This window comes from Sipha flava, unplaced genomic scaffold, assembly GCF_003268045.1.
Source record: "Sipha flava isolate LNK unplaced genomic scaffold, YSA_version1 115_pilon_pilon, whole genome shotgun sequence".
In the NCBI taxonomy this organism is placed as follows: Eukaryota; Metazoa; Arthropoda; class Insecta; order Hemiptera; family Aphididae; genus Sipha; species Sipha flava.
The window spans coordinates 44,799-166,532 of record NW_020271739.1 but is presented as its reverse complement, the minus strand read 5'-3'; the positions used below and the strand labels follow the sequence as shown (position 1 = coordinate 166,532).

The 121,734-nt window shown below is 27.7% G+C and overlaps 8 protein-coding genes, 1 non-coding gene and 1 pseudogene across 14 annotated transcripts; 3 read left to right on the top strand and 7 right to left on the bottom strand.

Moving 5' to 3' along the window:
• Positions 1 to 27,897: 27,897 nt before the first annotated feature.
• LOC112691907 (putative uncharacterized protein DDB_G0282133) lies at positions 27,898 to 47,477 on the bottom strand. Of its 5 annotated transcripts, none has more exons than XM_025566355.1 (15): positions 47,385 to 47,477; positions 47,001 to 47,162; positions 45,225 to 45,423; positions 44,932 to 45,110; positions 44,640 to 44,868; positions 43,858 to 44,050; positions 42,686 to 43,143; positions 41,927 to 42,008; positions 39,420 to 39,538; positions 39,167 to 39,349; positions 33,435 to 33,619; positions 31,197 to 31,353; positions 30,918 to 31,133; positions 30,772 to 30,857; positions 27,898 to 28,167 (listed from the first exon to the last, which is right to left on the bottom strand). In XM_025566355.1, the coding sequence occupies exons 3-15, from the start codon at positions 45,408 to 45,410 to the stop codon at positions 28,140 to 28,142; spliced, it is 2,301 nt and encodes a 766-aa protein (XP_025422140.1). In that variant the 5' UTR covers positions 45,411 to 45,423; positions 47,001 to 47,162; positions 47,385 to 47,477; the 3' UTR covers positions 27,898 to 28,139. The 5 variants fall into 5 exon arrangements, with proteins under 5 accessions (XP_025422140.1, XP_025422149.1, XP_025422132.1 ...); XM_025566364.1 differs by lacking the exon at positions 47,385 to 47,477 and adding an exon at positions 47,261 to 47,364; XM_025566347.1 differs by lacking the exon at positions 47,385 to 47,477 and having other exon boundaries at positions 47,001 to 47,243.
• Positions 28,771 to 28,852, bottom strand: Trnal-aag. Its single transcript has one exon. It is a non-coding gene; the product is annotated as a tRNA-Leu (tRNA).
• A 331-nt stretch (positions 47,478 to 47,808) lies between the features above and the next one.
• LOC112691896 (E3 UFM1-protein ligase 1 homolog) lies at positions 47,809 to 51,540 on the top strand. Its single transcript, XM_025566333.1, has 13 exons — positions 47,809 to 47,912; positions 47,985 to 48,130; positions 48,294 to 48,538; positions 48,618 to 48,810; positions 49,143 to 49,289; positions 49,361 to 49,536; positions 49,617 to 49,796; positions 49,863 to 50,003; positions 50,142 to 50,371; positions 50,449 to 50,722; positions 50,786 to 50,943; positions 51,042 to 51,256; positions 51,321 to 51,540. The coding sequence occupies exons 1-13, from the start codon at positions 47,833 to 47,835 to the stop codon at positions 51,443 to 51,445; spliced, it is 2,310 nt and encodes a 769-aa protein (XP_025422118.1). The 5' UTR covers positions 47,809 to 47,832; the 3' UTR covers positions 51,446 to 51,540.
• A 998-nt stretch (positions 51,541 to 52,538) lies between these two features.
• Positions 52,539 to 54,651, bottom strand: LOC112691474 (rab GDP dissociation inhibitor alpha). The gene has a single exon (XM_025565738.1). It carries the CDS (start codon positions 54,352 to 54,354, stop codon positions 53,029 to 53,031), a length of 1,326 nt encoding a protein of 441 aa, XP_025421523.1. The 5' UTR covers positions 54,355 to 54,651; the 3' UTR covers positions 52,539 to 53,028.
• Positions 54,652 to 56,405: 1,754 nt separating this feature from the next.
• On the top strand, positions 56,406 to 57,209 carry LOC112690981 (tigger transposable element-derived protein 6-like). Its single transcript, XM_025565089.1, has 2 exons — positions 56,406 to 56,426; positions 56,847 to 57,209. Exons 1-2 carry the CDS (start codon positions 56,406 to 56,408, stop codon positions 57,207 to 57,209), a joined length of 384 nt encoding a protein of 127 aa, XP_025420874.1.
• Positions 57,210 to 59,672: 2,463 nt separating this feature from the next.
• Positions 59,673 to 63,718, bottom strand: LOC112690973 (annotated as a pseudogene).
• A 5,842-nt stretch (positions 63,719 to 69,560) lies between these two features.
• On the bottom strand, positions 69,561 to 101,985 carry LOC112691178 (ero1-like protein). 2 transcript variants are annotated; one of them, XM_025565337.1, is made up of 11 exons: positions 99,621 to 100,145; positions 88,603 to 88,722; positions 88,444 to 88,527; positions 88,306 to 88,371; positions 87,979 to 88,055; positions 70,820 to 71,011; positions 70,712 to 70,758; positions 70,550 to 70,642; positions 70,217 to 70,478; positions 69,853 to 70,152; positions 69,561 to 69,733 (listed from the first exon to the last, which is right to left on the bottom strand). In XM_025565337.1, exons 1-11 carry the CDS (start codon positions 99,750 to 99,752, stop codon positions 69,682 to 69,684), a joined length of 1,425 nt encoding a protein of 474 aa, XP_025421122.1. In that variant the 5' UTR covers positions 99,753 to 100,145; the 3' UTR covers positions 69,561 to 69,681. The 2 variants fall into 2 exon arrangements, with proteins under 2 accessions (XP_025421122.1, XP_025421127.1); XM_025565342.1 differs by lacking the exon at positions 99,621 to 100,145 and adding an exon at positions 101,818 to 101,985 and having other exon boundaries at positions 69,562 to 69,733.
• Positions 79,271 to 82,060, bottom strand: LOC112691195. Its single transcript, XM_025565349.1, has 2 exons — positions 81,288 to 82,060; positions 79,271 to 80,895 (listed from the first exon to the last, which is right to left on the bottom strand). The coding sequence occupies exon 2, from the start codon at positions 80,217 to 80,219 to the stop codon at positions 79,302 to 79,304; it is 918 nt and encodes a 305-aa protein (XP_025421134.1). The 5' UTR covers positions 80,220 to 80,895; positions 81,288 to 82,060; the 3' UTR covers positions 79,271 to 79,301.
• A 3,848-nt stretch (positions 101,986 to 105,833) lies between the features above and the next one.
• LOC112690963 lies at positions 105,834 to 106,154 on the top strand. Its single transcript, XM_025565072.1, has one exon. The coding sequence runs from the start codon at positions 105,834 to 105,836 to the stop codon at positions 106,152 to 106,154; it is 321 nt and encodes a 106-aa protein (XP_025420857.1).
• An 8,092-nt stretch (positions 106,155 to 114,246) lies between these two features.
• On the bottom strand, positions 114,247 to 115,603 carry LOC112691580 (histone-lysine N-methyltransferase trithorax-like). The gene is made up of 3 exons (XM_025565879.1): positions 114,949 to 115,603; positions 114,738 to 114,884; positions 114,247 to 114,658 (listed from the first exon to the last, which is right to left on the bottom strand). The coding sequence occupies exons 1-3, from the start codon at positions 115,507 to 115,509 to the stop codon at positions 114,485 to 114,487; spliced, it is 882 nt and encodes a 293-aa protein (XP_025421664.1). The 5' UTR covers positions 115,510 to 115,603; the 3' UTR covers positions 114,247 to 114,484.
• Positions 115,604 to 121,734: the final 6,131 nt, after the last annotated feature.

The window sequence follows — 121,734 nt, the reverse complement described above, 5'->3', positions numbered from 1 at the left end:
TTATTATTATAGCACTATCAGTGGCGTAGCCAGGATTTTTAAATGGAGGGGGGGGCTAACCACTTTTTTTGGATAAGTAAAGTAAGAGAGGATATGAGAATTGACCCTTAACCACCCACCATCTACCACCAAGTTTCTAAACGTAATTCAAGCATTTTAGTATAGTTTTAAAAATATTTATTGATATATAATTTATAATAATAATAATAATTTTGGTTTCAGTGTTCAGTCACTTGCTCCACTCTGACAGCTGCATTCTCTTAGGCGAATTTCTGGCAAATTCAGTTATTATTTCACTTTCATCGAATTGCTCTTTTTTTATTTATATAAGCCATAGCTAACTCATTCAGTCTGTTTTCCGACATGGTGTTTCTTAAAAAAATTTTTAAGCGATTAAGTGCTGAAAACGTTCTTTCCGGAGTGAAAGAGGTAACGTGGCAAATAATTGTAAAAGTATTTTAATGTTAGGTCGAAGATTGGTACGATGAGAGAGTGAATCAAGAGCAGAATTCGGTTTTGGACTAGTATTTTGACTCCATTATTGCCTCCATATGAACAGGTCAGCTCTGATTGTAGATGAGGTATCATCATGGAGATCTTGGACATATATTTTAGAAGCTTTTATAATATTTTTATCGTCATACATATTTAAATTGGCCGGAATAAGTCCTTCAAGTGGCATAACATCAATAAGCCTTTGATTGAAACGAGCATTGATTCTATTAAATAGTCAAGATACATTATACATATAAACACGGCCCATGAGGGAGGCTATAGCCCCCTTAGCCCCCCCTTAGCTACGCCACTGAGCACTATAAACCCTAAATTAGCAAATAGCATTAAAACCCGTAAATATGCAAAAATTAAATAGCAAAATTAAATTGTGCACTGCAATGTCGGATTCATATTTGCTACGAGTGCGGCGTTCAAAAAACGTCCGATGCGTTCGATTCGAATTCGTTCGCATCGGACGCACTCGCCACACTCGCCTAATTCACATAGGACATGGCGTTATTATTTTATTATCAACATAAACTTAAATAGGTTTACCCATTACTTTTAATAGAAAATAGTTGTTTGTGTTCATGTTACGTATTTTTGTTTTAGGCATAACCAGGCTTTAACGTACGAGTTATCTTAATAATGACTAGTGTCGTTTTTCATACAAAATGTCAAATCATAATTATAATAAAGCGAAAATATAGTATCTATTAAGTTAGGTGTACAATCGAATATGAAAAAAAAAATTTAATTTATGCACCAACAAATCTGTAATTAGACATGTCATTATGTGTTTCAATACATAGGAATACAAATCACAATAATGGACTAAAGGACCAATCATTGTTTGTATGTTGAACAAAACATAAAAAATATTTTTCAGCCTATATAGTTGTATATATTCGTTATGCTGATATTGTTGAAAAACTGTTGTTTCATTCACGCCTAATATCAAATGTAATCAACATATACAAATACATTTATGTGTGTTATTCGAAAACATATACTATTTATACAGTTTAGTCCAAATAGTAGGGTTGATGAGAAAGGCTAGCGGGACTATTTTAATTCCGGTTGGTTTTTTTTTCATATAATATTGTTGGGTAAATCATTATTGAAATAAATTATATCATTTTAAATCAGGGATGATTATTATAGCATAAACTTCTAATCTCGACTAATTTTTAACATCTGCTTTATATCTCGGGACAAAATTTTATTTTTAAATATCAATATATTTAACGTATAGAACTATTAGCCTATGAGATCCACCATTATAAGTGTATAAGTGTATTTTACTTAGTATAGTGATTTGGTTAAATAACAACGAATAAATATATTCTACTCGTATAACGGTGTTCTGATACTCTGATTGTTAAAAACATTTGAGATTGGACATAGATTGAAAATAATTTAACTACCATTTCCCAAGGTTGATCGGAATTGATCAGAAATTCATAATATAGATTACTAATATTAAGAAATGTTGATTGGTATATATTATAAATCAATTAGAGATTATTTTAAATTAAAAATAATCATGCATAACTCACGTTGGCTAAACCCACTGCAAACTTGTCGTTTACAATAAAAAAATTTATTTAGTTAAAGCGAACATAACGAATTGCCAAACAAGGTATGAGGTATTACACAACCTCAACGCAGCTCTTAGACCCAATCACCAATAAAATACAAGTTTAATCAATTTCCTTAAGCAAACCAATGTATACAACCAAATTTAAGTTAAGTTATATAATTTATAATACATACAATAATAAAAAAAAATAATAATAATGAAATGTAAAAATAGTATGTAAGAAAACCAAATGTTATAATAAAATAACTAATGTCTATTGATTCCAAAGTTGTAAAAGATCAATAAAAAAAAATTACAATAAAAAAATATTAATTCTTTTATCTTATTTTATGATACTTAATTATAATTTACGAGGTACATATAGAAAAAAAAAATCATGATACATTTAAAATATTCATGTGAAATTGTATTATTAAAAAAAACTAAAAATATATGTCATTAGGTAGGAAATTATCAACTAAATACCTAGAATATAATTTTTAACAAAATATGTTCAAATAATAAAAACTTGAAAATTATAAACAGTTTGAATATTGGGTCATATAGAGTCAGTTTAAAATGTCGTTAAAACTGAATATATTTCTTAACTATGGACAGAGGAGCGATTACCCCCTGGCAACCCCTTGAAAGTTGGGTAATTAATATACAACAATGTACAGAAAAATAAAGAGATTTAAATGAATCCACAGTTTTAGTTAACACAAAAAAGGATTCAACTACAAAATGTTAAGAATTTTTATTTATTCATACATTATTGCATATTGTATATTTTTATAGTATAAAAATAATCTTTCACGCGTTGTAATAAATTATAGTTTTGTACTTAATCAATTCAATTAACACTTATGGACTGCGATTTCTTTGCAATCCACTTTAAGTGTAAATTAATAATTATGTTATATGGCCAAAATAAAATATGATGCTTGAAAAAAAATGTTAGATCATCAAAATTGTATAAACAAAGTTAAGTTGTATAAAGGATCTGCTGATAATGTGGTTAATTTATATTTATTAATTAATAACCAAACATTTCATGCGATAATATCGATATCAGAGCACATAGTTATCATTAAATCTTCTAATACTTTTATTATTCATTTTTCATTCATAGTTAAAAAAAAAAAGTCTTACAAATACTTTAATATTTTAACATTTATAACATAATTATAACTTATGTGATTAATAATAATTCTATGAGCATTTAGTAGTAAAGAGCTCCGTTTAGTCTCAATAAATGTATTGAAATACTGAAAATACGTATTACACATGTGGTCTATATACGTTTTAAATAATAATCGTTCAATCAAATAATGAATTTAAACTAAATATTCATCATATATAAATTAAATATTAAAAATAAATAATTAACTAAATTTAAAGGAATTTAAGAGATACAATAAATTTACGAAAATATAATTTACAACCATTAAGATTATTTTAAATTCATTAAGCTTTACTAATTATAATTATAAACTTAATTACATTTAATATGTTAATTTTTTATTTTCCACCTCTTTGCTGAACTTATTTTTTAAGTCTATACTACGATTGAGTTATAATTATTATTATTTGATCTATTTTAAATTAGTTAGTTTTATTCTATGTCAAAGTCAATATTTGATAATAAATACCATTTAATTTTACTATGCGTATTATAATTAAAATAATTTTGATGTTACTGAAATTAATTAGTCTTTGATTTAATGCAGTATTTACAAATATGGATTAGGAAATATTTTTTTATATTTATATTTACATTACAAATTATTTAAATTATAACGTTAATAATTTTTACATTTATCATAGTGGTTATGAAACATCGTAACAAAATATTAATTAATTATGTGTTACCACGGCCGTTTTTAAAAATTTTAATTAACCCCACATAAAATATAAATTTTCAATTTTATTTTAAAATGATCATGGCTTGATAAATATCTCACATAACATATTATTTATACTCTTAATAAATAAATATAAAGAATTACCATAAAAAAAAAAAAACGTGATTTATATTTGTTAGGATTTTAATAGTTTTATTCGTTTTTTAAATAAATAAACGTCATCATTTTTAAACCAAAACTGTATCATAGATTACATTTCATTATTATCGCATATGTTTGGTTATTGATTAATAAATATAAACTAACCACATTATCAGCAGATCCTTTATACAACTTTATTTTGTTTATACAAATTTGACGATCTAGCATTTTTTTTATAATTGGCATTTTTGAAGACCGTTTTCTATCATCTATATAATAGATTACATTAATTACATTACATAATATATTACTTATAACAAATTTGTACTGAAGTAATTCCAGATTTTCATTCTTGTATAAACTGTTTAAAAATCAGAGATTAAAAGTTGAATTACAAAAAAATGATGTAAAAAATGAACTAACTTGATTTTTACAGTCTGCTATAATATATTGAATACTATTCACTGAACAGAACTTGTCTTGAACGTAACTGTGGATTTTGGATTATTTATTATTTGTGAAATGCCAAGTTCACTATAACAAGACGCATATATACTTATTAGAAATGCCAGATTAAGGGCCGATGCCGCCCTGGAGCAAATAATGTTGGCCCTCTACCCCTCACAGAAATTAAATTTAAGTGAGAAAAAAAAAAATTCCTGGTTTCTATATATAAATTAAAATAATAAAATACTATTATAAAATGTAGGTACCTAATATAATAATTAATCTACTTACATTAAAAAGTATAAATAGGTATATGTTTAATGTCACAGTAAAAGTTTTACAAAAAAATTTTTTATACTATTGGAAAATAGTGACAAAATACAATTATAATATAAATAAATTGGTGCAAAATATACAGATAATAAATAATTAAAGCAATTTTTAATATTAAGGTCAATTAAAAAAAAAACTAATTTTATTTATATTTCTTTAAATATATTTTTTTATGGATTTATTATATTGGTTATTCTCACTTCATTTAGTCGATCAAATCAGATTTTGTGTATAAAATAGATAATTTGGACATTTTTTCTTGTATAATAACTATCTTAATAATTTTTTTCAGGTAATTTTATCCATGCTGCCTAACTAAATTTGCCGCCTTGTATCAAATGCTCCTTTTGCACCTAAGTTAATTCGGCTATGCTTATTCAATACCTATAAACGTATTGTATTTATAATAATAATGTGCATTTATAATAAATATTTTGGCAGTCACAAATGTTCCGAACATTCTTATTGGATAACACACACAACATGGATAAACTAATTTACATAAGAATAAATATTTCAAGTTCTAATACTTAAGCCCCGCATCATCTTCATGACCACAGTGCGCATAAAGTTAATATTTTAAATACTTGGCATTTAATACTTTTAAACGACCACGTAAGTTGTTCGACAATAAATATTAATTAATGTTTTTTCATTTTTTTTAAATCATTATTTTATTAAATTAAAGTACCTACAGTTTATTTTTTTAGAATTCGAGTACGCGTGGATACATTGTTATTGAAAACTGATGGGTAGCGGAAACCATGGCCCGTGGCCATATTATATACTCGTATGGTCCTTTGTCTAAATTCTTTTTAGTTTCTTACTCAACCAATTGTATTATTTATTATATTAACAATCCAATATGTGGTCAAGTTTAAAAATATAGCACATGGGCTTAGAAATATATGCACTATATTGAGTTGTTGTGTATTAGTAATTATTATAAAGTCAAAACAATTTTAATCAACCGATAATACTAATGTTAAACAATATATGTTCCTCTATTACGATGTGTTTGCTTTTATATACATTTTTATTTACGATTTTAAAACGAATGTAAAGCTCTTAGAATGGTACACAACAACGCCCGTTATTCAAATCCATATAGATATGAATAAAATTTATTATTTAAATATCATGTGTCGCATATTTTATATATGATAATTTCGAATTTATGTCCATCCCGCTCATTGAACTTACGAATCGCAAAATATACATCTACATGTCACAAAACGAAATTATTTCCTTAATATGTATAACTGTATTAACTGTTCTATTTGCCAGACCATGAATACTATTGTCAACGCATCTTTCGTTATACAGAATACTCAGTAATTGACAGTTTATGCGATTAAGCATGGGTTAAATGCGTGGAAATCGGTGAATTAGCTGCGAATTTATATTTACTATTTAACGTTGACGTAAGATATGATGTTGACGTATAACATCGACGACGTTCGGGTGTTTATTAAATTGATTGTTGGTAATTTAAGCCAATATAATTCGTATTAGAATCGGTTATATAAATACAACTTAATTATGTTCACAATTTGTTTATACCAACAGAAAATCAATAAAACAATAATGAACAAGGCACATCGTCTAAATGTGATTTTTATTACTGCGAATAATTAGGATTAAATCGAAAAACAAAAATACATTTCGTAGTTTTCGAAAAGGTGTACTATACTGCCATACTTAATTTAAATAGTTTTATATTAATTCTTCTGGCGATACATATTTTCACTTTCTGTTTCATTTGAGCTTACATAATAAATAACACTTACTATAAGTGTATGTGGTTTTTTGTAGATATTAATAATCAATGAGTACTATAGTAACTTTATGTTTAGATGTTTAGCGACGTTTAAATGAAAATTAACTGAATTTATAATAAATTATCTAAAATTTTTAAAAAATTATTATATAAAATGTTCTATAATATATATAAATACATCGTTTGATTTTAAAAAGAATTTTAAAATAGTAAAATTTCGTGCCACATCACGTTGTATGAATTGTGATAACACATTACTATCGACTACATATTATGTTACATAGTTTCACTTGTTTTATTAATGTATATCGGTCTTTTAAATTATCATAGTTTACTGAAGAAAGAAAAATAATGAAACGTTATAGAATAGTGAACACTGTAAATCACATGCATCATGCATGATACCTGTAATGGTATTGGTATATCATCGATATGAACTATTAAACCAATGAAAATACCATTAAACCAATGATTACAGAAATTAAATTAAATTGCATTATAATATAGATATCATGTCAGTAATGAATTATGATTACAGTAAGTAACGATGGAGATTGTTGAGAATAATCTAGGTAGTTATCTACAACAATTCAAAACGTCGTGTCCCTGGTTCACGATTATCTGCAGTATCAAGTCCAAAATTTACTGTAGTGTATAGACGATACTAATTACTTAAGGGTCGATTACATTGAACGAATTTACTCGCTAGTCGCTGGCGAATTAACTCGCTGCGACTAAAGTCGCTCAATGTAATCGGTCTAGTCGCTTACTCGCCGCGTGTTGAATACTCGCTGCTCGATTAAAGTTGACGGCCGGGCTACTTAAGTCGCAAGTCGCTGGCGTTTTTACACTTCAGCGAGTAAAATCGTTCAATGTAATCGCCCTAGCTGGCAAAATCGCTAGTATGCCAGAGAGTAGTGACTGGTCAAAATGTCGGAAGCTGTAGTTCGCGCGGGAGTTATTGTGATTTCTCATTTATTGCGACAGGAATTGGAAAAGAAAAAGTATAAAAAGAAAAGGTTATGGATCAGAAGTTTGATTTCAAGGCGAGAGAAATATGGTACATTCAATAAATTATTAAAAGAACTAAATCACGAAGATTTTGCAGCCTATCAAAATATTCTAAGGATGAACGGGGCCCAGTTAAATAAATAATACAATTTAAAATATAAACGAAAACGAATGAGTTATCTATATCAATGACAATTTTTTTTACATGTATATCACATGAATGCGTGTACGCGACTAGCGAACGAGCGAATTTAATCGCTCAATGTAATCGGACAAGTCGCTACACGCTCACACGCGCGCGACTCTAATCGCTAGTAAAATCGCTCAATGTAATCGAGGCTTTAGCAAATCATAAAAAAACGTTTCACGTACTTGATTATTTTCTTTTCTGTCAATTGTCATCTTTATTAGGTTATAATAATTAATACTTAATCGATCAAATTGCAGAATATACTAAGAAATGAGCAGCTGGATAGTCTAGTTCTCACATGGAGTGTATAAATAATTACTGTACTACGAGGATTAAACATCTATAAACATTATGTACATTCAAGCTGCATTATTTTATTTATAAAATTTGAAATGGAGTTAAGAACTGTTTAACCTTTGTATTAATTTAAATTATGTTTGATTTATCTCTCTCTGTCTTTCTCTGTTTTACTCTTTCTCTCTTTCACTGCAGACGTAATATAGGTACGCTAATTGAAATACTACCTTACGATGTTCCAAGATGGCGGGTGCATTGCTGTTAATAAAAAAAAAACATATAGGTACGGTGACTTGGAATAGAGGACTTGATTCCTCCCAACATTAACAAGACCCTCCAAAACCACTTTTGGCATGTATCGGAACCGGATTTTTTTTTTTGATAAGATGATAGAAAATGGTCTTCAAAAATTCCAGTTATAAAAAAAATTACAAAAATTCAATATCAGGCCAGTAGATTCTTATTGATTGTAATTTATGAATATATTTGCTGTTACTACAGATTTTTGGAATCAATTTAAATCACCCCGAAAAGAATTGAAAGTTTTCTACTCCCGCCTAACATAATGTTTCATTGTCTCTAGAGTCATAGGCGTGCGCAGACTTTGTCCTCAGGTGGGGGCCTTAAAAAAAGTAAACCAAAGATTCTTGTATTAAAGACTACAAGTATAATTAAATATTTTAATTTTTATGAATTATTTATTTAATTCAATATGCAAATATAAAAATAAATACTATTTAAACTTACACGATTTATATATAAGACATCCTTATTTACATATTATTATACTATTTACAACTCCATCCTTCTGTCCACGGGAGTAAGGTTTTTGAATGTATCAATTACATCATCAATTTTTATATTATATGCAAGTTCTGATTAGTCTGATTAATAACTAATAACTTTATTACATTTATTCACAGATATCACAGATATCAATTCTATACTATGAGATTAAAACTGGCTTTATTCATGTAAAATGTAAAAATGTTCGATATCTTGAATACTATAAATATACATTTATTAAGGAAAAAGCTAGAGTCCACAGCACCCCCCCCCCCCGTGCGTACGCCTATGTCTAGAGTTGATCTTGGCCTTATCACCAGCGTAGATATAGCGTACACGTATATAAATATGATTTATGTGTAGAACATGTATCATCATCTTAATGTAAGTAAACTGTGTAATATGTATTCGAGTACTTCATGAAACCAATTTTATTAGCAATTAATAAATAATAAAAACTTTCAACAATAATGTATAGATTCCTGTATCATAGATTAAATATACTTAATTTAAACGTGTATACGCTGTACAGGTGTGGTATGATACGACGTCGGTTTGTCCTAATTCGACCGACGCGCTTGTCTGGCGGGACAACGTCGTCGCAGCACTTGAGCACCATGTATTGTATAATATATACTGCGAAACACATGGGTGGCATACGTATGGTTATAAATAACGAAGTTCTGTCTACTCGGACCATAAAGTATTTCTTTGTACGTACACACACGCACTCGCGCGCGCAAAGACAATAGCTTGACGGGAGTGTTACGCACACACATACGGACACGTATACATTACATTTGTAAAGGTAATGCACCTGTTCGGGACAACGCGTGGTATCCTGTCCGTACTTATATATTTTACCGGTGTACACGCTTACCCGACTGGTTTTTCGTATGACCTTACCGTTACAACCGTAATTTTATGTACTCCATGTGTGTATAAGAATAAAAGATATGGCTGTGAGAATACGAGCGATTTTCTATGCGCACAAATACCTACGTCGCTGACCTTTGGTCGGGTCGCGCGAAACCGTCGCCCGGGACAATATAAAATAAAAAAACCGATAAGTTTCGCGCCCGAAGAATATCCATAAATATATTGTTATGTGCGCATTGTATACGCGTACATTTCGCGCGTACACGCTGTGCAACATTATATTGTGATGTGAGCATTGCCGTGCGCGCGCGCGCGAGTAGGCGTCGACGGTCGTGTATTCAAATGCGGATCGTATTCCGCTGCAGAGTCGCCGGTGACTGTGCGACACGATACGCCGTCAATGTGTTTACTCATGTACCTATATATAGAGTGTTGTACGGCGGGTGAGCACGTGATCACGACACGCGTACACATAACGCCGAGCGGAAGTAAACTACGCGTAAAAAATTAATACAAAATAAATAAACAATATGCGCAATGTAACAGTAAGCTTTTTTTTTTCATTATTATCATATATACTATTAAAAAACTAAATTATTAGAACTAATACTTTAATAAAACTAAAACTAATAACTAATAACTAAAATTAATACTTTATTAAAACTAAAGTTTTAAAAAAACTGTAATATCTCAACGATTACAAACTGCAACTGTACGCTGTACGCGTTTAATATAAATATATTATGCGGCGTTATATGTTGGATCTAAATTTACGTATTATGGTAATACACGTGTTGGCGATGGCCGTCTCGTTCGGTTTTCAATACTTTATATGTCCTGGGAACCAGTGCTCGAATTGTGAAAAATTAAGTAGAGGAGCTCAGTACAACGATTTGAAAACTGCGTTCCGCGTGCGCAATTATATGACACAGGCACGTGGGGGGTTATGTCCCTCTTCCCCCCTCCACCAACCTCAAATATATTTTGAATACCACATTTCAGCTAAATAAATAATTAAATTCCAAATATAATATATTTTGATAGCAATACCAAAATCCTACATGTTACAGTAGAAAATAAAAATAAAATAATAATTAACATAATTGTAGACGATCAGGCAGTCTCATGAATCGAATGATATAATCATATATTTGGTTTTTGTTTTTATCTATTTTTACTCTTTAGTGCGGGCCACGGCCTTAGAAGATTAGTGAATTTTTTGTGAACGTCTGTCTCGAATATAGAATATTCAAAAATACATTTAGAAGCTTTTATTTATGCACTATCAAATTAAATAATGTACTGTTATTTGATAAATTCATAACGAATATATTTTTTAAGCTTTGTTTTAAAATTGTATTATAATAATAACAATCGTTATACTCGCAATCAAATATTTATGTTATCAAATCATAGTTTTTGAAAAATAAAAAATAAGATGGTTTTGAAAATTATTGTTAATTTAAATAATAATATCTTATAAACCTAAGAGATATTCATATACGTAATTAGAATTCAATACGAGAATGAATACTTTACTTTTTGGTATTTATAATATTATAAATTAATAATAATTAATTAAATTGTCATATGAATCATGCATTATGTTATACGATGTCATATGGAACTGCATTTGATAAGAGCTTTTGAAAAACTACATAAACATTCAGCTATTCTGAATTACATGTACAATTTGGCCAGAATTAGTTCGCATTTAATTTTCGGAAATCCAAATTGTTAAATCCAGTAACGGCTCGTAGTCAATATTCTGGGGAGACTTAAATTATTTAACATAAACTCCGTACAATAACGAACAAGAAAAACCCTTTTATTGGAAAATTAATTATACTTAATACTAAATTTAATATTTATATATATATATATATATATATATATTTAACTTAATTTAATGGTAAATTTATTTATAAACTAATTCAGTTCTGCAATTTTTTTTATCTGCGAATTTGTAAATGATGATGCACAGCGACTAACGACGGCGCGATGGCACGGAAATTATTGTCGTGAACCCAGTTTTATAGCGTTTTGTTTTTAACTTTGCATTTTTCTGTAATGATATATATATAGTTTTATAAGAATTTCTTTAACGACTATTTCCAATTATTATGGAGTAAAAGACTAAATTTAAAAAATAAAAGCCTCGTTTTTTATATTGTCTGGACGTTCATTTTGCTGCATATAGCTCAATGTCTATCAATAAAACCATTTAACATACTTCATGAGACTCTTCCCACAGATGAAGATCTAATTGCACTCAATGAAAAAATAATTATCAAAGAGGTATTAACTAATTTAAATACAATACATTATCCAAAGAATTCATCTTATAAAATGACGTTGTACAAGGTTCCCCCACTAGCGTTATTCTGTTTCTAATTGCTATTAATACACATAAATATATTTTCCGACGACATTAATATTAATATTCATTGCAAAGGTAATAATAATAATAAATCCACCCTAGAATACATTCAAACGAGCTTAGATATCATAAACAATTGAAGCAAAATTAATGGTTTAAACTTTGCTCCCAGCAAATCGAAATGTATAGTATTTTCGAAAAAGACCAAGAAAAGCTCCCAAACCATAAGTTAAACTAAATAATATAATCATACCCATGATTAAGAATGTCAAAATCCTTGGGATGACCTTTGATAACAACCTGAACTGGAACAAATACATTTCCACACTTAAAACTAATACTATCAAGACCACTAACATCATAAAGATATTACTAAACAACAAATGGGGAGCACAAAACGAAATTCTTCTCAAGGTACATCATATAGCACTCATCAGATCTATAATAGATTACGGTTCCATAATATACGGTAGTGCCAAAGAAACTACTAGCCAAACTTCAAACAATCCAAAACATAAACCTTCAACTAATAGCATGTGCATTTAAAAGTAGTTCGATCAACAGTTTGCTATGCATTTCAGGGAAGATTTCACGAAAAAAGAGACGCCAATTACTCGAACTTCAATACGCAATTGAAATTGCCTCTTATCCGGACCACCCAAACTATAAAACTATATTAAAAAAAATAAATAAATAAATAATGATGCATATAACGCACCCATCGACACAAGCAAAGCAATTGGCAAAATAATAGAAATCTTTCTTTGAAACTCTCAGAATTAATCCTAAACACATATCAAAGCTGTCTCTAAACCACCTTGGAGTCTAAATAAGTTTGCAGTAGATTTTAGTTTTACGGAAAATAATAAAAAAATACAAATCCACAGATATTTAGGAATCTTTATAATGAAAAAATGCAAAACAATGAACAAACTTTAGTATATATAGATGCATTCAAAACTGAGACTAGTATTAGATCTGAAATAATTATCAACAATTCAGTACACAAATTTAGAATACCAGTTCTAAACATCATCTTTACTTCTAAAGCCTTAGCGATCAGGAAAGCAATTCAACTAATTAATAAGATACCAAACCTTTATTTTAATATTCTCACTGATTCTCTAAGTACTCGGACAAGCATTCAAAATACAAAAAAAAAAAATGAAATCATCAACGACATTATCAAACTTCTCAATACTAACCACAAACTTATAATATTAACATGGATATCTAACTAACCTAGTCACATCGGAATAGAGAGGAACGAAAGATTAGACGCAGTAGCGAAACAAGCAACGGATGATCAAACTATTAATATTATTAAATTGTACTCCAAAGATGACCTCAAAAGAGAAACCAAAAATACAATATTCAACCTATGGGGCAAGAAATGGCACTTATTGAGAGACAACAAATTAAGGGAGATAAAACGTTCTACAGATAAATGGACCAATCCACTAAATCTAAACCGAAAACAGGATGTAATTCTAACTCGTCTAAGAATAGGACACACCTGGCTCACCCATAAACATCTCATAGAAAATAGTAAACCCGAACCATGTACTACATGCGGACATGAAATCTCCATCAAACACCTACTGTTGGAATTCCGCCAATGCAATGAAGAAAGAACTAAACACAACATTCCAAATATCCTCACCGAATGCCTCAATAACGAACCTCTAAATATCTACAATATATTAAAATGTATTATTGATACTAATTTATACAAAACAATTTAACTTTTGTACGCCCGGTATTTTTTAACCTTTATTGTTCTATCTTTTTATCTATTTATTATTTATTTTGTATTATAACCAATGTATATATCTCTAGCTGTCTTCATCTCACATTCAACCTACAAAAAAAAAAAAAAACTATATACCTTGTAGTAAGAGTAAGTATACATAAACCTATATTTTTCGGCCAATGACCTTTGTCGTCGAAGTCTTTACTCAAAAAAAAAAAAAAGCCATTTAAAATTAACATTATTACTGTAATTACTAATATATTATGTTTTTACTTAAATAATATTTTTAAATCTTACGCTTTGGACTATCTACTGATTTTTTATTCCTATTATACATATTTTTATTGTTTATGGCATACGAAAAAACGTTAAAAAATAAATTATCATAATATACAAAAAGCGGCTCTCAATGATTTGATTTTTTTAATTTTTACATGCAATATTACACACAGTTGAAAATGTATATGTTTCGTTTAAAACAGTATTATATCTTAATAATTTTCATGGAATGTTTAAAATAATATTGTCAAAACTCGTTTCGAAAATTATTTCTGCTATTGTAATTTTTTATATCATTCTAGTGATAACTCTTAGATAATATAAGAAAATGTAATCATTTAATTTTCAAATAAAAAATGTTGTTATACTTATTAAGGATAAAAAATTATAAACTAATTTAGCCTTATATACAATTGTACCATGTAAATTATATTCATTAAAAAAAAAAAAATTGAAAATTCTTTTAAATATTTAATTTTTTTTCAAGCTAATCCACTGAGTTCCTAATTTTTTCAGTAATAATTGTTTACTGTAAATCTAATCAAATAAATAAATAAAAGATTTATCTAAATAAATCTGATCGAATTGTGATTTCCATTAGAAACAAAAGTAAATCATACATTTGATAGAAACAGGTCATGTTATAATAATGAATTATAGTTCTCCGAGGTCATACTTTCTCGGTAAAAGAACACAAATTATAATAAAAAAAAAGACAAATGTCTCAATACATTTTCTGCTGTGCCATATATCACAATTTTTTTATAACATCCAACAATTTTATTCCATAAATATATCAATAGAATCCTACAAATACGGGTTTAAAATAATGATATATACGCATATTTGACAGTCTAAAGAATAAAAAATTACATTTATTTGATACATGCGATGTTATTAATATACAGGTACACTATATTTGGATAATCTGCTAGATAGAAGAATAAACCATGTAGTGACTATTGATTACATTCAATAAATAATAGCTCTTTAAACATCTGCCATATAGAAATAGTGTACTCTGAAGAAAGTCCCATCCTTATAAACTATGCTGGTATGGTTTTCTTCGTTTGAATAATATGTGTTTCCACGGTCTTCGTTTTAATATTTATTTATAAATGTAAGCCATCGTTTCATCGAATTTCGTAAGCTATACTGTCAACTGAATTCGTATAAATACTAAAATTGTAAGTACATTTTTAAGAAAGAATTTAAATTGTTGAGATAATATGAATATATTTACTAATGATTATATTTCATTGTCTTTCAAATAAAACACTTATCATCGTCCAGCATACAATGTTTCCAACGTGCAAAATCTCGAATTTTTTTTTTTAATGAAAGATTTAGTAATTTGCGTACGCATGGTAGGCGTGAAAAAAATCATATTAAATACATAATTGAGAATATATTCAACAAATACTTATTAGAATTAACATTGACTTTTGTTAAGTGGTATTTTTAAAAATAACAATCTACAGTATTAGTAATTTAGATACGTTTAAGTGTTTATAAAATTATAATTTTTTCTTCTGAAACTTTTAGGAAAACGAAAAAACATAAAATTATGTTACACACACAGACCCGTAGCAAGAGGAGGAATTTGAGGTGCCTACGCCCAGGGCGCAATTCCTGGGAGGGCACGAAAACGAAATATTTGCAATTTAATTGTTACTTATAAGTTCTAACTTATTACAAAAATAATATGATGTATTTATATATTAATATACCTATTTACTTATATAACTTATAAATATTATTATGTTATACCTATGTACCTACTTATAACTTGAATGAATATTTATAATTTAATACGTTATTGATTTAAATAAAATTAACAAACGCTTACATAGCTAAAAAGAAAAATCATTATTTATATTGCGTTTATAAAAAATATTATGATTTTTTCATAAATTAAAATACTTAAGGACGCATTTTGAAGTTTCACCCCAAGCGCAATATTTAGTTGCTACAGCCCTGTACACACATTACGCAATAATACCTTGATCTAACTTCATTTAACTTAATTTAATTTATTTATGTATTTAATATAGAATACAGTTTACAGGAGATTTTTTTCTTAAACAGCAGAATATTTTCTACTGAAAAGTTATCAATATCAATAGGTAAATTTAAAAATTTTCACATATTAGGTATATTTAACACCAAATGTATTCTTAAATATTATATATAGATATTTTGTCTAAATATGAATATTATTGTGTATAATTTTTACTTGTAAATAATTGCTATACAAATATGCGCATGTGTAATATATAAAACATCAATCAAACACAACTTCCTACAATCATAATAATTAAAAATTGATTTTAAAATATTAGCATATACGGTGAACACATTTCTAAAATCCTAGCCGAATAGTTATTAATGGAATTTCACGATTAGAATACCCGCAATATGTTAAAGCATAAGGTCTATATGTAAATACATATATGAATTGCACTGCAAACGCGTAACATACCTAATCAGTGTATATAGTAACACGATAATGCATAATCTTTGTGACTATGTTATAAAAATAGCATTCTAGCATACACAGTTATGTTTATATAAGGTGTCTTAAGCGTCAAATAAAAAAAAAAATGTAAATAAATCATAAAAGTTTTATAATCATGTAACTGATTTTATAATTGTCTCTTCATTTTTTTTTTTTTTTTTTGAGTATAGGACTCTATTAACCAACTAAAACACATATTTACTATTATTTTATAGGTATAATTATTATTTTCAGATGTACATGAGAATGTGGATCAATCGCGTTAGTGACTTTTCTATATAATTTCGAGCTTGGCACAAATATATAAATATTTTATCTACCAAGTGTAAATTCAACGTCATGCTTATGACGTTTCGTGTTGACGATAATCTATAATATTATTCGTCACCGCTTTGTATGGTATTTATGTCATGTTTTTGTTGTAAGTATAACCACATTTTTCTGTCTAAAATCACAAATTTAATATTAAAATAATACACTTTATTTTTGTGTGTAGGCATAATTTAAACATATAAATATCGTTCTTGATACTTATTAGCTATATATAGTTAAAACGAAATATGTAATTTTAAATTTAAGAATAAACCCGTAATTTTTTATCGGAATTAAAATTCAGTAACAGATTTTAATAGAACACTACCTACAACACAAACATTTTAAGGGTATTGGTTTTTAATCAGAAATTTCACAACATTTAACTATAAAAATAAACAATCGATATCACAGATTAATAAGCATAAATTATGTCTATCCATACTCATACATTTGTATTTGTATTTTATTTGATTGAAAACTAAAACTATTTAAGTAGGATTTTAACTTATATGTGTTACCAACGAATAAAAATAAAAGTTTTTATATTTTATATACTAATTTACCAAATTACTCGTGTTTAATTAATCATATTTTCAAAACAAATAATATTTGAATTTCAAAATCTTTGTACAATGTTGATCATAAAGTTTAAAATAAAACGTTTTGAGTAAATCATTGTGTCTGTAACTTAACCATGTATCCACACTAGTTGAATTAGTGAACTTCTATTCCCAAAAATAATTAATTAAATATTTATTTTCAAATATAAAATATGAAAGTACTTAAACTAAAATATAATATTCGAATAAGAGAATACACAAATATAATGATTCACAAACACTATTCACAGGAAATACAATAAAAGCTGACAGATAGAATATTAGATTTCCAACTGCGTAGTAAATCAAACATTATAGGCGTACGAAACTAAAATAATAAATTTGTAAATACAAATTGCTGAACTTGTAAGTATATTAACGCTTGCTCAATGAAATATCAAGAAATACCGCATGTGTATTTAAAAAAAGGACTGTTCCGCACAATTCATCAACGCCTATTTCCTTCCCACTCTTAGACTTCTCGATTTACAATTGTATTCATTTTTTAGAGATAGGTCATATTTGATTTCAAATAGTCCGTCAATCACGAAACGAAACATTATAGACTTTAAAGTGTCATTTCTTATTATTAAATATAATACATTTCATCAAGCAAGTGCTGCTTTTTTATATTTTTTTAAATAATATTTCTTGTTTTATGACTTGAAAAATTAATGTAGGTAATATAGTTTTTCTAATTCCTCATCCTATGTTAGCGCATTATAGTTAAAATGTAATCATTTAACACAAATCAAAAGAATTGTTTTTCACAATACACTACCTTGTACTACCATTTTCCAACGTATTTTTTTTTTCAAATATATTTTGATATTCATTATCTTGCTGTGGTTAAGTTAGGTTATGCATTACTAAGATAATAATTTTTAAGCAATGAACATTCAATCAAATGAAAAAAAAACGAATAAAAATAGGTACTTATTATTTATATTCAAATCATATGATGGTTCCAAAATAACAATCCCAAGGTCCTAATGCTTAAATAATACAGCGATATTTATTGTATAGTTATTATTAACGTTAAATTATTCATTGGTGATATGTTCCATAGTCCATTCATATTTTCACATCACTTGAGGTAATTTTAATGATTTATATAACAAGTATTTATGAAATGTAAATAAACCCGACTGAATAATAATTAGACAAACTAAACGCATGATTTAAATGTATTCTTACAAGCACTTTATTCGTTATTATTATTGTTTTATATTACTCATGTGGGTTTTATAAATTTTTAAAAGAAAATAGTAAAAAAAATACAAAATCTAATATTTGAGGTGATCATATACAATATTACTTTTGTAACTGAAAAATATTTCACAGTAAATTTTATTTGCAAGTAACACCACACGCTTAAACGTATTTACTGATTAACAAAAAATTAATTATTAAATAATTTAAACGTTTCTATATTTTAATTCATAATTTAATTAGTAGACCCCGAACAGTTGGTATTTCTTATTAAAATCAACAAAGTATTAGATAATTACACTTAGGTACGTGATGTATACCTTCTGCAGTTAATAAAAAAATAATTAAACTAATCTTACGAATTTCTGAATTTTTTTATCGGATTTTTAAAAATAAAAACACCGATTAGCAATATAATAAAATAAAATATCAATATTAAAATATTGTCATTCATGTACTCGTATATAGTAGAGCCATAGAATATTGTTATAATAATTGTACCAACAGATAAACGAGTGGTTATATTGCTCTTCGACACCTATACCTATACCCCCCCCTGATAATTTCCAGACCTCAAATGTTTAAATTTCGATCAATTTGAATTTTCTTAATTTTTTAAAGTCGAATAAAGGAAAAATTTATAAATTTTATTAATTTTAAAAATTATATTTTATAAAAACTAATAAGACTCGGGTACGATAATATTGGCGTTTTTGACTGTGCAAGTTGAAATACATTGTACACTTCACAGGCTAATGCCTATTGATCCTTGATGCGCGAATGGGACCGTCTTTTAGTATGTGGTGAATAGTCTGAGAGGGATTTCCGCAATTACAGTTTGGTAGATCTGCATTTTTCATTTACAAAGCAACTCTTTACAGCGCCCGTGTTTAGTGCGTAATCGGTTAATACGATCCAGTCCCTTCGAGGAGTTTAATATCTCGCTACGGGGCTAAGTAAATTGAGTCCGCGATATTTTGTGTACATTTTGAAAGCGGTAAATTGAGTCCCGGGAAAAAAAGATATTAGATAAGTTGGGTCCCGAGGAAAAAAAGGTAGTAGATAAATTGAGTTCCAACTACTAACTATACTACAACGCCATAGTCGTTTTACAAATAACAATCCTCACTGTTTCTATCGGTTATCGATTCCATTGTGATCAAATAATTTCGCAACGACGTAATTTTGATTATGTCTAATTAAGATACGTATATAGGCATATACATTCATTAGCTTGTCGTACATCGTATGTTAGTTATCAGTTAATACCAATATTGATGATAGTTCTCATAGCGTGCATTGCGTACTATACGTCAATTTGAGTTTGTTAAATTCGTATCTTTTAAGTTTTTACCGAAAATGTAATAAAAAACACTATAATATTAAAATTGACTTATAATAAAAATTATTAGGTATTTAAAAAAAAATTGTTTACCTTGGACTTAACCTATTACCTTTCTTTTCCCGAGGCACAACTTACCTACTGCCTTTATTTTCTCGGGACCCAATTTACCAATAAAAGGTTATTTAGAATCCAATTTACCAACTCCCCTCGCTACTGAGTTACCTAGTATTTTTAGAAGGTTATGGTATATTATATATATTATATAATATTATCTACCTATGTATTATATTAATGATAAAAGTAGTGATAAATTAGCATGATTAATATATCATACTTTTATCAATTGTAATTCTCAACGATAATTATCATGATGATATTCACAAAATACCTTACTAGTTATTTTATATAGTGGCAACCCTAAAAAGATTGTTGGCGATCCTCAGTTAGAGAATTGCTGCTATGCAACATAGACTGACAGAGATACCTATTCAAAATGTTTCAATCCAAATCCACCGTCTTTCCAAAACATTTTGGCGGATCCCATACACAAATTACCAATATCCCTGAAGTTTCTCTCCTTCCCTTTGAATGTTGAACTTCCATATACCTTTAAAAAAATTACAAATTAATCATACAAATTGTAATTCCATCAAGGGCGTACCCAAGGGGGGGGGAGTTCAGGTTCGGACTCCCTTCATTAAAATTTCTACATACTCAACGATTTAATAGTAAATAGTATAATAATAGTTTATAGAGTATTTTAATTTCTCATTAACTTCAATATACAAAGTAACCATCCCAAATTGTAATGATAAACATGACAGATTTAAAGCTAACCATCAGAGCTCGGATTCAAATAAACTTGAAAGTGATAATAAATCATTCTAAAAATAGTGGCGTATCTACAGTTAGGATATTTTTAAACCGAAGTTTGTAAATACATGGTTCTATAATAGTTCTTTATCAATACTCATGGTTCTGTTTCATATCTTAAACATATTGATAGAAGGCGAGGGAAAAAATAAAAATAAATTGACAATCAAGACTTTCGAAATCATAGTTTAATCATTAAATTTTGTTATAACATAGAAAAAATTATTATTCCGATGAGAAATATAAACAGATAATAATAAAATTACCTATTTCACATATTATCGTCTAAATCAAGACGTAGAGTTGCATCATAATTTAAACATTTCACGTACATCGATCAGGAAAAACAAACTATGAAGACATTGAGACCGTACGTTTTTTTGTCGTTTTGCTTCTTAGACATAGAGGATATAATGGGAGTACACACAGACTGAGATAATATGGATTATAATATTTGATGATTGTAATGGTATTCCCAGGACAGTCGTGTCAGTTATATTATTAATATTATATTTGTGTACATTGTGAATAGGACGATATATCATTGAATTCCGAAAACGATTCTGGACGAAGGTTGAATATAATACATTTAACACTATAATTTAAGCTATAACTCAAATGTAAAAACACAATAAAGATATTGTAAAATGTAAATGCTAGAACCTACTGAAATTTCTAGTCTCACAACACAAAATTATGTACATCATATTATACCATATAATTTTTTACCAAAAAACCCCGTGAAATATTAAAGACATAATTAGATATAAGGTTCCAACGGGTAGGAATGTGATTTTCGTTTTAATTCAATAAATTGCAATTGTATTAATTATTTTAGGCTAAATTTTTCAAATATCTTTACGCAGAACATGTGAAACAATAACGTGCAAATGAAATTATATCCGACCACTTTTTTATTCGATTCGAGAATATAAAAACACTATTCACATGAGCTGAAATCATAGGTAATAAATAATTATTGTTTTCGTGTACGTTTTATTTCCGTTGAAACCAGTATAATGGAATTTAATATTGTTTAACAGCAAATCATTTCTAAATTCTAAATGTATAAGTACGTTAAATATCATTAAACGCCTTCGTAATCCGTAGGTGTACACACACCACGACTGCCGGCACAATGACCTACGTATATCTTGAACGAGGATACGCGTCGTACATCACCTTAATATAATGTCCTAGCGTACCACATGCGCGCACGTGAATAAAATTATGTGTGAGAAAAAAATAATGCCTAATAGTTTATCATAGATAATACACCAGTACACCACCATTAAGGTGGGTATCGACTACGCGCGGCTGCCTCGCGCACCATGTTCGTCCGCGGCAAACCTGACATTTGCCGCGAGAGCCATAATTAGGTACTATACTTTTAAAGAGCGCGGCAGCCTCGCGCGGCAAGTGATCCAGCTGTTCGCCGAGCGATCACAAGACCCGTTCAGTGGTCCATGATCAACCATGGATGTATCACGTGCCCGTGCTGCTGCCGCTTTCATCGTGATACATCACATTATTAAAAAAAAAGCCTAAACGAAAAGGGTGGGCTTAAAGGGTGGTCATTTCCTTCTTTAATTCAGCGACAGGTAAGTTCATTAGTAAACTTATTTCATTCCACAAACCTTCCCTTAATCTTTTACTGTGGTAATGTGGAGATTTACTATTCCACAAAAAATCTTTAGCGCCGTACAAACGTAATAAAACAAGACACTTTTCATTGTCCATGATGTTGCCTGAATTAAGAGAAAATATTGTTTAATAATAATTAAAAGAAAATATTTTATTAGTTAGGTTATTTTACTAAAAAAGGATAAAGTAAAAAGAAAATAATTGTTTATATGATAGAGATTTGGACTTTAACTCTCGAGATTTGTGTGCATATGTGTGAATTATATAAATGAGAGTTTTTTCGGGGGGAGGGGGGGGGAATAAATGCTGTCCCGTTTTCTTATTTTTTTAATATGATCACCCTATTAGTGAGCAAGATAGAACTATGGAGATAAGCTGATATGCCAGTTAAATTTGCAAAGAAAATACGACATTTTGAATTCATATTACAGCCATTTTGCAGTACCAAGTTTAATCGATGCGCTAAACAATGTGTAAATATTGCATTGGGTGCAACATTTTTTACTTTAGTTTGTAATTCTGTCAAATTTCCTGCCATAACACTTGCACCATCATAACATTGGCCAACTAACTTTTTCCCAATGTCAAATTCATTTAAAACAGAAGTTATTAAGTTAAACAATCCTTCAGCTGTATGATCATCACTAACATTATGGAAAACAAGAAAACGTTCAACTAGTTCCGAATTTTTATTAACAAACCTTAATATGATAGAACAGTTTTTAGTAGAGTTTTTTGAATTATATCAATAGTGTAATCTATTTGAACTGAATAAAACATGCATTGTTTAATTTCTTGTTTGATATAACTCAGTGGTTCCCAACCTTATTTATTCTACGCCCCCTTTGTAGATTTTCAAAAATCTCGCGCCCCCCCCCCCACCTATAAATTGAAAAAATTATAATTTTTTTGTTTACTTTACATTTTACAAATAAACTATATAATATTCGGAAAGACTACTTTTTTATTGATGATAGTAATTATAAAATATAAATAATTGTAAATAATATAGTATTATAGTGGAATTATAAATTGACGTGAGTAATTATTATAATAAATTAGTAAAAAATATAAATAATAGAATGTATAATAAAATTAATATTTAATGTGAAGGCTGACAACACTTTTCTTTGGACAATTTTTTAAAGTTCGGCTCGATGTTTGATAAAGAACACCTCAAGTTAGATTCGACATCCAAGCGATTTCTATGTTTGGTTTTTATAATGGCCAAGGTGATGAATCCAGATTCACATAAATAAGTCGATGAAAATTGTACAAGGAGTTTATAAGGCTTCATTTGAAATTTCAGAATAAATGGGTTAATATTTTACCCAAAACTCTTTCAAAGAGCTGCCACTGTTAATTAAAATCAATTTTTGTGCGTGAATCTTTCTTCAGCTCGATTGCCTGTTCTTGAAATGTATCCGGCAATGTGTCTACGTTAGAACTGAATGGACAACTTATTACCGATATTTCCAACTTTCGTTAGAAAAATCCGGAAAATATCGCATGAATTCATCAATCAAACAGTCAAGATGTTAATACTTTTCAATCCAACAAGACAAATAGATTCTTCCTCATCAGAGATAAGTTCGTTCAATCGACGGAAAGACGAAAAATTAGGAGTCTCTTTGTTTACTCGGCGTTTCCACAGCTGTATCTTTTCTAGAAATGAGTTTATAGAATTTTTGGCGGTTATAATATTCGTATTCCTCCCTTGTAATTTGAGATTTAGGTTATTAATAGTTTCAAAAATATCCACTAGGTACGCAAAGTAGAATGTGAAGGTTTCATCGGTAAAATTCTCACGAAGATTGTTTTTTCCTAATTGTAAAAGCATAATTTCCACTTCAGATTTTAATTCGTACAAACGTTCAAACATATTTCCTTTTGATAACCAACGAACCTCTGTATGGAATAATAAAACAGAATGTTCCGCGGACAGCTCTGAACAAAGAATCTTAAAAAGACGCGAGTTAAGTGCACTGCTTTTGATGGTGTTAACAACTTTTATACATACTTCAAGTACATTTTTAAGTTCAGATGGTAGCGTTTTTGCAGCTAAAGCTTGTCGGTGTATTAAACAATAAGAACCGATTATTGACGGGTTTTTATTTTTTACTAGGCTTACAAAACCCGATCTTAACCCTAGCATTGCAGGAGCACCATCTGTACAGACACCTACAACATTTTTCCAAGACAAACCATTCTGATCAAAAAATATGTCAATGACAGACAAAACGTCGCTGCCTTTTGAGGTGAAATTTAAAGCCTGGGAAAATAGAAGTTCTTCTGCGATGGACTGTTAATTTATAAAACGGCAGTAAACTAATAGCTGGCAACAATTAGTCACATCAGTTAATTCATCACATTGGATTGCAAAGAATGTTTTAATTTATGAATCAACTGATTTTTAATGTCTAAAGCTAATTCATCTATACGTCGTTTCACTGTATTATCTGAAAAAGATATTTGAGCTATTTTCCTTTTGCTTTCTTCACTAAGTACTATTTCAACAGCTTTAAGTATGCTAGGTTTAATTTATGTTTCGCCCAAGGTATGGGATTTCTTTTGCTGAGCCACCATGAAGGCGATGTGATATGAAGCTTCAACATTTTTTTCATTATTTTGTTAAAACTCTCCGGTGTGGTCAATTTTCATTTTACTTAAAGAATTTTTTTTAGCAAAAAAAAACTCTAGGTTTTCCTTTTAGCATCGGATGAGCTGTGGTTATATGTCGTTCTAGTCGACTAGGTCGGAGGGCATCGTTACTTAATACAACGTGACAAATAACACACTGAGGCTTTTGGACACCATCTTTTTCAATAAACGTAAAACCAAATTTCACATAATCATCGATATACGTTCTTATTTTCGGAGGAGCCATTACTTTGATATATGTACACTCACGACGCCTACGTACTACGACACTGACGTGCACTGAGCAACTGCAAAATAAAACTAAATCACGTCTAAACCTTAGATCATATACAATGGATGGAGTCATACAAATAATTTGTGAAGCCAACATAACAGTAGGACCACAGTGATATGCGCATGCGCGTGGCATCTTATCATTAATTTTTGGCGCAAATATTAATTAATTGATTATTGAACAAGATAACGATTAACTATAAAGTATAAGTGTTTGTTAAGTTTCAAATTGCATTATTATAATAATATAATTAATTATATTGTATTTGCTACTTCAAAATGATGATCAATAACAATGTTTCGTAAATTTAGAATTAGTGATGCCTAAATTCAATTTTAAGCCGAAAAAGAGATTGACATTTGATAAGCATGCGCAGATGTCACCGGTCCTATAGTTATGTTGACTTCAACTCATTCTATAGGTGTGATATGCGATGATTCTATCCATTGTATATGATCTAATATCTAAACTAATCTAATAGTTTTTCCTCCTGGCTTTCTCTTATCGTACTGATTAATTTACGGACGATGTGGCATGGTGCACTATGGCTAAACACTTGTAATCTTTATCGATTACTTTATCGACTTTAACGACCCTATAATCTATAACGACAACCAGTCTTTATTAATTTTTCATTTCTTCTCTTCATTTTAAATATAATAAAATTTGATAAATAAAAATTTTACTTTGTGATGACTGCTTGCGCCTCCCCAGCGATGTGTATACGCCCCCCAAGGGGAGCGCGCCCCCCTAGGTTGGGAGTCACTGATATAACTGAATATGTATTAAGAAATACATGTAATTAAGTCATTCTGAATTGTTTTTGATAAACCAGAAAACTTATTTTGAATACTTTTGTAGTGGTTTTTTATTTCTAATAAACACCTACTAAAAAGCATATCGAATAATTCTTTAAAATTCCCTTTATTTAAAGTGCTGCTACTTTCGTCATGGTCACGGAGTGCTAATTCTTGTTTAGCCAATAATAAAATAATTTCAATAAGGTACCTACTCCATGAATAATCTGTTCAGTTTCACATTTTCATTATAATGCTTTTTAAATAACTTTCCATGTTTACTAAGAGCATTAAACATAGTTACAGAATGTTTTTTCTAAGTTTTTTAAGTTAAAATGATAGTGAATATGCTCCTTAAGCAAATGAAAAAACTTTTTTTTTCTTTTCAAATTTTCAAGGGAGGCGGTGCCTCCACAGGAAAACCGCCACTGTTATTAGTAACTGAGAAAGAAGTAGAGAGAAGAACATAAGAGAAGTATCAATCGGATCTTCAATACACGAGATATTATTATTATATTAAAATTGTTCGTACCTATTTCATGTTTAATGTTTTTCATACAACATTTTCCGTCCTAGGCAGCTGCGTATTTTGCTACCACGTTGGCCTTGACCTCTACGCACAAGGCACATACTCATATAAATCGTAAACACTATAGGCTTTATAGAGTTATTTAAATGTTTTTATTTTAAAATCTTACTATAGAATTAAATTGTTAAACACATTATTATTATAAGTTACATTTTTCTCTTTCCGAGTTCATGATATACGATTTAACGATTGTAGTAATAATAATAATATGGTTACGGTCAGTGCTCGATTTGGAAAAATTAAAGAAGGGGGACTCTATTTACTTTAAAAAAAAAAGCGTCCCCGAAACTTGTTAAGCGTTATAATTATAACATAATAATAGTAGGGGGACGCTAAAATTTCTGAAAATTAGTTGGTGTACTCCGTCCTCTTGCGTCCCCCCTCAAGTCGAACACTGGTTACGGTATAAACAAACGTAATTATAATTATAATAAAAATTAATTTGTTTATTAAATATAAAATCAATATTTAGAACAATAAAAACTATTCTCAATTCTTATGTCTAACAAGTCTAACTTTGACATTTTTCTTTAAAATTATATTACACAATAATAATAATAATAATAATACCATGTAGTGAATATTTGAATATCCTAAAATAGTAATAAATTATCACAACAAAAATATAAAGCAATACATCTTTTCTCAGAGCATATGATTTATGTTAATCGTAAATTATATATTTACAAGTATGATTATTAACAATTTTTAGTATAGGCAAAAAAAAATTAACTTGTTTAAAATTTCTTTTTTCAACAACTTTTACAATTATTATTATAACATTTAAAAATACAACAGTAGATTTCTGTGGTGGAATTTGTATTATTGTACTATGAACAATTTTTTTTAACTATTATTCTAAGACACATGTTATTATTTTTAATACTAAGTATAAACATCATGAAAATAATTTAATTTTTAAAACGTGACAATTCTTACAATTCATGTACGGCAAAATAAAAACAAATAAAAGAAATAAGAAAATTAACAGTTTCAGAAAAGTAATGGATAAAAGCTAACGTTTTGCCTGGGAAATCTAGAGTAACTCACCGCAAACCCTTCTTCGTTCAATTTTGAAAATTGACATGTTTTACTTATTGACATTTCAGGTGTCCTATAGTACTAAACAAAAATAATTACTAAATTATTATACTTATTATTAGAGCCCGGATTTATATGCATTTCCATGTTTGTAATATGTATATGCATGTTTATGGAGGTTTAAAATGTTCATAATTCATATCACACCAAATTTTATATTGCATATTTCAAGGGTTATTGCATATTTGTTCATAAGTGCATATAACATGCATATTTAATGGATTTTTAATAAATTAACTATTCTAATTTACAGTCAATTTTGTAATCGCCTCGAATAGAGCAAGAATAGACATGTTAGGTATTAAGTTTCAAATATATTCGTTTTAAATGTTTGTATTTTTTTAAGTTTTCTACTAGTTTTTGAAGAAATCATAATTCGGGAGGTACTGATAAATAAACCAGCTGACAAGCGCCCAAGGGGAAGATCTCGACAACGATGGTAAGATAGAGTCAATGCAGATATAAGGATGATAGACGGAACAGGAATAACAGGAATAATAAATATATTGACTGTTGAGCTATTATTATAGTAATTCATTTTAAACCAACTTAACAATATTTAATATCTATCTTAGAAATCTTACGGGAATAATTTTCTATTTTTACCAAAAAAAATTTTGTTTATGGCAGCGGTGGGATTCGAACCCACGCCTCCGAAGAGACTGGTGCCTTAAACCAGCGCCTTAGACCGCTCGGCCACGCTACCACACTTATTATATTATGATTAGAAGGTTACTTAATCTATCACTTTTTAAAAAATGATTTTCAAAATAATTTATTTCAATATTAGGTCGCAATAATGATTACAGTTGGTTAACTAATGACAAGAAAAATATCTTCGTAATAAAAATATAACTATATTTCTCAGAATTAAGTTTGATCGTATTTCGTTAAATTATATGATAATAATTAAATTCAATATTTTGTTGTATTTTGATATATATATATATATATATGTTACGAGCAAAGTGGAAAATTCGGACAATGTATACAATGTCCGAGGTATATTGGGCAATGTAAAATAATCTGCATAATATATTATGTTTTTATTGCAAATTATTTATATTACATTATTAAACATAATTAATAATCATCAATATAACATAATATAATATATAAATATTATTTTTTTCCTTATAAAGTATAAATAGGTATATGTTACGTCTATCCTTTGGTTAAACACTAATGACATTTTGTGAATCCACTATATATCCCGATAACGAAACCGATAAATATCTTATCTCATATAATTTTGGTACGTACAGTTTTACTTAAGTTGTAGTGTACTGTCGCTCAGTTTATATTAAGCAGTGCTTATACAAACATTTATTTATTTTCTACATTTTATTTAAAATGGAAAAATTTAATGCGAAATTGAATATTGTGTTAAATGAAAAAAATGAGAATAATGTGTATTTAACCAAATTAAAATACGACAAATTAATTGAACATATAATTAATATAAAGAATAGTTCCCAAAAATTGAAGTCAAATGATTATAAACTCTTGAAGAAATATGATGTAATAAAAATATCTGAAATTAACAAATTAATTGTTCCAGTAACTGCAGGTAATAATAATTATTATATTATTATATTATTAAATATTTATAATATATACCTAATCAATGATATTATGTACTAATTTAATTATACTCGTTTCTATGGTTATTTATATAAGAGTATTACAATTTTTTTTTTTTAATTAATTAAATTTTAAATGTATTTAAAGGTAATGAAATAAAATATTATGTGCATAATGTTCAGTTATATGATATCATACATGAAGTTAATTTTTCAATTGGACATGGAGGTAGAAATAGAATGGAACATGAGATTAATAAAAAGTACAAAAATATAACTAGAGATGTAATAATGTTATACTTAAATAATTGTGAATCGTGTAAAAAGAAGGGAAGTATTATATTATGTTATATTGATGATTATTAATTATGTATAATAATGTAATATTAATGATTTTCAATAAAAACATAATATATTATGCAAATTATTTTGTATAAATAATTCACAATTTACATTGCCCAATATACCTACCTCGGACATTGTATACAATGCCCAGGCATTGATACAGTGACCGGGCATTGTATACATTGTCCGAATTTTCCACTTTGCCCGTAACATATATATATATATATATATGTGTGTGTGTAGTAAGTTAGCAAATTTCTATTTGATTCATAAAAGGTATTGTTCTCAATGGTTTTATATCCTTACATCCTTTCCTTTGATAATTGAGAAAGATAATTTTATGGAGACAGTAGTCAATGTTACTATGCACTTGCATGTGTCAAAGACACACCCACCAGAAGGCTAGGTGAATCATTTAATGAAGGTGTTAATGTACTTTTTCAATAACTATCTATGAAATCTATAAAAATTAATGATCAATAAAGAGTTGACCATCTGTTAGAGAATTTTTTAAATGTTACTATATATATATAAAACAATGTTTGTGTTTCATTAATAATAAAAAAAAATACATATAATTTTTATTCTAGATTGACTTTCAATAAACATTATATATCAAGATTTTATTCAATTTTTACCTCATTTCAGTTATATGTATAATGTATATATAGAAGATCTATAAGATAAAAATACTTACATTTCGTTATTAATATTTGTCAATAATTTTGAATTTTTTGATCTTTTTTTAGTCAAAGTCACATGTAATATTTGACATTGTTTATTCTAAACAAAATACAATTTTATTCTAAAATCTGAATATTTATACGATATTATTATACAAACCAATATAAAATTGTTATCGACTTGAACTGCAAATTGTGTATTAGAAATGCAATTTATAAAGGCTTCTGTAACTTCGGGAGTAATTGTTTCAAGCTCATTATATCCAGTTAAACAGCAATGTATTGCCTGACATGGTAAATTACCAAATACATCATTCAAGAATCTCAATTCAGTCTTTGGTATATTATCCACAGTACCATAGTCTACATGAATTATCTAAAAAATGTTATTTATAAAATATGCAGCATGAAATTCAATATTTATTAATGAAACACTAACCTGAACAGTTTTTGAATCAACTTCTCTTAAAATTTTAACTCTATGCCATTGACTACAATTTTTATATGAAGTATAAGATGTAACATAAATCAAACCTGGGGCAATGTGTTCTGGTTGAACAATATAATAATCACTTTTGCTTTCAGTATAAAAATATCTAGAAAAACATTGATGATCAAGATAATACATGAATATAAGTTTTAATATTACTAGGTACTGATTTATTTGTTTTTTTTGCCTTCTTGGCTGTAAAATAATATTTAACATTAATTAGTTTAAAGCAAACCATTAAATTAATATTTCAAGGATAAATTTGTTTTAAAATATAATATAATATGCTGATTTTCATATAGAAACTATTTGATATTTTACGACAATATTTTTGATTTAAATTACAATTTAAGTAAAAAAGTTTTATATAATATTTGAGTCCATTTAATTTTATTAAAGTCCAAAAATTAAATAATACACACTTTATTTAAAAATATTAGATAAAATATATCATCAGTAATTTTATATTATAATTAAAAATACTATATAGTAAGAGTATAATATTAATATTTAATTGAACAAAAAAAGTATGAGTAGATAATATTTCTTTTAATCATAAGGATAAATAAATAGGCTTGTTTTTATGAAGTTAAAATATATACAGTGAGTTCAACGATAAAGGTAACACGAAAAATTTCAAACGCATGACTTCATGTGCAATTCAGGTTTTTGGTAATGCATAAAAGACATAAAATTACATTTATTTTTGATAAATCTTAATTTTTAAAAAAAAAAAATTCTGCGCATGCGCAACAAATTGATGTTTTTTTAAATGGCACCCTCCATTTTTGAGTTCAAAATTGACTTATTGAGAATGAGTTAAATTTTCGATTTATAAAATTTGTATTTATCGTATTTTTCAATAGTCTACTTAGAGTTTTATAAATTCATAAGTAATTTTGTAAGAATTTTTCTTAAAAATTAAGTGTACTATCATATGTACAAGTAATTTACATTTATACGATGAATTGTAAAATTTAATCAAAACTCACCTGAACATAATTTAATTGTTCAATAAAATCAAAATTTTGTTTTAAAACTGAATTAAAATAATATAATATGTATTAGTAGTTTAGTTTGTTGGTTTATGTATTAGTTTTAATTAACCAAAATTATACCATTTACAAGAAATTTGAGTTAAAATTTTTGTAGAAGTAATATAAATTACTTGTACTTATCACAGCCACCCCGTGGACCCCCGAGTAACTGTCTACAGACCCCCGGTTAAAATCCTATACTCATTCACTGTGTAATAAGAAAAGGTTTATTGAAAATCGCATATTTAAGGATTGAAACAGTTTTAGACTAGATGTAAACATTTTTCATTTTTTGGTTACCTAGGAAATATTTGATTTGTTTAATATGTAGATTTTTATAATCATCGATTAAGAATTATGTAAATTATTAAATTGTATAAATCAATAAAATCAATAATATTCGATTCATAACACTTTATGCTTTTTTCAACCTAATATTTTTGTGTAAAGGATTTGGGCCAGTTTTCTAATCTAAAATAATAAAATATCCCCTAGCAGAGAATGGGTAATTCAGCTACATAAAAATTAATGTTTGATTATGTGTTCTTTGTACCTTTCTAAACTACACAATATGTTCGACGGTTTGTATCCGATGAACTCCAAAACCACCATAAGTGCAACTTGGGAGAGTCTTGGGTGTGCTTAGCACCCCCAAATGTATGCAAGTTAATTTATATATAAATACTCATTATTCATTATGTACATTTAATTTTTAAGAAAAATTCATACAAAATTACTTATGAATTTATAAAATTCTAAGTAGACTATTGAAAAATACAATATATACAAATGTTATAAATCGAAAATTTAACTCATTCTCAATAAGTCAATTTTGAAGATAGAGTAAAACTTTAAAGGTCAAAGTTGCTTGAAAAAATTCACATAATTCAAATTTGAACTCAAAAACAGAGGGTGCCATTTAAAAAAAAAATCATTTTGTTGCGCATGCGCAGAATTTTTTTTTTTAAAAATTAAGATTTATCAAAAATAAACGTAATTTTATATCATTTATGCATTACCAAAAACCTGAATTGCATACAAAGTCATGCGTTTGAAATATTTTGTGCTACCTTTATCGTTGAACTCACTGTATATATATTACTTAAATTGAATATATTTAAATAAATATTATTATTTTAAAAATATTTACTGCATTTGTTTTGTTAAACGCTCAAGTTCTACATCTTTATAAGCTAATCGTAAAAAAAATAAACTTGGATTATATGCTTCAACTAAAATCATTGATGTAGAATCTTCTTTATGAAATAATTGCTGATCTATATGTAATACAATCTTCTGATTATTATTTGATAAAATATTGTGAATAATATCATCCTAAAAACAAAAACAAAAATTTTTTTATTAGATAAACATTATTGAACTAATGAAACACCAGCATTCTTCTTTTTCAACAAAATTATTTATAATATAGTAAATACATACATTATATTAATAAAAAGATTAAAGTATTAATAAATCTTATGTCACATTTATAGGGGTGAGGTCTCTACAGATTGATTCAAGTTATTTTAAAAAAAATTTACAAAGATAATACTATTAAAAAATGTTATATAATTTACATAAATATACATAATACAACAGAGTTATTTATATAATTTTAAGATAAGCTTACAAATAAAGCTTTAAATAACAATATATATGTTATGGGAAATGTGGATATTCAGGGTATTCTATATATTGCCTGAGTATTTTATAAAATACCCAATTTTCTACATTGCTCGTAACATATATATACCACAATCGCAATAACTTAAAATAATTATCATCACTAATGTACTAATTAATTAATTCACTATGGGTTTAAATTTTTAAATTGTTAATTTTATCAATATTTAATTTAATAAATTTAATTGTGTATTATTTATACAAGGTAATCCTATATATTTATCTCCAAATAATCAAGTCTCTTATATCTTGCTTGTATACACACACTATCAAATAATCTATATATATAAAATTCAAATACCACTTAGTCACTGATCACTGTAACTCAAAAAATATGCAATGTACGAACTTGAAATTTGGAATAGTAGTTCCTCTAATACATAGATTCTAAACCTTTTCTGGGCCATGGACCCTCCCTTAAAAAAAATAATACATATATATATAAATATAAATAAATACAAATTTTATTTCAGTTATTCTTTAATGATAAATCTAAGACTTAATACTATATTAAATTATTGTGAATAATCACTTTTCTTTTATTTAAAAACAAGTTTTAATGAGACATTTGCTGTTGTTTTGATTACAGTATTGCCTTGAAATCTGCGACCGTATCGGATAGAGCAATGCATATATCGTCCTTAATGTCCATTCGATTTCTTGCTTTAGTTTTTATTGTGACCATTGTAGAAAATCCAGACTCACAGAGATAGATAGTAGCGAATCGAATCAAACATCACAGCCACCCCATGAATCCCCAAAGGATCCATGGACCCCAGATTAAGAACCTATACTCATTCACTGTGTAATTAAAAAAGGTTTATTGAAAATTACATATTTAAGGATCGAAACCGTTTTGGACTGGATGTAAACATTTTTCATTTTTTGGTTACCTAGGAAATATTTGATTTGTTTAATATTTTGATTTTAATAATTACCGATTAAGAATTATGTAAATTATTAAACTGTATACCTAAATCAATAAAATCAATAATATTCGATTCATAACATTTTATCCTTTTTTTAACATAACATTTTAGGGTTAGGGATTTGTACCAGTTTTCTAATCTAAAATAATAAAATATCCCCCAGGGGATAACGGGTAATTCAGCTACATAAAAATTAATGTTTGTTTATGTGTTCTTTGTACCTTCCTAAACTACTCAACATGTTTGACGGTTTGTGTCCGATGAACTCCAAAACTACCATAGGCGCAACTTGGGGGGGAGGCTTGGGTGTGCTTAGCACTACCAAATGTATGCAAGTTAATTTATATTTAAATACTCATTATTCATTATGTATAAAAAAAACCGTTTTTATTGTATACATATATAAATTTACTATTTAAATAATGGTGGTGGAAGTTTGTCCTTCGTCTCTTCGGTTCTCAAACTAGATAATAGTAATAGTTAGGGTTGCCAGATTTTGAAATCCCTAAACCTAAACCATCACATTGAATTACTCTTTTTTTATTTTGATATGAAAACATAAAAGTATATAATTTTGTAATTTAAATATTTATTGACTAATTCAAAAATACATTATTATTGTATATAACCATACTATAATGTACAATATTACTCAACTTGTATGTTTTATTATTAAATAATATAATATTAAATGTTATTTTATCTCAGCTTCTATTAACCGGAATAAACTGAATGATCGGCTGTTGTACCGGGGCGAGTGACAAGCCTAGTAGTAAATATACCGAGTTTTAAAGAAATGACAAGTCATTTCTTTATCAAAACGGTTCTGAGCAAAGGTTCAGTATAAAAATCAACCATTTATAAATATATTTTAATATTGGTATTTAATTATCGAGTATAATTATTATTATATTATGTAGGTTCTTTTTTTTATCAACATATTTAACATTTTATTGTTTGACAGAGAAATGGTTTTTTTAACCAAATATTTATCTATATTCAAAGTTTCATTATGATTAGATAAAACAAATTAGATAGAACAAATTTTTTTAATAAACATTTAATGTTAAAAATGTATGTAAAAACAGTAAAATCCGTAAAAATCATAGGTATAATAATTTACTTAAATGCTTATGAAATAAATTTGAGACTAACGATTTTTAACATTTTTTCAGTATCGTTAAATATGTAAGTACTCGTATATGAGTAAGGTGGTATTACATTTTTACTTAATATCCAAAAATAAAAATTTTATTACATAAACATTTCAAATAATTAAGTATTTTAAAAGTTCTATATTTAAATCGAAAGCGCTTTTTGAAAATTTTATTAAATACGAAAAAAAATATCTTTGCTATAAAATAAAAGTTTCAAGTTATTACCCACATTACTAATGGAATATGACTAAACAACTAAAATCTGAAAGGGAAAGTCTTATTTACAGCGTATTTTTACCGTTTCAGAATAGTTTTTCCTCACGCCTAGAAAAACTATTAAGATTTAAAAAAACTACTTATCTAAAGTACCACCACATGCCAATTTAAAATCTAAAAAGTTCCTAGAAAAAACTTTTAGACCAGTATTTCTATCCGAAAGTGTTAAAAAAATAAAATACAAACATTATAAAACCATAATATCCTTCGCTTCACTTAGAATCTAAAAGTGATCATATGATGAAACATTTGTGTTTACAGACAGTTAATTCGTTATACACTCAATAAAAATATAAAATCAAAGTGAACAAATTAAATTTAGAAATATTCAAATATTTACCAAATATTTTAGTAACTGTTGAATTGTATAGGTTGCGGGTGTTTATACCCATTAAGGAACATGAAAAAGATAGAAGGGCTTCAGCACCCCCAGTTTTTTAATTAAAATTGTGCCCCTGGAAACCACAGAACCGATTTTGATGAAATTTGGTACAGAGATAGATTGGACCTTGTAGAAGGACATAGTTTACCATTTGTTACGAAAAAAAGTAAAGGGAAGTAGACCTGATAAGGCCCCAACAAGCAGTTTTTGTTTGTTTGTTGCTAAAACAACTGAAAGCATTTGACCACCTTCCAAGACCGTCTATTTTCTTCTCCAAAAACGACTTTCACCTCTTATTTTTGATCTCTGAACAATATATTAATTTACAAGATTTTTTCTGTATATTGAAGAACAGATGTACTACACAATCCAACTGAATTTTTAAATTCACTTGATTTATCAGACATGCCGTCGCACGTTCTAACACTGAAAATTGACGTTCACATCATTCTTTTATGAAACGTCAATCCACCACCCCGCTATAATGATAGGCTTTCAGTAAAAAAGTTGATGTACAACATAATCGAAGCCATCATTTTAAACGGAAAATTTAAAAGCGAAAATATACAATTACCACGCCTCCCAATGACTCCAACAGATAAGACATTGGAATTAGGGTTACCATAAATTTATAAGGCGAAATCGGGACAACATAAACACAATATCGAGTAATATACTCTTTATATGACCAATAATATATTGAGAGGATCAGTGACGTATACAGAGGTGATGTGGAGGTTAGATCCCCCAAGGCCTTTTTTTAAATATTTTAAAATAATGTTTTTAGTGTGAGGGCGTTAGAAACGTATAAAAAAAAATAATAATTTGTTTGCAAATGATCCTCCCCCCTATACAAAAGTTATGTATACGCCACTGAAGAGGACCAATATAATATTTAAAAAAATTTTTGTAAAATAAAATATATTATATATTTATACAAGTAAATTACAAATAAATTATGTTTTTATTATATATTGTTTATCGATTACAATTAAAAGTGTACTTTGAGATAAAATGGTCAAAATTAAAAATTAAACAATACTAAATTTCTTCTAAGCATCCAAGCCGGGTCATATGGACGTCCCGAAAACATTTTTCGGGACACCGATACGTGAAGTCCAAAACCAGTAACAAACCCGGTTTTCCGGGACGTATGGCAACCCTATTGGAATTCAAACTTTTGCAGTTTCCAGTGCGATTCGCTTTTGCAATGATCATTAACAAAGTACAAGGACAATTAAAACAAGTGTGTGGACTGAATTTTGAAAATTTATGCTTTTCGCATGGACAACTGTGTGTGGCCTGCTCACGCGTCAGAAAACCTGATTAATTTGTGTACTCACAACAAAAGAAGAAACAAAAAAATATTGTGTAATCCAAATGCACTTCAATAAATAACATTTATTTGAAACCTCGAATTGTCAGACTTTTCTCGACAAAATTAATAAATAAAAAGAATAATGATCCAAAATAAATTGAACATCGTTGTAAGGATATTAGTATATGCTTAAATATAGTAAACGGTACAGAAAGGCGTGATAGACATGGCTATATTTAATATTTACCTATTACAATACATAAATTATTATTTCAACCATTATTTCGGGTGATTTATACTTAAAAAGGCATAGGTTCCACATTAACACCCAAAAGGAGTTAAACACTTACAATTTTTTCAACGAATGTCAGGTACTACTCACTCATTGATCAACTTAAAATTTGACATGGTGATCTCTCCAATATTCAATACATGTAATAAGAAAAGATTTTAAAATATATTGGAACCGGTAAATACGATAATTCAGAGGTAATTCAGCGTATCAACAAAACTAATATACCGATTCATTTCAACTTTCGTTTTATTTGTTTTATAACCACAAACCATTACACCAAACTTGGCTTTAAATAATATAAGGTAATAATCCATTAAATCTATGTTACAGCCAAGAATGTTCCATGTGAAGCTGGGTAATTAAACTAGTATGTTTATGAAAGCAAGATAGTAACTATACTTATGTTACCCTCAAATCTATAATAATAAAACAGGTGTCAAGGACCCTCTACAAAAAGTTGGGTAGACTATTTTACTATCAACACTATACAAATAATTATAACAAAATAATTGTTGGTTTAATGTTCAAGTTGTACGCATTAACATAATCAGACATAATGCCAGATATAATTAAAAAATAAAATTAATAGTTTTTAAATTAGTTAATTTTTGAAAATGTATTTTTAGTCTAAATACCTGTTTCTGTTAATGTATAAGTATTTTATAGTTCATTATATGATGATTAAAAATATAAAATAAAATTATCACAATTATTATCACAAGATTATTTTGTTTTTGTACTACCATGTTCAGATTTACATAGCTAATGAATTACAATGATAATAATTAAGATGACTGTACTGTATTAAATTTAATTAATAAACAAATAATATACTTTACTTGTGTTGATTGATTATTATCATCTGTTGAATATATATCTCTGTATATAGTAGAATATGGTAGCTTATGTTTTGTGTACAACACATTATTTCGTATGTCTATAAATCGATCTAAAACCATGAACATTTTTATGGTAGAAGAGAAACCATAAGAAGTTGAATCAAATATAGTGTGGTACATTTTCTATAAATATATCGGAAAAAAAAATACATTAATTTGATTAAAATAGTGTACGAAAATAATATTAACTTACAGAATAAATAAATTTAAAATTTTCAATATTCACACCTTTATCATATTTTTCAAATATTCTTGCAATGTTGAGTAGCACTCCTTTAGGAATACTCTGATATCTATTCAATGATATCTCAGCTAAAATTAAAATTATTTTTTGTATAAATGAACAATTATTCAAATAAAAATATGAAAGAAATACAAAAACAAAAATATATTACCTACACATAATTTATTAAATGTAAATATTATATATAGTATGATTATAAATAACAAGATTTTTAAAATTTATAAAATAGTAGTATAATAAAATAATACTATAGAGAAGAGAAAAGGTGAGACATCAATAATGAAAAATCAGTTTGGTTTTATACCAGGAAAATCAACAATGGAGCCATTTTTTTGTGTTACACAACTAGTAAAGAAGTTTAGGGAAAAGAAGAAAAAATATGCATGGTGTTTATAGATTTAGAAAAGGTATATAATAGAGTGCCAAGAGAAGTTTTAAAGTGAACATTAATGAGAAAAGGTATCCCAAAAATATATATAGATTTGATTCAAGATATGTATGAAGGTTCAAGAACTAGTGTAAAGATTTTGTGTGGAATAACAGAAGATTTTAATGTATGGGTTGACTTTAAGCCCTTATTTGTTCTCCTGTGGTAATGGATGATAAAGGGCGAGGTACCATAGTGAATGATGTTTGCTGATTATATAATAGTTTTGGTAGGAGAAAATCTGGAAGAAGTTAATCATAAGTTGAATGAGAGGAGATTAGCTCTTGAAGGAAAGGGATTGAGTATTAGGTAGTAGAAATAAAACAGGGTATATAGAATATGACTTGAGGGGAAGATACCAAAAATTAGAAAGTATGAGGAGACCAATGACAATAAGAGGTGATATGATAGGTGAAGTCAAGAACTTTAAATAATTAGGATCAAAAGACCCCTGTACAAAAGGACAGGGGTTTTGACATGAATGTAAAACATAGGATTAAGTATAGTTAGATAAAATGGAGAAAAGCATCAGGGAATTTTATGTGATAAGGAAATTCCTATGAGGCTGAAAGGTAAATTTTACAGAAATGTAGTGAGACTATGCTATATGGTTCAAAGTATTGGGCGGTTAACAAGAGAATAGAACAAAGTATAAGTGTTGTGGAAATGAGAATGTTTAGATGGATGAGTAGTGTCAAGAGAATATAGAATAAGGAATAATAAATATGTGAGAGGTAATATTTTTGAAGCGTCTATTGTGGAAAATATGAGAGTAAATAGACTGAGATGGTTTGGGCATGTGATGAGAGGAAACAAATGCAGTAAAAGTTGTTATGAAAATGAAGCTGAAGGAAAAGCTGAAAAGAGGAAGAGGAAGATCAAAAATGAAATAGTTAGATACAATTGAAAATAATGTAGGGGGATGTAGAAAATCAAAACGAGTGGTGGTTCAGGACACAGGTGGCCGACCTCAAATAGTTGAGAAAATTTAATTAACCTGAGAAGGAAAAGAAGAAGAAGAAGAAGAAGAAGAAGATAGAATAGTAATATAATTACAAACAACTAATATTTTAACTAAAAATGGTAATCTTTACACTTAATATTACATTTGTAAATAATAATTACAATTCAAATTATAATAATTTTTATTTCATTTAAAATAAAAATGTTATAAAAACTCTGTTCGATATTTATTATGTATAACAGTGGTTCATAACCTATGATCTATAGCCCTCTAAGGGTTCGTGATACTCATGTCGGGAGTCTGTGGCAACCTCAACACAACATATGTCAATATGTGACATGAGTGCATTATTACAATATTGTTGGATTATTATTTTTTTTTTCATATGTTTGTTTATTATTTAATAGATAGATCTTATTTTTATACGATATTCAAAAACTTGTGCCTCAAGTATAACACCAAGTATTGCATTAAGTTAATCAAAATTAAATATTAAGATTATTAAAAAAAAAAAAATGAAAACTAAAATAATTCAATTTAAATTAATTAAAAAATTAAGTGTAATAAAATTAATTGTAAGCATGTATATTTTTTTATGTCTACTAATGTAATTTATAAAATTAAATAATTATTATAATTTTGGTTTTAATATAATAAGATGTTTTGAAAAAAAAAATTTATTGGAAAAAAAAATTGGTAAGGGAGTTAGCAATTTCTTAAGAGGACATCGCTTCTGCGTGTGTTGTCTCCGTCTTACACACGTGCGACATGGTAAATTTTCGTTCACCAGTTTCAATGGTGTACTTTTAGTTTTGATATCAGAGTGAATGACTTATTATCAAACTTATAGATAAGAACATTATCTACGTTCTCTCATTGGTTTTTTATGATATTTTAATTTTTAAGTGAGTTATGAGTATGAAAAATATTAATATTTGAAAATGCTCATAAGATAGAGACAACATATGAGGGTGGACGTCCTCTTAACATTTTTCATTAAGGGTCCGTAATCTACAAAAGCTTAAGAACCGCTGATGTACAATTAATAAAATATTTTTTACTTACCACTTTTAACATCACTATTTTTATTTTGAATAGAATAAGAAAATGATGTTTCTAAATTTTCCAAAGAATTTGTGTTATTCAGCTGAAAATATTTTATAGTAATTTATAGCTATAAAAAAAATCATTGGTAAATACTCTCAAAAAATATCATAACCTAAACTTAATGTTTCTAATAATAATTAAATCATAAACAATTTATAATTAATCAATCATTTCAATTTTAATTTTATCTAATTATTTTGAGGAATAAAAATTCAAGTAAATATTTGTTTATAACAGAAAATTATTAGTATGTAAATATCCAGAACAGGAACATCAACTATATGGCATTATACATTTGGACAGCAACATTTAGTTTTTAGTTTAATAATTGAAAACATATGTAAATAATAGTTATATTTATTATGTTATTTAGAAATAGAAAATTAAATAGGAAAATATGTAAAATAGATACAAATTCAACTTTTAAAAAAAGTTAATGTTATAAAGTATTCTTTTAATATTTATTCAAACAAGAATTCAAAATATTTATTTTTGAATAAATGAATAAACAACATTAAGAATTTTTCATTGTTCAACATTTAAGTAACATTTGATAACACCAATACGTAAGAATATAATTAAATGAACTTGTATTTTATCATAAAATAATTTAAGTTGATTTATAATTTTATAAAATATAAATAAATCCATTGTCTTAAATCTACATACTAATGTGGTTTTAATAATTAATATAATATATGTTTAAAAAATACTTACATAATTTGAAGAACTAGATACATTTAAATTTCTACTTTCAGATTTTTGATTTTGTCTCATTCCTGTTTGTCTTTTTACAAATTCAATATTTTTTATTAAATTTTCTCTATTATAAATACTATTTTCATCCTGAAGTTTTCTAATCATTTTTTGCTCTGCACATTTTTCTATAAATTCAGCAGACCCAAACATTTTATTAGCAACTTCATTGTTTTGAGAAACATTTTTCAAATTATTTTTGAAAGAATCTTGTACTCCATGTTCATTTTTTTTTAAACTTTCAATCAAATTAGACACAACAACTTTATCATCACACTCATAATCACATGATTTTGAATTAACAATTTTATCATTGTTATTGGAACTGTTATTTACAATCAATGAACTAGATAATAAATTATTTTGTTGATAATTTTTAAATGAGTTTGATGTATTTGTTACTGTGTTTGTAAGTTTATCTGTAAGTTAATGTAAATTAATACAATTTAAATATGTATAAGATTTTTACTATATGTTTACATTTTTTCATAATTTGATAAAATACTATTAACATACACAATTTTAAACTATTAATTTAACATCATGAAAAAGTCTCATAAATTTTAATTCACAACTTTACATTACAGTAATGTATAATTTCAGATTGCTATTTCAAAAATGATAATAAAAATACTTGTTATTAAAAATAAATCAAACTTATAAGAAAGAATGTAGCCATTAATAGTATTCAAACTTAAAATTGCAAGGGCCTTATAAAATTTTTAGTGATATCACAAAGACCAAGGAATAAAATAAATATATTTTTTATAACGAAATTGATAGAAATGTTGATAGTTTAATTTAACTCATAAAATTCAATGTAAAAATATGAAATTAAAAATATATTAATTTATGTGATATAGTGGAAATGAACTTAAAAATTGTGGTAAGATCAAATTAAAATTCAGCAGCTATAATTATAATACCCAGACTCTAGCCTCTAAAAATGAATTATAAAAAACATTAAAAAACCATCAAACACAGATGACCATGCCATCATCAGTATTGAATTTATTATAATTTATATTATTATAATTGCATTTTTAAATACATTTTAAAATACTACTAAAATTTAAGATCAGGTAATTTTGTTTCTGCAACTATTCAGGTAAATATTAAGTAAGTTCAAGTACCTGAAATTTGATAGATTAAGGGGATATTATTTTTAGTTTTCGTGTTACTAATATGTTTCAACGAAACTCCTTTTTCATTTATACTAAGAAAATCTTGAACTAAATCAATTACATCTTGTATACATGTTGCTTTTAAATATGAAAAGTTTGGATGATTTACTATCAACTCTTTTAACTTATTGAATGGTATAATCTGAAACACATTTTTCAAATCACTCCAATTAATTAATACTAAAAAACTTTAAAATCCATTCAAAAATTTAATAAAACATTAAATAAAATAATACGTATAAAAATAGGACATTGAATAAAATAATAATATAATATTGATGTTCTTCTATAGCAGTGGTTTCCATACTTTTTAATTGGTGCCTTTTTGTGGACTTAATTTAATCACAATAGTGTTGTATGAATATCACAAAGTAGTATCATACCAATTATTATAGTATATTTTGGGAATTCATAATATTAAGATTTAATATTAATTGGCAATAAATATAGTCTATTAAAGATATGATAATAACAGAAATACATTTCGGAAAACCGTGAGTAAAATATTAATTGCATTTACATGATATAAGAAACCGACTAGGAATATATAATTGGAGGTTAATTAGTTGATCAAATTATATAATACAAAAAATAATTATAATAAATTGTATATAATTTTATTTTTATGTTTTCAAAGGCCTGGAATGAACTTTCAGTGCCCTAAATATATTGTTTGAAAACCACTACTATAAAGCAAGCATAAATCAATGTAATTCAATACAAACAGTTACCATTCCATTTTCAGATATGTATCTTTCTAAATCGCATCGTAATTTATCTGTTACATAACCAATACTGCTAAATCCATTTTGGCTAGAGTAATTTCTATCTAAATTGGAACTTATACTACTGTTTGACAAAGATACACAGTTTCTTTGACTATTTTTTGGAGATAGTGAAGAAGATCTATAATTGTAACTCTTAGTATTTTGAAACTTATTCCTCTTATAATTATTATTTCTAAAATTATTGAAAGAATTAAATTGTTTTTTATGCAAATCATTTTCACTTTTATGTGCATACTTCATAACACCACCAAATGAATTATTTCCACATGCATTTTCATAAGGTCTATTTAGGTTTGATTTTCCTTTTTTTTTTTTAAAATTTGATTTTTGTTTATCAATAAGCATTCTTAAATGATTAGTTTTTTCATCTACAACAAGAGATAACATAGAATTTGAATTTGGATTTGGAGGTACCTAAAAATTTAAAAATAACACATAAATAAATTAAATCTCGTTCACTACATTAAATAAAGAAGAAAATTTTAAATAATAAATATTAAAAATAATCAAATTTTACTTTATACATACAACAAGTACATCATTCATATTTTGAAGTAATTCAATAATTGAATTAAAACCTAAATTTTTATAAGGTATATACTTTCCCTCTTGTTCATAGTAATCTTTTTGGACCTCCTGAATACTTAGAGGTTTTTGTGAGCTGGTTAACAAGCTCCGTATATTAATTTTAACTTCATCATATTCTGTTGCCATATTTCTTTACAATCTATTTAAAAACAAATAATATTAATATATGATTCCAAAAATAATATTGAGACTATATATATACATTTATCAATGATTGATTTTAATATATATAAAAGAAATAATATAAAATGCTTTTACAAAAGTTTTCTTATAAAAGTATTCACAAAAATAATAATTTTTTTTTTTTTTTCTAAAGCCTTCTAATAAATCTTTTTTTTAGTAAATCAGCCTGGAAATACATACATTTTATCCATTTATTAGATTTTAAAATAATTTTTAATGATATATAAGCATGAAAGGCAAAATTCCAAATTTAATATGTATGATTCTCATTGTTTTCTAAAACCTATTTTGGCCTAATTAGGAAGCCAGTTTTGATTATATTAATTATATATAAACATAATAAAAATAACCACTTAACCCTTACTCAAAAACTGTAAAAAATAATCAAGGTGTAAGTAATATAAATTAGTAAAATGAAATTTGAATAAATTGTTACGGACATACATAAATGTAGATCCTTACAAGTACCATTATATGGGGGGACCATATTTCACATAAAGTATTAAGAATATCAGAACAACTCTTTATATAATATATATATAAGCACAAGTAGTACGGTTGCAATAACTGAAAGATTGTAGGATAAAACAAGTACAAAACTTCATATACATAGGAGCAATAATAATAACATTTAAGTATTTGAATTGGAGGTATTCCAGAATCGTTTATGGTTAACCCTACACAAGGGAGATTATTTAATTTATATTTCCTTAAACATGGAAATAAGATAGCACAAAGGAGTTTTATTCATATTCAAGATATTTTTTTTTTTTTTAATTTAGTAATGCCAAAACCTCAATTTGGTCATTTTTCACATAGGAGATTTATTGCCGGGAAACGATATAATAAAACTAATAACAAAATACGTAAATACAAGTTACGTGATTCTCTGAATTTACGAGGTAAACAACTTAGGGAAACAATAAGTAGAAAGACAAGAACTTAAAAAATATCCAAATGGCCAAAACTAGTTCTTAGGAAAAGAGAGTACCGAATAGGCCAATATATAAATGTGTTACAGTCCGATCTTAGTAGGCACCTTCACGCCAGTATACTTGTCTGAAATTAATTAAATGTTTTGTACTTAGAATATTAACAATGAATAAAAGTTTAACTTCAATTGAGTTATTATTGGAAATATCCTAATACATATCCTTTGGTTGAACTGTTATATTAACGCAACAAGATTAATAATTTGACAACTACTAATATAAGATACACATAATTTGCATAATCAAGGTTTTACAAATAATGAGCCCTATGGATATTAACCATGGGTCATGACATTTTTATTAATGTTAATTTTAACATCGTGAAAGCTATTTAATAAAATAAAACTATATGATAAATTGATACTTGATTTCAGAAATGTAAAAAAAAATTTTATAAATTAAAATTTTATTTAATTTTTTTTTTTTTTTTTTGTAAAATGTCATTCAATTTAAATCCTTAGGCAGTTTAGGGCAGTAATGTGCAATTTAAAATTACATGCAATATAACAAATAAGTTAATTAATTATTCTCCAAAATTTACCTGATTCGATATTTAAGTTCTCAATGATCCGTATGTGAGACTATAAATTAAACATTCGTGGAAAAACAATAATTTTGACACTTTGATTTTTAAACGTAATAATTAAAACAAAATTTTTAAACAACTTAAGTAGAATTGTACAACATGTGCACTGATCACCGGCTACAACCACAAAATAGATTAAACTAATATATATAGTAATAATAATAAATATACTAATCTATGAGATAAAACATGAATGGATAAAGACATGAACATACTGTTAGATAGACGGATATGGATGGATAAGAATATGAACATTTTTTTGGACAGTATGACCGTATATAACGTAAAAACAGAGTAATTTTTTTTATACGTAGCAGTGATTAGCAGTGTTATACTAACAGTAAGAGCCATTTAGCTCATTATCAGCCAAAACTAAGAGTGTCCACTTTGATTTGTAATAATATCTTCTATTTTAGGCACGATTCATAGACCTTATGCTAATATAATATATAGAATTAGGTATATGGCACGATTATAGATATAATCGTGATTTTTGGATTGTTGCATAATGTGAATATTGTATTATCAGTCGAACTTTATCATTCCGAAGAAGTTGTCAGTCAAGAATATTATCAATGTCGTGGCAGTAAATGTTTACCGTGGCATCCTAAGTCCAGGCACCCTAGACCGATAGTACTCTGGTTACAAGGCTATATCAACTATAAAAACGTTATAATTTTAAACATTTTGCTATTTACCGATCGATAATAAAATTTGATTAACGCAACACCACAACATTATTTATATATAACTAGTTACTGAAAACTTAAGTCCTTCACAATTCAACATGTCGTCTAGTGATTGGGATGAAGTTAAACTATTGGCTGCCGACTTCCAACGCATTCAGTTGACAACTTCATCACAAAGGTAGTTTCTATTTACAATCAGAAGAGTACTTTTTATATATTAAACACACTATTGATTTGTTTTGCTTTTAAGATTAGGGGAAAGGAACTGTGTGGAAATAGTAGCAAAATTAATCAGTAGTAAGCTACTTGACGTTGTATTCACAACTGATGGTAAAGAATATGTAACACCAACTCATTTGACTAAGGAGTTAAAAGATGAAGCATATATTCAAGGAGGTATATAAGATTAATTAATATTTTTAATAAACCATTAATTATTGTGAAATCATCTATTTAAAGGGGTTTTAGATTATTTATATTATTAAAAAAAAAATTTTTTTTCAGTTTTTTTCATAGTACTACAATAAAATATTAAATAGTAAAATTATTGAATTTTTAGGTCGTATAAATATATTAGATGCTGCTAGAGCTTTAAAAGTTGATCCAGATGTTGCAACCAGTGTGTGTGAAAAATTAACCAAGGATGAACATGATGATTATTGTATTGTTCATGGACAATTAATTGGATCAACTTATTTAGATCAAATTGCTGAGGATGTCCTTGATAAATTAGAACAGAATGGTCATATAAATTCATTAAAAATATCTCAACAGTTTGATTTACCTGTGAATATTATTGATTCGGTATAATTAAAATATTTTAATTTATTCTTGAATATATTATAATAATTAATAATTTATAAAAAATGTATATATAATTTAGATGCTTGAAAAACGAAATCAAAATTTGACTTTTAATTTGCACAAAAATAAAAATAACCCATACTTGTATTATACAGATTCCTATTTTAATTCTATTAAAAGAATTGTCAGAGGAGCACTTCTAGCTATAACCCGTCCTGTTTTATGTACAGCAATAATTAATCAGTGTTCTATTGAAGAAAAAGAATTTTTCAGTAAGCATTATTAATCATAATTTTCATAATAATCTATAAATTTAACTATAATTTTTGAAGGTGGTCTATAAATTTAACTTCGCACTGATCAGTTTTAAATATTAATACAAATTTAAATATAGTTCTTAAATTTTAAAAATAAATATCCAATTAACTAATATCTATAATATTACATCAAAGATAATATTATTAATCATTAGTCATTAGATACATTGGATGAAAAAACTAAAAAATATAATCTGAAAAGATATAGATTACCTTATTAAGACTCATTAATATTTAATGTTTGATGGAAAAACGATTATTGAAAAGACTTAATTAATATATTTCAGGTGTATTTGAAAGTTTGTTGGCAGAAAAACAAATCCCTGGTACATTGACTGATCGAATTGGAAATGCATGTACTTATGTTCCAAATATATATACCAAAGCTCTAAACAATTGGGTTATGAATTTTTACTCCAACAATAATTATTTAGGTATATTACTATTTTATATAATATATTCTAACAACTTTTACTTTATTTAATAAAATTCTTTTAACTTATAGATTATGAAGCAATGAATAGTGTTGGTATAACTGATCCTATTTCTTATATATCACGTATGCAACTTGGTAAAGAATTAATTGCACTATCCACATGCTCCATTGGATCTAAAATATTGGTTGATGTTTCTGCTGCTATTGAGGAATCTATTGCTAGTGGAACTTGGATTGATATAATGGTTAGGTTCATTATGAACATTTTTTTTTACCACTTAGATATTTTAACATTTAAATTAAAGAACAATTGTATGATTTTTAGGATTTTCTTCCAATAGTTTTTGATCCAAAAGATGGAAAGCTGGTTTTAGAATATTTATTGAAGAAAACTAAAATTTCAAAAGGTTTCCAAATTTTTGATGATACTGTATTAGTGACTGATAAGTTTATAGAAATACAATCTGAACGTATTATTAATACATTAGACGCTAAAGTCAAAAGGGTATAATCTAAATGTAATTGTTAACATTTTAATTAATTTTAAATGTTGAAATTTAATTGAGTTTAGATTATTAAATCTGGAGAATATGCAAATGCTTTGATAAGTTGGAAAATTCAACAAAAACTTGTAGAAGATAAAAATCCTGAACTTAGTCGCAAAGAGGAACGCAAGAAAAAAACTGGTGGAAAACATGGAGGAGGAACACAGGTATTTAATTATGAATATTTATGTAATATAAATAATATTTCTGTTTAAATGTTTAAAAATATTTATGTATTAAATTTAAATGTATTGATTAAAAGTAGTTCTGATTGTCTTAAAATGTGACATAAAAATCAATTTTAGGGTCGAGAAACAAAGATAAAGACAGTCAAGAAGAAGTATGGACAAAAATCTAAACAACATGATTCTGACTCCGATGAACAGGAGAATAAAACAATTGCTAGTGAACAATTTATAATAGAGATTGTTACTTCTGATGAGATAAGAGATAATTTAAAAATCGAAGAAACATTTAAAGACGTTTATGAAGATAAAAGTTCATTGACAGAAAAAATTGTTTCATACCTTTATCCGTAATACTTATTATTATATGAAAGCATTGAGCAATTCAATTTTTTAATATATATATATATTTATAATATAATTTTAGAATTTTAAATAAAGAAGCTCTAAGACGAACACAAGAAATGTATGATCAAGTAATAGCAAATCGAATAGGTGACAGACGTAAAGTGCATCAAGATTTTAGAGACAAACTCTTATTGCTTTTGTCTGATTTTCATCTATATATTAAAGGTGTTCAGAAATTTGATAATACTGACATTCAAATACAGCTTACAACATTTTTATTGAAATCTGTTGGTGGTGAAATAGTAGAAAGTGTTAAGTATTATGTAGCACAAAATAAAGAACATAATTCAGAGGTACATTCTACTATATATTATTTTAGAATAAACAATTTTAATGCACAAGAATATATATTTTAGTCCAAGACTAATCAATACGATAAACAAATTGAAGATGCAATTGAAAAACTACAGAAATCATTGACATCTAAAAGGATTGATGATTTTTATGAAGCTGTTGATCAATTATTGTCTTCTGTTGATGTAGTACAAAAAAAGCATGATCGTAAGAAAGAAAGGTACTTCCCTTTTTATTTTACTATAAATGTGAATCGAGTATATGTATAATTATTTGTAAGATAATCATTTTAATTAATAATAATTTATTATTTTCTAGGGAACATTTACAAAATAACCGTCAAATACTTTTGAACTCTTTATCAAATACTGAAAATGATGCTGCACAAGTACTGTTGATTGTCACACAAATACTTTTTCAATCAATTACACAGACAATGATTAAAGTATCGGGTAAATTTGTATCGATCCTTCTAGGATTTTTACAGAAACATTTAAATGAACAAGATTTTTCTGTTCTACAAAATTACTATGGTATGATTCATGATAGGTTATTTAATATTGCAAATTACCTATAGTGATTTCTAATTTGTTTTAGACCTTGTCGTACAGCTTTTAAAAACTGAAGATTTTGATGAAAAAGAAAATATTAAATCTAAATTAGAAGAAATCACACATATTGTGAAAGACCTCGCTATCAATTTTAAAAAAAACTTAGGCTAAACCAATGAATTAGGCTTCTTTATGTCATATAAAATTGCCTATGGTCAAAATATTGTTATTTGAAACTGGGATATTTTATTGTATTTACAATTTATACAATTTTTTTAATTTGTTTGTATATAAATAATATATTGATTTGTTTAAATAAAAATAATTATCACTGAAAATCATTGTTTAGACAGAAAGGAAAATATTTTAATAACATTGACATGAGATTATAAAAGTTATCAACACATATTTCTAAGAAGTTGATTAGCAATCAATTCCACAAATTATATTTATAATATGAACTGGTACATTTTAATGTACTTTTTCACTATTTAAATGATTCCTAAGATAATGACAAATGTCACACAAGTAATATATGTTTCTGTTTTACATTCAAATACTTATTTTAACTGTACAAAACTAGAAAAAAAAGTATTAATTTAACATGTATATTTTTAAGGTTTAATTAATATATACATTTTTAAAATTCTAAGATAAATTCATTGAATTATAAAAATTTTTATATTAATGTGCATTATTAAATATTAAATATATATATATATATATATATACGTATCGACTTTTTAAGTAAAATAATTTGGGATAAAAAATATTTTTCTTTATTTTATTCTATTTATTATTACTATTTTATTTCATAACTTTATTCATAAAAGATTTACCTAATATTAAGGGCAATATTTTAATCATGTTATTTGAATGAAAAACTAATCAAAATATCATTCATCAATATGAATGTACTGGTGAATATTAACATAACCATTTCAAGATTTTGTATTAACTAATAGACTAGAATTTAAGATTTATTTTATGTAATAATTATACTAAGACACTATATATACTATTATAGTGCCTTATTTATACTAGTTATATAAATGTTAATCATTCGAAATTACCATTCTATTTAATAAGTGCTTTAAATATCAATAAATAGCATTTTGAAACTAGCATATTTATTCAAAAAAAAAAAAAAAAAATTATATATTTTTAATGTTTTAAATTATCATTAAATGGAATGATAATTTTGAGTTATTAAAGCAACCTTTATACAACTTATAAGATTCGTAGGCATACAGAATAAGCATAATTTAAATTGTATGTAGGTTTATTAAAATTTCATACTGCCCACACAGAACTTTTTATGCATAAAGAAAATCACCCGTAAACATTATTACGTGTTACGCCAATAAATGTAAAAATGACTTAAAAAAACAGGTACAACTTAAAATAAAACATTTTTTTTTTTTACAAAAAAAAAAAGAATAAAAGAATAAAAATAAAATAATAATTACAAAAATGTGTATATCTTATGTTTAATGTTTCTAAGTTTATCTAGGGTATTATTAAAAATTTTATTTTAATTAATAAGATATTTCTACTATGATATTCTTAAATTAAGGTATTAGGAGGCACCAGCTACTTCACCCATTGAAAATGTATAATTTGACTGCAATATTTTCAATAACAAAAAAATTGTAGATATACCAATATTTGGCTATTAAATTATTATGATATAATATGAAATGGAAACAATTTCTCATTAAGAAATTATGATAAGAATGCACGTAAAAAAATTTTTACATTTCTTCACTTTCTAATTTAATTTTAGAAAAATCAAACTCTTCTCCAGTTGCTCGTTTGTAAATGTCCAATACATCCAAACATGTAGTTTCAAAATGTGATGTTGCATCATATGATTTTGAAATAAATACTTTACTATCTTTTCCATCATCGATAGGTTCATAATAATCAGAAAAGGACACAAATTTTTGTTTGATAGATCCTAACAAATCCAAACCTGGCTTAATCTCCAATTCTGGGTTGTTTGTTTCAACTTTTGTTGACACCATAGCGATAAACCATCCTTGAGAAGATACTTGATGTGTGTTACTTACTAATGAAACATATATGTCTGACTTACGATTGACTTGATTCTGAGGTATAATTATCTGAGTTGATAGTGCGTCACGGGTATTTGGTATTGGATGATTCAATAAGCATATGCAACGAATAACTTGTCCAGTTTTTTTAACGCGATCTTTAACATAGGATGGGTCACAGAATACTTGTTTACATTTAGCAACAACACCACCACTTTTAATTCCAATAACACTTGATCCCTCAAAAACAATTTCATCCACAGGAGTGTTCAACATATATGTACCACCATAAATAGCACTGAGACGAGCAAATCCTTGAGGTAATTCTCCAAGTCCATACAAAGGGTACAGATATGGGCTTTTACCGTAACGAGCCAATGAATCACTGTACAGTTTAATTCGCCTAATCAAGTTGGCAGCTGGCTCATTAATGTAGTCATCATTCAAATAGAGAGCCAAAGCATGACCAGTGAAATCTTGAGTATTTTTGTCCAACCCAAACTTGGTGTACAATTGATAAGCAGACATACGCTGTGGGTCAACATCCTTCCATGTTTTTGGATCGTCTTCTTGGAAGTCTTGTACAAATATTAGGAAATTTCTGAATCTTCTTTTCTCAAAGATGCCCATCAGATCAGATGACAGCGCTTCTTTCTGGTCGACCGGCACCTTATAGATTTTACCGCCTTTATACACATAGCTACCTTCAACTGACTTGAACTCCAGGTAGCGCGTCACGCCCGTATGTATGAGTAATTTTACCAGTAGACCGTTGGCCATAAGGAACTTAGGCACCAAATCGACATTCCAGTCACGTCCACGTCCATATTCTTTTTCATCAGGTTCTTTCACCCCGAACTTCTGGAATAGCTCCTGCAAAGGTGTGATCGATGCGGACTCGCCACCATAGTACTTGTTGCGATCGACGTGTAGCACCTTCTTACCCGAGACGGACAACATGCCGGACAGAATGCATTCTTTGAGACCAGTGCCTAGCACAATGCAGTCGTATTCTTCATCCATTGCGTTTACACACGCAGAAAGTAAAACTAATATGAAAAAAAAATACGAGCTGTTGGACTTGACGCCGCTCGTCTATAAACCGTTGAAACTCACACGAAACGTTCAATACAACAACAGCGTATATAAAAAAAACCGTAAGAATATTCAAGTAATCAGATCGTATTTCTGTGTAGCGGACAAAAAACGTTTAGCGAAATTATAATCAGTAGAAGGTAAATGACGTCGACGAAAATCCGTCAATCGAAAAATATCAATAATAAAAAAAAATTGAAAAAACTGATAGAACACTGGGGAGCCAATCAAGGTCACACTGTTTGGTACAGTGTACACAAAGGGAACACAATTGGACAACAGCTTCTCCACTGAGAGTACACAACTGATTGTCTACACTCCCCACCGCAGAACAGCCTGTTCACAACTGATAATTGTCACATGTTTGCGCGGCTTTAATTTTTTTTTTAGTTTACATGAATTATTATTGGGGTGCAATTAATTTAATAACAATGAAGATGTCAAACGTTTAGTGTTATTTATGGCATACCTACAGTTACAGTCAAAAAAATATGATTGTTATCAGTACGTACGTGTTCTTTATTTTAGGGTGGGTCTTCCTCGATGTATTTAATTATATTTGATTTATTTGTTAAGTTTTTAGCTTCTACTATAATACTATTATTCAAACATTTTTTCTCGTCCAACAGTTCATGATTATTCTCTCTGAATTATCAAAATTATTTATGTTTGTATAATTTCACTATAATATAATATAATATAGTATACATTACACTGTTAAATATTTTAGCAACAAAATTGTACTCTGAAACACGTTGTATTAAAAGAATTGTATTATTGTAGTAAAAAATAACCAAAATTATACTCAAAAAATACATTATTGCTGTAAAAATATCCTGAGTTGCACTTGTTAATCGTAATTAACTTTTTTATTTACCAAAATAACAAGGTAGCCTATTAAAAAAAAAAATTGTACAAGTACCTATATTTTATTAACGCTATTATACTAAAATGTGAGGTAATATTTTTATTTTATTTATTTATTTTTTTTATTGAGATTTTTCCGGCCTTTAAAACCATCCCATACAACTAATATTCCTCCACCTCTCTCTGTCTTCCGCTAATTCCCTCCAGTTTGCTTCTGGATCCACTCTTCCAACGTCTCTCTTCACACAATCTTCCCATCTAAGGCGTGGCCTGCCAAGCGATCTTTTTCCCATCGGCTCCTCCTCAATTACCTTTATCATTGTGCCCTTTTTCCTCCAGGCGTGTCCAGCCCACATTAACCTTCTTTTTGTGGCTTCTGTTGATAAGCATGGTTTTTGGAACAGGTTTTCCTCCTAACAGGTTCGTGTTCTCCATTCTCCGGTTTGTAGGTCAAGCTATGGTTTGTAGATTCGTCTTAAAACTTTTCATTCAAAAGTATCTAATCTTACTTCCTCTGTCTTTCTCAGTGCCCATGTTTCTGAGCCATACAGGATAATGGGGCGTATTAAAGTCATATACATTTTAATTCTTAAATTTATAGATATTGATCTAGATTTAAGCAGGGTTTCAGCTCCAAAATAGCATTTGTTTGCTAATTGTAGTCTTCTTGAGATCTCCACCTTTAGCTCATTGTCTTGAGTTAAGAGAACGCCTAAGTATTTAAATTTTGGTACTCTTTAATATATATGTCCTTCCAATTCCACACATTCTCCTCGTTGATATATCCTATCCCTTCTGCTAACTTTCATTTAATCCGTTTTTTTGTCGTTTATTATGAGACCTTACTCGCAGTATCCATTAGTTTCTTACAATGTTTCTTTATTATCTCTATGTTTTCTCCTATGATGGCAATATCGTCTGCATATGCCAACAGGCCTATCTTTGACTGACCTAATATTAGGCCTTCAGATATATTCATCTCTCTAACTACCTTTTCGAGTATTAGGTCAAAAAGAATCGGAGAGAGTGCGTTCTCTTGTCTTAAACCAGTGGCTACTTTAAACGATTGAGATGTAGACCTTGCAATTTTAATTTTTATCTCAGAGTTTACCATGTTAGCTTTAATAAGATTGGTTAGTTTTCTTGGAAAATTAAACTCTTAATATATTGAATATGCTCGGTCGATGTAGCCCATAGTCAACAAACAATGTATAAACCTCCTTTGTCGTACTCCCACATTTTTTGAAATACAGTAAAACCTCTTTATAACGGACCCTCTGTTAGACGGAATCCTCCTTATAACGGAAAATGTCAATAGTCCCGGTTCAAATAATATATAAAATTGAACTCTTTAAGACGGAACCTCTACAAAACGGAAACGGAAAATGTTCGTAATCCAATTAGTAAAAATACCCTCTGTTAAACGGAAAATAGAATTATTTAAAGACAAATTACATACACTTACATAAGTATAAACTATATGTATGTATATAATATATATGTTTGGTAACTAATAATCTAAACTTTATCTGTCATTATTTTACTCGGGAAAGAGTAAAAGAGTGAAAACTCCCTCATTTGAACAAATTGATCAAAAGTTGTATGAGTGGTTTGTCAGCGTTCGGTCAAAAAATTTGCCAATTTCCGGTCCAATTATACAAACAGAAGCTATGAAATTGGCTGAAAAAATGATTGTCAAAGAATTCATGGCTTCGAACGGTTGGCTAGAAAAATTTAAAAAAAGGCATGACATTGTTTGGAAACAAGTTAGTGGTGAGGCTAATGACGTTAATCAAGAAACTGTGGTGGAGTGGAAGCAAAAAATATCAAGACTCATTGCTGGGTATGAAGCAAAAGACGTGTACAATGCTGACGAAACTGGTTTTTTTTCAGAGGTATTCCTACTAAGTCACTAGTACAGAAAAGTGAGTCTTGTTCTGGCGGGAAAAAAGCAAAGGATCGCTTAACAGTGTTCATGTGTGGTAGTATGGCTGGAGAAATTAGGAAGCCATTGGTAATTGGCAAGTCTAAAAAACCACGGTGTTTTAAGAACATGGACATTTCTTCGTTACCTGTCATATGGAAATTTAATAAAAAAGCCTGGATGACAACAGAGATAATGGAGCAGTGGTTGCGTTATTTTAACGCAGATATGCGATCTCAGAATAGAAACGTCGTAATAGGTCAGGAGGTTTTACTGTACCTGTTTTATGATAAAGATTTGGTCTATGGTTGACCTGTTTGGTCTGAATCCACCTTGGTAGTCACCCAAGATTCCATCAGAAATCGGTTTTATTCTGTCTAGAATGCAATACGACAACACTTTGTATGTCGTGTTCAGTAAAGCAATGCCCCTATTCAGTGCTTGAAATGGAAAATTTTCTGAATCGGAACTCTTTTTTTTTTTTAGTACATACCATATAATTAGGGGTTTTAAACCACCAAAATTATATTTTCCCCTTCCTGAAATACTAAGTCTTTTTATTACATAAGTTATACTTTATATTTTGGCAAATCATTTTTTTTCATCTCTGATATTATGTAAAGTGCTAAAAAGAGTGCTAAATCCACAGACGTTTTATCAGAGTGTAAAATATTTCCCATATTCATACCATTTAAAACTTATTAATCTATTAGGTATCTATTTCATTCGGTAAATCAACAAAAGGCCTTTGAGTTTTTATAATTTTATAAATAATTCTAAAAACTAGAACAAGGCTTGGAAAATCAAAGAATCATGTCAACAACAGTTAATCTAAAATTTGTTATATTTTTATATGTATCATAGATACAATATTTGACGATTTTCTTTCAGACATGAAAATAACATTTTTAGTATAAGGTATTTTATAAAAATAATACTTGTGTAATATTTGTATATTCCTTTCAGAACTAATAATAATAATAAATATGAAAATAATACGGATATAAAATACTGTTATTGGTAGATTTGGGTAGATTGCGCACTACTTGAAAATAAGTTTGGTTGATCGCGTACAACATCACTACCTATTTTTTTACTAATCAAAGTTATTTAAGACAAAGCTTTAAGTACATCACTAAATCTTTCTTTATAGTATACCTATACAGCCATATCTATCTGTATCTACCTACCCAACGTGTAGAATTGAGTGTTTTCAAAGTGATATCTGACATAGATTCTGAAAAAAATTCAACTTTTCCAATCGTACAAGGCTCAATCCACAAAACAATTGTAGATATTTTGCACATTTTTAAAAAACTGAGATATTTTTCGTTGTTCTTGCTCGTTTCCTGAGAATCCTGTCGCTATCCGCCATTGCATTTTTATTTTAAGAGAATACACGGCGACCTATTATCGTATGTTGCTCGGCGGTGAACGGGTAAAATAATATTATTACGTAACTTTAATACACAGACTTCTATACTAACTTGATAAACTACTCACCGAATTTATCATCGAGAATGATGAAATCTGGCGAAAGTGCTCTTATCATACGTCCACCACGTTTTCGGTCGGCAAAAAAATTTTAAATACTTGCTGGTCACTATTCTTACTATTTCTTCAATAAGTAAAATTTAAATAAATGAGAAGACATAAAAGTTAAATATAATTAAGATGAAAAAAAACAAATACTGTATTTTTCACGAAATAAACATTTTTAACATATTAGTTTAAAAATTAAAACATACAGAACCTATCACAAATTATAAAATACAACTAATTTGGTTAATTTATGTCGTTTATTAACAATATTTGAAATTTTTGCTTTAGCAACATGATGTAATTGTATTTATAAATATTTTTACAGATTACTTTTACTTATTACTAAAAATAATCTATGATTTTGTAAAATTAATTATTGGAACACGTCATACTTTGTAGAATATTGAAATTATAACAATCGTTCTTCGCTAAGATTATTATTTTTACAGATAAACCAGATATATTATAAATAAAATAGCAGGTCAGTTCGATTAACAAATTCCTAATGTATTTAAGTCTTTTAAAAACACTATTAGAACTCTTTAATAATCCTCTATTTTTTTACATCAATTTATATGGAATAAAAATATTTATGACTATAGTTTAGTTCATTTTATGAAATAAAGAATATTATCTTTTCGTAACGTAGTTAGGATTTTAAAATGGAGGGGCCAAACCAAAAATAGGTACTAAAAAAAAAATAATCAACAATTAATAATAAGTTTGTTAATATAGTAATTTTTATATAAAGTTTATCGTATTTAATATATTTTATTTCATTAAAATTACATTTCAATTTATTAGTTAAATTATTTTGACTAATCTAACAATAAAAGACGTTGATGAGATTTTGAAAAAAAAATGTTTTCATTATTTATTTCTACCAAAAATCATAACAAACAATTGGCTGTAGCTAACGTAAGCTTCTTCTTTTGTTCATATCCGTTTTCTTTTGAATTGAGGGCCCCAAATCACAAAGGCCTCGGTGCGTTGCACCTACTGCACCACTGCTACGCCGCTGTGTAACACGATTATTGATTAATAAGTTAACGATAAAACAATAAGTGTTACAACTTACCAAGTCAATAATAATATTAACGATTTCATTTTTGACTTTTTCAACATAATCCTTGTGGCCTTTAATCAAAACTTTACTAGAATTGGAATTAACTTGTGGAAATGTAACAGTAACTCCATTATGTTTCCTACTTATCTAGTTTATTACTTCAACGTGGTGGGCAACAAAATGATGATGATATTTCGGAGGAACGTTCATAGTGACTTCAATTATATTTTTCTATACAATTTTAATGTATTACGAGATTATAATAATAATTATTATTATTATTATTATATTATGATTCTCGTATATCTATCATTTAAATAAATTAAAAGGTAATAAACGTTCAACTATTTTTTATATAATAACTGTTAGTTATAGGTTTTTTTTATGAATTTAATAATTCCAATAACTATAAATAAAAATATTTGTATAGTAAGTACTAACCAAGTCTTTAACAATTTCTTCAATCTTACGTTTCGCCACTTACACATTTATTTTATTACCTTTTATGATGACAGCACTATTATTAGAAGCTACTCGTATTTTCGGAAATGTTATAGACACTCCATTGCAATCATTAATAATTGGATTGATAATTTCACCACGTCTTGCAACAAAGTAATTATGATACTTTGGATCAACATTTACTACATGTCGAAGAGTATTTTCTTAATTCAAAATTGTTAATAATTATATGGTTAACTTATTTAGTTGTATTTAGATACATTAATGATTATTTTAATTGTTTTATCTTAAGTTATTTAATTTTATATGACTTATATATCAATAGTTCATTATTTTAAAGAAAACTATGAACAATTATGTAAATATAACCTCAATACAATTTCAATAAAAATAGACAGGTTAATTTAATACACGTACATTTGTATTGAATTATACATAACAAAACTTTAGCATGGTCTAAAAGTCTTTGTTTAGCAAGAGCATCATCTGCTTTGCTATCACTGATCACAACTCTATCTCCAGCACCAAGTTTAGGAAATTCAATTTTAACATCGCCAAATTATTTTTTCAATTTGTGTAAACATTCTTTTTGATTGACCACAAAAGTGCCATGATATTTTTCATTTATTTCTACACGTTCTTCGATAACATTACCAATATCGGTTATCATAACTTCAAATTTTGCTTTTGCTTTATTAAAATTCTTTTTTTTACCAAAAATAGTTATATTTTCATTAGTGGAATCAGTTTCAGGCGGGAAAATTATTCTTGTGTTCGTTAAATATCTGTTCTGGAATCCAAGTATAAAATCATAAATGAACACATTGTACCATTATCAATCATTGTCTGAATTTTTGTAATAACATTTTTAACATAATCTTCAGGTCTTTTGATAACTATAGTCTATAAATTAAATTTTAACTTTAAAATAACTGTTTACTATTTTTTTAATAGATTTTAGCAATTGGGAAATTTTCTTGAAAATTTACTTATTGTATTAGGGGAGGGGAAGTAGTTTCTTCTCTTGAGACAATTGTCCCCTGCTCAAAGAAACTGTCAGAGGCCAGGTTCGAATCGATGTCTGAGCGTATATCACACATATAATAACTTATACAATTGGTTTAATTGTCATTTTAATTTATAAGTTTAATAAATAAGTATATTCTTACATTATCTCCTTTAACAGTTGGTAAATGCAATGTCACATTACCATCATAATCTTGTTTTATAGATTGAATAAATTTATTCCCAAGATTTACAATGACATTTCAAACTTTAACATTTCCCAACATCATTTCCTTTGTTAATATGTCTCCCTAAAAATACATGATTGATAAATTAATAATAAATTGAAAAATAAATAATCTTTATAAAAAACCAACTATTTCATTTTGTACTTCTTTAATCATATCAGAAGCGATTAAAACTTTTCTTTTATTTCCCATGACTTTAATAACATCACTATTGTTCCCTTCGCGCAGTAAAAAAATTCTCATATCAATCTCTTCTCTAATCCAGAATATTAAATTATATAAATAACAATATTTCTAAAGGTCGAATCACAAAAGTTAATAAATAATAATTACATTTTTAATAAATACTGCTCTTTTTTTAGCACTAAGTTTGTGAAATTGTTTAAAAATAGGAATTTCCAATACATAATTGGTTTCATCTAATACTTTGGCCAATTCAACTAATGATTTAAATGCTTTATTTACATCATTGTTCAAACCTCTTATTTTAACTAAATTATTTCTAGCCTCGACTAAAATATTGAACCAAATATTATTTATTAACGGACAAAATACAAAAAAACAAACATATTAATACTATTAATTACCTGGATTGGGGAATATAATTTAAATATTAAATATTTTCTGAAGTTCTCGAACTTTTGCACTCTTAACTCCAATTATCGCTACATGAAGGCGTTGGTCAATTGTTATTTCTTTTTTAATTTTATTTTTCAACTTAAATATAATTTCCTCTAATTCCTAACAAAATTTTAATTATTACAAAATTACGAAAGAAACTATTTGATGGAAATTAATTAAAATACCCGATTTCGTTAATACATAATAATACTTGTAAATTTAAAAAAAAAAAAAAAAAAAAAAATATATCAAATCTTTTAAAAACTTTTAAACCTATAATATTAAAATTAAAAGTTCATTGAATTTGTATCGAGTCATATCAAAATTCATTATTAAAATCATCATTATAAAAGTATCGATATAATAAATTATCGACATTTTAATTTAGAAATCGTGAAATTTTCAAATATTTATTAAAAGATTTAATTTTAATTTAATTAATAAAATTAATACACTAGTACGGTCACAATTAACCACTTTAAAAATAGCCAATTTATTTACTTTGATGCTAAGCTTAAATTTCGATTCATTAAAACATATTTTTGATACATAATTGAACTACTTTTTTTGTGGAATTCTTTGTTCCAGTAGTATAAATTATGTCAGATGAACTTTTTATACACGGTATTTAAACATGTGCTCCTGTACGTTTTTCAATACTTTTAAGATTAATTCCTTGTTTGCTCAATAACTTATTTTGATGTTCTTTTGGAAACTATGTAGTAGTAGTTTTAATCTGAAATTTTAATGTTTTAGTTAAAATTGCTAAAAAAAAACATTTTTTTATTTATTTATCCGTAAAAAAACTATAAAATCACAAATTATTTATCAAACATTTTACATTATTATGCACATTTATGTATTATAATATTAAAAAATAATAATAATAATATATAATTCATAATTTGTACACAACAATATAATAAAATTAATATTATAATAAATATTATTTTTATCAGTTTATCTTATTGATTCCAACTTCATTAAAACTTATTTACTTGAGTTTGGTCGCATGCGATTATCTTTTGTTTTGCTCGTTCAATATTAACTCTATTGTATTCTATATTATTTGTAGGTTCGGTTCGGTTCGGTCCGATCACGGTCAAGTCACGGTCAAGGATTATGATGTACCGGTCACTACCGGTCACAATCAGTCAAGTTCTATTTGCACTTTGCCACAAAGTGTATACAAGTGTTCAAAAAACAATCAAAACAATTGATATAACCGAGATTAGCGTGGCGATCGACTCTTCACACTAGGTGATCTCGATCAAAAAGCTCGTGACCACGGCGGTCTGGATCGTGCATCGACCGGTCGAGACTTGACCGGACCTGACCGTGACTTGACCGTAATCGATAGTATGTACGATGACCGTGATCGGACCGAACCGAGATCGCTAGTGTGAATCGAGCATTCATAAGCATTCTTAAGTATTCGTCTATAACAAGTGCTGCACTTTCATGTAAATATAATTTTACAATTCGTAAATTATAAAAGAGAACACTCAAGCAATTTCTTTGAAATGACAATTTACTACCAGTTATTTGGTAGTCCATTGTTCCCATAAGAAAAACTCGATTTCATGGCATATTAAATTACAACTAATTACTTTTGATTATAACTTAAACTTTATAATAAACGACGAACGAACGAACGACAAAGAATATTCGATAGTGAATCGAATACGATTAGTTAGATTGTAGTAGTGCGTTATGCATTAAAATATAAAGATGATACCGCAAATGTTTCAATATGTGTTCCAGCAAAAAATATAAAATAAGATAGATTCCCAAGATAAGATTAAATTTAATTCTAATAATAATTATGAATTATTCATTTCATAGCCGTTGACAAATTTTTTAGGAAAAAATCACACGAATATCAAGTAAATATAGCCAAAATCTACATAAAAGATGTTTTTATGATATTTGTACCCAAAACCTTTTTTTTAGATTATTTAATTCTGTTTAATTTTTATATACCCAACCGTACGTTATATATATTTAAAAAACCGAAAAAATCCAATTTCGAAAAATATATAGAATATTCTGATGTTTTTTAATTTTTCTTCAAAAACAATGGATTTAGGAGAATTTACATTGAATGCTTTTTTATAGGCAATAATAAAATCTATCATTAAGTTCTTTGCATGTTCACGCTAAATTCTACACATTCGGAATTAATTTAAAAAACAAGAAAACTACCATCTTTTGCCATATTTCAACCCTAATGTGACACCAGAAGGGGTTGAGTGAGACCTTTCAAATTTTATCTATAATATGTACATAAAATTTGAAAGGTCTCACATAATATGTATAATAATATAATATATAATATGTACATATGTATATGACTTAACAAATTAGAGGGGTACTGTATTAACTTTTTGATGTAAAATATTTCACCTATATAAATAAAGACTACCCCAATATATAGTATTAATAATTTAAATGAATATTGAATGGAAAAATATTATTTACCTAACCAAGAATACTTAATTATTATAAGTTTTAAAAAGGCAATGGATTAATTATAAATTAAATTATAATTAAATATAATATATAATATAATAAAATTAAAATAGTATCTATAAAAACATAAATTTAATTTATTTAAATATAATTACAGTTGTTATTTAAAAGAAAAACGATGTACCTCTATTTTTGGGAGTAAGTAAGTACTTATGTGTTTATCTCTCATAAGTTTGTTTCACTCTGGATCGGATCCTAGATTTTGGCTGTTTACTGTTATAAAGAAAATAATTAAAATGTTTTAATATAGGTAATCAATTATTTTTTGAGAAGTATAGAAAAATAAATTATAACTCTATTTATTTTTTTTTTTTTATATATATAATATTAATAATTATACGTACTCTAAGCAGAAATTACAAAAAAATATAATTTGTATGAATGAAAATATTTAACAAACACAAATAGAATATGACAAGTAAAATTGGACAGATTATCTGCCTTATCATTGTTTCCGTTGCAGTGTGCCGCCAAAAAAAAATTATTTAAATGTAAAAGTTTTTTTTAATTATATAAAAACATTAAGCGATGATATACTAAGGTGTGTTATAGATTTTATGGTTTCTATTCACCCTAACTTGAATATCCATTTCTATTTAATCATTTTTAAATATTTCTGACTATTTTTCTTTTAGCGTGTGCGAAAATAAAAGGATAAAAATAGTGATTTTTTTTGTTTTTTGTAACATGAATGCACTATTTCTCATTCAAATTTTTTTGAAAATCCTGATGCTTCACGTAATTATTTCCAAGCAAGTTGTTAAGGGCTTGTGTTGCCAATGTATTCATATTAAGAGATTTTCTTTTTTTTTATTCTTTCCGCGGCCCTTTCTACGTATTAAGATACACAGGACACTACAGCGCGTCTCTTTAATATCGTGTTCTAATCAGCCTAATTCAAATTTTGGGCGTTTTTCTAGCATGGACATTATTTAGTATTAATTAACTCATTGTTTTATTATTAATCAATTATCAATCAAGTACTTTAATAATAGAGGATGAATTGCATCATCTAAGTACTATCTTTCATTTGTTTTAATATTATATTTAATAACATGAATACATATTATGTACAGTATTGTCAGTACTTATATGTAACCTACCTGTAGTGATACAGTACTCTTTTTGTGTAGAAGTAATTCTTCTAATATTACTTACATAGACAAAAACATGATAAGTAATTAGATTAATTTTAAGTGTCAATTTTGAAAATAAAAAACAAAATAAAGAAAAGTATATCAACACGAATAAATTATTTTGACAATACTGTCGAGATTCATTTTGATGAATCAAAAGCAAAATAAATATGTAACCATGAACATTATGATAAAAATTGAACTGAACAATCATGTTTTAAATTTGAATATACAGTCTGATGATTTGTGTGATATTTATTCGGTTAAAAGCAACCTAAACTTCAAGTAAATAAAAATTAATTTGAATAAGAATAAGACAAGAAATAACTCGATTCTTGATTAATAACATAATGTATTAAAATGTTTTAATATATTGTGTTACAATATTTTGTTTAACAAAGAAAATATAGAAGAATTTTTTTTCCTAGATATTTCCACTAATAAAATTTGGAATTCAGAAGTTTTAAGGCTAAATACTATAGTGAATTTGAAATTAGAATATAGTGTATTTTGTAATACTAATTTTTGTTTTAATTGTATTCATTATACAAAGAATTTAAAAACATACGATTTAATCAAAACTGTATACAACAATTAGAGAAAAGTATATTTTTTACTTAAGTATTAATTTATAAATATTAAAAATAACTATTGTAAATAAAATAAGATATTTGTAAATAAAGTATATAAATCATTTAATTATTTTTTTTTTTTTTTAGTTGAATGAAAATTTGTTAAAACATTTAAAACCCGTTCAACATTTAACATTATCTGTTTATTATAATGGCTATAACAGTTCAAAATCGACTCCTACTATATTTACTCAATTATTAACTGTCAAAAATGATAGATCATAATATTATGTGAATGTACTCGTACTTATAAGTATAAATCTCTTTTATGCCGAAGAGTTTATTATTATTAGTTAATTATTGTCATATGATTTTAAGGTTTTAAGATATTTTATGTAAGTTAAATAATTTGATTTTTATACCATTAAATATTTAAGCTCATTTCAGAAAGATAATTCATAATTTCAATAGAACTTGTATGGGATGATTCGTTTAAGGTGTAGCATACATGAAGTTTATTTTGTAGTTTACCATAGTTAAAAAAATCGCCATAAATGTGTTGTAAATTTTTAAGTAAATTAGATGGAAATTTATCCTTTTTCCCAAAACATTTAATTTTTGTAGGATAAATTAATTAAAATATTGCAATTTTTCAAACGATTTGAAATGGATATTAATTTGAGTTTGTATACTGTCGAAAATTTCAAAATAAAGATGTCTATAATAATTTTTTTTGTCGGTTTTTGTTTGTCTAACCTTGCGATTGCTTACAATTTCGTTTGAATTTTCAGTAAATTATGCCCATATAGTATCAACATTTTCCTTTTCTTGGTATAATTGGTTTTTAAAATCAAGTATTTTTTTACTGCATAATAAAATATCAACATTTTTTGATTGTAAAATATTGAATAATACGTTGGTAAAAATAAGATTAGATAATATTTGTATAATAAAAATGTTTTTATTTTCTTAAAGGAAGTTTTATATAGAAATACTGAAACCTATAATATTTATGTAATATACTTTGAAAAATATACATTATTATTTAGTGCATACATTATGATATTATTATAATAAATGCAACATCAATGGATTAATATTATTATCTTGATGTTTTATGTTAATAATCTTTTGTATATAACATTTTATTAGAAGATATTTTTAGACTTTATAGGTTATATGGTAAATAATATTTTTGTAGTAAATCAGTTAATTTTTTTAAAAAATTGATGTGAACTGACAGAGCCAGGATTCAAACTTACGCCTCAATGAAACTGGTAGTTAAAACCAGCGCCTTACACTGCTCAGCTACACACTAGGTTTACTTTTATGTTACTATAGAAGTACTTTCGCAATATAATAATTGTTTGAGTAGATTTATTCTATAATAATGTTAATATTAATCAAACAGTTTTATGGTATTACTGTACTTAACTATGAATAATCAACATACAAAGTATTAATCGATGTCAAGTCCAGAAAAAGTTATCATTGTCCATGCAGTATAAATTAAATCACAAATTAATTTCCCGCAGCTTTTTTAAATGTCATGTGAAATTATTTCGGACTGGACTGACGAACGGGATTGAAACTTGAATATGCTATATTTTTGAATGGTACCTCCGTCATCTGCACCCAACTCAAGAGTTCTAGATACAGGATAGGATTACAACTTTTAAATGTTGTGTAGATATATGTTTTACATCTACATTCCTTTACAACTTTTTATTTTATAGTTCCACATGAATTATATGGTTAGTATATGTCATAAATCAAACTAGTTAAAATATGCTACTACGACATGAACAAAAGACAAACTACTAATGCGATTGCAGTATATTTATAGGCAGGATTTTAGGCTAACATATTTTGATGAAGTCATGTTCTGTAAATGCAGTAACATTTATATTCCAATGATATATTTAAAAACCATTTTCTTAAATACTAAGAAAATTATAATTAGTATTTTTATGATTTTTTTTATATAATTATATATATTGCCGTAATATAAATGTATACATATATGGACATAAATAAACAAATACTATGTATAATATACTTAATACATGTGCATTATACAATTTATAAATATTCAAAAATATTTTTAAAAAAATTGTTCATTTTTCATATTGAATAATGGATGAAAGAGATGTACAAATATTCTTATAATGTCTAGTTTTCAAGTATAACAGCAGCCCGGTTTAGGTGCTTACAACTATCTAAACTGTAATTATAATTTGTATGCTAAAATAACATGACATTCAATGTTTATTAGATATTAACTATTTTATATCATAGCAATGTTCAAAATAAAACAATTTATATTTGTGTAATAAATTTAATTAACAAAATGTATAACAGTTTTCAATTGTTTATGAATATACATCATGAACTTTAACTTAATTGTATAAAATAATAAATTAAATAAATAACACATAAGCACATAAATAAATAACACACAAATTCTAACAAAAACTAGACATTGCTTAGTAAATTATTATGATAATTTGTTCAGACCTTTCATGCTATATCACAGTAAACCATTATTTTTACATAACCTATACAATATTTTGTCAAATACTTTAATTTCATGCTCTCGATAATTAAAACTTATATTAATTATTTTTGGAATGACAAAAATAATATAGATTAAATAATACAAATAACCTTACACCACAATAATTTAAAAAAATTATGCAAGGAAAAAATTAATTCTACTCGTAGATTGACTTTTGAGATAAATTAAACATAAAAATTGAGACAAAATAAAACCAAAAATAAAATATAAATGGCAATGATCATAGTGGACATACATTAACCAAATTAAACATGAAACATAAAAGACATTATAAGATAAAAACATTTAAAGGACTAGACTATGAAAAATATTGACTTAACAGTAATTGTATGATCAACATTGACCTTGTTTGATAAAATTATACACTATTCTATATGTTAATACGTAGAGAGCTTTTATAGCTGATTATTCACGACTTTATCAGAATTTAAATTGTTAAAATGCTCGAAAAAATAAAAAAAAGAAAGAAAAAGAGACTACTAGACATTTCATCCATCATTTTAGTTAATTTTATACAGCATTAAATTATAATTAAAATAGTTAGAAAAGTATTAAACAAAACATACTTTCAATTTAATAAAATATATAAAAGAAAAATCAGTAAGGAATGTAATGATAACAATGTAGTTTAAAAAATATACGTTAATATACATTTATAGTATATAAAAAGATGTGATGTTTTTTTATCAAATATGAACTTATTTACTTAAGGAGTTTTCGAAATCGTTCAATTTCATAAATACTTGTTGATAACCTGAAATTTAAAAAATATAATTATAATAGTATTTAACAAACTAAATAATACATACATGTAATTTATATATTTATTTATAAATGCATAATAATAGAAAACATTATCACTCTTTATCTCACCTTCCGAATGCATTAAAGAGGGCAACAATTTCGCTACGCTCCAATTGTAATGTATGTTTATTAACAGTTGTAGATAATTCATTATAACCATTTGTCCACGCTTTGTTCGAAAATAATATTTTCAGCGCTGTTCCCAATCCTTGTACTTGTAATTTACCCCACAGTCTGCATTTCTCACACCCAACACAGTCCATAATTGTTGATACATTACGGAAATGAAGACGGAATTCTTCTTTTAATTTTTGAGCTTGTTGTCCACCCAAAAACATTGTCTGCTCATTAAATTGCTGTGGGAATTTCCTGTAAAAACATATATCATATAAAATGTAAATAACCATACAATTAAATAGTGAAAAACTCTAACTTGATAATTCCTAAAAAGTTGTGAACAGCATGTCGAGTAGTTTCATCTTCTTTATTGTTTCCTGTATAGTATTTTACTTGTTCAAGTAAAGGTGCAGCTTTTTGTAGAGCCCTCAATTCAACTAGATACAAGAAGTACAAATTTCTAAGCCACTGAGTTCCTTCACCTTTGGTGGATTTTGGGCCAAACTTGTGTTCAAACTCTTCGGCATTCGGCCCCCAAAAGCCAGTACCACATGGGTTTAAAAATGTTGATCCTTTGTCTAGGCATGAGATGGAGGAATATTATAGATATTTTACAATCAACCAAATAATTTTTAATGTATATATCTACCTGATAATAAATATTGAGCACTGAGATGTATATTAATACTTGTATGAAGACCAGAAATGGCACGATAAAAAGCTCGTTTTTCTAAACACATTCCTGAATAACATTTGAAATAAATAGATTTAACTTAAAAAATTTACAAGTTCTTTGATATCTAATATCTACCTGTCAATTTTGCTGAAATAATGTAGACTTCAAACAAATTTTTTGGCCTAAAAATTTTACTTCTCAAATAAATAACACCAAAACAAATTATCAATTATTATTCCTTACCTAAAACAATTTTCCATATAAATTGTATTCCAAACGCGATTTGCTGAAGGTCCTTTGTATCCTGTGTACCGTTCAGGATTAAGAGATAGATCAACATATTCCGCCTCACCATCATCATCAGGCAATGTGCAGTACATGTCTTGAATGTCATCATGGGCCTGCCAGAGGGCAAAGTCCTCCATAGCTGCAGCACTATATTGAAAATGATAAAACATTAATTAACTATAAAATGGTTGTTAAAACCAAGGCAAATATATACGTTTATATTAATTTATTAGAATACAATTAAAATAAATTGAACCTAGATAATGTGTCACACAATTAATCATTATTATCAATTTAATTCATATTTTAATTTAATTAATTTTGTAATTAATTTCAATGTTAAGCTAAACTTCTATATTCTTATAATCAAACAATGTATATTAATATTGATTATGTCTTTAGGTAACCCATGAGGTGGACAGTTCTCACTTGATTAGAGTTGTGATAATAATAATAATATATATTTTAACTCTCAAAATGTAAAAAGAAATAACCTGGATCGGACGTGTGTAATCGAATGTAACCTATCTTATCTCTTATTGTTGTATTGTGGTGCTTTAATTTAACAATTATGCCTTCCGCAATAATAAATACAATTTGTACAACTATCATTAATCGTAATTCTCCTTCTATTTCTTGTAATATATGTAAAAAAAAATTATATTCATGATAGCTATATTTCATCTCCAACCACCAACAAAATAAACACATCTTCCTGGAAATGTTCTGATTGTATCCGGCCTTCGACATCCTCAGTATCAAATGCTATTAACTTAAAACTTGATTCTTTAGTAAAAGAAAATAAATTTCTTCGAGAAAAAATATCATGTTTAGAATCTCAAACCTCAGATCTTGAAAATAATAAAAATACAATTCATTCTGAAATCATAAATGAACCTCAAGAACGAGCTGCAAGGGAAAATAATATACTTATTTTCAACGCTCCAGAATCAGAAACTCAAAATAATGACGATTCTATTGTTAATGATATTCTGTCTAAATTTGAAAACAATATTCAAATAACAAAAATGTCTCGTCTCGGAAATATTGGAATTAAATCTAGGTCTTTAAAATTAATTTTAAAGAATAAATCAGACATTGGTTTAGTACTTAAATCCAAATCTAAATTATGTGAAATACCATCTATGCGTAATTTCCATATTAATCTCGATTGGATTCCTTATCAACGAAAACTTTATAAATCAGTAAACAACAATGCTCGAATTGGGTGGGGGGGGGGGGGGGGGGGGGGGGGGGGGGGGGGGCACGCGGGCGGACGGAGTCCACTTTCATTTTTCCATAAATTTCAGCGTCCCCCTTCATTTATTAAGCGAGAAACGCTAAAAACGAGTCCCTCTGGAGATGAACTCTGGGTTCTTTTGAACGGTGTATTTGGATTTTGTTTTCGTTTATTTCTATTTTCTATAGCTAACTACAAAGTAATGGTTATTTTTTCCCAGAAAACGGTTATCGTCGACGTTAATCACTGACTAAGATAATAATCATGGCTGAATAACTATATAATTTTGAAGTGATTTCGGTTGTATAGTCGTATAAGTGTTTCTACTTTTGACCTTTTAACAACTTTTTGTTTAATTTTCCACCAATAGACAAGATTAACACAACAAAATGGATTGAATCGTGGGCTAAGAAAGGCAAACGAACAGGAGAGAAATAAAATTGTCCTAAAAAGATAAAAATTACTGAAGAAAATGCATACAAATCATTGTGGAATTTAATTAAAGATTAATATTTATTTCTGTAATTAATATTATTATTTCGTTATAAAATAATGTTATAGTAATAAGCAAATAAATATTATAAATCATACTACCTTTATAGTGAAATATTATATTTTTGGGGGCATGGGGGACGAAGTTACTTTACAATTTATCAGCTATGGAACGGTGTTTTTTGAACTAAAACCAGCGTGCGTCCTTAATTTTTTTTCCAATTTGAGCATTGGTATGTAATGAAAACTACGTAAAAATAAAAGTGAATCGAATCTTTATATCAACTTCGTTAAAGGCGTCCCAACTATTCTGGAAAAAACTAAGATTCATTTCAAATCCTACAGCTACAAAGTCAAATGTAAGATACTCTAATAAATTATATTTATGTAATAAAAATGCTAACCCAAATGTAATATCCCCCTCCTAATAACTGAAAAAAAGAAAATCAAAGTGTTCCAACATTTATTTTACCTGGTTATTATCAAAACGTAAGAGGCTTACGAACAAAGTTTCATAAATAAAATATCAATATACCATTATTTAATGTCAAATTTTTTATACTAATTGAAACCTGGCTTAGTGATGATATATTTAGTGCTGAATTAGGTTTTGTTAATTTCAACGTTTATTGCTTAGAAAGAAATTCAATAACATGTACCCACAGTAGAGGAGGCGGAGTTGCAGTGTGTGTCCATAAAAGTTTAAATTCAAAATTTATAACAATCCCAATTGATAGTCTCGAACAGGTTTATGTGCTAGTTACTATTAATGATAAATTAAAATGTATTATTGGATCATGTTAGATGTTATATTTTTGACCATGTTATATTCCACCATCGAGTCAAATTAACTTATACACTGAGCACGTTAATACAGTTGAATGACTTTTATCAAACTTTGATATGGATACAAGTTTAATATTAGCTTGTGACTATAACCTACCAAATATACATTTATATAATAATGATATAGGACTCAAATATAATGGTGATAAATCACATAAAGCTGAAATATTATTTAACTGTTCCTCTGAACATAATCTATATCAACTAAATTCAGTAACTAATGAATTTAACTACCCTCTAGATTTAATATTTACTAATTATAAAAACTTAATTGTTGATTCATGCAAAAATACTTCCAATTAACCGTTACCATCCTGCGCTTAATATTACATTAGATTTAAACTATTTCAACCAACATGATAATAAACCTGAATACCTTGATTTTAAACATGCTAATTATAATGATATGATATTACACTTTGACGAAATAGATTGATGCATTTTATATAAATGCAACGATATTAATAACGCTATTACCCGTTTCTATAACATAATCAACGAAGCCATACGTTTATTTGTCCCTAAAAAACAGCCCCGTAATTCATCATTCCCTCTATGGTTCTCTAAAAAATTACGTTTTTTAATATTAAAAAAAAATAAACTACATAGTAAATAAAAAAAGTCTAAAAATCAAGTTGATTTCAAAAAATTCTCAAATGTCAAAGCAAAATGTAAATGTTTATCAAAACAATGTTACAAAAACTATATAAATAATATTCAAAAAATTTAACAAAAAATTCTAAAAGGTTTTGGAAATATGTAAAAGACAAGAAACAAATCAATTGTTTACCAAATATTATGCACCTAAATTATAATACTTCCGTTAACCTAAATATAATAAATAATATGTTCAAATCATTTTTTGCCTCTGTTTACTCACCTTTATCAACATCTTCTAACATTTCTAATACACATAAATATAATGGTGTAATAAATATTTCTAATATAAATCTATCATTATCAGAAGTGTTCAACAAATTATCATCATTAAAACCCGATATAAAATTTGACCCCGATTTTTTACTCCCATTTTACTTCTAAATTGTAAATACTCATTACGTATAAATACTCATTGGACGCACGTCCAATTTCCTATTTTCTCTTTCATTATCAACAGGTATTTTCCCAACCTACTGGAAAAATAATTACACATACCCAATTTTTAAATCATGGTACAAATCTGATATTCATAATTATCGTCCAATATCCAAATTAAATGTATTAGCCAAATCATTTAAAAAACTTATTGAACCAAAAATTACATCTATAGTTAATTATTATTAACTATACCCTTTCAGATAACCAACATGGTTTCCGTAAATCTAATTCAACGATTTTAAATTTAATGATTTTTTACCAAGATTTAGTTTCAATAATTCAGGCAAAAGTACAGGTTGATGTTATCTATACGGATTTAAAAAAAGCTTTCAAGAGCATAAACCACTTCTTATTAATGCACAAATTAGAAAATCTAGGGGTGATAAATCCAATGTTGTCATGGCTTTGTACTTACATTACTGATAAAAAACGAGTAAAAATGCATTATTATATAACCGATCAAATCATTGTTACATCAGGAGTACCTCAAAGCAGTAATTTATCACCGATACTCTTCAATATTTTTATTAACGACCTCTACAATGAATTCCATTATTGTAAATACCTTCTATTTGCTGATGATTTAAAAATTTACCTGAATATAAACACAAATAATGATTGTAAAAAATTACAAGAAGACCTAAAAAAATTTGAAGCATGGTGTACTCGTAATCAAATTAAAATTAATATTTCTAAATGCTCCAAAATTACATTTACAAAACGTAAGAAACCCATAGTCTGGAAATACACTATCTATATAATATTCTTAGTACAAAATCTAATGTTAAAGATCTTGATATAATACTTTCAAACAATCTATCATTTAGTGAACATATCACATATATTTATAATAAAGCACAAAGAATGTTTGAATTTATAAAACGCACCTTTTGGCATTTTAATGATATAAACTATTTAAAAGTACTATACTTTAAGTTAATTCGTTCAATTGTTGAATACGGTTCCTTAATTTGAAATCCCTATTAATCAGGTCAAATTGAAAAATCAAAAAAAAAAAAAAAATACAAAACAGATTTATTCATTTTCTAAGATATAAATCAGGGAAAATAAATATATCAATTCCTATATTAGCTTCAGAATTAAATATCGCATCTCTTGAAAAAAGACGTTTTAATATTGACATTCAATTTATGTATAAATTGTTAAATAATAAAATAGATTGCTCTGAATTACTCTCCAATATCTCTTTTAATGTTCCTACACACAATCTTCGCACCACTAGCTCATTTTATATCCAACCATTTAAACAAAACTATAGCCTACACTCTCCTTTAAATATAATTATGTATAACTGCAATTCATTAGAAAACTTTGATTTTTTTTTTTGATCCCCAAGTTATTTATGTTCAAAGTAAAAAGTATTATAAAAATTCTAAATGTGTACCTATTTTGTCTTTATATTTAAACTGTAGGTACTCTTGCCTCTGGGCGTAAATATTTATTGTTTACAATAAAAAATATTACATTACATTACATATTATTAATAAAATATCTAATCGATTTATTGAAAATGTTTTTTTAAATAAAACTAAACATTATACAATTATACTAATAATTGCTATCCGTTCATCCCTTAACATTTTCACAGATTGACAGATCAATAAATTCCACAGACTGATTTTAAATTTAATATTTTTAATGTTACATGTTACATTAAAGATCTTAAGATAGAAAAAAGGATAATATATGAATAAGAATAGATAAGTTTAAAGTATGCCCACTTGGGGTATCCTTCACAGGATAACGGGTGTGACAATCCCGCGGACCTCAGCCAGGTGGTGGTGCAGCCTGAAGGATGTTTAGGATCGTCTCAGGTAAGTAGGCGTACACTAAGTGACACTTAGCGACACATCATGCACTGAAGCACCACCACCGCCCAGTTGAGCCCTCCATTAATGGGGGTTATCGTAGGGCTAACCACCCTACATGTAAAAAAAAAAACTGGTTACGAATCGACCTAATATGCCTCGAATGAAAATGGAACTTAAGGATTTTTTAACTGGAACTTGGAATAAGCAATCATTGTATAGGGCTGGACATTTGACGACAGTGATATCGGAGCTTGAACGATATCGACTGGGCATGGTAGCGATTCAAGAAATAAGGTAGCCAGAGAGAATGGAAATCAAAGAACTGGAAATTAGACCCTTTTTTTATAGTGGTGGAACAGAGTACAAAAATTAAGTTGGATTTATTGTAAATGACAAGATATTGCCGAAAGTTAAAAAATTTGAGACGATTAATGACAGGATATGTTTTATGGAAATAGAATGCAAATGGGTAAATATAGTCCTAATTAACTGCTATGCACCAACCGAAGATAAAGAGGATAAGATAAAAAATTAAAAAGATTGGATGCAGTTTATGACTTTATACCGTAAAATAAAGTAAAATACCAGGTAGGAGATTTTAATGCAAAAATAGGACACGAATTAATATACAGGCCAACAATTGGGAAACACAGCTTTCATGAAGAATCAAGTGATAATGGCACTAAATTAATTAATTTTACTATGACAAGGCATATAATAGTTAGTAGCACAACATTTCCACACAAAAATATACACAAGCAAACTTGGGTGTCGGCATCTAGTCACACATAGACTACGTCATAGTGGAAAAAAAATTAGGAAATGGATTACAAATGTTAGGAGTATGAGAGGAAGTAGTGCAATATCGGACTATTTTCTTGTAAAAATTAATATCAAAATTAGACTGTCAGTTGAACGGCAAAAAAGAACAGCACTGCGCAAATGGATGAGTACAGAAGCTTTAAAAAATCAGGCAGTGGAAGGACAGTATAAAAGAAAACTAACAGAAGAATTACAATCGATATAAGAAACAAACAATCCAAACGAAATGTGGAGTATTACAGAGCACAAGAAAGAAAGTGGAAATTGAAATCTTGAGGTTTCAAGAAAAAAAAAACTAAGAATAAATGGTTCGATGAAAGCTGCAAGAGGGTAATGGCTAAAAGAAATTTAGCATGAATAGAAGTACTTAAAAACCCTACCGAAAATAATAAGAGAATTTTGGCTACAAAACAGAGAGAAACAAAGCGTACAATCAGAAGAAAAAAAAGAGAGTGGGAAAAAATAAGGATAGAAATGTTAGAAAACAGTTAAAGAATAATACGAAACTTTTCTTTGAAAAAGCAAACGGAATCAAAACCGGAATCAAGGCAAAGTCAACAATAATGAAAAGCAAAGATGGGTTACTTATAACAGAAAAAACAGAAGTGGTCGGTGAATTCAAAAACGTTTTTGAAATAATGCTTAATCAGTCTACCCAAAATGAGTCAGGGGAGAAAATTACTACAGTTGAACAATATATAGAGAAACCTACAGAAGAAGAAATTGAACAAGTGATAAGTATGCTTAAGAACGGGAAAGTACCGGGGGAAGATGGGATTGCAGCAGAAATGTTGAAAAGAGGAGGAAAAGCCTTAATTACTACGTTAAAACAATTAATTGAAAAAATATGGAACGATGAGAAGATACCATGATGGTAAAAATGAAATACGTCGCTATTATGTCCGATATATAAAAAAAGAGATGCTATGTATTGCCAGAACTATAGGGGAATCTCACTTCTTAATACATCGTACAAAGTTTTGTCAAATATGTTACTAAATAAGGTAAAACCATACGCCAAAGAGATAATAGGAGATTACCAAGCGAGGTCCACACAAAGTAAATCAACTGTAGAACAATTACATATAATTAAAATGATGGAAAAAAGCCATGAATTCGACGAATATATATACTTACTATTTGCAGACTTCAAACAAGCCTACGACTCTATCAAGAGAAGTAGTCTTTGACGGGTTATGATTGAACTCGGAATACCGGTAAAACTTGTGAGATTAGTGAAGGTTTGTGTTCAAAATTTAAAATGTAAAGTTCAACTCAGTAATGTCAGAAGATTTTCCAGTAGAAACGGATCTGAGACAAGGAGATGCACTATCCCCTATACTCTATAAAATTGCCCTGGAGTCAGTGGTAAAGAAAATGCAAGACGACTCCATAGGTTTAAAAATTGGTGAACAAAATGTGGTGACGGCAGCGTACGCGGATGATATAATTATAATAGATGAAACAGAAGACCAAGTAAGAAACACAGCAAATAAATTAATAGAGGAAGGAAAAAGTATAGGTCTAAACATCAATGAAGACAAGACTAAATACCTAATTGTATCACAGAGGCAACATCACCAAAATTCAATTTTAGTGGGAGATATGACATTTGAAAAAGTACATTACTTTAAATATCTTGGAGTAGACGTAAATGAAAAGGCAAATAGCCATGAGGAAATCAATCGTATAATAATAGCAGGGAATAAGTGTTATTTTTCATTGGTAACGCTGTTTAAGTAAAAACTACTATCAAGAAGACAAAAATCAGACTTTACAAAGCCCTGGTCAAGCCTATAGTATTGTACACTTGCGGGGCGTGGGCATCAACGAAGGCAGATGAGAAGAAGCTAATGACGTTTGAGAGGAAAATACTAAGGAGGATCATCGCACAGTGGCGTATTTAAGGAAAAACATGGTCATAACTTAAATAACATTCCAAGGTGATAATACATTATTAATATTCATTAAAGTTGCAAATTTAATTTATTTTTAGAGCAAGTTATAAATAAACTTATGATTTTGTACATTATCTTTAAAATAAGAAATACAACATACAAAAAATAAAAAATAAATAAACATTTTTTAAAAAATAAACTTCCATTCGCTAGTCGCTACTATCTGTACTGGAATTATATTCAGAATCTGAACTGGAATCGTTAATATTTTTTTCGGTGTCTAAATTATAATCAGGAGGTTGTAACAAGTCTAAAACTTCTTTAGAATAAGTTTTCAGTTCTTTTTTTGGCAGGTTTCTCATACTAGATATATATGGATCTGATGATACAAGAAGACGATTGAAAACGTCTTCCATTGTAACTTTTCTTGACATTTTACGTGAAAAGTCCTCACGATATTTTCTAAAATTCTTATTACGTGCCTCTTGCGCTTCCTCGGACAATTGACCAATAGGCAAGATACAAGACGATATAACTTCTGAACTATGAATTAAAATTTTATGTACAGCTGTAGACATTGGATACCATGGATATTTATTGACAAAGTTTTTTGCCGTATCAAGAGTAAAAATTTTGAATTTATCCACATTTATATTATAACCACTTGATATGACTAAAAGTACAACTTGAAATTGTTTTATTATACCTTCATCTATTCTAGTTATAGAAGATGATATGAAAGAATTTTCAAAAAAACTGCGTGCCGTATTTCCATCATTTGAGGAACCGAACCCAGGTTTTGGTTTATCTACTATTAGTCCTAATTGTGATTTAAATTCTTGTTGAATTCTAATTTTATTAGTTTTAATAACTTCCTTACTTTTGCTATCTAATACTCGCCATTTTTTTACATTTAATTTGTAAGCTAAATGAAGCAAACATTCAAAAAATCGTATCCAGGCATGTAATATAGATAGCCCAAAATTTAACTTTATGTTCGATTCGTCGATTCTTATACGAGTTATATTATTAATGTCATTAAAATCCTTAGATGTTGCACCACAAATGTAACATTTTAACGTGGATTTATTATCACACACTGCATTGCATACTTTTCCGTCGACCATTGTAAATAATAATTGATAATTTACTACCACTTCACGATCATTAAAAATAAAAGAAGAAGGAATCAATGATTTTATTTGATTTTCTTTGTTCTTGGTTTCAATAGTAATTACTTCTGTGGCATAACTGATTTTGACGTTTCTTTATAAGCCTTTCTATATTTTTCTGCTCGTTTAGGTGTTGTTAATGTCACATCTTTTATCACATTAGCAGCATCTAACTGGCCACTTGCACGGAGACTCATCTGAGCCGCATAAGATAATTCTAAAGAACCTACCTCGGACCTTAATAATTGAGTTTTTCTACGTTTTGTACGTTCACTACTCTTAGAGAAATCCACTTTTGGTCTTCCACCCTTAACTTTCATATCATTTGAAGAAAATGAAGAAGCTTTGTACATAGGAAAACTTATTTTAGTTTCCAACCAACCAAAATTTTTTTTTAAAAAATAATCTACGTTTCGAGATGATGCAGACCATTTGGTATTAAACTGGGAAATAAAATAAGATTAAACCTTTTTTATATCCTTCGGTAATTCATTTGGATATTTAGTAATTTCTAGTATATATTTTGTTAAGTGTTCATAATTTCCATGTGGATGTTTCGATTTTGTTGAACCTTCTTTTAAAATTGTATACAAGTCTCTTCTACTAAGAACAATATCATTACATCGAGATCCTATATAAAAAATTAATTTTTAAATAGTATAAGTTTTAAAAGAATAATTTATTTATGATTTAATATGATCCTAATAACTATAAAATATAGGTTTACGTGCAGTAAAAATAAAATAAGTAATTTATATAAAAATATTTAATAAAATTATAAATATTTTTTTTTGTATATTTACAGGTTTTTAATATGATTTAATTAATTTTGACTAATATCGCAGATATTAGCAAATATTTTTTGCTTTAATATATTTGTTATAAGTATGACTATTAAAATCTGTTACAATTTTAAGTTGATCTCGCTTGATCCGGAATGTAAAATATATATAACTATACACTTTATATGATATTTAGTAACTTATATTTTATTGCTAAAATTAGTACGATAAATATAATTACCTCCAGGGATAGATTCCATCTTTTATAACTAACAAATAACGTTTATTTTTAATGTAATAAACTACTTAAATATGAAGTGTAAAACAAAATTATATTAAGGCAAAACTATAAAACACTATTTATAGTATTCACTTGTGAGTTGTGGTGAACAAATAGATTGGGTATCTACTATTCGATTTGTCATCACTAAGATTGTTTATCTAACTGAACTTTGTACTCTGATATGTAATCTTTAAATTACCGTCAATAGTTATCTTATTCAGTTATTTTTATTTCTTTCGGTTTTGACCATGTTTTTCCTTAAATACGCGTCTGTGCATCGGTCCTAAAAAGAATACTGAAAACAACGAATACGAACGAAGGACAAAAGTAGAACTAAGAGAATTGTTTAATGAAACTGATATAGTAGGTGTTCTAAAGAGTCGAAGACTTAGCTGGGCAGGACATATATAGTGAGCGGAAGGTAGTATAATAAAAAACGTTACAATGTGGAAGCCAGATTGAACAAGATCAAGAAGACGACCAAGACAGCGGTGGAGCGACCGAATAAAAGAAGATCTGAAACTCTTATGAATCAGAGATAGAGAAAGATTAGCGATGGATAGAGAGGCGTGGAGAGGCATATTGGAAGCAGCGATGGCTCTAAACGGCCTCGAATAGGCCATAAAAAAAAGTTTGAAGTATATATTATAAGTCAAGTCGATATTTATATTTAATTTTTTTTTTTATTATTTTACAATATGTGACTGCTATGGCCATTAGACTTTATAGCGCAAAACTTAATGTACAAGTAGAATAAAGTAAATATATAAATAAAAGAAATTAGTATATATTTAATTTTATATTTTAGCTGATTTAATGTTTAATTTAGTTTTTAATTTTACTCTAATTATGTCATACTTATCAATGGAATTGTTCTTTTTGTAGTAATGATTGAATCTGTTTCAAAAAAAGAAGTTACAATTAAATATCAAAGTTTATTACATAGATACAGCTTGATATTAAAATTATTCATCTTTTCATATTAACATGCATCATTGACATAACGTTAATGATTGGAGTAAAAATAATTTGTAATAGTTGTTAATTTAATTAACATAATGAATATAGTTTATGTTTTTATGTTTAAGTAAGTTTATGTTTATATTTATGTTTATGTAGAAGTATAGAAACGTAGGGATAGGAAAATAAATCATAAGGATATTTGACCACTACGTTGCAATAATGGTCTGTATAATTAACTGAAGTCTCCCTAATATTCAACATAGCAACGAACATTATTCAGACGTCACGCGAAAATTAGTAATATTTATCCCACACTTTCTGCAAAAGAACTGTTTTAGCAATTTGATTTTAAAAATTATTACCAAAATTCACATAAGCGCACAAGGCACAACAGTTTTAATTAAGATTAACATCGGTTTACGCTATTATATTAAAATCAAATGAACAATGTTAAATATCATACAATCATTATAAATGCAATAACCTTAAAACGCCTTAAAACAAAACAGTAAAGTAATTTGGTGACAAAAACTTTGTTTTATTTTATTTTTTAATTATACTAATAATTAAATTACCTACCGTAAAACTCGCTTAAGACGCTCTTTATGGAATTACCTCATTAGAGCGTTTTAAACGGGAAAGCGTCTTATGCGGGAATTGAAAAAAAAATAAAATTATTGAAATATAAGTAAATAGTTTATTATTTTATTATGGAACATAATTAAACAAGTAAAACATTTATAAGTTATAATTGCATATCATTTTTGCTATTATACATACATTTATTAATATAAATAGGTATGTATATTTATTATTACCATTTTTCAATTTTATTACATATTAAAAAAAAATTTGTTCGCTTAAGATTCTGACAATGCGTTTCAGCAAGAAAGTTTTTGATTTTGTTGATATAACCTAATATTTCTTCGGCATTTTTTACAGAGAACAATACTTTTCGAATTTCAAAAAGATGTGAATCAGAAAGGTTTCCCCAGTACCCCCCACTTTCAAATGTCGGGTCCTATCCGATCCCAATCGTTTGTACCTTGTTTGTACCTGATTGTACCTCTAGTCCCTTCGTTTGTATCTCAACAGTTTTTAAGTTATAACTGTTTTAATTGGGAGGTTACAAGTAAATCACTCTTTTACTCTAGAAAATAAAAAACATTGCGTGTAAAGTTTAAGTTATCCCTGTTTACTATCATGTACATTTTCAACATTTTTTAAGTTCGTGTGGTTAAAATTTTTGAAATTTTGAGGAATTTTACATTTTCCGCATCAGATGTAATTCCATGACTAATGTAAGCTTAGGCATACATCATATTAAAATTTACAATATATTTTTAATAAAAAATGAATTAGTCTTAAGTGGTAATTTTTATATTGACTAGTACACTTCCCTGCTAAACAAAAGTGCCGTAACTCGAAAAAAATAAAAAAAACGAGTTAGTGACGATAAATTTATCACTATAAATGTAGATAAAATACCCCTAAAATGACTTTAAATAGGCAATAAAATCAATTATTTAGATTTAAAAACGCCGTAAGTAACAAAAAAAATTAGAAGTATTAAGTAAGAATGCCGCATCTTACACTTACTAAGCATAAACGCCTTAAATATGTTTATACATACGGCGTTTTCGCATAACATTTCCATGTTCTACTTGAGTTACGGCGTTATTATCTAACATTTGGACTTTTTTTCTTCAATATTATTTGAAAAGTTAACGACTTTATTATGGTTGTTTTATCTCATCAATATATTAAAATAAAATTATAGTAATGTGACTTTTTTTCAGATTATTATTTGTTGTCAGTATTATATGCACGGCTGTTAAGAATACGTACTTTATTTCATTACGACGTTAGTGAACTTTTATTTTAAACAATTTAATTTTTTTTTTTTTTTTATTGAAATTTTAATCTTTTTTAACACAATTTGTTGCAAATGGAACAATAAGTGCAATTAAGGTACATATTTTTCGTCGTGAGTAACAAACAGAGTAAAGAACCTTCCCGGTCAAAGCACTTAGGCGGTTTTTTAACAATAATTTAGGTTAGCTATTTAAATAATAATAATAGTAATAAAGAAACAAGCGATAGGAATAATTATTACAATTGTGGTATTTACAGTTTTTTTTTTTTTTATTATTAAGTTAGTAGGTCTCGACACCACCGCCTTTTTAATTTTTTTTTTGGGTTTTCAAGTATATTTTTTGAGGCCAGATCTTTGATTACTGAATTTGTATGGTTTTTAAAATTTAAGTTGAATCGTTTATAGAAGGTTTTAGCAATATCTTGGATGGGGAGGATGGCAAGATCATTATGTAGGGAATGGTTTGATGCGTAATAGGGGGCTTTGGTAATAGTTCGGAAGGTTTTTGATTGGAAACGCTGTATTTTGTTGATGTTAGAGAACTTTGCTGAACCCCAAAGTTGGATTCCATACGCCCACATTGGTTTGTGAAAAAGTTTATAGATTAGTAGTTTGGTTTGTAATTTTACGTGATTAGAAGTTAGAAGAAGACGGAGAAGACGAAAACGATCGTTTAGAGCAGTGATGGCCAAACTTTTTTTACCTCGGACCATAAAAATATATCTTTTTTTTACCGCGGACCATAAAAAATGTATTTTTCAATTTTTTTTTTTTTTACGTAAATGTAAAATATTACAGTTACGCAAATAAAAGTTGTAATGTAGAATACTTTCGCGGGCCGTAGTTTGGCCACTACTGGTTTAGAGTTGAGATTTTGTTGCGTAGATGTGGAGCCCAAGTAAGTCGTTGGTCGATAGTCATGCCTAGGTAGCGGATGGATTGCGTGGTTGGTAGAGTTTGTTCGTTTAGGATAATAGGTGGACATTATCCCTTTGTAAGGGTAAAAAACAATTTAAAAATTAAATTAATGGATTCACAAGAAGAGTTTATTTACGACCCGGAGCTCAATGTGATACCTTCCACACTTAGTAAGAAAATTAATAGAAAAAATTTAACTATATAGTTATAAAATAGAAATAATAATATAATTAAATATATGTTATAAAGATTCGACGGGAATATTCGATTTTTTTTTTTTTTAATAGATAAAATAGAATATATACAATCTGTAATTTATATACATACAATAAGTAAATATGATGACAAAAAAAAAAGGATATGTATAACGTGAATGGCGTAAGGAGGGAGGTCCACCAGTGTGGATACCCTCTAACTTGGGGGAGAGAGCTTTATATTATTTTATTTTTAATTTAATTTTTTTTTTTTTTCAATTAGTGCAGGTCGGGATTTAGGAGATCACGACACCAGTGTCTTTTTAATCGACGAGGGGGGTTATTAGGCATGAATTCACTGGCCAAGTTGGAAATCAATGGATTTGTGTGGTTAGCTGTTTTGGTGTGTAACTTTTTGTAGTAGTTTTTGGCTGTTTTGGAGTTTGTTTCAATTTTAAGATCCTTGTGAAGTGAGAGGTTTGAGACGTACCATGGCGCGGATGTTATTAGGCGAAGGGAAATAGATTGGAAGGCTTGTATGGTCCGTATTTGGGAAGGCTTGGCACATCCCCAAATTTGTATGCCATATGCCCAGATAGGTTTTAGCATTGATTTGTATAATAGTAATTTGTTTTCAATAGAGAGTTTGGACTTGAGGATAGGACGTAGTAGATGAAGTCTGGTGTTGAGAGTCTTTCTTTTAATTTTGAGGTGTGGGCCCCATGTTAGACGCTTGTCTAAAATTAGACCTAAGTATTTGGTTTGAGTTGTGGTTTGGATTGGATTGTTTTGAAAATAGATTGTAGGAAGAACAGCTTTTCTTAAAGTAAAAGGAATGTGAAAGGACTTGTCTGTATTGATTTTTATTCTCCATTTGGAGGACCATTGTGGAGAATTTTTTAAAAAAAAGTGTTATGAAAGTATCCGGAATGGCTACACCTCAACTATTGAAAGGACCTTGTAGCATTCATGTTCAAAAAAGAAATGACATTCACAAAAACTTGATACAAGTTATTCCACAAAATAGGAAACAATTATGGGAAAATATTCCAATTCATAATTATTAAACTATTATTACTTTTTTAATTTAACGATAAAATTGATTAATTTGTTATAAAACTCATGTTTACAACCATTATACCTACTTGATATAATTTTTTGCCATATTTAAATTAATTATTTATATAAATTTATATACGACATTTTAGTCTAGTAAATACATTTTTAGACAATTTATTATTATTAAGCAATAATGCCGTAAAATTTATTTACGGCGTTTATCTTTAATACATAAAATTATTAACAACTTATATTGCTAAATAATGAGATAAAAGTAACTTTTATTCGTATAATAAGCGAATTATACTTTTAAATTATTATTTCATTGCATTCCTCGTCAAAAAAAAGTATTAAGGTAGATATGTTTTATACTAAATCAAATAGACTAACAAATAATAAAAGTATAATAAAATGAAAAATACAAAACTGCATTTTTCTCAAAACTAATAATTTGGTTTTTACGGTACTTTTGCTTAGCAGGGCATTATAGGGACCGACGGAAAACAGCGTCTAAAGCGTGTTTCTGTATATTCGTATATTAAAATATAATAATAAGCAACAATAATATAAATAATTATAATTCTATCAATGAAGTTAAAGTAATGTACATTTTTTGACACCATGTGATTTCAAATTTTCCAACTATGCAAAGGTCGAGATGTTTTTGTTTTTATACTCAATAACTAAATTATTAAAACTTTCGTATTTAATGTACTCGATGGAAGTCTTGATGGGAAAAATTATGAACCCACTATTATAAATAGAAAACATTTCTAAAGAACATTAGTATCTTATTTTTGAACTTCCACAATAATCACTTTCTTAATTTATAAATAATAAATAGTATATAGCAGAATAGGCAACTCAAAGTTACTAGTGGGCCAATTTTTAGAAAATTAAAATCTAGCTAGCCAGAGCGTAGAAAAAAACAGTCATATATAATACATGCATTTTAATTAGCATTTTTGAATACGGAAATAATAAATTCAACACACACGACATACAAAATGCGTATACATACATATGACATTTAGATTAATATTATTATGAATCTATACTACTCTACTATTATTATTATGACATATTTCATATAGACATTTAACGATGTTTAATACCAGATAAAAATAATTATACTGTTAAGATAGAGTATAGACCAGTGGTCGGCAATCTTTTTGGGCCCTTGGACCACATTCACAAATTGAAAAGGATTCACGGACCAGACAATACACAAAATTGATATGATATTCAATGACATATCCTGGTTTTGGAATTTAATGCGGGCCGTATAAAAGAGACAAGTGGGCCGAATGCGGCCAGCGGGTCACCAGTTGCCGACCACTGGTATAAACGATTAACTTTAAAATTTTATGATGTAATTTGAAAATATAGCACGGGCTATCAGTTTCCCCACCCCTGGTATATTGTTACGAAAATCATAAAGATACGTATATTATAACAATTCTTGAACACAATATTTATATACCTATATTATTATAAAAAAAAAAAAAAAAACGAACACTTATGTACTTCTTTTGAGTATAAATAACTAACAATAATTCAACTATAATATAAGTATATGCATGAAAAAAAATATTTATATCTTAGTTTTTAAGAATTATTTACCAAATATGATACTAACCTTATAGTAGTGTTAATGTAACCTAATTCATCTTGCATTGCTCCTTCGCATTCTTGTTGTTGTGGTCCTTCCATATACTGTAGAGAGAAATATTGTCTCACTATTACTTAAAAATAAAATTAAAATAAAAGCAAATAAATTGGATTGAGGATTTTAAAACAAAGGTAAAATGGAATGGATTACGTATGTATGAACATATAATGGACACCAAATTGACAAACAACAGCCACACTAGGAAACATAATATCATGTAAGTATTTTTAAAAATATACATATTTTCAATTTTATACATATAAAATAAAGTATTTAGTATCATAAGATACGCACCTTAATTGACATATCTTCATCTACTAAACTATGATGACTGCCTTTAAGACCTATAGGTACATCATCCTAAAAAGAATAAAAAAGATAATGAAACTAGGTAATTTATAAAAAAAAGTAAAAACTGTCTAGATTATTTACCAACTGGCAGGATTCCACTTGGCAATATCTCATAGCACATTTACTATTGTCTGACCAAAATGGACAAGTTCTTCGTAAATTTACCTAATTACGACGTAAACACAAATTTAAATTCAAAGTCTAAGGTTAAAAATAAAATGAAGGTACAAAAATATTTACCTTAAAAAACTTAAAATAATCTTTTGAAACAATGCTTATAATGCGAGGGTATATTTGATAATTATTGAATTTATCAACTATTTCTACTGTGCTATTGGTCTCGTCTATCTTCCCTTTTAACTGAAAAAATTGGTAAATAAGTAAATAATCATAAATCATTTAATAACTGTTTTTTATATAAATAAAAACTTAGCCTGGAGTATTATTTTATTTGTAATATACGACCGGTTTATTTATTTCTATATATAAACTAACATTTAATTAATAATACAAGTAATTAAATTATTTCATTTTTATTTTTTATTATTTTATAACTGTTTTATTTTAACAGTTATCGGAATAGTAGTAATTAACATTCATTATCAATTTATCTCAAGGTTTTTATAACTACATGTTATATTCATAAAGTTTCTAAAAAAAGTGTTATATAAAACCACTAGTAAACACTACAAATACTGTTACCGAGGATTTAAATATTCAAAAAAATTATATAATGCGGCGATTGTGGAAAATGTCAAGTCTTAATCAGTACCTTACACCATAACTGCAAAAACAGCTGTCAAAATTATGTAGATAAATACTCGTGTACTCACAGACACATTTTATATCATATATGTAATACTATACTATGATTATAACTATACAATATGTATATACTTATACATAAATATATATAAATACAAATAAATTGTATTTATAGTTTTATAAGGGCACAATAATGATTCATCTACGGATTAAAAGTTAATTCTTACTACCAAATCACTAGACGTCAACTCTCAATAACGTTTATAATACGTTTAATGAATCAATTTATAAGAAATATAAAATATTACACCTAAACATTATACTCTTATAATTCTTGAACGAACAATCTCAACGAACGATGTTAGAAAGTAGTTTATATATAAATAATGACGGCATGTACTTGGGTTCCGGAAAAATGATTGAATATTATTTTTTATATAATAACAGGTGCATCCCAAATGATAATTCCGTAAACTGAATAAATATCATTTAACCTCTAGAATCTATTAAAGTAACTTATATAAATTTAATAACATGGAAATTAATAATATTTTAATCATCATTCATATTTGTCATAGATTTTTACACAATATTGACTTATAATTACTACGAGTAATTATTAAATATTTTTTTAGATTCAAAGTGAAACGATGAATGTTTTAGTTTTGCAATGATGTTTCTTATGTGTATGTGTACACAATTTCAACCAAGATTGTTCCGATTAAAAAAAATCATAGGTTTGTGATAGGAAATGCTGTCTAGGTGGTACTATGGTAGTTGGTAAATTCGCAATAATTCTCTTAATAATAGCAAAAAAATCGACACAAAGTTATAAAAATGACATTTGCGGTATACAAGTTTATGACAAAATCGAGTTTTTTTTCATCGCAACTCAAAAAATAGGAATTGACGTGTCTAGACATTTTCTCTAAATTATATCACCGTTCGCTATAGATAATATAACTATCAAAATATTTTGATAATTTTTTTTTTAGATATTCATAAATATTTGAATATTTCATATTTGCTTAGCTTTTATTCATAAAATGTCAATAAAATAACTTTGGTTGGACAAAAAGTCTTGAATATTTAACATGAAGTTCCTCGTACTTTATCTCTTAATATAAATTTAAAAAATTGGATCATAATTAAAAAAAAAATATGAGCATTTAAAAATTAAATGTTATAGGGGTTGGAGTGGACCTTTTTTAAGAGGTTGAGTATAGACAATACCTTATACGCGTGATGTTAAGCCTTGCGAGTGTGTGCATTAGATTATTAGTCTGTGTGTGACTTCCCCGAAATAATAAGCTCCGACTTTATCAGCAAACGGACCGTCATTAGTCATTACTAGGGAACGGATTTATATGTAAATACATATTTTTATTAAAACAAGATATTTAAAATTTGATAAAAAATGTTCATAATTTAAATCATTCCTATTAATATGATGCTACTTTTATTTTACATATTTTTACATATTTTGGTATAATTACATATTTTTACATATTTCACTAATTTGTAAATATTTTTAAACATATTTTATTATTTCATCATTCATACGTCTTCTTCATACAAAAATATAAAAAATTATTTCAAATTTAGATTCAGAACTTTTATCGCTATTAGAAAAGCTCAAAATATTATGCAAAATGAAACATTGAAAACAAATTTAATTTTCATCTCAGTGAATTTTAGTTTTATTGCACATACAATTATAAAATTAAAAACAAAAATATGTCCTTGAATGAAAGTATGCAAATTGTCGAATCAACGATTGCAAAATGAAAACTCGTAAACGGACCAATAGGAGAAGTAGTAAAAAAGAAAATTCATGTTTTTACAGAAAAAAATTTCAGGTCATATTGATTTTAAATCAATTAATAACATAATTAGTGGCAGACACCCTTCTAAAAATTTGGAATTATCGCCTTCTAATAATATGCCCTTCAAACATGCTTAAATCAACCGATGTAGGTTGATGTGGAACGATCATTTAGCCGTTTTAAAAATATTTTCAGATCTAATAGGCGACATTTAATATTTGATAATTTAAAATATATTGTAATAATTCAATGCAACAAATCATTTTGATAATTTAGTAATTATATTTTTTTTTTTTTTTAAATTTTTTTCCTACATATTTGGATGGTTTTAGAACTTATTTTATAAATTATACTTACATACATATGTACATATTTATGTATTTTTATTACATATAAATCCGTTCCCTAGTCATTACCGTCGTCGTTTATACACCGCAAGACATATTATTCAGTATTATTATTATTATTATTATTATCATTTATTAATTCATAATAATTAATAAGTATAACGCATTTGCAATTCGAGTGCGAGAATCATCGGTTGAACACAAATTTTATAAAAAAAATTTTTAGAACGTATAGTCATAACATCTAATTATTAATTAATTCAAGATGTATTAGAAATAAAATAAAAAGCTAAAGGTGCTATAATCATAACAAATAAATTCGTAAGTTTTATGGTAATTATATTTATATAATTTATTACAATAACTATAATCATAATTATCATACTACAACTATTGTAGTATTAAATTTTTTTTCGGGAATGCCTGGTCTTATTGGGAATAACCTGGCCTTATTGATAATCCTTGATCAAACCTAGAATCGATTATTTCTGGAAGTAATGAATCCATATATAAAATCAAGTAACAATGCACTAAAACGTCTGAAACTAAACGTTAGATATGGCTCCTACAAGTAGTAAGTTGTGTCGACTCAACTAGGGTTGCCAACTCTTATTTACAGATAAGCGGGAAACCAGATATTTATATGCGAAACTTGACACAAAAAGCGGGACATGCTTACAAATTTACAGAAACAAGAGAAAATGATTTTAATAATTGTTATCAGTTGTATTTAAAATTTAAAATATTCATATAAAATTAACAGAATAATCGCTATTTTAAAGTAGTCATCAAAAGGTTTTTTTAACACAAATTAGTAAATAAAGCACTTTTCCCGATTAAGGGTACCCTATCATAAGACAATTATTTTTTCTTTTTGAAAAAGTAATTGTGTACTGAATACTGAATTGAATCTATAAATACTACCAATTTTTGATTAAACCGTTTCGTGCAATCGACTCTATTGGAATTTCGGACGGAAAATAGTTTTAAATGCCCACAGTAAAAATATAAGGTTTCTATATAAAAATACTTATACAGGCTTACAAAAAGCGGGATAATGAGCGTCCCGCAGATACGCATCGCGGAACGCATTATTTGAGCTCTGGAAACGGGACGTCCCGTCTCACGCGGGACAGTTGGCAACCCTAGACTCAACCCATAGGTAATTGTGGCATAATCGTACAGTATGTGTAAAAATCCATTACAGTAAATATACTAAATTATAAATATAGTTAACACAATTTATTTACATTCACAATGAGACTATATAGGGATCTATATAATATCGGTTCACAGGCGGCTGACGTTGAGCGCCGATATTTAACGTTTCGGGGAAACAATTAATGGTTTGCACGCGCATGTACAAGTCATTGCATTTAATGAAATAAAATATTTTGTTCCAACGAAGAAACTCTGAAAATTAATCAAGCCTGACAAAAAAACGTCAACTCTAAATGATCGGATTTCAATTCTGTAAAAAGATTTGAGTTGAACAACCTTTTTTCTAAGTTATTGTGTAAGTCGATTTTAGAATCACTGTTTAACATTCTTAAAAAGACACTAAAGTAAATCTAAAAATTAAAAAAAAATTAAGAAACTCAATTAAAATTTAAAGACAACTTTTAAACAAATATTAAAAATCGATTTCCACATTAACCTAGGAAAAAGGTTGATCCACTCAAATCTTTTTACAGAATTTAATTATGATTTTAAGTATACGTAATCTTGTCAGGCTTTTAGGTCTACAACGTGAAATAAATACGCTGCTTCCAACCGTCTTAAGAAAAATCTCTAAAATGTTTGTAATTGAAAACTCATAAAACTTTTAAATTTAATATTTAAAGCTTGAAAATTGGATACAAGTTTTAAGATTTTCTTTGCAGACAAATTATATGCATATGATATTTTTAATCTTACAGCTCTTAAATCGATCATGACCGCACATGAACGAATGGTTCACCTTGTGAAGATGGACTGTTTACATTATTCATGCGATAGTGTTCAAACACTATTCTTTCATATTCTAATGTGTTGTACGGGCTTTAATTTAAATGTACTTTCATGGCACATTCACACTTTATCTAAACGATTAGGTAAACATTTTTTTAAATAAAATTTCTATATTTATTGGCTAAACCCTATTTTCGTAGGTAGGCTTAATATTTCTCGAAGTTTCTATACAGTTCCTTTAGTGTCTAATGGTTAATATGGCCCTGAATAAATTTACTAGGTTAAAAACTGAATAGGCTCATATGTTAATAGTTTGTCAAGCCTTGATATATTTAATGACATGTATAAAAACGTATAATAGTTGTATAGATGTACAGTTAACATATAATTAATCAAAGAATACATATTACAATTTTTTAAAATTATTGTTAAATGTTTACCAATAGATTAAAAATAAGTAGGTAATAATTAAACTGAACATATGAATATATATAAAAAAAAAATACTGTTATTAATTAGCATGGTAGAATTATAAATTCAATTTTTTTATTGTATACTTATATATGTGTAATACATCAAAATAACTTATACGAATTTTATAATACACTATAATTGGCAAATTACCTGAGGTTTTTTTTACTATACATGCCACAATTCAAAATTGTTGTTCAAATATAGTCAAAAATATATACTTATATGTAATAATATTACATTGTAATCAGTGCTCAAATTGGGAAAAATTAAGTAGAGCTCAGTCCAACGATTTGAAAACTGCGTTCTATGTGCGCAATTATTTAACACAGACCCGTGGGGAGTTTTGTCCCTGACCCCCCCTCCGCCAGCCTTACATATATTTTGAATGCTACTTTTCAGCTAAACTAATATTTAAATTCCAAATATAATATATTTTGATAGTAGTACCAACATCCTACATGTCACAATAGAAAATAATAAATAACATAATTGTAGACGATCAGGTAGGCTCATGAATCGAATGATATAATCATATATTTGGTTTTTGTTTTTATTTATTTTTACTCTTTAGTGCGGGCCACGGCTTTAGAAGATTAGTTGTGGTGCGGGCATTTTTTTTTCCGAAATGACGATATTGTCGATCGCCAATATTAATAACAAACCATACAATGTATAAAGTATAATACACCAAATTCAGACATTGCTATTTATATTTCTTCAGAAATGATGACGTTGTCCCTTATCATAACCACCATATATCTTTAATTATAAAAATAGTTTAGATAATATAAATTATAAAATTCGTTTTGAAATTGACGAAAATTGAAATTCGCATAAAAATTATTTTGGACATCAATTAGGATGAACGTGGCGTCCCCCGTTCCGGTGAAAAAATATAGTTGAGGTGTGCAAAAAAAAAAAAATTAAAGGAGCTCCGTCCTCCTGCGCACCCCCTCCCCATAATTCGAACACTGATTGTAATATGTATACCATTATGCTATAATCTATTGTAATTTACAAATAGTGTAACAAGGATTTCAGTTTTATACTTTTTAAATAATTCTAGCTAATAATTCTAGCTTTTTTGTTGGTCATACTTTACAAAAAAAAAAAAAAATGTATCATGCTTCCAAAAATATTAAAATAAAATAAAAAATACTTAAAATTAAAAATAAATTAAATAAAAATAAATATTTAATTAATATAAATTAATAATAATTTCAATTTTAATTATTTAAAATCTAACATAAATGCTACAATTTATGTTTTATGTAACATGATTTTGCAGCACGTTAAATAGACAAAGACAATCAAATGAGATGAAATCCTCTTAATATAAAAAATGCTCAACCAAACCGAATTGATTTATAGTTTTTTTTATTTATACACCAACTCAATTTAAAACATTGTGATAATTATAATATGGATAAATATTAATACTATTTTAGGGTAAAAGTTAAAACGTCATTTGTTTACCAAAAACATAAAATACCTAACACTTTCTATAAATTAATATTGGTTATTAAAATTGTGTATTTAAATTATTATAAGAAAGTTTGAAACAATTATAATTGATTTTTAGCTTTTGCACCAAGGGCAGATGGGCCCATCAACTCTTACCAAACGTTGCCAGATGGCTTCAAGCCAAACAGACCTTAGACTATCATCTAACACAGGCCCTATCCGGGCATGGTTGTTTTAAAGAATACCTCCACCAGATGCATCACGCAGAGGACGAACAATGTGTGTACTGCGAGGCCGTTGACACCGCAAAACACACTGTTCCACTGCGACGAGTGGTAGGAACATAGGAACCCGGTTAGCCAATTCATCGAAGGTCGGGCAGTCCAACTGCCCAACGTGAAGGACCTGTTATGTGGATCAAAGGATCAACTAAGGAACATGGGTCTCGCAGCAGAAAGGGCACGGCTTGCGTTCTTTAAAATAGTGATCAACATCGTCTAGAGGAAGGAGGACGCGAGAGACAGGGAAACCGCAACACCGACCTGAACACGGAGGGCGCATCTGAACAGATGCACGGGGTAGAGACGAGACCGGCCATGTGCCACCCCTCCGTTCTATACCTCACCCTCCCGTATTTTGGCACCAAGGATGGAGGGACCACGAACCACAACGGATCCGTGGCAACCCAACATTATAATCTATACACGACTAAATGTAGCGCGGTCGCGACTCTTATCCATAAGTTTTTGTAAACACTTCGGTGTAGCGCTCGCTGTCCCCGTGGCGTCGTCGATTTCAAATAAAAAAAAAAACAAAAAAAAAAACGATTTTTAGCTTTTAAAACATACAGGTATCTTTAAAATATACTTATAAAACGATTATTTTTTATACAATACAAACAAAAAAATGTGTTTATACAAGTCATATATTTTTAAGGATAATATACAACAAACACAATGTGGTTTAAACTTTAAGTAATAAATTAAAGCCCATAATATAAATAATTAATTAGGAACTCATATTTTTATAATATTTTTTTAAGGATAAAAATTATATTCGAAAACTTTCTAAAATAAATGTAGTATTTTTCTTAAACCATTATGTGTACGTATGCAATAGTTTAGTAGAGTGGCATATACCTATTTTATTAATATTTCAAAAAAAAAAAAAATTAAGCAACAAATATGCACTCAAAAATATTGTTAACATTGATTATACAGCATGGTACTCACAAATTATTTAAAATAGAAAATAAAAATAATATTATAGTCATAAATAAAGATAAAATTGTAGTAAACAAGTATTATAAACAGACTAGATATTTTGCATTGTGATAAAGTGACTAATAAACTATAGTATGTAGAGTCTGTCAGTTGTTATATTCATTATTAAATCATTGTTCATAACTAACTGTATAATACATTAATAAAATGTTTTATAACTGAATAATAACATTCAAAAAATAATAAGCTTAGTTCTACTAATGTATTACACAAAAAGTATCAACCCTTTAATACCTACAAATATATGTATTTATCAAATTATTTTAATACCTATAAAATATGTCTTCAAGTATTATATTAGTAGGCTGCATTTGACTATACAATAATTTGTATAGAATATTCAACAAAATAGAAATGGTTTGCCAAATACATTAAATATGACTTATATACATATTTTACAAAACAGAAGTTAACGAATAACATAATTTTCATCTCTTTTTTTAAAATATTCACTTGAGTATTCACTATTTATTTTTAAAAAGGAAGAGTTTTAGATAAAATAAAATAAAAATTATTTCATAACTAAAAAATTGAATTTTTACCATATATCATTAAAATTTTGATATGGAAACAGTAATCAGAATCAATTAAAAAATATTAAATTATAAATATATTTTAAATTTAAAATAACTAGCAAAGCACATTTTTAATCCAATTTCAGATAGAACTCTAGAAGATTTGAAGACTAAATAATAATAATGAAGAATTATCTGGATTAGAAGACTAAAATATAATAGAGGATCCAATACTTATAAAATAATATATTAATATGAATTTGTGAAATGAAAACACTGGAAAATTTGAAAATGGTTTCATTTATATTTTAGAATCAATCGGAAATCATTTCTAGTTTATGGGACACCCAAAAATTTGGAAATTTTTTTGGGGGACTTAGTCATATTTTGGGTGAAAAAAATAATGGTAAAATTGGAATTTGGCGCAAGAACTTGGTTTTGAAATTATAGTTAGTTAAAGTTTATAACTTTATACTAAAACTCTTCAATACTCCTTATGCTTTAACAATAATGTTTTAAAATGTTGCGCAATGGTAGCAACAATGATTATTTTTCAACGAAACCGAGTTCGATCACCGTAAAGGACTAACAAATTTTTGTACTTTTTTTTTTAACGATAACTTTTTTATCTGGTTTTGGTCTCTTATCTTAATGAAAATTGTTTACATTTTTTTTCGAAAAGTTGGAACTGTAATTTTAAAAATTTTAGGACTTCGCTCGTAACGCCTACCGGCTTCACTCACAAACTCGAGTGCCACTACGGGGCACTTTTCGGGGGGATGGGGCTTCGCTCCAAGAGGAATTAAAGTCTAAGCCTAACCTAGTTTTTGTACAAACCTTGATAATGTTGCGGATGGGATTATGATTTGTATGTGAAACTAAAACCTCGCTGCGCGAGTAAATCACATGTTTCGACCACAAATATAAGGTATTAAAAAAAAATATTTTATTACACAATTAAAAAGATCTATTATAAATGAAGCATAAAACCGATAGGCAAATGACAAATTCAAACTTTAAATAATAATAATGATCAAATTAATAAAATAATATTATTGAATACCATGGTACATTAAAAAAAAAGTGCAAAAAATTTTCAAGAGATATGGGATTTGAAACTCTTGACACTTACTGCCTAGAAATAGTTACATTGCCACTTGGCTGCAGCATCGCATTTGAAAGTTTAATATGTTCTAAGTTATTTAATATAATATATAATAACTTTAAAGTGTAATAACTTCAAAACTATGTCCGAGCGCCAAATTTTAACTTTGCCATCATTTTCAGCGTACTTAACTACAAAAGTTAAAAAAAAAAATTGCAAAAAATAAGGTGTCCCGTAAAGTAGAAATATACCAATCAATCTGTTTGACATTAACCAATTAACAATTGCAGAAAAACTAATTAAACATTATGATTTACTACTGGAATGAAGATGTAAGTATACAATATTATCTTGTCTGGGAATTTAAATTAAATAACTAGATTAAATATTCATCTTATAAATTATTTTAATAAATAAACCTACATTTTAAAACAATATTACTATTTTCTGAATTAACTATCAAAAAATTTTGTGATTGTTCACTTGTATGCTTATTATTTTTTTGTAACAATAATAATTATGATAATATTTACAATGTTAAATAATAGACAAATAAAAACATTTAATGTAACAGGAAGGGTTTTGAATTTGGGAAAAATAAGCATTTTCTGCAGGTATTTGATAGGAATAATGAAGTAAGATTAAGTTAGTTTTATGAGTAAAATATTTAAATTATAAATTAAACTTTTTAACTTCTATTTCTTATTGTGATACCACAAAAAAAGTATTATACAATCGACTATCGAGAAATCGTGGTAGCAAGGTAACTGATGTTTTAAAGTTGAATGGAACATTACAAAACTTCCATTTTGTCATATTAATTATAATACTAATATTACTAATAATACATCAGCTATTTCACGTCTTCAAAATAAATCATTTTTTTTCATACGTAGAATTTGTAAAAACCTCAGAACAATTGGGGGGTCACAACCCTCAAACCTCACCCATAGTTGCGCCACTGTCTTATACAATAATAATTTCTGAACTAATAAATGGAATATTTAATATAACACACTAGAATATATTATATATATAATATATATAGAATGATATATTACTACATATTTTATTTTAAAAATTTAGAATGACTTTTATTTTAATTTTTTAAAAATTAACATTTGTTCTACAACTAAGCTTACATGTTATATATATTATTATTATAAAACTGTAAAAACAATGAAAAATAATATAATGAATTAGTGAGTCAAAAAAATTAATTGGTTTATATGTAGCTTTCTCCTACATAGATACCACAAATAGGGCATATTCTACTGAATTTAAATTAGTTTATAATAGTTATTTGAACTTAAGCTGAAGTATAAAGTGGTGATTAAATTTAAAAAAAAATGTAATTGTAAATCAAACATCATATTAATCCTATACATTTTGTTTGAACACTATCTACTATGAAATTAAAAAAACTCTGACCTACATAATATCAAAACTGTTTTCCTCTATCACAAATGAATAATTCAACAGGAGCAATTTTGTAGAATTAATTGTACAAAAACTTATGAAACACTTACCTCATTGAGCCAACTGTTGTCAATATGACTATTGACTATTGAACTGGAAGATGAGAAAAAGCATACAACACTCATATACAGGCATATGTTGACAACCAGTATGAACACACAGTTCATACTTCGTAGCATCATTTTCTGTCTGTAAGGTTATGTGTCTAACAGTCACGTTCAATGAATTACTATTCTTGTCCAAGTAGAACTAAACACAAAATACGAGCAGTCCACTGCAGGATGTTATTAATGCGTTATTTGCGTTAATCAACCAGTGAAACGTTGAGGTACATTCATCATAGTCCATTGTTTTAAAATAGTATGGAATTGTAGGAATATCGGTTTGAGCGAGAGACTACGTAGATTTTCCAGAATGTGTGTACACAACAATATTTTGTGTCAAATATTACGTTCATACAGAGAAGAGAAACAAAATAAAATCGAAATTAAACCAACAACGACGGAAATGATCAGTCGCAATAACAACAAAACTACTCGCGTTATCAACGCACACTGAGAACGGTTATCATTTATATCACGGCACACAGACCAATTCTGGTTGTCGGGCAACAGTAACACGTCAGTGAATTCGCATTGTTATCGTCACACAATATTGTTACCAACTCGGTACACCGAATCCGAGATAAAGTAATTAAATAGAGTATTGCATCACTTAAAAATGTTGATGATCGGTTTCCAAAAATACTCTATTACTAAATTGTCTATAATCGAATTACCATGATATAAGGTCGTTTATTTAGTCCAATTACTTTAGCAGCTTGTATTTTACTTAAGAAAGAAATATTTTCGAAATTTAAACTATTTTGAAATGGAAACATTTTATGTGATCAATGTCTAAGCATAGGTACGTTTTTTCTTGAAGAAATGTATACTTAAGAATTTTTGTGAACAGCTAAATTTCGACCTCGTTTACTTTTAACAATTTGTTATTTTTAAATCATTTGATACAAAATAGTCAGCCAACAGTAGTTTTTAGTTTTTTAGCGTTATTCTTACTTATTAAAGATAAACAATTATGGCAGTGGTGCCCAAGGCCCTTGGGCCACTTGTGACCCGCGAAGGTATTCAATGTGGCCCGTTACAATTTTTTTTTTTTAAATAAAACAAAATATAAAAAAAAAATTATTATAAAATACGATTTTTTTAATTTGTATTAATTTACTATCGAACATTTTCAAATAGAAATTTTACGATATAACCCGTGCACTTAAAAGAGCGTACCTACAAATCAAATTAATATTTACCTATAACGCATGTACCCTAATCTGTAATATTTTTAGTCGTCAATAAAATATTTGTAAACAAATTCAATATGTACCTACATGTATATTGTATACCTACTATTTGTAACAAAATAACATTAGATTAATATTGATATTATTTGTACTTTTATATTTGGTAGTAGTGGCGGATTGAGAAAATTTATATTTGGAGTGCACATATTAATTCAGGCAACTTACCTACATTTTAAACACTGCCACTACCACCAGGGGCGCTCGCAGGGGGGAAAGGGACCATGCACCCCCCCTATTTTTTTTCCACTATAAAAGAGAAAAACCTGGGGAGGGGAAATAATCAGTATATTATATTAGGTATATTTTCGAATGGATATTATGTACGTTTTTACATTTGCCTCATAATATAAGTTAAGATTGGGGCTGACGTAAATAATACAATATAGGTAGGTACGCAACTAAAAATTGATGGGGAAAATGAACATGAAACAAAATACCAATTTATTAAGGCAAATAAATTTATTCTTAATTATTTTTCACATAAAATAGTTTATGTAATTATTTCTATATAAATAAATAATATTCTATTTAAAGTTTAAACTATGTACGTTCTTCAATTTTTTGTGTCCTTTTCTATAAATTACTTAAATTTTAATAAAATAAGTCTTTATAGTTCCAAAATTAACAATTAATATAAAGTAATACCTACAAAATTTATTATCTAACAATCAAACAGCGCAGACGCGGATCCAGCCTACCTTATCGGGGGGGGGGGATTATAAATAAGTATACATATTTAGATACCTACTGCTAAATACGAGTATATTATATTATTATATATATATATATATATATATAAATAGTTATAAATGCAATAGTACATAATGCAATTCCTGATTATTTATAAATTTATAATGAATAATTTTTTTTGGATGGTAAAGACGACTCACTTGAATCCACTGCTATTCGATTTTTATTTTCCTCAGTTGTTCGATCATCATTTTCCACAGTACTTGCACTAGTTGCATTTTTCTTTTTAAAAAAATGTGTAATATCGACATTTTTCCTCTTAGACATTATGTTTTTGTTCAATAAACGAATAAAATGAAATAATTACAGTATAACAACTTACTACTATAATACAAACGTCACCAATTAAATTAAAAGAATAAATCGCGGTCACTTTTAACGGCGTATTACGAGAAATATAATTTCGATTACTAAGAAAATTATACGTAATACAAGTACGCATGTATATCTACGGTTGTCAAACTAAAGACTAAAGAGTGTCTAATCTAATGTCAACAGTCAACACAACAATTATTACTATTATAGGTACTGCTAGAAATTAACTGATATCTGTATTATAAATATGTATATTTCAGACAGTCAGGAATAAGGAAGATTTTAATATCTGTAAACAAAATAAACAAGGAATTTCATACTATTTTTAGGATAAAACTATGAGTCGGTTGGGCTGGCCGGCTGGTGGTTGTCGTCGCTCATACGGTCGCAATAATATTGTTGTTATCGACACTTCATATATTTATGTTATAAAAATAAAAGACGAAAATTTGACAATAACAATTAACAATACATTAGAATGGTATAACACAAAATAATGTAATTTAATAGTACAACAAATTAGATACAACACATCTTGATACGGCTTCCGGGGGGGAGCCTACCGCCCCCCTGGATCCGCGCCTGAAACAGCAGCTTACCGTTACCTAGCTATAATAGTAAAACTAAAAATACAGCAAATAAATGTAGATACATCAGTCAGTGGCGTATATAGGGGGGTGCCTAGTGAGTTACAACCCCCCTAAACGTTTTAAAAAATTTAAAAGGTACACAGTCACACAAGCCGAATAATAAGAACGTTCAAATGATAATCTATATTGTGGTCTTCCAAGTTCTAATTCAAAATACTTCATGAAGTAAATATAAATAGATAATAAATCTATAAATCATTATTTATAAATAGCTAGTGTATAGAAAATCAAAATTAATAAGCTGAAACGGGTACTTCTGAGGTTTAGCCAATCTTTTTTTTGTTAATTTATCACTACGCTGTTTCAATCGACTCAAACTTTATCGCCAATATTTTAGTTGTATTAGATTTAGATATACCAATATTATTACTAATTGTATAATTTATTTAGCTATTAGCTATTATTAGTTGTTGCGGGCTTCGGCCTACGGAACGCAGATAACAGACCGGTTTTTGCCCGTTGTCGATACAGACGTCGCCCGTCTTAGTTATTATACTATCCGCTGTATTTCTATAGCAGCATATCCCAAAAGAGGGCCTATCAAGTTTTCTACATTTTATATTCTACTTTCCGCTTTATAACCACTATTTGAGTAATCAATAATATAAATAAAATTTTATTCCACCATCTGAAGTATAAGAATTTAACTATAGGCGAGCGTGGAATTTTTTTTTTTTTGATACCTATATTATTAGTATTTAAAAATATGGGGTTAAAAACTACATTTTCAAAATTTTGATAAAAAAAAAAAATTTTAAAAAAGTTAAAAAAACAAAAACTCAACGCTCAGACCTTGTAAATATTTTCATCTTTCCTAATCCGTAATAATTTCGTAATTTCTGAATTTATTATATAAGCTGTTATTTCTTTCCTAATATACTCAATTAACTCATTTTGTATGTGATAACTTATATAAGTTGCTTTTTCATGAGCAGATTTTAAATGTTGTTCAAGAACTGTATCACCTGATGATATTTTAAACTTCAGAAGTTCCCTGAAATTCCCTTGGTTAGTAATTGATAGAGCGCGGATTTGTATGCACTTAAAAGTAACGAAATATGCCATATAATATGCAGTAAAAATCATGAAAATATGCAAAAAATATGCAGTCAAAAACATGAAAATATGTAAAAAAATGAAGTCAAAATTATGAAAATATGCAAAAAATATGCAAGAATTTTTTATTTATTTAAAATTTATAATTCAACTTATAAAAATTAATTACTTAAATACTTAATACAAAAAAATTTAGGGAATTTTCTTAACTTAATTTATTTTTAAAATTTTATTTATTATTAAAATAAATAGTCATATACATTTCAAGTTTATCTTCTGTGAAGCTATGTCGTTTATCGGTTAACATATTTTTAAAGACTGAAAACGAACCTTCGATGTCAACCGAAGTTATTGGAGCATATTTGAAGCAAGTGGTATGTCGATAATCGACTGACACAGTAAGAGCGATTAAGTTTACGTCGTTATCGATTATTTATTTTATAACTAAATATATATATATATATATAAATTATTATTTAGTGACTATGAATTTTTTTTTTTAATTTTTCTACTAGACAAAATATTATTTTATACATTTCTTTTTAAATTTTCACTTCAATATGCAATAAATTTTGAATTTTGCCAAAAATATGCAATAATCTCTAAATATGCAGAAATATGCAAAAAAAAATTTCACCATTAGCTTCAAATTATGATGATTCGTGGAGATAACTGACAAAAATCCAAAAATATTGAAAGAAAAAAAGTATGCGATTGCATAGAAATCCGCGTTCTAGTAATTGATGTAGACTTTGAACTTAGATCTGAGAAAAAAGAGCTGGAAAAAAGATGACCATCATCTCTATAACCTCTAAGGGCAATATTTTGACGACCAAGGAACATGATGGATTCAATAATAGGTTTTAAACGTTGTTGATTTTCTTACCTATTTTTTTACCATAGTCTAATTGGAGGGTTAGCCCGTAAAGTGGTTACACCAGATTGTAGGGCAAATCTTTTGAAGGTAAATATTAAAAATTATTTACATCCTCGCCCATATCTTGGATATGAATTTGAGGAGAAATGTAGGTTATTAAAGATGAGACCAGACGTAGAAAACATTATCCGTGGTACAATCATAAATTTTATAATTAACTTGGTCACTGAACTTCAAAAAAGGTTTCCAGACAATTTATCAATATTACAAAACACTTCACTTTTAAGTCTAGCAAAATGCCTAAATATGACGAAAGATTCAATTGCATCATTGGCAAAATTAATGAACTTTGAGTCACACAATATATCTAAAATCGAATCACAGTGGACAAAAATAAATTTAATTCAATGGAAATCTATAACATCTACTGAATCTTTGTGGGCTGAGATTTGCATCTATACAGATAGTTCAGGTATCAATCCATTCAATGAACTTTGTAAATTAGCAAAATGCCTTTTAGTCCTTCCATAGTTAAATGCGGAAGTTGAATGTATTAGTCGTGTACAAATTGCATTCAAGTGTATATTTAAGTTGTCATTAATTAATTCAAATCGCGATGGTGAAGTTTTTTTGAATGAATATTTTTGATATTAAAATTTACATATTATAATAAATATAAATAACTTATTTATTTTATTTACTGATATAATATATATGCATGTATATATTTTTTTTTATGTCCATTTGTCCTCACGTCTAAACGGCTACGTTCATTTGTCCTAGATTGGCTCTGCAATCCTTCTAAAAACTGACTTCGACGCCACTGATTTCAAAACTGGAATATATTGATCTAATTTATTTCTACATCTGTAAACCCTTGACTATCCCACTACTTCTATGAGACTAGATTAGTTTACTAATTTCTGTAATAAGTCTATCGGTGTAGTTTTTTCAAAACAAATATGTAAAACTAACCTTGTTTTACAGGTACAAGCGTGCTGTTAATTTAAAAAGAAAAGTTTTGTTTTATTAAATGTTAGTTTTTTGGCTGAACTTATAATAAAATTAACCTACCGTGATAAGTAGAAAGGTGCATTAGTAGGTATATCATAAGAATAATTAATTGTATCTACCTACCTAATGTAAAATTTCTATCTTCTCTCATAATAGTGTAACGTAATTACCTGGATACGGTTAAAGGCAGATGTGTGTTTTTTATAAAATACAATACTTAAATCCATAACTGCAATACTACAAAATGTCTAATCATTCATTTGAAGTCCCTTGGAACGATACCAATCCGTTACTCGAAAATACTCCAAAGAATCCAGTAATTTGTGAGCTCGTCTGTCAATTAGAAAAATTATTACAGGAAAGAAAAAAAAATAGTTGCCCTTCTGATGATATGGACATTAGAATATTATCAGCCATTGAATGTGCAATGAACAACGTCAAGTTACTGATAGAAAAACAAGACTTAACGGACCAGCAAAAACGGTATTTAGTAAAAAAAAGTAGGTTAATGATTAAAGAGGCAAGCAATGTCATTGAAAAATCTTTAAAACTGCGATCACATTGAGATACAAGTTTATTTTACAAGATACGAGAAAAAAGCTGAAATATATTATATTTTATATTTATTAATATAATACATTAATAAAAATAACAAAACTTATAACAATGTTGATTAAATTATTTTACGTGGTAATGATCGACTATAGAATGACAACTAGTTAAACCAAGATGAATTAGATTTAGAGACGGAACTTTTTATGATTGAAGACGAATTTCGTCCCATTTCAAACACTCCTAAATATCCTCATATTAATAGATCTCCATACCAAGTTCTAAAGTTTCTTTCCATTCTAATGTGGATTTCCAGGATTTTCCTCACTTAGATGTTCACATTAAATCTAAAAAATTTAGATTTCCTACTAATCATAGTGTTAATCAATATTCTTCTTTTTCAGATTCAGCCTTCTTAAATTTTTAAAATTATTTTTCGTTACCTAATGGGTTTTTTTTTTAAATTATTCATAGCAATAAAATGCTTCGAATTTGTCTTCTCTTTCTAAATTATAATGAGTCTCCAATTTTGCCATCCAACTGTCCTTAATTATTTTCAATTCCAAAATGTAGTATCCAAACTTTCCTTATCTAATGTCGTTGAGACTACTCTTTAATTTCTGTCAATTCCTACGATGACCGAAGATGTCGACGAGTTTTAACACCATTATTAGCGCTGGTTCTACTATTATAATATCGATATTAATTTCCTTCAAAGGAATGTGAGTAGTATTCTTCTCAGAGTTTGTCGGCTATTAAGACCATCCCGTCACACTTGTGAGTAGTATTAAGATCAGGTTTTTAGATTTAAATAGCCTAATTTCAAATTATCCTTGTCTTTTTCTATTTCTTTTTGAAATTTAGCTTCATCTTAATTCTAGTTTTAAGTCAAATTATTACCACAATTATCGGTCAGATCGCCTTGACGGCTATTGCTATTTGTAAGGCCTTTCAGTTTCATTCTATTACTCTTCCTCCTTTACTATCTGCGATATTATTTCAGCATAATATTAATTTGGTAGGTTTTGATTTGACTCCCGTCTTGTTCCTCGGTCCATATTGCTATAGTCGATCTATATCCTCCCAGTTCCAACCTTTCAATTACAATCTTAGATCGTATTTTTTCTTTTTTACCCTTCAACTCCCTTCTTGCAGATGATTTCAACGATCACCATTCTGAGTGGAGTCTAGCTCAACCTAGAGGTATTCTTTTACACATTGCTATCATATCTTACGGTTTCTCGATTCTCAACGATGGATCACTCTCTCATATAAATTGTCCTCCTTGCAATAACACTACCCTGGACATTCTCCAAATAATTTCACTTGAAAAGAGTTCGGAAACGATTTCCAATCCTTTCCGTAGCGATCATCTTCCTATATTTATTTCGTGTTTTCTCCACTTTTTGCCTATTTTTTCCTTTCACTATTCATCCTTAACCTCCTCCGGTTTTAATCTAAATAAGACTTACTGTTTATTATTTTCTTCATTCGTTTCTGGCAATCTATCCAATTAATTTGTCATTTCTATTCCAATATTAGAGTTTGAATAGTTCTCTGGCTTGGATTTTCAGGCTGCCTCATTAGCTATCCCGCGTAAACGTAATTCAAAGGGTTTCAAAACGTTTCCTCCTTCGTCTGTGTAGTGTAATTCTAACTACACATTTGCAGTTGAAGCCCATTCCGTTTGTTTCGTATAAGTCATTCCATGGGTGATTTTTTTAAAGTACCAAAGTGTATAAGTTTCCACGCGATCCTTTCTTCCATTTAGTTTAAATGCATTATTTAATGATTTCATCACGAATCATTATCCCAAATATTGTTTAGTTTTCACCGACAGATCGGTTTCGACTATCTCCGCTGATTACTCTTTTTTCATTTTAAGTATTTCTATAAAATTTTCCAATAACATTCCCTTGTCTGCTTCTTCTTTCACATCCGAATGCTTTGTTATAATAAATGCTCTCCGCACTATTAAATCTCTACCTAATCGTAATTTTGTCACCTTATTTGATTCCCAACCTTGTCTCATAGTAAACAATTCTTCTGTTGCTAGTGATGGTTTTATAATTATTTTGTTATAGGTCACCAGTCATACCGGTATTATTTAGTTACGATTTAGTGGATTTTCTCGCTACTCCATTATTTCACCTGTTAAGATACCCTGTTTTGACTTTTTACTAACTCTTAAATTTTATGTCTCAAGATTTTGAGTTAACCTACCTCCAAAATTTGCAGTGTCTTTTCTTTCAGTTTATTCTGCTATTTTACCCTTCCCCTAGTTACACAATATTTCAATATAGCGCAAAATAAAAGTTTCCTATTCTCGCCTTCGGTTTGGCCATAATCACCTCTCGGCTTACTCCTTTTATCTATCCTTGAATGATCCTCTTAATTTCACTCATCACGAGGACCTTATTAAATGCAATACTTCCCATCTACTATTTAATTGTCCTGGTCTACCACATAGCTACCGTCTTCTTTCCATTATATGTCTTACCAATTATGATCCCTTTGCTTCACCATTTGTCATCCAATCTTCAAACGTTCTCTCAATTAAATCCATTATCAACTTTTTAATGTTCTGAGAGGATTTTTTATTATAATTTAATTGTTATGTATATTAAAAATTAATGATTGAGATAAATATATTTATATATAAATTTTCAAAAATAAAAAAGTGAAAAATCATTCTGAAAAAATAATAACTAATGATATTTTTGTGGATGGTTATTTTTGAAAAGTTTGACAATGTTTGATTTAATTTGACAGCTAGATATGGAAGTCAGGTTCTACATTCTAGGCGATTTCGGTATTTGGTTTTGATAAACATTATCGGTTGAAAACCCTGTTTCTTATAAATAAGATGTAGAAAATGATAGGATAAATGTTACAGCTTTTTGATTCAAATCTTTAAAACTTGTAAAATTATTTTGATTTTCGTATGAAATGGGGTGTCCTTAAAATGAGCTCGCAGTGCTCTTTGGGCATAGCGATGCATAATTTTAAAACCATTGCCTAAGATAAAATAATTATATTTGTAAATTACCCATACTTTTCAATATTATTATATTTTGTCAAATAGTTATGTTTTTAGTTCATTTTATTATGGAATAAAAGATTTAAATTTAAATTTGATAGGAAATGACAATTAGAGGTAATGTAATAGGTGAAGACGAGAACTTTAAATATTTAGGATCATTTGTACAAAAGTACGGGGGCTTTGGCATGTGTGTAAAACAAAGGATTAAATACGATTGGATGAAATAGAGAAAAAGCATTGGTCATTTTATGTAATAAGAGAATTCCAATGAGGCTGAAAGATAAATTGTACAGGAGTGGAGATTTAGGACAACGGTGGCCAATCCCAAATAGTTGGGAAAAAGCCGAGGGAGAAGTAGAAAAAAATTTAATTTAAAAATATCTAAAGGAAGTTATTTTGTGTTTAAAAATTATATTAAAATTAATTCATATAATTATGTCCAGTAACTGGATATATAAAAATATTTTTTTGAAAAATGTGTTTTTCAAACACTAACATTTTTAACTGGGGATTGCTAGATTTTTTAAAAAAAAATTAAGCTCTACCAACTTGTTATAATATTTTAAAAATAACAAAGATGACAAAACTTATAATCAGCCCTCGGGACTGATAACATTTGCTCTTATTTTTATGGATTGACTTAAAATGTAGCAGAGCGCTATAGAAGTGTGTGTCAAGTTAAAACACGTACAATTGGAAATTTGAAAGTGCCTTTTTTTGCTTTTTTCAAAAAAAATGCTTATTTTTGCTTATTTGACCAGTTTTAATACGTTTTGATAGTTTACTCCTGCAAAGTCGTTTTTGATAGCATTAAAATTAAAAATAATTCTTATCTTATCTACGTTATCACGTAGTTCGTCGCAACAAAGATGTTCCAACGCTGAAAATAGAACTGAGTGTCAAACTAGGGCTGTTCGATTTTTTTTTTTACCACTTGATTATAATTTTTAAGTTTTAATAGATTATTTCGATTAATCGAAAATTAATATTCCAACCGAAAATCGATTTTTAACGACTGATCAATTGATAACCGATTTTTTTAATACCTAAATAACCGATTAATCGATTATTTTTTATTGACTGATCAACCGATTGATTTTTTTTAATGACTGATTAACCGATTAATCGACTTTTTTACAATGGATAAATTGATTCCTTAACTTCTATATAATTTTCAACAAGATTTGCAGGATGACTTGTTGATATAGATGTCCACTTTTATAATATTATCCGTATTCCGAATCATTGAACTCAGAACATCATATTAGCATTTAGCACAGATTTAAAATTTAAGTATGTAATCAGGAAATCTAATATTATTAGCATTAATTGAGAACATCACGTCATATTTTAAGAATAATCTGAATCTGATAATATTTGTAAGTTTAAATAAAGCATTTTACAGTTGATAAGACTAAACAGTAACTATAACAATATAAATTATAAATAATAAGTTGTGAATATATTAATGTTGCTGTGTAATAATGTATAAAGTATATTATAATTATTATTTATATTATATGTAACAATTTCATTTTTCCATTAAAAATCTAAAAAAATAATTTACTTTGAACTTAGGGGCATCAATTATGCTTACTATGGCTATAATTATTATTATTTTTTTTTTAAGAAACTTTGTATATTTACAATTAGCTTCAACAATTATATATTAAGTTAACATAATACATAAATATAAACGTTACAATAATTTTAAGGAAAAGGAATAGGAGAAGAAGATGAAAGTAAGTGGTTGACAACTGTGGTTAAGAGAAGTAATAAGGGTATTAATAAGTAAGTAATAAGTAATAAGTAATTAGCTTTAAAATCCTCGAGAAATTTGGAGATTAGGCTTTTGGGCATAGTTGTTGAGATTGAAGTGTTGACAGTAACATTGGCATATGAACATTTTTGTTTCAGGTTGGAACTGGAGATGATTTTGTTTATAGACGGAATGGTGTGATTGAGCACCAGATGACAATAAGTTTTGAGTGGTGGAGATTTTCTGCGGTTTTTACTCAGTTTTTAAATACTGGATATCCTTTGTATGAGGCTGTGTGCGGCCCCAAACATAAGGCACACTTAGCGGACTCTGATGGTGATATGGTACATTCTGAAGTGTAATGGTTTTCTCCACATTTAACACAACGTGGGGATTGGTGGCAAAAATTACTGGTGTGATAATAAGCTTGACAATCATAGCATTGTAGAGGGGAGGATATTTTCGTGGACAGCTAAATTTTGATTCTGGTGTGAAGAAGCAAATCTAATTTGAGAATATCACTGTTGTTATCAGCAACTTTTAGATCAATTCGAAAAAGAGGCTAAGGTCTTTTAGTGGTACGATGTACTATATTAGAGACCCGAATAACTTCATGGCCAATATCAAATAAGCTGACTTGTATGTCTTTCACAGCAGTGGACGGGTAGAGGTGCCTTATAAATACAGCAAATGGTTTCAAACTATTAGGCAAGTATATGTGGAAATTTATCTGTTTATTAGTGATAAGATAATTATAAACTAAATTATAATTATTGATGCCGTCGGTGCGGATAATCAGGTGTTTTGGGGTATTTTTAAAATTAATAACCGAAGGAATGACCAGGTCGAGTAAGGATTTCTTGAGCGTGTAAAATTCGTAGCCACCGCTTAAATAGAAAGGAGTTGCAAAAAAAAATTTATTTTACTTGGAGTGATTTCCACGTGACCGGGCAATGCGTTGCACAGGACTTTGGAAGGTGTTGCGATAACGGGAGGGTTATACACCTCCTGATCGAAAATGTTGTCTTCGGAGAGTGAAGCATAGCGATTTGATGTGATGAATACTTTGGTTGCCGCTAGATTTTGTGGGTGAAGATGACGAAGAGAATAAATTGCGTTTCGAATTATTCCGAGACATATTTTAAATAATTAATAATATTAGATTAGGCTCATTAATGTAGTGTAAAAAAGATAACGGACAAACAAAAACGACGTCTGTTTATGTTGGACGATGAATGTAAACTAGACTATAATTATTAATAATAATATTTCATAAATTATAAGGAATTGGAACAAATTTTTTGTTCATCGATAAATAAATAAGTTGAGAACAATGATCTTCAGTAAGTGATGCCCTCTAATCAGTAACTATGTTATCTGCACGGCTAAACACTCTCTCTGATGCTACACTAGTGGCTTGTATACACATCAATTTATTTGCCATTACTTTCAAAAATGGAAACATTGTTCCATTTAGATGCCACCATGTAATTGGACATTGTTCATAGTCAATTTTTGGTAGATTAAAATATGCATTTATCTAATTTTCTACTTTGTCGCCAATAGATAGTTTCTGGACAGAAAGAATACAAAACAGCACACGTTGTAATAAATAATACATATATATATATATACAAATAAATTATCCATTAAAATAATGAAAATATATTTTATGTTTTAAAACTATATAAAAACAATAACAATATAGATAGGTTAAAAGGTATATAATAAAAAAGGGCATATATGTACATTTTAAACGACATATTAAACATTAATATAAACATTAAACATTTTAACGAACATATTTTACTCAACATTTAAAATTATTTGTAATTTGTATATTATATTTATAAAGTATGTGGCGGTAACCGGGTGGTCTAACGAATTCAAAAATTCAACTGGATAGTTAAATGAATGATATTACAAATGTTTTACCCGTACCACCGGGCGCATCCAAAAAGTACAATCCACTGGCTTCATTTTGTACTGCTTGCATGATGGTATCGTACACATTTTTTTGTTGGTTCATTATACTTTCCTTTATGTGATTTTTTGACGTGGATCCACAAATTTGTAGTGTTTAAAAAACTTTTAAAACACATATCACAAGTCGCCCTGTATTCACATTCAGATTTAGTGAAAACATTCCACACTAAACTCATCTTCGAGTGAAATCGAGAATAAAATAATAGTCAATAATGACTAAATTGTAATATAATTACTATATATTTATAGTAATATTTAACTCAATATACGAATATTGGAAAACGATTAATACGAATAACAAAATATTACAAATTAGGTATGATTGATACTTTAATAGCAGATAGACGTAAGACAAGATATATGCCTAGCAGCCATGTAGAAGTTAAAAACACCCAAAATGGAATACAAAATTCCCAAAGTGCTAAAAATAGAATTTCATTCGCACCATCAAAACAACGATTAGTCGGCTTGATTATTCGAAAAATTCGATTATTTGATTAATCAGAAATTCGATTACTTCAATTTTCTTATTAATCGAAAATTCGATTATTTCGATTATTTGGTGATTAATCGAATTTTATAAAAACTGTAAAATAATCGAAGTGAGAAAAAAATAATCGTAATAATCAATTAAGAGAAATAATCAAATAGCCCTATGTCAAACGTCAGAATGATCAAGAACAGAGAGAACAGTTTACATTTTATTTTTATTTTGTTTGATTTTTTAGTTAAAATTTTTTTTTTTTTTAAATAAATATATTTGCTTAATTTTAAATTTTCTAAATGCTTATTTTAGTGCTTATAATGATGTTTTTAAGCACTTATTTTAATGATTTTAAGTGCTATAAGTCCCGAACTCTGCTTATAATATAATAAATCAAACAAACAAACAAAACAAAAAAAATAATAAATAGTTTTTAATTTCAAAAATACTATAGACATTTTGGTCTTTTTTGAATGAAAATAGTTTCAATGTATTATGATTTTTATACACTTTATTATCACATATTAAAAAAGTGATGGAAAAACAAAAATATAATAATCCTTAAATTAGTTATTAATTTTATATTAAAATAGACTTATGAGATAGCTCTTAGAGTTAATTTTAACAACAAAACATATAAGTGAACATAAAGTGACATAATAAATTGTACAAGATACAATTAAAAAAAAAAAAAGTGTAGAAAAAAAATCTTTCCATAGACAAATTAATAATAAATTTTTATTTAAATAATCACTATGAAATTATGTTTTGAAAATTTCGGTTTTACAATTTATTTTATGGAACTACTGATGATTCAAATTAATTTACTATTTAATAAATACATATGATTGGTGATGTAGAACGAGTTGTGATGTAAAAAAAGAGTTAACCTTTTCATATATACTTAGTTATACATAATAAAAACTAAAGATTGTTTTCATCATAGAGAGGTAATTATTTTTAAACCAAATTAATACAAATAGATAATAATAATAACAATAATAAAAGGAAAAACGGTTTCTTCAACATAGTACCTATGTAATAAGATGTAAATAGTACTAAAAAAAAAAATTAATTTAGATACTTGCGACATTTTCTTGAAAGGCAGCGACATTTAATTTTATCATCTTCTAATGGAAATTTATAGTCATATGTAAGTTCTTCGCCTTGGAGTACTTTTCTTTTGGCCCAAATTATTATATGTTTTTTACCATGTATGAATTCAATTTTAGAATTACAATTGGGCTGTTTGGTAAAAATATTTTGTAGAATCATAATTCATAATAAAAATAACAGATATAATTTGAACGAATTATATATTTACCTCACATGAGTGATTAATAAATCGAGAGGAATTTCCATTCATTGTGGCATCTACAACAATATCCTGATCAATCCTGAACATATAACAATCAATTCCTTTTTTGTTATAAAGCCTCTCACGCACATCACTTACTTCTGAACGAATAACCTAAAAGGTTTTAACAAAATTGTATTTCTATTATATTTAATAATAAAAAAATATTAATACTCACTTCTCCTGTATATTCAATAATATTTTCTCCTTGTTCGATGTCTCTCAAACAAAATAGTCCTCGCCCATGTATATCAGATCTATATACACCAACATTATTTGTTAATGTTTTATTTTTATTCCAACATTTTACTTCATTGAGTAAGGAATTAGAACGACGACCATCGGAGTCTTCTTTAATCGTTGATAATTTGGGACGTTTTCTGTGCCTAGAAGCTAACCAGCTGAACATATCATAATTGTTTTTTCTAACAACTATTCCTGTGCGAGCACAACCTGATGGAATTTCTTTAGTTGAGCCAACAACATCAACATCTTTATATGTTGGTTTGCATTTAACAAATTCTTTTGCACCTGAAAGTTGTTCTAAAAGGTACTTCAAAAAATCACTGCTCAGGCCTAAAGATCGAATCGCTGCTGTCATATCGTTTGAATTACTGGAAGACAATTTTAAGACGATTTCAATAAGTGAACGATTTTTATAGAATTCATCATCAGCAGAGTTCATTTCAAATATAAGATGAGAATTTTTAGTTTTCGTTCTGCAACAGACGATAAACATTGGCAACTTATTATTTTAGAATTAGAATTTTGAGATGATTTTTCTTGAATATTTGTTAATTCTCGATTTAATTTAAAATACTTTTTCACTTTTATTTATGATAATGATATTGACATGCGTTCCGCGAGAAATATTAGATAAGAACAATCAGTGGTTTCCAAAAATCTATTTAAGAATTTTTTTGTGAAATAATTTAAAAAATATTAATAAAAAATAGGTAGAATATGAATTGTTTTCGGTAAATGGTATGTTACTTGGAAGTAATCCAAGTGATGACTATTGACTTTACTTATTCTTTCTTCTACAAATACAACTTTAATCATTGATTTTTCTACAGTTATTGTACAGTTGGTAGTATATAAAGTGTTAGAAAATAATTTCACAGAAAATAAATAACTAGAAAAATATTTGATTGAAAATAATTTAATAGAAATATAATTGTAGTTGAATTTAAATTAAATGAAAATAATTTTATAGTAAATAAAAGTAGGGAAAAAGAAAAATTGGATTACTAATCTTATGGAAAATAATTGGTTGGAAAATATTAATGGATGAATCATAAAATTTTAGAACGCTTTAAAATAGAATACTAAAGACGGAGAAAGCTAATGGGTACCGTAAAAACCTAAAATTGTGGATGGATAAAATATGGAACGCTAAAAGTGCGGAAATCCAATATATTAGAAAATTAAAATTACTAGAATTAAATTTTTTATCAGATTGATTTTTTTTTCAAATTGAACAAAAGGCTATATAATAAAGTTAATACATTTTAATTTAATTTCAAGTCTATATACAATTATTATTGTGTTAGAGTATGACAACTGCAAGTAGTCGCTCCCTACGTCAGCCGATTATAGTCACTAAGCTCGAGGTCCTTATGTTCTATAAGGTTATACGGACCTCTCAATTGAGGTCGACCTCCATACATCCCTAGGGGTGGAAATAATCCACATTGAGGACAGACCTCTCCACGGTCATGGGGGTGGTTGTGTGGATGCAGGTGAACTATTGCGTTATAGGCATTCGATATGTTAAAGGCATTTTCATATGGTTGCCCCTAGAGTGCCTTAATAAATCTCTATCAAAGCTCTCTAGTTACCCCGTGTGTAGATCCGCCACTGCTTAAGGTAGGTATAAGGGATCTTTGCAACGGCTTATCTGAGTTGTAATCATGGAGGGCATTAATTTTTCTTCCATATAAACTTAAAAATAATTTACTGTTGATTAAGTATTATTGTGTATAGAAAAACAACGGCCATGGGGGGGGGCGCAAATGCCCAATTGCCCCTATATATGCCCTTTAATTTAAGGTACAATGATCATTTTCATTGATTTTTAGGTTTCCAATTATTTAATTTCCTGTAAATTATTATTATTTATTTTTATTATTATTATATTTTGTGTATATCTTCCATGATTTTAGGTTTCCAATAATTTATTTTCCTATCAATTATTTTCTAACAAATCTTTTTTCTATTCAATTATATTTTTAATATCCAAAAAAATATTTTCATAAACCTTGGCATTCTTTAATTTTATTTTCCGTACTTTTAGAGTTCCCATCAATTTAGTTTCCAAACATTTAGCACCTCCCGTACAGTTTAATTGGTTTTTTTTTTAATGATGATAATAAACTTATAAATAATAATGAAAGAATTAGGTTATAGGATAGATAATAGGATATGGACCAGTGGTACTGAGTTACCCGAATTAAAAATATTTAAAAAGGGCTACAATTTCTAAATATCAGTCCAGTTGCGTACTACAAAGAAAGATGGAATAGCGATTTTTACCCAAAAAAATATTGATGTTAGATTTTAATTTTGTCATGAAATTTTCATACGGTTTGGTAGCCAAACTTTGGCTCAATATGAAGCAGCCTTTTCTACATTATCAAAAAATGTCAATATAAGGTTTGGCACCACTGATATGGACTAAAATTGTTGATTTTAATCATAAAAATTGAGGCGATTTTCTTCCTATCCATGATATATTTATTCTTTAATAATGCAATTGTATTATTGATGTGTGTGGTATTTTAAGAAGTATAAGAATTGAAATATAAGATTATTATTTAAAATTTTTTTCGACTTACAACTTAAGTTTTAAAAATAAAATTACTTCATTTAATTGATCAATAATAATAATATAATTGCAAGTTCAATGGCTGTTTTTTATTGGTACATTTATTTATTTTTTATTTATTAAATTAACGCCTGTAGGCTCAAGTACATTAAAGTAAGATAAAATAACGTACCTAATGAATGAATAATTATTGATAAAATACTCTATGACTACTATTTTGTATTTATTACAGGCTAATAACCTCAGGAGTTGAAGCTTTATTTAAATAAAAAAAAAAAAAAAAAAAATTATTGATAAAGTTAATAAACATGACATAAAGAAAGAACTACAATTAGTACAATATAAAATAATTAAAGTAAGATAACTTAAAATTTTAATGAGTAACAGTGCTTATATATAATTAAACAAATAAATCACTATCATTACGCCTGTTACATAAACGAGATATCCGATCAATAGGGCAGGCTTTATTGTAAGATGCAGCAGGACACTAATTGTGCATTAGGAACAATAAAATGTACTGTAGATTTAACAAACATGTGCAATTGAAATGTACAACAAAATTTACTTTACCGAAGGTATTTAAAATTAGGCATATGTTATTTTATAACGTGAAATCATCGGTTAGTGGCCCGAAATCGACTGACGACTACACGCATCGTCATTGGCGTTGATCATGTTAAAAAGTTATTAGCAGTAGACGCATCCAGCTTTGAATATTTTTGTTTACTACTTAATGTGATTTTGTACTTAGAAAATAGAAATAATGTAATATCGCATTATCACCGATCGTTGTCGATTATCTCCAACCTTACATTTTATTTCTTGAAACCGTAAATATTCATACAGAATCATCTTTACCATTAGGTAAGATATACAACTGAGAACAGCCTCCGTTATTTGGGGATCTCAGATTAAAATGAACCTTTTTTTTTTTAGAATACAACTTGCATCGTATAAAATAAATATAAGCAAAATATATTGTTAAAAAAAAAAAAAAAAAATCAGCATAAAATACCACATTTTTTATTTTATCTTTAGACTTCTAAATGTCTTAATCAGCCCCTACATTATGCTTTAATTTTTTCATTTATACGAGGTAACACAACAAGTGAACAAGAAGTCAGTTGTTTTGCATCATTCACGGGCTTGTCATTGTCATCAAGGTTATAACTATTAATTAATATTAATACGTAGATTTTTATATGTTATATAATTGCTATTTTTACTTTGTGACGGCTCGTGTACAAATGACTATACGTGAATGGTGCGATTACAGTGACTATTTTTCGGAGTGCACAATAAATATAATTGTTAATTTGAGTTTATAAAATAACAGAAGAAATTATGAACGCAAAATATAGTTTATACTTTATAGGTCATTGTGTTATGACAAATTAGGTACACAGTTTTATTTTTAAGGGTGCACATTTGAGATTTCAGTGGGCAAAAAGTGTGTTGTAGGGCACATATTTTAATGCAAAAATTGATATCGAATTCATCTATTTGTATATATTATTAGAAAATGTTAATTGAAATTCACTTGTCTTCGTGTTATACTTGTTTATATTAATCCGTTGCGGTCGTTGGTAGTTTGGTACATAATATGTAAGCGTAATGATCACATAAATAAAATTTCTTGCATCAGTTCAATGGCGTCATTTAAGTTCTTAATATAAAGGGACTAAATGTGTTGACCAGCTTAAATAGATAAATTAAAAAAAATTTATTGCTGCGCTCGCAATCAAATTTCTACTTACATCTTCATTACATTACTATTTCTGTCTTACATATTTTTTAATTTGGATATTATTTTCTTTAATCTTTATCTACTCGAAGTCCCTGAATCATCACTAGTTTCCTTTGAACAATTATTTTCTACAAATTAAAATTTTTTATTTAGGTATTTATATTTTATAGTATAAATTTATATAAATTATATAATTATACCTAATATAAACTTTTGTTAATTATTGTAATTATTATTGTAAGAGACGATTTGCCCGTTCTTGAATTATCAATAAAAATAAATAAATGATAAACATGACGTCAAATTGTTTGAATAGTAGGTAAGTGAAACCGATGTTGGCTACTTTCACGTCTTTGGATTTATTATCTGCTTTATCAGAATCAATAAAATGAGCGTGGATAGTGTGGGGCGAAGCCCCCTTGTAACATATATTTTATTTGTTCAGTTGGAAAAAATCCCTACAATAAAGTTTGCAATATAGTTGTTGGAACCATAAGAGGTGTGGTGAAACAGGATTGAGAAGGTAGAAGGGATGGACCGGTAGTTGAATGCAGGGATATGCAAGTTAAGATGTAACAATTCTGGGCAAACAATAGTACCTTTTATAGTTTTCGAAAGGAAGGAAACATAAATTAACCCACGTCTAGTGCCGAGTAATACCAAATTAAGGCTTGCCTGAATATCAGATAAAGTGGAAGAAGAACTGGGCAGGCTAGGATCAAAACCAAGTCGTTTCCAGTGTTGGGGAAGTTACTTATTTTGGGTAACGTTCAACAGAAGCGCTTGAGGGTAAAGCAGTATTATACTTCAAAAAAATTAATCTCATTATTGGCATGTTTTTTAAAATAGTTAAATCATAATTTATTTTTTTTTTTTTATAAGGCTTAGTATAGACCATTAAGGCCCTATTCCGCAACTACCAACTCCTCCCATCGTTCTCTATCTTTTGCTATCTCTTCCGGATTCTCAACTCCTATTAGCCTTAGGTCTTGATATACTCGGTCACTCCATCGTTGTCTCGGTCGGCTGAGGGGTCTCTTTTTGTTTGGTTTCCATAAAGTTATTTTATTTAAAATTTTTCCTTCAGCACGCCAGACATGTCCTGCCCATCCGATTCTTTTGCTCTTCATTACTGTTAATATGTCCGGTTGGTCGTATATTTCATATGGATCATCATTAGTTCTACGTTCAAATTCATTGGTTTCCTCATTCTTTTTAGAGCCATATATTTGTCTTAGTACTTTCCTTTCGAATATTGCCAGGTTTTTTTCGTCTGTTTCTGTTGAGGGCCATACCTCGCATGCGTAAAAAGCAATAGGCCTGACAAGTACTTTATACATTATTATTTTCGATTTTTTGAGAAGATTCTAGATTTAAAGAGTGGTCTTAGCATTCCAAAACATCTATTAGCTGCAGTTATTCTTCTTTGTACTTCAATGTGTCCCCCATTGATTGTGTCCAGTCCTATTCCAAGGTATTTAAAAGTTTCTACTCTTTCAAATCTCATTTGTCCTTCTATTAATTCTATTTGGTTGTGAATTCTGCGTGATAATATCATGTACTTTGTCTTACTCTCATTAATTACTAATCTCATATCTTTACTTTTTTCTATTAGGTCTGCTGTTGACGTTTTCAGGTTTGCTTCCGATTTAGCTACTATCATAATATCATCTGCATATGCCATTATCGTTACTTCGGTGTTTTCCTGGATTTTAACCCCTGTGTTGGATTCTATAACAGCTCTTACCACATATTCTAAGGCTATATTAAATAGCATAGGAGAAAGTGCATCACCTTGTCTTAAACCATTTTCTACGCTGTATTCTTCCAAAATTTGCTAATTGTATCTGATTCTACATTTTGAATTTGTAGTGCAGATTTGTATAAGTTTTACCATTTTCTCCGGGATTCCAAATTTCAGCATCACAGCCCACAAGGATTCTCTGGTGATTGAGTCATAAGTTTGTTTGTAGTCAATGAAAAGGATAAATAAGTCTTGATTGAATTCGTAGCTTTTTTCCATTAGCTGTTTTGCTATATGAATTTGGTCTAATGTAGATTTTCCTTTTGTGAATCCGGCTTGGTACTCTCCTACTATATCTTTTGCATAGGGTATTAGCCTGTTTAATAATACATTGGACAATATCTTATATGCTGTGCAGAGTAAAGATATTCTCCTATAATTCGTGCAGTCCAACGCATCTCCCTTTTTGTATATTGGGCATAAAATAGAAGTATTCCATTGTACCGGCAATGTTTCTTCTTTCCATATTTTCCGAATTATATTTACTATCTGTTGTGTTAAAGCTTGACCATCTTTTTTAAGAAGCTCTGGGACTATAACATTCTCTCCTGGAGATTTTCCGTTTTTGAGCATTTGTATGGCC

Bases quoted from the DNA above. Each gene is read 5' to 3' on its own strand.
- LOC112690963 (XM_025565072.1), top strand. From the start codon at position 105,834: ATGTCTAATCATTCATTTGAAGTCCCTTGGAACGATACCAATCCGTTA.
- LOC112691474 (XM_025565738.1), bottom strand. From the start codon at position 54,354: ATGGATGAAGAATACGACTGCATTGTGCTAGGCACTGGTCTCAAAGAA.
- LOC112691907 (XM_025566355.1), bottom strand. From the start codon at position 45,410: ATGGCAACAGAATATGATGAAGTTAAAATTAATATACGGAGCTTGTTA. The intron at 42,009-42,685 runs GTAAGTATTTTT...AAATATTTTCAG, and splicing joins TATCTAGTTCTTCAAATTAT to CTGAATAACACAAATTCTTT. The intron at 39,350-39,419 runs GTAAGTTAATAT...ATATATTTATAG, and splicing joins ATTTTAAATTTATTTATTCT to AAAATGTACCACACTATATT.
- LOC112690981 (XM_025565089.1), top strand. From the start codon at position 56,406: ATGTTAGCTTTAATAAGATTG. The intron at 56,427-56,846 runs GTTAGTTTTCTT...TACTCGGGAAAG, and splicing joins TGTTAGCTTTAATAAGATTG to AGTAAAAGAGTGAAAACTCC.
- LOC112691580 (XM_025565879.1), bottom strand. From the start codon at position 115,509: ATGTTTATCGTCTGTTGCAGAACGAAAACTAAAAATTCTCATCTTATA. The intron at 114,885-114,948 runs GTGAGTATTAAT...AAAACCTTTTAG, and splicing joins TTATTGAATATACAGGAGAA to GTTATTCGTTCAGAAGTAAG. The intron at 114,659-114,737 runs GTAAATATATAA...TTTACCAAACAG, and splicing joins TTATTAATCACTCATGTGAG to CCCAATTGTAATTCTAAAAT.
- LOC112691178 (XM_025565337.1), bottom strand. From the start codon at position 99,752: ATGATGCTACGAAGTATGAACTGTGTGTTCATACTGGTTGTCAACATA. The intron at 70,643-70,711 runs GTAGATATTAGA...AATGTTATTCAG, and splicing joins TATTTCAGCAAAATTGACAG to GAATGTGTTTAGAAAAACGA. The intron at 69,734-69,852 runs GTGAGATAAAGA...TTTAAATTTCAG, and splicing joins CTCTTTAATGCATTCGGAAG to GTTATCAACAAGTATTTATG.
- LOC112691195 (XM_025565349.1), bottom strand. From the start codon at position 80,219: ATGGTCGACGGAAAAGTATGCAATGCAGTGTGTGATAATAAATCCACG.
- LOC112691896 (XM_025566333.1), top strand. From the start codon at position 47,833: ATGTCGTCTAGTGATTGGGATGAAGTTAAACTATTGGCTGCCGACTTC. The intron at 48,539-48,617 runs GTATAATTAAAA...TATATAATTTAG, and splicing joins CTGTGAATATTATTGATTCG to ATGCTTGAAAAACGAAATCA. The intron at 50,372-50,448 runs GTAATACTTATT...ATATAATTTTAG, and splicing joins ATTGTTTCATACCTTTATCC to AATTTTAAATAAAGAAGCTC.